General features: G+C 34.5%; 6 protein-coding genes across 6 annotated transcripts; 3 read left to right on the forward strand and 3 right to left on the reverse strand.

The window, feature by feature from the left end:
- The first annotated feature begins 40,265 nt into the window (after positions 1 to 40,265).
- On the forward strand, positions 40,266 to 42,144 carry LOC115962968 (protein WHAT'S THIS FACTOR 9, mitochondrial). Its single transcript, XM_031081856.1, has one exon. The coding sequence runs from the start codon at positions 40,663 to 40,665 to the stop codon at positions 41,947 to 41,949; it is 1,287 nt and encodes a 428-aa protein (XP_030937716.1). The 5' UTR covers positions 40,266 to 40,662; the 3' UTR covers positions 41,950 to 42,144.
- A 9,049-nt stretch (positions 42,145 to 51,193) lies between these two features.
- LOC115963724 (2,3-dimethylmalate lyase-like) lies at positions 51,194 to 59,266 on the forward strand. The gene is made up of 8 exons (XM_031082858.1): positions 51,194 to 51,635; positions 52,487 to 52,698; positions 53,557 to 53,838; positions 56,266 to 56,388; positions 57,087 to 57,237; positions 57,791 to 58,011; positions 58,896 to 58,932; positions 59,032 to 59,266. Exons 1-8 carry the CDS (start codon positions 51,287 to 51,289, stop codon positions 59,148 to 59,150), a joined length of 1,494 nt encoding a protein of 497 aa, XP_030938718.1. The 5' UTR covers positions 51,194 to 51,286; the 3' UTR covers positions 59,151 to 59,266.
- Positions 59,267 to 66,408: 7,142 nt separating this feature from the next.
- On the reverse strand, positions 66,409 to 77,570 carry LOC115963158 (clathrin interactor EPSIN 2-like). The gene is made up of 14 exons (XM_031082056.1): positions 77,265 to 77,570; positions 75,950 to 76,079; positions 75,657 to 75,708; positions 75,290 to 75,369; positions 75,082 to 75,160; positions 74,678 to 74,761; positions 74,402 to 74,547; positions 71,779 to 72,147; positions 71,287 to 71,328; positions 71,072 to 71,167; positions 70,827 to 70,981; positions 68,944 to 69,119; positions 67,399 to 68,419; positions 66,409 to 67,277 (listed from the first exon to the last, which is right to left on the reverse strand). The coding sequence occupies exons 2-14, from the start codon at positions 75,982 to 75,984 to the stop codon at positions 66,802 to 66,804; spliced, it is 2,811 nt and encodes a 936-aa protein (XP_030937916.1). The 5' UTR covers positions 75,985 to 76,079; positions 77,265 to 77,570; the 3' UTR covers positions 66,409 to 66,801.
- Positions 77,571 to 86,450: 8,880 nt separating this feature from the next.
- LOC115962731 (mitochondrial import inner membrane translocase subunit PAM16 like 2) lies at positions 86,451 to 93,014 on the reverse strand. The gene is made up of 4 exons (XM_031081613.1): positions 92,762 to 93,014; positions 91,128 to 91,215; positions 86,867 to 87,000; positions 86,451 to 86,793 (listed from the first exon to the last, which is right to left on the reverse strand). Exons 1-4 carry the CDS (start codon positions 92,762 to 92,764, stop codon positions 86,668 to 86,670), a joined length of 351 nt encoding a protein of 116 aa, XP_030937473.1. The 5' UTR covers positions 92,765 to 93,014; the 3' UTR covers positions 86,451 to 86,667.
- Positions 93,015 to 111,642: 18,628 nt separating this feature from the next.
- LOC115964841 lies at positions 111,643 to 112,566 on the reverse strand. The gene has a single exon (XM_031084078.1). The coding sequence runs from the start codon at positions 112,564 to 112,566 to the stop codon at positions 111,643 to 111,645; it is 924 nt and encodes a 307-aa protein (XP_030939938.1).
- Positions 112,567 to 117,827: 5,261 nt separating this feature from the next.
- LOC115962521 (proteasome subunit beta type-4-like) lies at positions 117,828 to 124,401 on the forward strand. The gene is made up of 7 exons (XM_031081373.1): positions 117,828 to 117,977; positions 118,193 to 118,257; positions 118,691 to 118,767; positions 119,936 to 120,065; positions 120,231 to 120,390; positions 120,485 to 120,670; positions 124,101 to 124,401. The coding sequence occupies exons 1-7, from the start codon at positions 117,969 to 117,971 to the stop codon at positions 124,212 to 124,214; spliced, it is 741 nt and encodes a 246-aa protein (XP_030937233.1). The 5' UTR covers positions 117,828 to 117,968; the 3' UTR covers positions 124,215 to 124,401.
- Positions 124,402 to 144,179: the final 19,778 nt, after the last annotated feature.

Raw genomic sequence — 144,179 nt, forward strand, 5'->3', positions numbered from 1 at the left:
AGATATATGCATTTTTTTTCGATAAGTAGATGCATTTAACTCCTACTAAAACATTGCTCTCCCTGATGATTTTCAAATTGCTCTTCTATTTTTTTTTTTTTTTTGTAAAGGTTAATAATTTGCATCTATTATAATTTGAAATTACTACATTTTTTAATCACAAAAATATCTAGGGGTGTGATGAGTGTTCTACGTTTTGGATGAGGTTCAAATTGCTCTTCTGAAGTGCTTTTCTTTATTTTCATATTTCTTTATCATTATCTTTTTCTTCTTCTTCTTTTTATGATATGTGTTTGTGGGTTAAAGCTTACTCATTACCTTCTACTAGCCTCTGAGCACGCGCTCACGTGCATGCTTTGAGACTATTCTATTTTTTGGGTAAGAATTAATTTAGAACATTTATTATAATTTGGGATTACTACATTCTCCAATCACAACAAAAACCTATAGGTGTAATTAAAAAATTATTTCATCACACATAATACTCATCACACCCCTAGGTTTTTTTTTTTTTTTTTTTGTGATTGGAGAATATAGTAATCCTAAATTATAATAAATGCTCTAAATTAACCCTTACCCTAAAAATAGAAGAGCTTTTGAGCACGCACGAGAGCATGTGCTCAGAGACTAGTATCAATAAGTTCTTTAGTATGCTCATGGTATCTTCTTCTGCACAATGAGTCTCGATTATACTTAAGGTTCCGACGGTTAATGTCAATTGCGCTTTCCACGTGTCGCTTCCTTCCTAAGTCTAAATGACATCTATTAAACTACTAAGGATTTTGCTAATGTATGCCCTAAGGGCACATAATAATTAATCATTTTTGGAAAAAAAAAATTTCAAGACAACTTTTTCAATTTCCAAAAAAATGTTTCCAAAAATAAATAACTTAATGTGTGCCTTTAGGATATACATTAATCGGACCCAACTATTAATTGGACCCAATACCCTCTTGTTACTTCTTTAAAGTAACTCTACAACTGTACCAGGCTTGGCTGCGTCAATGCCATGTATCATTATTACATTCATTGTTTCTGCAACTATGTACCCTTCACTACCTCGAAGTAACTGTTCCACTCCTTTCTTAGGGTGAGTTTGGTTCAGCTTTTTGTAAAAGTGCATAATGAAAAAGTGGAGTTTTCAAAAAGTGCATAATTGAAAAAGTGCATTTTCAAAAAGTTAAGTGTTTGGTAAAAACTGTTAAAAAGTGCTTTTTGAAAAAGTTAAGTGTTTGGCTAGCACTTATAAAAGTGATAATTTAAGGGATAAATTACCAAAAAGGACAATGTATATATAAGAGCATCTCCAGCAGGTTAGACAGATTTTTGTGCTGTTTGGACAATCAATAATGACATTTATCTTTTGCCTATCCACTTTTTTAATTTTTATTTTGTAATCAAATTTATTCTTTTTTAATATTTATTTTTCTTTTTCTATTCAGTTCAACAATTATATTTTTCAATAAAAAGTGTTACATTCACAATATTTTTTGCAATACTTTCACAAGAATCATAACAAAATCTTATACGAAAAGTTATTACTAGTTCTAATTTGAACCTATTACTAAAATTATATTTTTACTCATCAATATTAGCTAATTACTTAAAATTTATTATGAAAATATTGTGAAAATATTGTGGTAATATTTTGAAATTGTGATTTCTAATACTTTTCCTCTTTTTTTTCCCTCCATACGTTACCTTTTCCTTTTTTTTTTTTTTTTTTTTTTTTTCTTGTATTTTATCCCACCACACACGTGTACACTCTTTTGTCCACACCCTCTCCTTTTTCCTACACCTCCACCTTCCAGAAGGCTCTCTTCATTCTTTCCTTTTTCCTTTTTCCTTTTCTGTTTGTTTCCAGAAGGCTCTCTCAATTCCAAAGCTCTCCGGCTCTCTCAATTTCTTCTCTCTCTCTCTCTCTTTTTTTTTTTTTTTTTTCCACTTGATTTCCAAAAGATCTCCACTTTCGCTTCTTGACTTATGTGAAGCAAATTGCTCGCGGACCTGAACTGAAAATTGAGAAGCCTCACGACCTGAACTGAACACTATGGGTTCGGTCTTCTTTGTCTTCTCTTCTTCTTCCTCTTCTTCTTCTTTCTTTCTGTCTTTCTATGTGTTTATGGTTGTTTGGCCGTGGGTTTGTGCTATTTGATTTCTGTATTTTTGGATTGTGGTTTGTGTTTTGGGTAATGATTTTAATCTTCGTCTTCATCTTCTTCTTCCTCTTCTTCTTCTTTCTTTCTGTCTTTCTATGTGTATTTTTGGTATGTGTTTTTGGATTGTGGCCGTGGGTTTGTGCTATTTGATGGGTATTTCCGTAATTTTATTTTTGCAACGGTAACCTACTGAAAACGCGTATTGCGCGTTTTCATTTATGGACCCCTGAGGGTCCATAAAAATTTCCGCGTTTCTCCTTATTTTTGGTCTATGCCCAAAACGCAACTTTTATCAAAAAGTTGCGTTTTGGGCTTCACCAAACGCATATTTTGGTTTGGCTTTTTTCAAAAAGCGTTTTTTGGGTTCAAAACGTGGAAACAAACGGGCACTTAATTGCTTTGAACAGTATTAGATTAACACAACTTGTCAACATCCTGGGCATTATTTCTATCCTTTCAATTATTTTACTCAATTCGTCAAATCACTTTTACCTTTCCAGTTGTACCTTTCTCGTTGCTCCACTTGTTTGCAACGCCCGAGATTTGATTTGATATAATTAAGTGTGTAACGAGTTCAACATCAAGCATATGCTGGGTTTATTTGGGTTTTATGAACAATTACAAATAGCCTCAATTGAGACTAATCCTTTTGGTGTGTGTGATAGAAGGACCACCTATGTAAGATTTCCCCTATCCATTAAAAGTGGGGTGTCCCTAGCCTAGTACCCAACTTCAAGCTCAATATCTTTTCAATGGGACACAAGGATTTCACCACTCTAAACTATGTTGAAGTCACACCCTCTCATCCGCTCCTTAATGATTTTAAGCAAGTAACCACATAGCATTAATATCATCACTGAGATGAATACATCCTAACTCGAACTTGCTTGAAACAACATGCAAGTCCCACTTTTATGTGTCGGCCAAAATGGGGATATACCCCTTTTAGCCAAACTTTCCAGCAAAATGCCCCATGTCTGAAACTATTTAGGGATATACCCCTATTTTAAACTCAATTTCTAAAAATTGAGTTTCAATGAAAAACTCGATTTGGTGAAAATCGAGTTATAGGCAATCAAACTAAAACAAAAAAACAAAAAAACAAAGCAAAAAAAAAAACAAAGCAAAACTGCATTGAACTCGAGTTCCATGCAGGTTTTTTCAAGCAACTCGATTTTCGACAAATCGAGGTTTTCATTGAAACTTGATTTTCTAAAAATTGAGTTTCAAAATAAGGATATATCCCTAAATAGTTTCAGACATGGACCATTTTCATTTGCTGGAAAGTTTGACTGAAAGGTGTAAAACCTAATTTTGGCCTTTATTTTTCTAAATAACAGCCACTCAAACTAAACTTGCAAACAACCATTTTTTCCAACCATTTCATTGTTTGAGAGATTTAATTGAAGGAATGGAAACATTGATAGGAAATAACATAAAAGAAATATAATGAAATCATTTTATAACAATATTATTGTTATACCACTATTTAAAAATAAAGGGCTGAATGTTTAGGGGTATTTTTGAAGTTTTAATGAAAATTTTATTAAACCTAATTTCATTTCCTATGATTCCTCTTAATCTTGAATGGAATAATAATTTAAGGGTTACAAGGGAAAAGTTTGAGAAGAATTAAAATGAGTATTTTCTTCTACCCCTTTTATTTCATTCCATTTAAACTCCCAAATAATCGAATAGTTTTTTATTCCCTTAATAAAAACTTCCAAACAAAGGAATTGAAGGAATATTCCCAAATAATTATTTTTATTCTTTTTATTTCCCTCCTCCTCATTGAAGTTTTAATCAGTTTTTCTATTTCACTATTTGATGCACTTTGACATTGCAAAATTTTTATAGGTAACCCACGGCTGGAAAATTTGGAACCAACTCAATCTGCAAGAACAAACAACAAGAATCAAGCACGAAAGAAGCTGGATTTGACTTTTCACTTTTTCTTTTTAATAGTTTTTTATATCTATAATTCAATAGTTGGATAATAGCGGGAGGAAAATGAATTTTAACACTGGATTCCTTTATTGGAAATGCCAAGAGTTGTTAATTGATGATATTTATTTAAATGTTGTACTTTTACTTTCTACAATTATTTGGGATGATATCAATAACTTTTATTGTGTGTAATTTTGTTTTTTGTTTATATAGTATATGGAGTTAGTATTGCTTTTCCTATGATTTCTCATAAACCAAACAGGGGCTAATACTTGTTCCGACAATGATCTGTTGTAGTGTGGTTGTTTTTTCAGTGACCTGCTAGTTTTATTTATTGTAAATATAGTATATTGCTATTTTTTTTAATTTTAAACATTATATATATATATATATATATATATATTAAATTAAGGCCATGTTTTTAATATCACCATTGGCCATGTCATTTTTTTCTTTCCATTACTAAATGGAATAGATTATTTTGATGTAATACCAAAAGATTATCGATTATTTTGATATAATACCAAAAATATTAGGACTAAACTGACACAATTTTATTTATTTTTCTTTTTTGAGAAACCAAACCGATGGCCTATTTTATTGGATAAAAAATTGAAAGATACTACATGGACATAAGGAATCCAAATCTTCTGTCCCACTTTTCCTACTCTACTCTATACTCCACCAATAAAAACTTGCCACGTGTTAACATAATTAATTAAATACTATCACTATTGACTTATTAATATTATCATTATTAATTAATGGTAGTATTTAATTAATTAGGTAAATACGTGGCAAGCTTTTATTGGTGGAGTATAGAGTGGAAAATGAAAAGTAGGACAGAAGATTTAGACTCGGACATAAGCTGACATTACATGCTCAAGTTCAGGGACTTTAAATCCATCATGCACAGAATCATAGCACAGCCTGTTTCTGTGTAGTTAGGCCTTTTCAAGTATTTTTATTTTTTTTTTTTTAATGAATCAAGACTTTATTAAACAACAAAAACACGATACAGCAACAATTGTAGTTGGGCTTCTTCAAGTATTAGCACAATTGTATTGAAGGTTGAAGAAAACTCAACAGGAGCAGTAGAAGAAGAAGATTTTTGAGTCTCTTCCTGCCGCCTCATGATAAATGACACATAGAACCACATTTTGGCAACATTCTTAAAAAAACAAAATAAAACATAAGACCAGCAAGATGGGACTCGTACATGCTTCAAGGAGATTTTTTCAATATGCGCTCAAATTTTTGATTTTTGACCTTGAATGATAACATGTTGTTGACCAATAAGGTTTCCTTAAGAATCATTGATTTTTTTTGTATTTGCTTTTTTCATGCCAAGTTCCACAAGAAGTAATCCTATATACATGATTGTTATTGCCAATTTTGAGGAGAAGTGGAGAACTATTGATCGTGGAACCTGACATGAAAGAAGCAAATCCCAAACAAATAAAAAATCTATAATTCTTAAGCAAACCTTCAACAATGTGGGTCTTTGTGGCATTTATAAACCAACAAAACAAAGGGTCAGATCATAAGAAGGCAAAAAGAGGGCTCAAAATATCTTCTTCTACTGCTCTTGTTGAGTCCTCATAACCTTCAATACAATAATTGTGCTCAGTGGCGTAGCCACTTGAAGACCGAAGCGCCCCCACAACCACCCCCCCCACACACACAAAAAAACAAAAGATTTTTGAAAAAAAAATATTAATTTTTTTTTTAATATCCTAAATAATTTGAAAATTTTAAATAATTTTATTATTTTGGCCCCATACCTGATAATATACATATATATTTAAGAAAGTTTAAAAATAAACATAATTTTCATTTAAATAAAATACAATCCATAAATACATATGTCAATAAAATACAATAATTAAACATTCAGCATCTTTAAAATAAACACATTGATATTTTAACAATGACCTCAACAAAAGGAAAAAAATATATAATTTTCATTCCAACACATTTATGGCTTACTTGTACATAGCAGTAGAAAAATTGTAAAGTCATCAATACTTGATGACTTTAGATCTCTTAAAGAGCGTAGGTTACAGTCTTGAAAAAAAGATGTTTAATTTTTATATTATTTTATGTTTTGCAACTTTGCCCATTTCATAGTTGATTAAAAATATTAAAGTGTTTTGTCAATTTTGTCTAATGATTGTTTAATTTTAATTAATACACGTTTATTTATAACACATATTGAGTTATGAAGTATTGTATGTTACTGTTTTACATTTCATACGCACACCAAAAAAAAAAAAAAAATTATATATGGCCCTCCAAAGATAAATTCCTGGCTCCACTACTGATTGTGCTACTACTTTAAAAAAGCCCACAATACAAAATGTAGGAGAAAGACCATGATATTTAGTACAACAATAACCGTTGGTACAAAAAATCATTAATCTCATGTTTCATAAAATGAGACATACTTCTTTCGATCATATTACTCTCAAGTATCATAAACTGCGACATATGCTCTTTTCGTACCTATTTCACCAACATCAAGATCAAAAGATGACAACATGGAGCCAATTGGATTCATCTTACCTCAAGGCAACACCATTTGCCTTCGGTGCAGGACATATTCAAGCAAATTCTGGCATGGACCCTAAACTCGTTTATGATTACTTGAACCCTACATGCTCATCAGTACAAGAAAAGCCTAATCAATTTATTCTTGAATAAGCCTTACGCATCTAAGTCATTCAATCTAGCAACCATTAACTACAGTCAATAGTTGTTCCTAAACCATTAGCAAAATGAAAGTCAAGCTAATTGGAGAAAGGAAGAAATTCAAGGGTATTTGAAACCTAAGCTTGATGGTAATCCTAGAGAGAATATTTTTTGGAGTTGAGATAATTATCACACCAGGAGGTTGTAGTTATAGAAAACCTATCTCAACTATTACATCTACCGTCCTAGTCTTTCCAGAACAGATGGTGACAAGACAACCTACATATCTGTGCTAATATCTGCGGAAATTTCATCAACAACATATAGAAATCACTAGTCACATATCAACTAGCTAGGATACATGGCCAATCACACATTGCTAGGAACAGATTTATCACTAGTACAACCACTTTTGCCCTTTGTTAGCGTTGGTCAGCCTCAGATACTCATTGGCAAACCATAGTTTCGCGTTGATCAGCCCGTTTTGTTAAGCCAACGGATAAGCATTGTTTGGGTGGTCAGCACATGTCAGCCCTAATGACGTCAGCATCCATTGACTTTGACCGTCGCCGCTGTTGACCGGGGTCAAAATTTTTCTAAGGGGCCTATCCTGCTTAGTTTTTTGCGTAGATTCCGTTTTTGGGTTCAGTTTCTTCGTTTGAGGTCCCTATATCCCTCTTTTTGGTCATTTTCTTCATTATGGCTCAACAAAACGAACGAGATATCATACGTCCTATCACCATTATGTTGGATGGTCCTACTAGCTATCATGCATGGTCTCAGAATATGACTGTCTTTCTCAATGGTCGTAAACTATGGAGATATGTGACTGGTTCAATTCCTAAGCCAGTACCAAAACCTACGTCCAAAGCCACAACTACTGAAGATGCCTCCAAGACTGCTGTTACAACAGATGATTATGAAGAACGCCTAGAGGAATGGAAGAGTATTCAAAGTAAGATCTTGTCTTGGTTTATCAATACCTCTATTCCCTCCATTCATAATCTTCTTCCTCATCTTGAGACTACTAAGGCTGCTTGGAAATTTCTGGCCAATCGCTATAATTGCACTAATGATTCAAGCCTGGAGTTCCACATTGAATCAAAGCTTTATCAAATGCGCCAAGAGACATGTTAGTCTATTTCTGATTTTTATTCTCAGACTTCTACTATGTGGGAACAACTCTCTACTGCAGATCCTCCACTAGTGTGTTCTAAAGACATTGAGCTCTTTGTCAAATATCGGGATCACCGTAAATTCATGCACTTCATGATGGGTTTACGTGAGGATTTTGAGCCTACTAAGGCTTTTCTGCTTAGCCGGCCTCCTACTCCTTCTATTGATGCTGCAGTCAAGGAGCTCATTTCTGAGGAGAACCGTCGGCCTACTTATCACATGTCATCGTCTAATCATGTATTAGTTACACCATCTCCACAACCTCACATTGCTGCATTCACTGCTCCTCCACAAATAAACTCTGGGCGTCCCACCTTTCAGTCTTCCAAAGGTACTCGCTGCGAGTTTTGCTGTGCCAAAGGCCATGACATTTCAGTTTGTCGCAAACTACAGAAATTTATGCAAGAGTAGAATAAAGCTTCTCTTCCTCGGGTAGCTACTGTATGTCCTTCAAATCCATCAATTCCTACAGGTCCATCTTTGGCTTCTTTACTTACTACGGCTGATATTGAGGCAGTAATTCAACAAGTTTTATCCCAAACTTCCACTTCCCTTTTTGTCACCTTAGGTAAACAACCTTGGTTTTTTTATACTATATGTTGTAACCATATGACTCCTGATAAATCCCAAGTTTCTGATAAGGCAGCCTTAGAACACCCCATCACCATTTACACTGCTGATGAAACTTCTATACCTGTTAGTCATAAAGGAACAATCTATTCTCCTTGTTTATCCCTTAGTGACATTTTTCATATCCCAAAGTTATCCTTCAATTTGCTTTATATTGGTCAACTTTGTGAATTAGGCATAGATCTTCTATTTACTAATCATGGTATGGATATGTAAGATCCCCAGACAGGTCAAATGCTTGGAACAGGCCGTAAGGTTGGTCACATGTTTAAGGTTCATGACTTGAAGATTCCTTCACAAATTGTTTTTGCAGCAGCTACCACTGCCACCCCCTCACCTAATCTATGGCATGCTCGTCTTGGTCATCCATCCTTATCTCGTCTTCAATTGTTAGCTTCTCATTTAGGTTCAGTTCAGTTTCAAAAATTTGATTGTACTTCCTATCATTTTGGGAAAAAACAAAATTGCCCTTTAATAATAGTGACTCCTTTTCTTCTGCACCTTTTGATCTTATACATTATGATATTTGGGGTCTTGCACCTATTCCTACTGAAGGGGGATCTATATATTTTGTCATATTTGTGGATGATTTTTCTCGATATACTTGGATTTATCTGCTTCACCATAGGTCTGAACTTGTGTCTATTTGTCAAACATTTCATAAAATGATTGAAACACAATTTAATTGCACCGTCAAAGTCTTTCGATTAGATAATGCTCAAGAATATAATAATAAATCTTTTCTATTCTTTTTAGACAGTCATGGTACCCTTCCTCAGCGGTCTTGTCCTTACACCTCTCAATAAAATAGTCGTGTAGAATGTAAACATCGTCACATTCTTGATATTGTTTGCACCCTTCTTATTTTTGCCTCTCTTCCTGAGTGCTTTTAGGGTGAGGCCGCACTCATTGCTGTGTACACCATTAATCATATTGCTTCACCAACTACACACAACAAATCACCATTCGAGCTTCTCTATGGTCAAACCCCTGACTACTCCTCTCTTCGGGTTTTTGGTTGTGCTTACTTTGTCTCTCTTCCTCCTCATGAACGAACAAAGCTCCAGTCGCGTGCTCATCTCTGTTGTTTCCTTGGTTATGTTGTATCTCAAAAGGGGTTTCGCTACTATGATCCAATTTTTCGTCGCCTTCATGTCTCCCATCATGTTGAGTTTTGGGAACATCATCCTTTCACGAGTCTTCAGCAGTTTCCTGCATCCTCTTCCTTAGAGTCTCCCATTTTTACTGATCTTTTCCTCCCTCTCTATCCTAAACTTGTGGAGGATTCTTCGACATCGGCTGCCTCTCCAGACAACTTATCTCCTGTTCTATCCTCGGCCTATGACCCGCCTGTCTTAGATCCTGTGGCACCACCCTCTCCTGAGTCTCCTATTGGTCCTAAACTTCGTCGCTCCACTCGGGTAAGTATTCCTCCCCTTTATCTCACTGATTATCACTAATCTTTTTCTCTTGCCACCCTATATGAACCTCACACCTATCGTGAGACCTATACTGACCCTCTTTGGCAACAAGCTATGAACAAAGAACTAGATGTCCTTCATAAGAATCACACTTAGGATGTGGTTGATTTGTCTCCTGATCAATCTGTAGTAGATTGTAGATGGGTTTACAAGATCAAGACCAAGGCTGATGGATCTAATTGAACGATACAAGGCTTGCCTTATTGGCAAGGGCTTTACTCAGGAGTATGGCATTGACTGTGAGGAAACATTTACTCATGTTGCTCGTCTTACATCCATCAGATGTCTCATTGCTATGGTTGTTGTTCGCCGTTGGCCTTTTTATCAAATGGATGTGAAAAATGCTTTCCTTAATGGAGACCTCTAATAAGAAGTATACATGCAACCACCCCCTGGCTATCCACACTCAGGTAGTCAAGTTTGTCGCTTTCGCCATGCTCTTTATGGCCTCAAGCAGGCTCCTCGAGCTTGGTTTGAAAAGTTTAGCTCAGTTGTTGCTCAGTAGGATTTCACTTCGAGTCCTCATGACACCGCTTTCTTTGTCCAAAGATCCTCTGTTGGTATCACTCTTATTCTTCTTATGTTGATGATATGATTATTACTAGAGATGATTCTACAGGTATCTGCTCTCTTCAGCATTCCTTAGTCAACATTTTGAGATGAAAGATCTGGGCACTCTCAGCTATTTTCTTAGGCTTAAGGTTACCTCATCCTCTAATGGATAATGTCTTTCCCAAGCTAAATATGCTTTTGATCTTCTCTCCAAAGCCGGTATCATCAATAACAAGACTATTTCCACTCCCTTGGAATACAATGCAAAGCTCACACCCTTACATGGTGAACCTGTCTCTGATGCTACTTACTATCGTCAGTTAGTTGGTAGTCTGATTTATCTCACTGTTACTCATCCGGATATTTCACATGCTGTGGGAATGGTTAGTAAGTTCATGGATGCCCCTCGTTCTGTCCACTGTGCTGCCGTTCTTCAGATTCTCCGATATGTCAAGGGCACACTTTATCATGGTCTCCACTACTTCTCTCGATCTTCTCTTGAGCTTGATGCTTATTCAAATGCATACTGAGCGTGTGATCTGACTGATCGATGTTCTATCATAGGTTTTTGTTTCCTGTTGGGTACTTTTCTTGTCTCGTGGCGTGGCAAGAAGCAAGATGTAGTTATCCTTAAAGAAAGAAATACATCTTGCTTCTGTTTCCTGTTGGATACTTTTCTTATGCCCTTGCCAACACCACCTGCGAGCATGTTTGGCTTCATTGGCTCTTGGCTGACATGGATGCTCCACAGCCCATTACCACTCCTCTTTATTGTGACAATCGTAGTGCTATCTACATTACTCATAATGATGTCTTCCATGAATACACCAAGCACATTGAGATCGACTACCATATCACTCGCCAGTATCTCAAGAAAGACAATCTCAAGTTGTTCAGCATCACCCGCCTGGTCGTTTTTGAGATCTTAAATCCAAACTCCAGTTGGCTTCCTCCTTGCTACCTTGAGTTTAAGGGGGGATGTTAGTGTATAACTTAGACTAGATTAGCTCATTGGGCTTAGCCCAATATACTGTACTTGTTGTTTACTCATATTACTTGTACTGCACACATACCTAGCCTATATAAGACTCTCTATTGTACATTATTATTTACACAGAATATACAGACTATTCAGTCTTTCTCTCTCACTTTATATTCTTAACATATTACATCTACTATCCTAGTCTTTCCAAAACAAATGGTGACAAAACAACCTGCATATTTGTGCTAATATCTGCAGAAATTTCATCAACAACATATAGAAATCATTAGTCACATATCAACTAGCTAGGATACATGGCCAATCCACATTGCTAGGAATAGATTTATCACTAGTACAACCACTTTGGCCCCTTGCGTTGGTCAGCCTCAGATACTCGTTGGCAAACCATAATTTCGCGTTGGTCAGCTCGTTTTGTTAAGCCAATGGATAGGCGTTGTTTGGGTGGTCCCGTAATAGAGTTTCCCAAGGAGGTGGTCCCGATAGCAAGTACTAGTGGTTAGTGATAAGTTCCGCCAGTAATTATTAATAGTTTAGAAATAGAATAAATATGTTTAACAGCTCATCATCTATTTGCTAGTTCACACTTAGGCTAGGCACACACTAATAAGAAACATGGACTATGATGATATAGATGATTATGATGAAGATTATAACATAAGAGATATAGACAATAATTGGTTAAATAGGAACATGGATTATAATGAAACAGATTCTGATTCTAATGATGATATAGATGATTATAACTATAATAGTAACACAAAATATAATAATTGGAATATATCAAAAGAATATAAAACCAATCGACATACTAATAGACATGATAATAATCTTTTAGAACTAGTTAATAATAAGTTAAAAAATCTATAATCAATTGAAAGACCTGTGAGATACACTAAGGTAGAGAGGCAAAGTAATAGTTTAATGGATTTATTAGAAAAAATGAAAATTAAAATTCACCTTTAGAAAAGGAAAAAGACTTTGAACCCCATCATAAATCACCTTTAGTAAAAACCATGACAGATGATTTGCATAATGAAAGTGAAAGACAAAAGGATAGTTTAATAAAGACAATTGATAAAGAAATAAATCAATCAATAGACTTATAGATATGACATATAGAAAAGATGATAAGAAAGATGACTTACGAAAACTAATTGAGAAAACAACACCAACAGAAGAAAACCCAATCTATATATATATATATATATATATATATATATATATATATTAATAGGTGAAGCTGAGAGAAAATCCAATTAGATTTTAAATTGAAATTCAATCAAACTCTAATTTTGCGCTGTAAGGACACAATTTGTAACGACCCATAATAATGTTGGGTTCGCACGTAAAAAGGCCCAGACAATATCATTTATAGAGCATGGGTTTGAAAGACTAGGCCTTGGTCACCGGGCGGTAGTTAGTTGTGGTGTTTATATAAAATTAAATCATGTTCGCTTCGAGGAGTCTTTCTCCTGGAGTCGGACTGGAAGGCTCTGGTTTTAGGCTGTTTTTCCCAGCCTCTCTCCCGGATTGCTTGTTCCTCTTTTTATATTAGTCTGTATTCTTTATCCTTCGTCCACGTGTAGGATCAATTTTTCCAAGACTGATACTTGTCCCATCAGTCCATACCCAAAGTGATTGGGGGTGGTTATAAAAGTTGAAAAGTATGGCTCTGTCAGGTGCAGAATGTTTTATTACAGTTCTGGCAGCCTTTTATTCGTGCTGTTTCGCACTGTGATCACTCTTCCTTTTAGGGGCATTTATGGCATGCCGAGCAGGAGCTCGTCCTCGACCATTTCCTTAGACCGTCCTCGACTTTCATGATGCGTCCTCTACCCTGTATCTCCTCGGCACAGGCCTTGGGCCTTAACATGAAATGGGCTGGGGTCACAAACTCTCTGGCCCTACTGTCACAAACTCTCTGGCCCCACAGTGGGGTTAGAGAGTTTGTGACCCCAGCCCATTTCATGTTAAGGTCCAAGGCCTGCGCCGAGAAGATACAGGGCAGAGGACGCATCATGAAAGTCGAGGACAGTCTAAAGAAATGACCGAGGACGAGCTCCTGCTTGGCATGCCATAAATGCCCCTAAAAGGAAGAGTGATCACAGTGCGGAACAGCACGAATAAAAGGTTGCCAAAACTACAATAAAGCATTCTGCACCTGACAGAGCCATGCTCTTCAACTTTTACAACCACCCCCTACCACTTTGGGTATGGACTGATGGGACAAGTATCAATCTTAAAAAAGTTGATCCTACACATGGACGAAAGATAAAGAATACAGACTAATATAAAAAGAGGAACAAGCAATCCGGGAGAAGGGTTGGGAAAAATGGCCAAAAACCAGAGCCTCCCAGTCCGCCTCCAGGAGAAAGACTCCTCGAAGCGAACACGATTTAATTTTATATGAACACCACGACTAACTACCGCCTGGTGACTAGGGCCTAGCCTCTCAAACCCACGCTTTATAAATGATATTGTCTAGACCCTTTTACGTGCGAACCCAACATTATTATGGGTCGTTACAAATTGTGTCCTTACAATTGGCGCCGTCTGTGGGAAAGGCTTGTGTCTTGGCACTGGGGGTGGGTTGAGGCAGTCCCTCACTTCATTTCCAACAGCCGGATATAGTGTTCTAGCGTAAAATTCCACTAGGGGCTATGTTTCTTCACTAGGGGCTGCGCTTCGTAGCGTCAGCAGCACGGATGGTTCTAAGGGCTCGGTCGAGGAGCTAATCCCCCTAACCCAAGGTCCCACGCCATAGCTGAGGGGTTAATTCTCCCAACTACTTAAAAATCAAGTTTTGGACAGAATCAAGGTATTGCATGGTCCTCGGACTCAAACCTATGGGGAAACCAACTACTTAAAAATCAAGTTTTGGACAGAACCAAGGTATTGCATGGTCCTCGGACTCAAACCTATGGGGAAACCAACTACTTAAAAATCAAATTTTGGACAGAACCAAGGTATTGCATGGTCCTCAGACTCAAACATATAGGGAAACCAACTACTTAAAAATCAAGTTTTGGACAGAACCAAGATATTGCATGGTCCTCGAACTAAAACCTATGAAAAGTCAACTACTTAAAAAGAATTCTAAGTTTCTCAGTCCTCGGACTGAGTACTAGAAAAGGCTAAGGCTACGAAGGTCATTAGGAAGATGGCGAAATGCCTTACTGTTCAGCGATCTAAGGGGCTGTTCATTTTGGGTTATATATCCTCAGATGATTACTTCCTACGCGGCACCAAGCATTCAACCATCATCTCGTCCAAGTTTGGGGTATACAACCCATTTTCAGGTCGGTCTTATTGTACACGATAGCTCCAGTAAGTTCATAATAACATCTTTTTTCTTGATAAAGGATTTCGGCCCTAAGTATTGTTTTCTTAGGTCGGCATTATTATGTCAGACAGCTCTAATAAGCTCATCATAATATCTTTTTCTTTTTTCTTAGTAAGGGTTTCTACCCTAAGTATCATTTGTTTAAATTAGTATTATTATGCCAGGTAGTTTCAATAAGCACAGAGTAAGGTCTTTTCATTAACTGGGATTTTGACCCTAAACATCGATCGGAAAGTAAAAATAAAAGAAAAAAAAGTTATGTGGTAGTACGTCTATTCACGGCATAACCATTTCAAAAAGAAGAGGTAGAATATACGAAATAAAGCAATGATGACCTTTATTAATATAAAGAGTTATTACAGCATACAATGAAGGACTTAAACAAGCCTCTGTAGAAAACGAATTACAAAAACAATATAAAAAAATGTGAGAGTGCCTTTTTCGTGACACTCAGGCCCAAGGATCCCGGGCCTGAATGAAAAGGAAGGATTTGGTGGGCCGGGCCTTGACTCACCGCAGCTAACGAGCTGTTTAAGAATCAAGTGAATGCAAAGAATACTCCTGACAATATAAAGAAAAATGACAAACAAGGATATCGAAGAGTGCCAAAAATTAACAACGTAAGTTCAGAAGGAAAGAAACAGGATTAGCAAGACGATATAAAAAAAAAAGTGCTGTGGGGATCCTGGGAATTATGAAGCGGTGTTTCATTAATACATTATCTGTTTGATTACGGAAAGCTCACTAGGACGTGATACAAGGTCCAATCAAGCTCAAAAATTGCAGTCTTGAATGGCTATTTCAGCCTTCAAAACTTGCAGAGTTTGATTCTCGTTGAATCCGAATATGTGCAATAGTATATTTGTTTTTCCCTTAGTATTTTTCTTTCTGCACAGATTTTTCTGATAGTTTTTCCCAGAGAATTTCTTCTTTCTTGTGTTTCTTTCTTTTTTTCTCGCTGCTTTCTTCACAACCCATCCCCTCCTTTTATAATGGAGTTTTCTGGGCTTCCCGGAGAACCGTTGGTTCCCCTGTTTTGTTCTTTTGCAAACAGAGCATGTCCTGTCCCCATCGTCTCGGTAAGTCCCTTTTCCGTTTTCTCTCATTCTTTCCTTCTCTCGGTTCTGATTCTTTTGAAAGCTTCTGGTTGGCCATCCTCTTCGGGACGTGCTGAGGTATGCCCTTCTTGGCATCCCCATTTCTGGCGTCTTCTTCTTTTCCCTTTTCTTTCCTATTTGGGCGGAATCCTGTTCTGCCATTTTTGAAAGTCGTTTGTTATCATTCTTCTCCCCTGTCCTGGTTCCCCGAGGCCTTTTCTGTCTGTGCCATGAGAGGTCGCTCGCGTTTTTGCTTTTATTTTTTGTTTTTTTCTTCTTCTGTCTTCTTTCTATCGACCTGTCCCAGTCTTCCTTTTTCTTTGTGCCTGAAGGGATCCGTGCTTATTGATGGTTCCTGAGGATCCTTGCTTCTTTATACTTTGCCGTGGTCTTTTTTTTTTCGGATGCTTCTTTCTTTTCTGGGCTTTAGGATCCTCTGGGCCTTTCTTTTATTCCCTTATGGGTCTTCCGTATCTATTACTTTGGGCTTAGCCTGAATTTTTCCTTTTGGGCTTGACTTGTTCTTCTTTTTTGGGCTTATTTCACTATGACCCTTTTTTAGACCTCAACAAAAAATAAAAAAATAAAACAAGAAACAACAAAACGAACAAACAGCCAGAAGACTTTTTAAGATCTGCTCCGAAGTCTTTCCAAATTCTGCCCCAATAGCACCCATATTGAGAGGAGGACCTCCCTTGGTGGAAGAAGGAAAAGCACCAGGATGGATCTAGTGATGGGAAAGAAGAAGAAGGGGAGGCAAAAGAAGACACCAGTGAAGGAAGAGAGGAAGAAGCAGGGATACTTTGTCCCTGCGTCAGTCCTGACTCCTAACACGCTGGTGCCATGTTAACTATGCTCATGAGAGAGCGGCTGGTACTGATAATGGGTAACCCCAGCTCAGTCGCACCAAGATTTTGGCACGATGAACCCCTGCTTCGAATTTTGGCTGAAAGGAGGATGAGAGGTATCTTGAGTCTCTGTCATCCCTGCCCTAACTGAGCCATTTTAAGCTTCAGAAGAACATGGCATTTCTGGGAAGGGTATGATCCCTTCATTCCTGCTCCTATCTCGAACATATCACAATTCAAGGTATAAACTAGCGGATAAAGGAAACTCTGGGGAAGGCTAAGGGTTTCAGACCTTAAAAGGATTAAAAGGTCTCTGTGTAAGAGAAGTAACCTCTTGCCTTTCTTCTTATATGAAGGACGAAACGGGAGGCATTTAATCTATCCAAATTTCCAAGGAAATCTGTAAACGATAATATACCCACTCCACTTCCCCACGCCGTCAGTAACCGTTGAATTTAAATGGTCTCGTAAAAGGGAAATCATTAAAGGCGCGTTTTGGATAATGAAACGGCAAGAACGCAGCGTGAATGAATTCAGAGGAATGTCTCGTAGTCCGATGTGTTTCCTGGATAGATGAAGAGACACCCCCATTGATGAAGGGCAAATTTAAGCAGACTGCAATAAAGGCGTGACATCACCCAAAACCCTCCTCTCCGACCAAGAGGTCGGACAATAGGATTTATAGGGGCTATTGTGGGGCTAAAGAGTTTATGACCCTAGCCCATTTCATGTTAAGGCCCAAGGCCTGCGCCGAGGAGATACAGGGCAGAGGAGGCATCATAAGAGTCGAGGACGGTCTAAGGAAATGGCCGAGGACGAGCTCCTGCTCGGCATGCCATAAATGCCCCTAAAAGGAAAAGTGATCACAGTGCGGAACAGCAAGAATAAAAGGCTGCCGGAACTACAATAAAACATTCTGCACCTGACAGAGCCATACTCTTCAACTTTTACAACCACCCCCAACCACTTTAGGTATGGACTAATGGGACAAGTATCAGTCTTGGAAAAGTTGATCCTACATGTGGACGAAGGATAAAGAATACAGATTAATATAAAAAGAGGAACAAGCAATCCGGGAGAGGCGCTGGGAAAAATGGCCAAAAACCAGAGCCTCCCAGTCCGCCTCTAAGAGAAAGACTCCTCGAAGCGAGCACGATTTAATTTTATATGAACGCCATGACTAACTACCGTCTGGTGACCAGGGCCTAACCTTTCAAACCCATGCTCTATAAATGATATTGTTTGGGCCTTTTTACGTGCGACCCCAACATTATTATGGGTCATTACAAATTGTGTCCTTACATGCGCCATGTGTCCTATCTAATCTAATTTTTAAAATTTGTGTTAAGTTAGTTAATTCAGTGTAAAAATTGAAATTCAATTAAAGTTTAATTTTGTGTCATGTGTCTCATCTAATGTAAGTTTTTTTAATTTTTGTGCCAAGTGAGTCAATTCAATGTAGAAAACGAGGATAGTTAGTAATGGACCATATATAGTCATGGTGTGTGTGTATATGTATATATACACACCATGATAGAAATAGAAAGAGAAAAAAGGTATGATAAGAAAAGGAATAATAAAAAGGAGTGATAGAAAGAATAGAAAGACAAAATGATAGTATTCTAGAGTTAGTTAATAAAGAAGAGAATCCAATGGAAAAAAATACAAAAGAAGTTAGATACGATAGAAATAGAAAGAGAAAAAGGCATGATAAGAAAAGAAATAGAAAAGGTAAAAATAGAAAGACAAAATAACAGTCTAGTGGAATTAGTCAATAAATAATAGAGAAATAATAGCCCAAAAGAAAATGATAGTCTAAAGAAAGAAATTGATAAGAAACTAAAATCAATTGAAAGATCTATGACAGACACACAAGATAATAATTTTAACAAAATTAACCAAAAAGATAGAAACTTTAAATGCACCCTTAGAAAGAAGAAATATAGAAAGAGATATAACAGTTTTAGACATTACTGGGTCATCAGATAATAAAAAAACTAATAGACATGACAGAAATACTATTTGCCATAAATGTAAAGGATATGGACATACTAAAAAATAATGTGACAAACAAAATAAAATTGTTAAACAAATCGGCAAATTAGATTTTGAGAAAGATATCATAAATGAACTAATGGAAATATTTAATGTTAAACAAAAAGAGATAGTACCAAATTAAAAAAGAATTAAAATCAACCAACCCACACAAAATTAATAAAAGAATAGGGAAACAAAAAGAAATAATAATAAAATTGATAAACAACCTACCTAATCACCTAAAAGAAAAAAAAAAAAGAATATTTACTTAACTTGAAAGACTTTATAGACATACCTATTATTTGTATTAAATGTAAAAAATATGGACATCATGTACAGAATCTAGTAAAAAAGAAAAGGTCAAGAAGGAAAAGACAAAAATGAAACAGTATAAAACAAACATAAAACCAGTAACCATACAAGACTTAATGATAGAAGTAAAAATGATAAAACAAGAAATTAAAGAAATTAAGGAGGACAACTCCAGCAACATAAATGAGCAAAACATTACAGAAATAGTAAATTTGAAAGACTTTCCTAAACCTCTGACAGACTTTCCTATAACAAACAGATCAATGACAGATCCCCCCGATCCTCCTACAGATAAAGATGTTACTAATATCAATAGTAGACAGAATTTTTTATCTTTAATTGACAAAGTTATTTTTTCAAAAATGGCATATAAAAATCACTTTAATAATTAATAAAGAGTTTTCCTTAACAGGAGTAGCTTTAAAAGACATACTCTTTAGATTTATTTCACCACATATCCCGAAAGAAATTTATTCACTTAATAATATTTCCATAATAAAGAAATTGATAAAGAAAGAATTTACAAGAAATAACAGACATTTGTTATCCTTAAAGAAATAAATTTTATATAAAAGAATTGCTAATCAATTGACAGACCCCATCTTGAATCATGAAATAAAATTATTTAGACAACAGATTGAGACAAAAACCTGCTCTACTCTTCCTACTGCCTTTTGGCATAGGAACTGATATATAGAACAATTACTTATGAAAAAGATTTTACCGAAAGACAGATACCTACTAAAGCTAGGCCAATACAAATGAATAATGAATTATTAGAACATTGTAAGAAAGAAATTGAAGATCTTTTAATTAAAGGTTTAATCAGGAAAAGTAAGTCTCCTTGGAGCTATGTTGCTTTCTATGTTAATAAACAGCTAGAACTGGAACGAGGAGTTCCAAGATTGGTTATTATAAACCCTTAAATAAAGTCTTACAATGGATAAGATATCCCATACCTAATAAGAAAGATTTACTTGATAGACTTCATGAAGCAATTATATTTTCTAAATTTGACGTGAAAAGTGGATTTTGGCAAATACAGATAGATGAAAAAGACAGATATAAAAACTGCTTTTATAGTCCCTTTTGGTCATTATGAATGGAACGCCATTCCCTTTGGTTTAAAAAATGCACCAAGTGAATTTCAGAATATAATGAATGAAATATTTGCACCTTTTACAAAATTTTCAATTGTATACATAGATGATGTTTTAATTTTTTCCAAATCGATAGACGACCACTGGAAGCATTTAGATATATTTGTAAAAATAATCAAGCATAATGGACTAGGTATTTCTACCACAAAAATAAAATTGTTTCAAGATATTATCAGATTTTTAGGACATAATATTTATAAAGGAACCTTAAGCCCCATTGACAAAGCCATGCAATTTGCAGATAAATTTTCAGATGAAATAAAAGATAAAAATCAGTTACAAAGATTTCTTGGCAGTCTAAATTATATTTCAAATTATTTTCAAGGATTAAGAAAGATATGCAGGCCTTTGTTTAGAAGACTAGAAAAGAATCCGCCTACATGGACAGACAGACATACTATGATAATCCGACAAATTAAAAAATATGTTAAGCAACTCCCTTGTATTGTTATCCCCTCACCTAATTCTTTTAAAATTGTTGAGACAGATGCTTCTAAAATAGGTTATGGTGAAATTTTGAAACGAATAGCAAAAACGACACTAACGAACAGATTGTTAGATTCCATTCTGGCTCTTGGACCACTACCTAGCAGAATTACAATACTATTACGAAAGAGATTTTATCTATCATATTATGTGTTTCAAAATTTTAAGATGACCTATTTAATCAAAATTTTTTAATCCGAGTTGATTGTAAAAGTGCTAAAGAAGTTTTACAAAAAGATGTTTAGAACCTTGTTTCCAAACAGAGCTTTGCTAGATGGCAGGCAATTTTAAGTGTTTTTTACTTTGATATTGAATATATTAAAGGAGAAACTAATTCAATTCCTGATTTCCTAACCCGTGAATTTCTATAGGGAAGATGAGTTCCCCCTCAGACAAAAGCAACTCCCCAAAACCTAGAATCAAACAGTCTTATGCTACTACTCCTATTCCCCCTAGTAGATTCCTCCCTTGTCCTTCCCTCACTTCACCCTCCTTCTCTTCAAACAGACCCCAGGAAAGATCCCCACTGACATGTAGCCCAAACCCTTTTGACCTACTCTTTCCAAACCACACTCCAACAACCAAATAGACATATGCATCGCCCTCAACCCCTCCACTTAAAAAACCATTTAACATAGCTGCATCCTCTTTCCCCCCTTTAGTCTCTCCCTCCAACCCAAATTACAGATCTTCGATCCCTCAAAAAGCCCCAAAAGAAGACCATAATGTAGAACTCCCAAAAGACTTTTGGAATTTCATTTTGTGGGTTGAACAAGAATACCAACATATAATAGACCCTCTCACCCTAGCCAGACAGCTCATACCCCCAGGATGGGAACATCCTAAGACAGAAACCCTTAAGACCCAGAAATTTTATGAGTTTATTTTAGTTGATACAGACTCAATCTTGGTAACTCATATGCCCAGCTCCCAAGATCCTGACAGAATTGGCTACTCTAAAATGGTCATAAAACATATCCTCACCCCCACCTAATGGAAAGCCTCACCCTGGATCACTAAAAACTTTTCACAACCTTTTAACCCCCGGTTTTATAACTATTATGACTATATAGAAGCCTAGGATAGATTTCTTCAATTCCAAAATAATATCTACAGACATACTTGGTTTTTTCATTTCGACATGTATAGAAAGAAAGACATAATGGTACCAAGATGGTTTCTCGACTGGTGGAATTCTCATGGGCCTGAAGCAATTATTCTTCCTCTAAAACTCCTCAGAGCATATGAGACATTCAAAAAAGAACCAGATATACCTTATCTTAAAAATTTTCCTAAACTCTTACAATTTTATTATAAGTTTCCCGACCTCCCGTGGATTATCAGATGGGAGTACCAAATAGAAAAGAATCTTTTTCATCCTTTTCCTATGCTTACTAGAAAGTTTGTATTAAAATGGTGGAATAAGTTCAATTTTTATCATATTTGTCAAACAATACACAAGAAGCCTTCCTCACCACAAACAGGGACCCCAAATTTTCTTTTAGAAAAAAGTCAAGTCCAATGCCAACTTGCCTCAGTATCAAATAAAAGACAGCTTAAAAACAACTACTTGAAGCTGCATCCCAAATTTCGGATAATGAAGATGATACAAGGACAGAATCCTCTTCTTCTCCCACTCCAAACTACAAAACTCATCCAGAGTTGTTCCAAGACTCTCAAGATCCCTATGACATATGACAAGACAACAACTCTCCCAGACAGATCTTCCAGTAAAGACAATTATGACAGACCACTGTCCACCAGTACGCATGAATAGCTTCTAGACAGATCCAGACAAATCAAAAACTTTTCATTTCTAAATTGACAAACTACTATTCATCAGCATGCATGAATAGTACCCCGACAGATTTCTAGACAGACTACTGTTCATGAATAGTAAAAACTTTTATTGTTCATCAATAGTAATTTCTACAATATTCCACAAGTTTCTACCGACAGATTAACTGGGGTTAACTTTACTTATTCAGGTTACTTTTGAAGACATACCATGGTTTATTACATCTATAAAAGGACAGATTCAGAAGACAGAATATAGGACGAAAATTTAGGTCAAATTCTTAGACATAATCTTCTCCCCCTCTTAGCCCAAGACAAATTCTTGTAATCCCCCCTCTCCTCGACCTTACCAACATAGACCTCACAGACATAGCCTTGTAATCTTTTATTTTCAAAGATAGATTTTATTTTGTAATCTTGTAACCTTTTAGACAGATTTTATTTGTAATCCTGTAACTCTAAGACAAAAGTATTTCAATTCAATTTTATCAAAGACAGAAGTTTTTATTCAAGTAAGATTTTACTAGTTTCTATTTTCATATTCCATACTCCGTTTTAACCTTATTTTGAATATATCTATTTTGCTGTTATCTTCTCTATTATCTATTTTAACCTTATTTTAAATATATCTATTTTGCTATTATCTTCTCTTTTATCTATTTTATCCTTGTTTATGCTTCCATTTTATTGTTGTGCTCTCTCCTGTGCAATTAAGAAGTTACTAGGAACATATTTATCCTTACTATAGCCACTTTTGCCCCTTGTTAGTGTTGGTCAACGTCAAATACTCAATGGCAAACCATAGGTTCATGTTGGTTAGCCCATTTTGTTAAGCTGATGGACAGGCATTGTTTGGGTGGTCCTGCAATGAAGTTTCCCAAGGAGGTGGTCTCGATAGCAAGTACCAGTGGTTAGTGATAAGTTCTACTAGTAATTATTAATTGTTTAGAAATAGAATGAATATGTTTAGTAGCTCATCATCTATTTCTGGTTCACACTTAGGTCAGGCACACACCAATAAGAACATTGATAATGATAGAATAGTTAATTCTGAAGAATACATCATGAAAGATATTGACAGAAATTTGTTAGAATAGAATAAATGGAATATACCGACAGAAAAAATTAATAAAATCTACCGACAAACTTCATTTTCGAAGTTATCTTTCATGATATATTACACTATAAAAACTGTTGAAAGAACTTACTCTTTATTTAATGAATATGAAACAATGCAATTTTTTTCAACAAACTCAATTAACCGACATAAAGAAAAATATGCTTTTTTACATATTGGTTTAGTTCAGGTGGCTGTAAAGCCATTAACAAGAGAAGCTTTAAATACAAGTACTTTACTTTGCTTAAGAGATGACAGAATTCTAAGATTTAATGACTCACTCTTAGGCATGATGGAAACAAGTTTACATAATGGACCAGTATACTTTAATTGTTATCCTAATTTTGCTTTAACCCTATCTGACAGAAATATAATGGCTGCTTTAACTTTGAATATAAAGACAAACGGTTATTATATAAAAGAAGGTTTAGAACCTTTAGCTATTATTTATAGGATCTATTATAAATTAATGAAAACCACTCTTGACCCTCAATCCATGGTAGAATCATCTCCCAAAGGACAAACTCTTCTTCTTCAAGCTTCAACCCTAAACATTAAACTTTGCGTACCCAAACAGATACAATGGAAAGACATAAACCTTCCTGAGCAATGGCAACTAGATGCCATTGCTCCCCCACCAAAGATAGAAAACACAGAACCAAACTTTATAGCTTAAAAGACAAACGATACAGTTGTTATTTCTTTCAACAATGACAGACAAATCGACCACCTCATTAAATCTAGTAGTTCTTCAGGCAAAAAGACTTCTATGATGTTTACCCCTAGAAGTTCCTTTTCCTCCAGAACACCTTTCTCAGATTATAGACCCTTACCTCCTCGGACCCTTCCCTCAGTCATACACCTTCCTCCTATAAACACTAGAAGAACTCCAATCCATATAGAAATAGCTTATTATCCAACAGAAACCACACAACCAACCCCTAATGTTCACCAACCCCTTTATAAGCCCCGACCCGACCTCAACCCGATTCTCCTACCCAAACAGACATATTAGGACCTATAGACCATAACAGACATAAAGATGTTAGATGTATGAGTTTTATTTCTGATACCATTGACTACTCAGGAGAGAGCATAGCAGTAATATGGAAGCATAAACAAGGATAGAATAGATAATAGAGAAGATAACAACAAAATAGATATATTTAAAACAAGTTTAAAATGGAGTATGGAATTTGAAAACAGAAACTAGTAAAGTCTTACTTGATTAAAATCTGTCTTTGATAAAACTAAATTGAAATACTTCTATCTGTTACAGGCTTGAAAATAAACTTCTGTCTTTGAAATACAAAAGATTACAAATAAAACTCTGCCTGAAAGGTTACAAGTCTACAAAATAAAATCTATCTTTGAAAATAAAGGGCTATGTCTATGAGGTCTATGTCAGTAAGGTCAAGGAGAGGGGGAATTACAAGAATCTATCTTGGGCTAAGAGGGGGAGAAGGTTATGTCTAAGAATTCGACCTAAATTTTTTACCTATCTTTTGTCTTCTGAATCTGTCTTTTTATAGATGAAATAAACCATGGTATATCTTCAAAAGTAACTTGAGTAAGTAAAGTTAACTCGAGTTAATCTGTCAGTGGAAACTTGTAGAATATTGTAAAAATTACTATTGATGAATAGTAAAAGTTTTACTATTCTTGAATAGTGATTTGTCTGGGAATCTGTTTGAGCACGTTTCACGCTTGTTGGTGAATAGTAGTCTGTCAATTACCTGTTGGGGCACTATTCACACAAAGTAGTCTGTCAACTTGGAGATGAAAAAGTGACCTCTGATCTGTCTGGAAGCTATTCATGTGTGTTGGTGAATAGTAGTCTGTCATAATTATCTTTCTTGTAAGGTCTATCTGAGAGAGTAGTTGTTATGTTTTTTCGATAGTGGCTATAGTAGTTGTTTTGTCATCATGTCTGTTAGTCTGTCAGTTGGGTCTTTCTGCTTTTTACCACGTGAATACACTGCCATTGTTGCCACTGTATTCTGAAGGGATGTTGTCTTTATTGAGACGCCTTCATGCTTTTTCTGGAATCTTCGCTGAAGATTTCAGTTAATGGATTGGCAATATTTAGTCTGAAATTTTAGCCTTAGGATGTCCTTCTTGCTTGCCAGGCAATTTACCTTTAATTTTAAAATTAATAAAGTGCAAGTACGCCTTGAATGAAGGCCTTCACACAACTACTGATCAAAGTGTAGCTTAAATGCTACTTATGAGATTCTTTCAAAAAGCTGTTTATTTCTTAGAGGGGCTCATATATCTGACTCATATATTTGAAAAGATCTGAGAAGGGCTTTATTGAATTAACAAAAACATAAAATCTTTCTAAAAACAATCTTGTGAAAAGAGATTAAAATTTCTTTTGAAAGGGAGGATATATAAATGTACTCTGTATAATATTACTGCTGCTAAGTAGAGTTTATAGCATCATCTACTTTTGGGTTTATAGTAATATCCACACCATCTGTTACTAGCTCAATTCTGTTGGTACACGTCTTTAAATATGGAGATTTCTTTTAATAAGTGTATGCCCTTGGGGATTGGGGGTAGGATGAACTTGAAGAATACCTATGTTTCAAATATATTAGTATATATTCCATTATCTCTCATAGAAAAATGATAAAGTAAAGCCAAAAAAGAATTTCCTAAATTAATTCTATTATTATATATGTATGTCTTTGTTAATTTATGATCTATTTTTAGTCTATCACCATTAGCCTAAGTTAATCTATCTGTCATTGATTCAAAATATTTAGAAGGTATTAATCCTTCGTGTATGTAATTCATGTCAGCACCTGAATCAACAAGTGCAACAACAATTAACGAAAATTCTTTATGAACGACCAATGTTACTTCAATATACCATTTCTGGAATATCATTCTAGCAATTATATTTAAAAATTCATCTTTATAAGATTTTTTTTTTTTTTTATCAAGATCACCATTTCTGTTAGGGAGAGAGAGAGAGAGAGGTCTGTTGGAGATCTGTCATTATTACAATATTTGATTCTATCCTTGATTCTAATTACTTGTGCTATGATTTGCTTAGTCATTTCTTTTAAAGTGTAATTTTTTTTATTTTAATTCTTGTTTTAAATTATTAATATCTATTTGTAACTCTGTCACTATTATTTTATTACTAGGTTTAAATCTGTCAGTAATTTCTACAAAATTATATTTTGATTTATAGCCTTTCAATTCTATTTTAGATTTGTCTGTTTGAGTTAAAGATTCTTTTAGTTTAGACAAATAATCTTTCTTGGACTGTAAGTCCAGAAGTCTGTCTATTAAATCCATTATTAAATCTTCTTGTTTTCTTAAAACATTTATTTTTAATTTTCTTTTACAGTAACAATTATCAGGATTATTACAATTAAATAATTTAACCTTTTCATTATTTGAGGAAATTTTTGTCGATGATGAAGTGATATTACTATTATCTATCTGTTGAATCTCATCATTTGTCTCATCACTTTCTGTTGGTTTTAATATACTCATTAATTTATTTTTTAATTTACTGTCACGCCAAGTTTGTTTATCTTTCTTTGAAAATTGCAGTATTTACTAGTATGTCCTTTTTTACCACATTTGAAACAAACAAAATTATTTTCTATGTCTATCAGGTTTCTTTCTTTTGGACTCTTCTTTCTTATACCTGTTTTTATTATATCTGTCGATATTTGTCTTTTCTTTCCTTTCTTTTTGTAGAGGGAGCAATTAAAGGATCAAAACCATATTGTTCATAGAAAATTCCTAATTCTATTTTAGCATAACTTTTCCTAACACATTAGTCTTAATACCTTCGTTTGTTGTTAAAAAGAGGTGAAGTAAAGCCATAAAGGGATTTCATAAAATAACTTTAGAAGAAAGGTTTTTTATTAAAACAAAAATTGTTTCAAAGCATATTTCATCATTACATATGTGAACATTAGGTATTTTATAATTGATTATCAGTTTTTCTCCATTAGCTTGAGTTAATTTTTTAGATGATTTTTCATAATACTTTAAAGGTATTAATCCTTTTTGTATGCAATTCATGTCAGCTCCTGAGTCTATTAAGACAACTTCTATTAAAGAAAACTCTTTATTTATTACTAAAGTAATTTTTGTATGCCATTTTTGAAAAATAACTCTATCAATTAAAGGTAAAAAATTTGTCTATTATTGATATTAGTAACATCTTTATCTATAGGGGGATCTGTCTGTTACAAGAAAGTCTGTCAGAGGTTTAGGAAAGTCTTTCAAATTTACTATTTCTGTAATGTTTTGCTCATTTTTGTCGGTGGAGTTGTCCTCCTTAATTTCTTTTATTTCTTGTATTATCATTTTTACTTCTATCATTAAGTCTTCTATGATTATTGGTTTTATGTCTATTCTTTCTTATTTCCTTTTTGTCTTTTCCTTCTTAACCTTTTCTTTTTTACCACATTCTTTAACATGATGTCCGTGATTTTTACATTTAATACAAACAACATGTATGTCTATAGAGCTTTCCAAATTAAGTAAATAGTCTTTTTTATCTTTTAGGTGATTAGGTAGACTGTCTATTAATTTTATTATTATTTCTTTCTGTTTCCCTTTTCTTTTATTGATTTTATGTGGGTTAGTTGATTTTAATTCTTTTTTAATTTGATCTATCTCTTTTTGTTTAACATTACATATTTCCATTAGTTCATTTATGATATCTTTCTCAAAATCTAATTTGCTAATTTGTTTATGGCAAATGGTATTTCTGTCATGTCTATCAGTTTTTTTCATTATCTAATAACTCAGTAATGTCTGAAACAGTTATATCTCTTTCTATATTTCTTCTTTCTAAGGGTGCATTTAAAATTTCTATCTTTTTTTGGTTAATTTTTTTAAAATATTATTTTGTGTCTGTCATAGATCTTTCAATTAATTTTAATTTCTTATCAATTTCTTTCTGTAGTCTTATCATTTTCTTTTGGACTATTATTTCTCTGTTCTTTATTGACTAATTCCACTAGACTGTTATTTTGTCTTTCTATTTTTGCCTTTTCTATTTCTTTTCTTATCATGCCTTTTTCTCTTCCTATTTCTATCATATCTAACTTCTTTTGCATTTTTCCCATTGAATTCTCTTCTTTATTAACTAATTCTAGAATACTATCATTTTGTCTTTCTATTCTTCCTATCACTTCTTTTACCATTCCTTTTCTTATCATACATTTTTCTCTTTCTATTTCTATCATGTCTAACTTCTTTTGCATTATATCAATTGGGTTTTCTTCTGTCGATATTCTTTTTACAATTAGCTTTATTAAGTCATCTTTCTTATCATTTTTTCTATATGTCATAGCTATAAGTCTAGTGGTTGATTTTATTTCTTTATCAATTGTCTTTATTAAACTATCCTTTTGTCTTTCAATTTAATTATGCGAATTATTTGTCATGGTTTTTACTAAAGGTGATCTATGATGGAGTTCAAAGTCTCTTTCCTTTTCTAAATGTGAATTTAAAGTTTTCATTTTTTCTAATTTTCATAGATTATCTTTAGTAAAAACCATGACAGATAATTCCCATAATGAAACTAAAAGATAAAATGATAATTTAATAAAGATAATTGATAAAAAAAATAAAATCAACCAATAGACTTATAGATATGACATATAGAAAAGATGATAAGAAAGATGACTTCATAAAACTAATTGAAAAACAACACCGACAGAAGAAAACCTAATTGATATAGGATTATTTTGCTGAAAACTGAAAACATGGTAGCAAAATAATTTTTAAATGTGTAAATAATGTCGTGAGACCCATTTTTAATGAAAAAGTTGCTGAAAAGTAAAATTTGTGGGTCCCATACACTGTTCACGGAACCCACAAACCTTACTTTTCAGCAACTTTTTCATTAAAAATGGATCTATAGTACTATTCACACATTTAAAAATTATTTTGCTACAGTGTTTTCAGTTTTCAATTTTCAACAAAGTAAGTTGTATCCAAACAGACTCATAATGCAAAAGAAGTTAAACATGATAGAAATAGTAAGAGAAAAGGCTATGATAAGAAAAAGAATAGTAAAAGAAGTGATAGAAAGAATAGAAAGACAAAATGATAGTATTTCATATATATATATATATATATATATATGCATGTACATACATAAATACCATCAACTAATTTTATCACAAATTACCAAATATATATATAAAAATAAGACACAACATTTTTCACAACTTTTTTCACAACTATTAGCATGACCTGTGATGATGATATGTGGAAAGTCCACGTAAAAGTGATATTGTTCCCATCAACCATGTTAACAGGCCAACAATTGTAAAAAAAGTTATGAAAAATGTTGTGTCCTACCAATATACATACATACATATATATATATATAAAATTATGAGAGGCTTCACCCATCAAACCTGACTTGAAGGGGCAACACCAACTTTCACCAATAATAAAAAAAATATGGAAAGCTTTAGTGTACACTCAAATCCACACCCAATTTCACAACATGCTTAAGTGTCAACTTGTGATTGATGTATAATAATTCTACTTTTCATCAAGTACCAATAGTGGTCTCATGTATAAGTAATATAATCCAATCACAAATTGACACTCAAGCATATTGTGAAATTGGGTGCAGATTTGAATATATCCCTAGACAAACTCTTTTATGACCACACTATTTGTCACAACTTGTTGACATGTGCAATTGTGATTGGTTGGTGAACCATCACTTTCATAAACCTGACACTTTCTCTCAACCACTCACAGTCACACATATTAGGGTTGTGACAAAAAAATTGTGTCCATAAATTACCCAACAAAATTCACTTAATTACACACTTACACCTCTATCAACCTTGCTTGGGTCCCACCATTACACAAATTTAGAGCAATATAACAATGCTAAGACCACATAAACTTACACAACTTTTACCACAACTCATATAGATAGTCACGGCGAAAGTTGTATACCCTCATGTGGTCTTAGCATTTTTCAGTGATAAAAGGAACCAAAAAACTCCACATAATTTTTTACTTCCGTCTAACACCAATCACACCACTTGTGCTCAAATCACCTTAGCTCAATTGATGCGACTGTTGTGAGATGAAAGTGAAAATTTTCCAAATATTAAGACAGGTCTGTGCTGTGATGGGACCAAGTAGTGCAGTAAACAAGTCAAACCAAGCCAAATATTAAAAATTTAGATTTGTTCATTTAATTTAATTTTAAACATGAAGAGTTTATCACCAAATATTAAAAATTTAAACTTGTTCATTTAATTTAATTTTAAACATGAAGAGTTTATCACCAAATAACTTGATTAACTCATTCTTTTTAAGTATATGGTAAAAGCAGGACTAAAGTCTTTTTACCCCTTTCACAAATCTATGAATTTATTTTTATTAATGTTTATATTATAAATTACAAATAATAATTTGAGATTATATCACATAAACTTATTTACAATCTTATATAGGGTCTGTTTGTATTGCGTTTGCTGCGTTTGCGTTTTACTTTTTACGTTTTTTCCTTTTTTTTTTTTTTTTTTTTTTTGTTCACGCGTTTTCTCCCTCACATAGCCGCAACATTTGACCAGATTTGACCAGAACAGTGCATTCGTGCACTGTTCACGGACCCACAAATTTCATTTTTTATCAATTTTTTCATTAAAAATGGGTCCCACGATACTATTCACACATTTAAAAATTATTTTGCTACAGTGTTTTCAGTTTTCAGTTTTCAGTTTCAGCAAAATAAGTTCTATCCAAACACACACATAATCTAATATCAGATCTTTTAGACAAGTATACATGTAAAAGTACATAAATTTTAAACGAATCTCATACACACAAACTTGTTCATGAACAAGTATTATGTTATGTTTTAGCTTAGCTCATTTAATAGTCAAGCCTAACTGGGGCTTGAGCTTATTTACTAAACAAAGGAACATAAACAAACATTTTCCTAATTAGAGCAATCATCCTTTGTAGATCTAGATTCAAACATATCTATGAATCTTAAAGAGTAAACAATATATATATATATATGCAAAATTAAAATATAAAAAAATGAACTTACAAACAAACCGCTTGAGATCCAAGGAAAGGTGGTGAGGAAAAAAGAGAAGGTAAGGAGAGGGAGGAAAGATCGGAAACCTTTGGCATGGGCGGAGTAGGTAAGACAAACTATCTTTTTTGCGTTTCTTTTGTTTGACAAAAACAAAAACAAAAACAAAAGAGCATAGTAAAAAGTGTGTCCTCCCTACTCGCCCAAGCCACAACCTTCCGAAAATCCAAACTCTCCATTTTCTCCCATCACTACTCATTCATACTCACAACAACAACACACAGCAGCAGCAGCAGCAACTCACAGCCACACACCCCCTTCTGTATTTTAGCCATTTGAGAAAGACTAAAACCTTAGCTACCTGCTCTCTTCGTCACACTCATGGGCCTTATTATATAGTTGGATTAAAGATTCCTTTTTTGCTTGGAAATTGATCTTGTCCGTTCATTTTGTTAGGTGGGTTGTTCCTATCTACTTTTTCTTTTTTCCATGCATGTGGGTCCACGTGTTTCCTATCCGAATTTCTTTTTAGTCTGTCTGTCAACAACTTGGAAGATGCGAAATTAACTTACTATTAAAGTCTAGTGTCAGGACACGGACTTTGTTAAAGTCTTGAAGTTATGGAAAAATTTAGGCCGTTTCTTTTAAGTTACGTGGAGACATACGTAAATGAGAAGACGTGTGAAAAATATATATGGTAGTGTTTAAAGGCTAGTTTGATAAAGAAGTCTGAGTAATATTGTTTGTGTTTTTTTGAAATATATGTGAATGAAAAAGTGTATAAAAATACGTGTAATATTATTTAAAACTAAAAACATATATTTAAATGCTCTATTAAATTGATCTTAAATCATAGTTTTTATTATTTAAAAACCGTTATTAAACAAGGCCTGTGACAAACTACCACGCAACTTCAACGTCACAATTTACAATAAGATGAAGCACCAAATAGTGAAAAAAATTTAATGGTTGTATAAGTGATTGAAAATTACTCATAGAATGTTATATAAAAGTTGTAATAAAAATTTGTGGAATAGTTTATGGTTTTAGAACCGGCTACAAATATGAACAATATTTATAAGACCACAACTTACTATGTGACAAGTTATGAGTAATGGAAAAAAAGTGATAGGTTCATACATTCTTCACTCATAACTCGTCACATGGTTAGTTTATGGCAAAAGTTGTATAAAAAGTTGTGGATCTAGCATCTTTTGGAAAATATTTTCAAAAAAAAAAAAGCACAACTTTTCATGTGAAAGTAAAAAATAACTGATCGCAATTTCTCACGTTGAGAGGTGTAGCAAAAATTATGAATTTGTTTGTAATACTATAAGAATTTATCAGCCATGAGTAGCGAGAAAGTGTTCACGGCCAATCCATCCTTAAGTTGCAACAAAAAATCAAAAAGTCTATCTCCACAAATTTTGCCACATATTTTGCCATAATTTTATACAATGTTAATTGTGAGTCGATGTGAATGTGACTGAGGACACACCCAAGAGAGGGCCCCGGGCCCTCACTGGCCCAATTTTTTTTATTAGGTACATTTTGAGTTTTTTATAGCTGGCCTACTTTTTTTCAAAACCTTAGCCCCACTCCTATGATTATTAGCCCGGACAGCCAACTCTATCTCCAAAAAATTAAAACCCATTAGCCATTACTAGCGTGACTAATATTTAAATGAAGCTCAAATTTTTATGTTGACTTTTAAGCCTTCTACCCTCCTCCATATCACCTAGTTTTTTTATTTTTTTTTTTTTTTAAATTAGCTTATGCCTTTTTCTTCTTTCATTATATAGATACATTTTAACCATATCGTATTTTGAAAAATTAATTGTTAATTTGATCATATTTGTATTAAATATATATATATATATATATATATATATATTTTAGGTTTAAAGATCAATATACTAAGTGATATATGGACTTATAGTTTTGAGATCCTTAATAATTTATAATGGTTTTAATCAATGTCATATATACATACATACATACATACACACACACATATATAAATATAATAGTGAAAACCCCGAAATGGAAAACCAAAATAAGCCAATATTGAAATATTCTATTCTAATGGACAAACCAAAATGGTGTTCTTAACATTGTTCATTCATATTCAGATTCTCTAGATTTCTTAAGGTATTCTACCAAATAGATTTCCTTAAATCTTAACCACTCTTTAATGATTTAATAGTCTAGATTCAGCCATATCAGCATTCCATTAATAATAATTTTAATGGTTTTGTTTGCAATATTATTTTATTATTTTAAAAATATTGTTAATGGAATACTGACATGACTGAATCTAGACCATTAATTCATTAAAAATTGTTAGGATTTAAGAAAATCTATTGGTAGAGTACCCTAAGAAATTTAGAGAATCTGAATCCTATTCATAATGCAAAAATTAATATTTTTTAAATTAAATAAATTTATAACTGAGAACTAATAAATCCCACATTGCCCACATTGCTAACTCATAAGACAATTTTTTTTTTTCCGCTTATGGCCCCCTTTAGCTTGAAATCTTATGTCCATCCCCAAATGTGATAGACAGTCAATAACAATCTACCATGTAGAAAAGTTTTGGAAAAGTTGTGAGTTTGTTCATAATAATATAAAAAGTTATCGGATGTGAGTAGCAAGAAAATACCCACCGCTAGTCCATCCTTAAGTAGGGATCACAAATATAATGAGCCAGGTTTTACCCGACCTGCTAAACAATAGGGTTAAGTTTGGGTTTTAAAAATCAAACCCAAAGTGGGTTCGAGTCAAGTCCGGGTTTTATGCATACCCGACCCGAACCCGACCTGTATACATATATATTATTAAAAAAATTTAAAAACCCTAGTATAAATACTCCTCTTTCATTTCATATCATTTTTCTAAACCTAACCCTCAATCCCTTATCTCCTAGTTGCCCTCTCTTTCTCTCTCTCTCACCGACGGCCACCCTCTCTCGACCTCACACAAACACTCCTCTAACGGCCTCACAGCCCCACTGTCTCGTTCAGCCTCACAGCCTCATTCAGCCCCACAGCCTCACTTAGTCTCACCGCCCTTTACCTTTCTCACTCTCACTTCCATTTTCACTTAACCACCCCTCACCAAGTCATCCTCACTCTCATTCACTCATTGACCCACCCTTAACTTCACCCTCACTCTCATCACGTGGTGGTTGCTATTTGTCACATTGGAGCACAGGATTGTTAGATCAGAGAGATGTGATGATCGGAGGACGGGATCGTGTTTTTGTTTGTGATTTGTGTGTGTGTGTGTGTGTGTGTGTTTTTTTTTTTTTTTTTTTGATGTGATGATTGTAGCACATGATTTTTTTTAATAAGTGAAAAATCTATATTGACAAAAAAGAGCCAAAAAAACAAGTTGATTTGTGTTTCTGTTTATATTTATATTTGTGTTTGTGATTTGTGTTTCTATTTCTGTGGTTGTAAAATTGATTTTTTTATTTTAAAGATTGGGTTGGATTGGGCCACGTCTTTAGATTAGGCCCAGAAGTGGCTGGACAGGGCCTATGGGGACCCGACAAGGTAGGTTTGGGGTTAAAAAAAACCCGTTTATTAAACTGGCTAGGTTCAAGTAACAGTGGAGGGCATGTGGGTCAAGTTTGGGCATCAAAAAACCCGACCCGAACCTGGCCTGTTGCCATTCCTATCCTTAAGTTGCAACAAAAATCAAAAAGTCAATTTACACAAACTTTGCCACATATTTTGCCATAACTTATACAATATAAAGTACTATTGGATTATTTTTCTTCAAATATCACTGGTGATTTGATGTGTAAATGATGTGATCCAATCACAATTAATCCATGGTTTGGGTGGATTGAATAATAGATAATAAAATGTTGTTAGTGGTGGGGTTAAATATTTTAGAGTAGTGCTATTTATTGGTGTTACAAACTGTACTATATTGAGCTTACAAACTGATGTGTCATCAATAAAAAAGAAGCGATTCAAATATTCAATAATGAAATGGTTAAAGCATACCAATCACACTCATTATCATATCTATTTTTTAATTTTAAATAGTAAAAGTATTTTCATTATTTTATAATTGTTGAGGTGATGATCAATAGATTATAAAAGAGAAATGTTAAGTCTATAATATTTTCACAACAAATCCTAGATAACAGCTAATAATAGCTTATTACTGATATTATTAGCTGTTACTGATAAGCAAAAAAGTAATTCAAGTAGTGAGACAAGATTATAACCAATTATCATCTAAAATTTGTTGTGAAAATGTTATAAACAGAGCATTATTCATTATAAAGTGATGTTAGTGATAAGTCAAAATGAAAATTAATAAAAACATGTCAATTCAACTGTTGTGAAAATTATTATTATTATTATTATTATTATTATTATTATTATTATTATTATTATTATTATTATTATTATTATTATAGTTACAATAAGAGAAGGGATTTAAATCTTAAATGTCTCTGTTAGAAACACCAAGAATTGCTAATTGTGCCAATAACATTACTCATAAAGTAGAAAAATGAATAAATATAGTGACAATTTGATTCTTCATCACTGTAGTAACTAGTAAATAGGATAGGAGAGAAAATAGAATTTATTTCTTCATCTTTACAAAAAAAATAATAAATAAATAAGAGTTATTGGGTGGAATTGAACCGGTGGAAAAGAGATAGATGGGATAGTGGCAGATTCTAAAAAATGACATTGTTTATCACTTTTAAATTGGGAAGTAAAACACCCAATTTTTTGTTTAGAAGACACCCTTATTATTCTTTGGCTAAAGTGCAAACTACATCTCTTAAGTTCGAGGATCTTTGGATTTTACATACTGGATTTTCAGAATTTGAATTTTACCCCCTGAATTTATATTCTGTTTGCATCAGTAGTCTCTCCGTCCATATTTTTTATTAAGTGTCACATAAACTTGCCACACATGTTTAATATGTCCAAAAAAATAAAGTCATGGCATAATGAAAATGACATTACATAATGAAAACAGCATGGCATTATATTATTTGAGTCAGTCTACGAAATTTTGTACCAATACTTAATAAATAAATTATAGTTGAAATTATATTATTTGATTTGCTTAAATAGAATGATTTTGATGTATAAACTTATAAAATTATATTTACAGACCTTTAATTGTTTAATAATTATCATTTTCATTTTGAAATGGATTCTATATATTTATCAATAAATTATAAGTACTAATTTGATAATTTAGGAACTTATTTTCAAACTTATAAAATCAAACATTTAATATAATTTTAATATTTGGTACAAACACATAATACTCATCACACCCCTAGGTATTTTTGTAATTGAAAAATGTAGTAATCTCAAATTATAATAGATACAAATTATTAACTTTTTTCCAAAAAAAATAGAAGAACTTCTGAGCACGTGCATGAGCGCGTGCTTAGAGGCTAGTTTTCTATAAAAAGTTTATAAAAGTATTTTCTAAATTAATTTTCTTAGGGCATTGTTTACTTTTCCCATTAATTTTTTAAAACCTTTTTTCATTGGAAAAAGTTAACAAATATCTTAAGAGTATTGGTTTATAATCTATTTCTAGAAATTTTTTATGGAAAAAAATGTATTTAAATTTTTTTACAACTTTTTATATTTTCCAAGAAATTGTGATTGAAACTTTTCTAAAATAGTCCATTAACAAATACTCTCAAAGGCTCTTCTATTTTGTTTTTTGGGAAAAAAAAGTTAATAATGAGATCTTACACCAAATTGGCAATAAAGTCATTTTTCGGGAGTGCATGTGTTCACTTTTTAGTTCTCGTCTGCTAGATTTCATCATACTCGTGATTGGCAAACAAATAAATGTCATTTGCAAACATAAATCACAAATGGTAAAAAATATAATAAAAAAAAAATTATATCAACCAAAAAATAGAAAAGTTTTCGGGCGTGCAATGAGGCTAGTTAAGTGATAAAAGTAGAACTATCAACCTAAAAAAAATACAACCATCAAGTGTCTCAAGAATATTGGCAAATAAAAGAGATTGGAAGGATTCACCCACTCAATAAAGATTTGAAAAATAAAAGCTTTTAATTAAGAATAGTTTTTTTTACGATCCCTAAAACTTCTAGCATTTCTCTCTCTAAAGTGCGGAGACCCACTGCTGTTGAGAAATCTGACAAAATATAACATATCCTCATCAAGTCGATCTCTTGTTATACGACAATTCCCAAATAGTAATGACAATAGATGATAGTGTAAAACAAATAGATTTCTAGATCAGTAGCAAAAAAAATTAAAATAATTGGATCAAAACACTCACCACCATTGTAGTCTTATGGCCATTAATCTAATGAGGAGGAAATAAGGATGGTCAAATTTCTGTCAAAAGTGAAGACCTATCTTCTTCTTCTTCTATTTTTTTTAGAAGAAAATTTAAGATCTGATAGGACAATTTTGAATGTGGGTAGCTTTAGCAAGAACTTTGTGTGGGGAATAGGTTCTTGTTTTTCGGCTTGGGTGGTAGTTAGAGATAGAAGCAGGTCTTTTGAAATTTGTAATTGCACGTTGTTGGCTTATTTTTTAGGCATTTTAACTTGTTTTTTCTTTTTTTTTTTTTTTTTTAAAGTAAACGTATAGTTTCTTTGAATAAGTGGGTTAGTAGGAGAGTGATCTTATTTTGTAAGAAATGTTTTAGGTGAGAGTTAGAGATATATTTTTACAGTGTTGTCTTTTAGTTTTGTTTCTACTTAAACCTAGGAAAATCGGGGCATTTTAGAATCAAAAAAAATTCGGTCCAAACAGAGGATGCCCCTTAAATAGTAGTATAGATAATTATACTTCTATTCATGCCGTCTACATATAAATATATAATATTTTATAAATTTAAATTGAGTATCAAACGCTTGAATGTATGGCTATGCAAAAAAAGGGTCTAACCAGTCCGACTTGCACTGACCCGAATTAAGTGAGACTAGGGCTGTCCATCCAATCCGATGACCCGACCCACCTGAAGGTTCCGACTGGATCCGACCCGAAAACCGGCCGATCCGATCAAGTCACCGGTCGACAGTGGGTCATTTGTTCCAAAAACCGACTCCGACGGGTCAGTCTCAGTTTTCCTCCCCAAAACCTGATCCGACCGATCTATTAAGAATTTCCAACAAAAAATTTCCAGAATTCGGCATAAATTTCCAGAATTCGACGAGATTTTCTAGATTTCGGCCTCAAATTTCTAGATTCTGACTTCAAATTTTCAGATTCTGGCAACAAATTTTCATATTTCGACGACTTATGAAGTAGATCTAGTGATATTTCGTCCAAATCTAGTGAAATCTCACCAGATCCAGCGAGATCTCAACAGATCCGGTTAGATCTCCGTTGGATTTGGCGTTTTTTCACCTAAAATCAACTATTTTGACTAGATTTTTCACCGTGGATGGTTCCGACCGAATTAACCGACCATGTTTCCGGTGCAAAACTGACCGCGCCGATCCAACTCCGTTGCCGATCAGCGGCGGATCAAGATTTTCTCAACCCGATTCTATCGAGTTGGTCTCGGGTTAGGCACAAACTCGACCCGGACTAACCCGTGGACACCCCTAAGTGAGACGAACTAAGTTTGGCTGGTTAAATAGATAATTTAGAAGGTTGGATTGAATAGCAAGTTGAGATATTTCTAACTTGCCACAACTCGATCTGTGCTCCTAATTAATTTGTCATGTGACAAAACTATACCTCACATATGCACTTGATTTCTCTCATCTCTTTCTTTCTTTTTATTTTATTTATTTTTTTCCATTTTCACATTTCTATTCCTTAATAAGCTCCAGCTGCTCTCTCTAAAATTTTGTTGTTATTCTTACTCTATATACACGTCTAATAAAATTTCAATCATTCTAATGAAAAATAATGTATTATTTGTAATTATTTTTAATAAAAGTTGAAATTTTCCCTTTTTTTAATTAATGGAGCAAATAATTATCTAATTTAATTGACAATAATTTAATTTAGTCAATTGAATTTGTCAACCCACCTAATTGAAACCGTTAAGATTTTTAACCAACTTGCATGTTTTATACATTGATGGGTTAGTGGTGAATTGAAATTTCTCCAACCTACTAAGGGCAGGTTGGTTAAAAATATTGCTCTCCACCCGCCTAACCCAATTAATGCACACTCTACACAAGTGTATTCCGCTCGATTCATTGAATAGTTGAGTTTAAATTTGAGTTTTGTTTAAATACTAAATAAACAAACATAAATAAAATATTTATTAAAAATAAAAAATAAATAAAAAAACCTAACTCCAGCATTTTATAACTGGTTGTTATTGTCATTCATCTTCTGATCTGCGCCATTTCTCAAATCAAACAGTAACCCCCCCCCCCCCCTTCTCTCTCTCTCTCTCTCTACTGTTGGTTTCGATTCGGTACTGTTTGGTATTGTTTAGAATTTTGAGGCCAAGTGTTTGAGTATTTGGGTAAATCAGGTGCTATCATTGTCTCTGATTAAATGTTCATTCCTCTTGTCGTTTTTGGTTACTCTATTGTCTTTTATCTTAACCCTCTAATCAATTGGATAAAGTTTTGCGATAGTAAAAGATTTTTCTTTTAGAAAATGAAAACACAGCTCTGCTTTTGGCAGTTTCAGTGTAATGCTCACAAGGTGTTTGACTTTATGCCGCAGAGAAACTCAATTGCAATGAAACAAGAGCAATGCTGCTAGGCAATCATTGGTTACTGTTATCATTATTTATTAGAAGAAAATGGCGCAGTGCTTGCTTTTCAATAGGGCTGGACAATTTGGTTTCGTTTACAGATATAAGAAAGGATTTGATTACCAGCAAAAGTGTGGTCTTGTTAATGTGAAGTTGAAATGGGCGAAGGATAGGGCACTAGATGGTGTTGTTGCTGGTGAGAGGGATGTTAGAGCGGCTTGTATTCTTGTTTCCATGATCTCTTCTACTCGTCAGTGTCGCCTTCCCATATACCACCTCTCTCATCGTCGTGGACAGCTTGGTCTTCCTCATGATCTTAAGCTCTCTACTTTTGTTAGGAGATACCCTTCTGTTTTTCATGAGTCTTATGTTTTTGATAGTGGGGGCACTCGTGTCCCGTGTATCGGATTGGCTCCTGAAGCGTTGGAACTCCACGGGGAAGAGCTTAATGTTTTTGAGGAGAATCAGATGGATATTATCAATAGGCTCCGTAAACTGCTCATGCTCACCAGAGAATGGACACTTCCTTTACAAACTATTGACCAGCTGAAATGGGACTTGGGGTTGCCATATGATTACCATGCTTCCTTGATTCCATATCACCCTGAGTTATTCTCTTTGGTCAACCTTCCTGACGATCGTGTTGGGTTGAAACTCTTGTCCTGGGATGATGAACTCGCTGTCTCTGAATTGGAAAAGAATGCCGCTTTACAACAGAATGAAGAAGACATGAAAAATGGTTGCTTAGCCTTTCCAATTGGATTCACCAGAGGTTTTGGGTTGAAACGAAAATGCATGGACTGGTTGAAAGAGTGGCAAAGGCTACCTTATACTTCGCCATACACTGATGCCTCCCATTTGGATCCCCGCACAGATGTATCTGAGAAGAGGATTGTTGGAGTCTTTCATGAGCTTCTTCACCTAACCATACAAAAGAAAACTGAGCGCAAGAATGTGAGCAACCTCCGTATGCCTTTGGCCCTGCCCCAGAAGTTTACCAAAGTGTTTGAGCGCCATCCTGGTATTTTTTACCTCTCTAAGAAGAATGACACTCAGACGGTTGTTTTAAGGGAAGCCTATGACCGCCAGAAACTCTTGCAGAGACACCCCCTTGTAGAAATCAGGGAAAGATTTGCAAGCATGTTGAGGAAAGGTCTGCTAGATAGGAGCAGGGGGTTGTACAAGACAAGTGAAGATTCTGATCTAGAACATGAACGATTAAATGATGTATATGATGATGAAATGAGTGATAATCAATGCATATCTGAAGAGGAGTCTTACTGTGATTTGCTTTCTAAATATGATTCAGATGAGCCTATACATGACCCTCGTTGAGTTATACCAATACATTTAGTGCCAAAGAATTAAATTGAGATTTTGAAAATATGCAAAGCACCAAGTGACCACATATTTTGTCCAGTTAGTGTATAAATTTGTCAATGCAATCTGTGAGCAATTCTCTACTCCCATGCGGCATCTCATTAAAGATTATAATTATCAATAATCTTGTTATTCCCAATCTAATTGAAATTTGTGTATCAAGTTTGGAGTTATCTGCCTATATTCTTGATTATTTGATGAGGAAATATAGAATAAATATAATTAAGTTGGTTGTTGAAGTTAAAAGAAAGGATTCATCCGCTCTGAAGTTTTGAAAGTGGAGCTACTTATGTTGTATCTGGGATGAAAGCAGAGGAAATCTACTTGGAGTAGTACCCAGAAATGTAATATGTTCCCCAGAAGCTCCATTGGCTGTAACTTGACTTCGGAAACTTTTGTGAGAGGATCAATGCTTGATGATAACTTACATTTTACGTTTAGAGGTGCAGCAAGCAACTCATCTTACTTCTACATAGTGAGGTGAGCCTGGATGAGAGGATTACATTATCTTAGTTGTTGTGTTTTATTATTTTTGTTGAAACTTTTGGCATTTAGTACAAGTATCATGTCAAAAAGTTGTTCACACTCGGTAATCAAAATTTGGAGTTTCAAATCACCATCATCTAATCATCTTTGATAGTTGTCCCATGAAAGGAAGATTGTGTCATAGCCTGAGTACTGCAATTTCATAGCCTGACATTATTGCATCTCACATATTATCCATTTCATGTCTCACTTGCTATCTTACTGCACATCAATCTTCCAAAAGAAAAACTATGAAGGTTCTGCTTTGGCTAAATCCTCCACAGATGCTAATAACCCTCTTGCACCTTTTCCCAGAACAAACTAATCGTAGAAAATCATCACTTCTTTCAATGATCCTCATCATAAAGACTAATCCCGCTTCCTCCACCGTTACTTTGTAGGATTTCGTTTCAATATAGATTATAGAAGTATAGAACTCCCTTGACATCTTATTTCAAGAATTGGTGATGTACATACTTTTTCTCCACTAAAAAAGGTTCCAGAAAAGGTTTCTGACCAACCAAGCGGTGGCTTAAGAAAAGAGTGAGGACTTCATTGAAAATGAAATTTACACCAATGCACCGGATTAACTATCGAACAATGCCTTATCTTGTGATACCCAAAATAAATAAATTGGGTTAATAAATTGATTACAAATTTAATTGAGGTCAAGGAGAAAATTTTAATTTTATAGAAATCATATTCTAGAATTCAAATGCCCCACCCCAACTATTGATGTAAAAAAAGGGGTTAGAATTCTATAAATTCTTTTTTCTATTGATTCTATTGTTTAGAGAGAAAACTTACCCCAGGATTCAAATAATCCAATTTGAGGCGAAGTGTCTTTAGGATTCTAACTTGATTTTGGCCATGAGTGAATTGGACTAGACTTGTTCTAACATTTTTCTTGTGAGTTGGACCTTTTAAAAGGTTTGACATTTGCATGGATGGAGATAAAACCCTCGGTCCCTAACTCCATATGGTTTCTCAGTCCCCTTTTTTTAAAGGCGTGGAGTGTTGTGCAAGAAGATGTTACAAGTGCCATTCAATCTTTATTCAGGTCAGGTACCACTTATTATTAGGGAGGTAAATGCCAGCATCTTGTCATGAATTACTTAGGTTCCCAAGCCATCTAAAATGGGTGATTGTAGACCTATCTATGTTGTAACATAATCTATAAATGCATTACTACAGCCTGGGCCAGTAGGATTTAAGGCTTGTCTTAAGTATATTGATTGGTCAGCACCAAACCACACTTGTCATGGGAAGGAATATCAAAGAGAATGTTCTCTTAATGAAAGAAATTGTCAAAACCTACGACAAAGCTAAAGGTCAACCTACTAAGGTATCTCATCTTAGTTCTCTCTCTTTTTCTCTATCTCATCTCCGTTGTCTCTCTCTTTTCCTTTGGATCTGAATAGTCTGAACTAAATATTGAATATCAGAATAGTCTGAACTAAATGAGGAGACATAGGTAACATATATCCGTTGCAGGATATGTTTTTCCGAACTAAACATTGAATAACTTTATTTGACTTTGTCCTTTTGTGTTTTTTTTTTTTTTTTAAATGTCCTTTTGTGTTAATTGTTAATGTTATTATATTTCTTTAACTTAACCCAATGTCCACTGATTTTGTGACTTAGGCTCTTAGCCTTTTAGCTTTTGCGTAAGTGTAATTGTGTTGTTTGTCTCTTGAGTGAGATCCACTTTCATGTGAGAGAGAAGACTCATGTATCCGATACATGATATATTTTTTCTTTAATTGGAGGGTGGGTGGGGGCGTGGGGCATACATTGGGCAATTGGGATAGTGGACTAGACCAGTGGGTAGTAAAGTAAGTAAACAATAACAAAAATTAAACTATGTAAGGCATAGGGGGTGAGTTGGTGAACGCAGGGTCTTTCAATCTTTACATTGTGCAAAGTAGTGAGATGTGTGCTAGACTACCAGTGATAATGAAACAACTAAACAACAATAGTTAATATTTTTATTGTATTAAGAAATAATATTTGTGTGTTTTTTTTTTTATAAATATATAAATTTCTCTTTTTATTAAATATATGCCTTCACTTTTTTAAAATTATGACTAAAATCATGCCTTGGACACACAATTTTCAGGGATTGTGTGCACAGATAGGATGAACAAACATTAATCACGTTTGGCCATTACTCATTACCATTTTTATGCCGTACAAGTCACAGTCACTCAAAGATGAAGTGGGTGTCAATCCTTTACTCGCCATTGTGTTTAGCATTGCAAGTTTGCAACACAGAGAAAGACAGAAAGCATGTTTCCTGCAGTAGTAGTTAACACTTAGCGATAGCAGCAGAGGCTACACCCCATCCCTCAGTTTCCACTCTTCATCTCCACACTCTCCTCTTTCAACTTTCACTTTTCGCTTAAGCTTCCCAACTTTCGAATAGAAGTTAATGGAATGTTCTGTAATTTTATCCAGGATAGGGAAATATGCTGTATGTGGGGGATATTTCCTACGTTAGTGTTGGAAGCATAAGGGTTTGCCTTTTGTTTTGCTAGTTTGAGGCTTGCTCTCTGTGATGTAATTTTAGAGTGTTTATCTCTAACTTGTGCTGTTTAGGTGTTCTTTGTAAGGGTTGTAAACCGATTGTACTTGAACTTTATTTGATTCTTAGAAAGAAAATTTCTCTACATCCTTTTTGTTTGGTAACTTATACAAATATTTAGTGGGTCATGAACCCACAACCTCACTACCATTCCCCCCATTATTATGAGAGGCGAGTACTAGTTGAGAATTAGTGCATCTAGAGCAGCTTCTTTCTCTTTTTTTTTTTCTTTTTTTTTTGGCATTAGCTTATTAGTTTACTTGCTTATATATATATATTTAAACCTCACTTTTTTTCAATACAATTGTAGTTTTTCTAACTTTCAACAAATTAGCAAAAAACTAATCTAACATGTTTAATTAGGTGGTATTGCCTATTCAATACATGGTAGGACCATGATAATATTCTATTACTTGAACTTCTATGTTGTTTTGCTTTTGTTTTTCATTATAGCAAAGAAGGAGCTGGAGATGGGATTCAAATCATAGACCCGAGACACTATAAAGAATGTCATTACCAATAAGTGATTACTTGAAGCCTATACTTATATATTGTTAGACCTATAGGTTTGTATATTACACAAAATATGAGGGAATTAAAAATATTACAACTTTTCCTATCAAATATATATATATATATGTATATGTATATATATTACAAATTTTATTTTATTATGTAAGTCTTGTAAATGTCAAATAAAAAAAATTCTTTAAAATTTTTATTTTATTATGTTATTAATGTGATATTGTTGAAACTAATTAAAATTTTCCTAAGACATTATGAGAGTGACATGGAATTGACGTGGTAATCCTAACGGTAGTTTTTAAAGTTAGAAACAACGTCTACGACAAAGACAAAAGGTATTGCTGTTATAAAATTCAAAGCAGATATGAGAAGTTATATACACCTACTATTAATCCAAAACATGTCTTTTTAAGGGTCTATTTGGCAAAAATTATTTTTGTTAACTTATCTTATTATTCAGCTTATTTTTACTACTATTTATCTTATTGTACTTTTTGGTACTATTCATGGGCCTCATTATAATATTTCAGCTAACTTTTACCTTTATTTACAATATTTTCAGTAAAAAGTTTTTAATTTCAGCAAAATAAATTAATCCCAAACAGACCCTAAGTAAGGAAGTCAATATCATACCGGTGGTCATTTCGATTTAGTTATAGAAACAATATTTTTCAATACCAGTTAATACCGGTATACCATTTCAGAGTTACCATATATGTATCCATTAACTTTTAAAATAAATAAATTTAGTATCCTTTTAACAATTTTACTAGTATATATTTTTGTAAATACTTACATACTAATTAAGCTTATAAGTTATTAGTAGATAAGGAAAAAACAAAACATAATGATGCTATGTGGATGTGTTTGGGTAGGGAATTTGTTAGTAGGGAAATATTTTCTTTTTGGAAAAGTCTAGAACCACATAATTTTTTACAATTTCTTGTCACAATTGTGACGCAACAGAGTGTGATTGGCAAAGAGAAAATAGTGGATTCATGTGTAAGTAATAGTTACCCACTTACAGTTTGCTACGTCAGAATTGTGGCAAAAAAATTGTGGAATAATTTGTGGTCCTAGAACTATTCTTTCTTTTTGGACAAAGGTAAAAAAAAATTAAGACGAAAAACACATTTTAGTCCCTACATTTTCAGGCGATTTCCATTTTAGTCCTACATTTTATTTTTACCGCTTTTAATCCCTATCCTGAAAAACGATTCCATTTTAGTCCCTGCCGTTACATCAGAAACGGATATTGCAGACGTAGCAAACGGCAAAATTAAATAATAATAAACTAATATCCACGTGGCCTAAATTAATAATAAAAAATGTTTTTTAATGTCACGTCAGCATCTAAATTAAAAAAATTAATTTATTGATTTTAACTAAATAAAAAAATTAAAAACTAAAAAACTTATGAATTCTAAGTGTATCTTGAACAAGAACAACAAGAACACAAACCCAGATCCAAGAACATAAACCCAGAAATTATTTAAAAAAAAAAAAAAAAGACTAATCAAAGCCAGAAATTCCGATCTCAAAGCCAGAAAGTACAACATTTGAAAACTGAAACGCTTCTAGTGGCACAAACCACAGTATCTGTAAACTAAATAACTACTAGGATTTTATGTGAAGTTTCAAAAACAATCCTCATTACTTTCAAAAGCAAACTATCTAAATAAACAACACAACACAACACAAATAGAAAAATAGAAGCTTCCAACTGCAAACCAATAGAATAAAACTTACTATGCATAATATATGGTGGGTGCTGCCTTTTTCTTTTGATTCTTGTTGTTTGCTGCAGATTGAGTTGGGTCCAAATTTAAGAACTAAATTCTCACTCTCTTTAAAACCCTAGCACATTAAGGCTATAACTTTTAAAATCAATCTTGAAAATCATTGCTGTACCTGAAGGTTCCACTTCTGGAACAAATCCACCTCCGTGAGCGAGAGGATCGGTGAAAGCCTCGAGATTGGGCTTGGAGTGAGTGAGATTGGCGAACTGGTTCTTCAACTTACAGCTCTGCTGCCAAGCGAGAGTGGAGCAGAGAAGCGAGAGTGATTTTCCGGTACCGGTCGGGGACTCAAGGAGCGCGTGACAATGGTTCTCTCTCTGGGCTCGATCTAGAGTCGAGATGACCCGACCCATGAACGCGAGCTGCGGCCCGTACAGCTAGTACGGGAATTCGACTTGGATGCCTCCTTGAAGCACTGTATGGACCCATAGCCTCCATAGGCGAGATCGGCGAGGTGGGCACTCGACTCCATAGCCTCCGACCCCATACCTCGCCGATCTCACCTAAGTTTTTTCTTTCTTTTGCCGATCTCGCTTGAGTTTTTCTTTTGTGGCTGTGGGTTGATTTTCTTGGCCTAGGTTGTTGTGGGTTTTAATGTTTTATTTTTGTGGTTGTGGGTTGGCTTTGAGATCGGAATTTTTGGCTTTGATTAGTTTTTTTTTTTTTTTAATAATTTCTGGGTTTGTATTTTTGGATCTGGGTTTATGTTCTTGTTGTTCTTGTTCAAGACACACTTAGATCTCAATTCATAAGTTTTTTAGTTTTTAATTCTGTTTTTTATTTTTTTTTATTTAGTTAAAATCAATAAATTAATTTTTTTAATTTAGATGCTGACGTGACATAAAAAACATTTTTTATTATTAATTTAGGCCACGTGGACATTAGTTTATTATTATTTAACTTTGCCGTTTGCCACGTCTGCAATATCTGTTTCTGATGTAACGGCAGGGACCAAAATGGAATCGTTTTTCAGGATAGGGACTAAAAGCAATAAAAATAAAATGTAGGGACTAAAATGGAAATCGCCTGAAAATGTAGGGACTAAAATGTGTTTTTCACCAAAAATTAAATAATATAAAAACTAATGGCTTCAAATGAAAGTATCGTCGTCCATCACCACTCAAGATCCAATGAGAGGCCATTGGCTTCAGTGAAAAAAGAGACGATGAGTGCATGAGGGATGAATCCATTTTTGGGTTACTGGTCGGTATTGAACCGATATCTATTAACCAGCCAAAATCCAGTATTTTTTCCGGTACGGCCAAAACAACTCCATTATTGCCAGTATTTATTCTGGAATGAAATTGTTGCGTTTTTGTATCGGCCAAGCTACAGGTACGAAATTCACTCCCTTGCTTTTAAGTCTAACAAGAGACAACAATCACAACAACAATAATATTTTCAAAAAAGTTAGATGTTAGAGTTATTATTATTATTATTTTTTAATTAACGGCTGATATGACGAGTATTGGTAAGTGAAAAGGTAATGTTAGTAGTTAGTCCAAATGAGAATTAGTAGGAATTTGCTACAACAAAAGTTTGTAAAAATATTGTTGTAAAAATATTGTTGTTATGTTCCTGTTAAGCCATATTAGCATAGCATTTCAGTCTAGTTTAATTCACTTCAATTCATTCAGTTTATTCAATCCACTTCAATCCAATTAGGTCCATGTCAGTCCTTTTCAACCAAAGTATACCAAAATGGATCGAAATGCTATGATGATGTAACTCAACAAAAGTGTAGTAAAAATAATTGCTACACTTTAATTTTTAAATATTATATAGATGAGAAAGCTACACATGGAGGAACTAACGATGACCGTTGAAACCTCAAGTATAAATAAGAGGTTTAGTTCCAAGCAAAAGACATGATGAACACTCTAATTCTCTAAAGAACTTGATGAGATCATAATAGAAATCATTGTAACATAGTTTCTAAGGATATCTTCTTGTAGTTCGTAAGGCTTATGCTGATAAGTGGTTCCTCGTAACTTTGTAACTTAGTTTAATCATATTTGTTGAAGCTTTATTCAAGTATTTAGTTGTTAGTCTCATTTGATCTTACTATACGTTTTCTTCGTATCAATTTGGTGTTATTGTGATAACATAGGCTTTGATTCGTTTACTGTGTACCTTTGAATTAGTTTGCTTCAAATAAATTGGGCTTCGAATGGATCTATTTGCAATCCAATTCACTTTTTTTTTTGAGAAAGTAATCCAATTCACTTAGCCCTGAGATCCAATGGAATTAGAAATAACTTTGAACGTTCTCCTTGTAATTAGTTACTTGCATTTTCTACAAAGTCCTCTTAAGGGAGGCATTTCTGAACTCCTTAATCTACGAAGTCATATTCTACTTCAAAACTTGAAAAAAGGCATCGAACCTTCTGCAGTTAAGACTTAAGATATAGAACAACTATAGGTTTTTTTTTTTTTTTTTTTTTTTTTTTTTTTTTCTACCCGAACAAATACCAATGACATTAATAATTCTTAGGTCAATTTGTAAGCATGTTCCATAAGTTCTTTACATGTATTTAACCATGTCAATTTGTAAGCATGATCCATGTATAGTAAAATTGACAGCATGTTAGTGTATAATATAAGGGGTAAATTTTGCACATTTAACTCCAAAAATTACCTACATCAATTCATGTAAACTTATATAAATTTAGATTGTTGCCACAATAACTATATAAATATACATGGTTACTATTTACATACAATTCTATTTTTTTAATACTTCTTATTCATATACACACAATAATATCCAATGTTTATTGGATGACTCATGGTTCCAGTAGCTTACTTTCTATAAATAGTACTCAAGATTAAGTTTTTTTTGAGAATCACTCAAGATTAAGTTTTTATATTAAACAAATGACAAAAATTTAAAAATCAAGATAAAATACAGTTAACATTCCTGAGATTTGGGCTAATGTTAGTCAAATCCAAGACATTTCAAAACTAACCAATTTGGTCCCTAATTACTGTGAGAGAGAAGAAAATGAGTAATGGTTTAGAGACCAAGTTTGTTAGTTTTGAATGTCTTGGACCTAACTAACATTAGGATTTAAATAGATTTTTGTGTTAAAATTTATGGTTTTATTTGATTTAGAGACAAAATTATTGAGATATTTAATTGACTCCAATAAAATAATATGTCCATGAGTTTTTTTCCTCTTCTTCTCTTTATCTTACAAAAATTTGAACTACACACCTGACACTTCATTTTCAAAAAAAAAAAAAAAAAAAAAAAAATTCTATGATATGAATAATGTATTAAATGAAAATACAATTATTTTTATTTTTTTATTATTGTTATAAATCTAAGAAGCTAGAATGCGAAGAAAAAAAAGAAAAAGAAAATTTTATTAGAATAAAAAACAATAAATGTTGATGATGATTAAAAAAAAAAAGTCATTGAAAAAATAATTTTGCAAGATGACGAATATGATGATAAAATTGATTTAGATGAAGTTTTTATTAATTTATTTACTTTATAGGAGTAATAGGACTTAGATAGAGTTTTTTGAGAATGGACTTAGATAGAATTGGTTAAGCAAAATGATGAAACGAAATTATTATTTTAACTTATATATCATATATTAGTACTTCTGAGTTTAATAAATTTGAATACCTATATTATAAACATATGTTAATTTAATTTATTCCAAATTTATAATAAACATACCTTATATCTGTGTGTATATATATATATATATATATATATATTTTAAATTCTACTGTAAAAAAAATTAAAAATCAATTCAAGATTCATGAACTATGATCTTGTTTTGCCAGTCCTTCGTTTATAGTTGTGTTTGGCATTGCAACACTGATACGCAGGGAGACACACACCATGAATCCTACAGCAGTAGTTAGCAGCAGAAGCTACACCTACACCTACACCTACAACCCATCTCTCAGTTTCCACACATCACCTCCACACTCCCCTCTTTCAGCTTTCACTTTTCGCTTACCCTTCCAACCTTCACTGAACACACCTCTCATCAATCCCATACACAAATCCCATACACGTTTTTCCAAAGTTTGCGCAGCAGAGAGATACTATGGCTTGTCTGAGTCTCCAGCAAAGGCACTCCGGCGTGTTCTTGAGTTGCCTGGGCTTCACCAAGGCCCTGCATGTTTCGATGCTCTCAGTGCCAAGCTTGTTGAGAGAGCTGGGTTTCAGTACTGCTTCACCAGTGGTATGATTGTCTTCCTTTTTTTTCTTTTTTTTTTATTTTATTTTTTTTTTCTATTCAGATTCGTTGATTCCCATCTGGGTTTTTGTTTTACTCTATTGGTTTTTCAGCTCAAGATTCAATCTTTCATTGCATGTGTTAGAATGATCATTAAATATGATTCAATTCATCCTTTTCTAACAGCTTAAGCATTTAGGACAATCGATAATATATCATTGTATAGAAGCTGTGTGTGTTTCTTTTTTCTATTGAGATTAATTAATTTCCATCTGGGTTTTTGTTTTTTTTTTCAACATTCATTGTCTGTATGTGTTTGATTTTTATTGTGGAAGATTGGTCTCCCATGTGGGCATGTTTTGGATTGATTGATTATTGATAAGTTACCGGTTGTTCCAAAAGCCATTAAAAATGGTAAATTTATAGTCACTCTTATTAAACAATTTTAACAACTCAGGATTACCTGCTATGCTCTGATACCATGATAAATTAGTGCTTGTCCCAAAAGCTTAAGTTGATAGGAAATGGTAAACTTAATCACTTAACTAATATTCTAACAATTATAACTTCTAGTGATTGGTGCTTGTTGTTAGATTGTGAATGTTATAGGTATAGGTTGCAATTGCATATTCATTTTAATTTGATTCATAGACTTACATTTGATTTGATCCTTTTCTGTTCAATGATATCTGGGTGTTCTACTTACCAACAAAAAAAGGAAAAAGGATATCTGAATTCATGTACTTGAGTTATTGCATGAAAATCTGAATTCTTGGTGCATTTTGTTTTTCTATTTTCTGGCATAACTGTTTGAAAGGAGACAAAAACTTATTGATGCCATTCTGTGCTTCCATTAGGATTTTCAATATCGGCTGCTAGATTGGGGTTGCCAGATACAGGGTTTATATCCTCTGGAGAAATGGTGGATCAGGGGCAACAAATTACCCAAGCTGTCTCTATTCCTGTGATTGGGGATGGTGATACTGGATACGGGAATGCAATGAATGTCAAGAGAACTGTTAAGGGATATATTAGAGCAGGTTTTGCAGGGATCATTCTCGAAGATCAGGTTCATATTGTTCAATATAAATTTCATGAGTTGTGATGTTGTCCTCTTTGTCCCGGTTAAGTTTTTATTTGTAGTTTCCTGATCACAGTATAGATAGGTCATTTGCATCTAGGAGCTTTGTTTCAATATTTCCTAAACTGTCATACAAGTATGTCTACTTTATATGGGTTCACTTGTCAGCAGAAGTTTCTGATAAGGATTTTGAAACTGGGATTGGAAAAATCACAGATCCTTCATGTTCTAGTACTGGGATTTTGGCTTACAAAGGTCTGCTGCCAAGTATGGGCATTTGGACAATTTCTCCTCATCAAGAAATTAAAGTAGGAATTAAGTGAACAATCATTATTTCTGTTAGACGTGAAACTCAGATTAAATTTTATAAAAAATTTTAGCAAGGATTATTGATGTAATGAGGATAATAGTTCTTTCTTCACATAGAGGAAAGTGATGGAATCTTATTATTATTGCATGAATACTAGATCTTGAGTCTTGTAAGTTCTTTAAGATTGTTGAGGGTCCTATATGGATCCATTATGAGACCTGTTAAGTTTTTCTTGAGGCTTGCTGTGGATGAAAATCTGAATGTCCAAAAAATAAATATAATGTTTTCATTTGTATTGATTTTTATCATAATATTCACATGGAGCATTAGTCTTTGCATTACTTTGTACTTCCCTGTGGTCTGGTTTTGTAATTTTAGAGCCATAACTGCAGCAATCTGCTTGTCATCCTGTATGTTACTACTCACAGCTTGATTCTTTATGTAGAATTTCATTAACTGGCACTTTGGGTAGTCACCATGCTATCTGCAAATTTACACCTTTAAGACTATTGTTGCTCATAAACTTCCACTGCAAGGTGTCTCCAAAAGCTTGCGGTCATACACAAGGCAGGAAAGTGGTTTCCAGAGAGGAGGCAGTGATGCGAATAAAGGCAGCTATTGATGCGCGGAAGGAGAGTGGCTCTGACATTGTTATTGTGGCCCGAACTGATTCTCGTCAGGCAGTATCCTTGGATGAATCACTCTGGAGGTCTAGGGCTTTTGCTGATGTTGGAGCAGATGTTCTTTTTATTGATGCACTAGCTTCAAAAGAAGAGATGAAGGCTTTCTGTGAAATTTCTCCCCTAGTTCCTAAAATGGTATTTTATGCTTTCTTCATTATGATTCCAAGTAATAGGCCTCTAATGTTGTCTGAAGCATTTGGATGTCATTTTTTTTTTTTTTTTTTTGGGAAGTTATCAAACCAAAAAATATTTTAGCAGTTTGTTGAATTAAAACATGTCTAGGTATATAGCTAGCTTTTGCTTCCTGTATAATCTGAACAGGGCTTTAAGTTGTACTCTTTGCTCATTGCTTATGTAAATTAAGAGTTTCTAGGACTTGATTACGATTCATTAATTTCCAAACAGTTTCAGCAAAAGGAAATGCATCTTTATTTGTAATAGATCAGTTGTAGTACCACTACATATGTGATGTAGGACAGATCTTACTTGCAGAGATTAAGAGATATCTACAACTGCTATAAGTGGGCTAATTCTTCAGTTTTAGGTTTTGAGGGGCATATGGTATATTGAATATGTTTCTATGAGCTTTATAGGGCCTGTAGGTTTATAGGCAGAACTTCATAGAAAAATGGTCCTCATTGCAGTGTAGTCCATTTTTACATCATAATTTTGGGTGTTGATTGACTGTTGAGCATCATTATTTGGACTAACAACCTCTTGCTTTGGCTGGTTATGAATGGAGTTCAGTTCATGACTTCAAGTACTCATAGCTTAAGATGCCGTGTTAGTAGAATTCTGTTTAACATTCTTGGTGATACATAATACATTACATACCTGCACCTATATTCATATGTTCATGCTTGCAAAAAGTGTTTCCTTTTGATTAGAATTTGAGCTTTCTCTTGCTTTTCTTCTTCTGTTTTCCATCATTAAGTTGTATGCATTTTTTACAGTGAAAATCCCAGCTGAATTCCCAACCCAAATCAATTTGTCCTTTGGTAATCATCCACTTAGTGGGTTTTCTTAATTATTTCCGTGTCATGTGGCAGATATATTTCATCTGTAAGGGCTGATTTCCAGCATTTATTTTCTTCATCAATCAATGAACTTTCCCAGTGTTCTCTGGAAAGAGTTTCCTGGGGGTTATCAACTTATTGTTGATTAGAGCTGGTAACCACTGTTCTCCCCAAATTTTCACACTTCTATCATTTCCTATCCTCCATCTCATGCCCTCAAGTAGTATTTCCTAGCTCTAAGAGACTCCTCTATGCATATAAAGTTCCCTTTTTTTCTTTTTGCTTCTAAAAAAGAATATGTAGGCAATATATTTGACTATAAGACTCTTGACAGTGCACATTATGGAGTATGGTTAGCAATCTCCAACTCTGTTTCGCCATTAGAGCCAAGTTAAAATCTTGAAGATTATGCTAATAAAATAAAATAAAAAACCCTGAAGATTATGGAAACCCATTCCACCATTTTTCTTCATCATACATAATTGCCTCCAGCTTACCAGATGTGTTTTTTTTTTTTTTTTATTCCTTGTTTTTTCTCTGGCCTCACCAAAAACTACTCATCAATTGATTTAGCTATGTGCATAAAACCTCTAGTATCTTGAAGCAATTCGTTGCATACATGGGTATTTCCTGAGCTACTGCTTTAATAAGAATTTCACATCTTGCCTAACTAGTTTGTCCTTTCAATCCTATAGCTTTATCTTACCCATTCCTTTATCTCAGGAAAGCTTTGTCTTTTTTATATTTCAACCAGCAAAGAGAAGCCCAGATATTTGTCATGCTACTGTACAACTGAAACATCAAAAAAATAAAATTTAATTGCCTCTTGTACTACGGGTGACATGTTGCTACTAAATAAAAGGGCTCAATGCTGCTTTGTATAGCATCAACATCTCCTATAATCTCTAACACTCCTCGATTGTGGTCCTGCAGAATAATAAGCTTTCATCTGCAAAAAAATGAGTGAGAAATACTTGGTCCTCCAATGATGGATATTCCTTTAACTGTCTTTGTATCTCTGCATGACTAAATAAAAATGCTAGACATTCTGCACACAGAGGAAAAGATATGTGGATAAGGGATACCCTTGTCTTAACCCTAGAATACATATAACTCGACCTTTAGAACCATATGAGTTTGGCTTCAATTGGACTTCACACAATGACCTAATAAAATCTTGGATAGACAAAATTCCAAAGTAGCAAAAAATTAGCCTTCCATGGCTAAATCAAATAGTCATTTCTGTTAAATCCCTTTCCACGGTTTCGAAGGCTGTGGATGCAGGACTCCCTTGAAAGGAGATTTGGTGCTCTCAAACAATCCTAAATGTGACTTTTGGAAGATTTTGACTGTTTATTACTTATCAATATATATGTATATGTGTGTGTGTGTGTGTGTGCGCGCGCCTTGATGCTTCCATTTATGATCAATGACCCAGTAACAGTCAGTCATAACTACAAATTTGAAATTTCATAGAATATTAGTTTTCATCCTCATGCTAGATAACGATTTGTAGTGATTAATAAAGTTCATTGATTCCTGCTAGGCCAATATGCTTGAAGGAGGGGGCAAAACACCGATACTTAATCCTCTTGAACTTGAGGATCTCGGATATAAACTTGTGGCCTATCCACTGTCCTTGATTGGGGTATCCATTCAAGCAATGCAGGTTTATGTCTAACCTTTTCTCTTTTCCTGGTTAATGATATTAAATTGCTTAATGATGTAAATAACAAAATGGTTTAGCTTATTTGTAATTATATTTCTCTATCTTTGAACTGATATTGAACATGATATGTAACGGTTATCTGCACAAAGGAAAGAAGGCATATGCTGGTATGATCTTGTGATTTTGCTTGCCAAAAGAAAATGTCTACGGACTACAGTTAGTAGTTTAGAATATTGAATGGTATGAAATTTTGATACTGCACTGTAGCAGTCCTTATTTAAAGTCTACCAGTGCAAAAGTATGATAGGAGATCAAGAACTTGAAGAAGCAAGTTATCAAATTACTGTTTTTCATGTAATGATGGTCTTTCCGTGATATTATGTGTCTTTTAGCCTGTTTTTTCTTTTCTTTTTTAAATTATAATTATTTTTCACTTGAGATGTCTTGTGAACATCTTACATCTCTACAAGATCCTTAGAATTTATTACAGGTTATATAACTGTCGGCATATTAAGGATTCTATCTAGTTTCTGAGATGTTTTCCTGATTACAAATCTAGAGAAACTACAGTTAGGGTTTGCACTTGTTCTTGTTGCCGTCACTGCTTGAATATGGGAGGATTTTACCTAGCATACATCTCAATTCTATATCCAACCTTGTATTGTTTGCTACATCAAACTTCTATGACTTAATTGCAGGATTCACTGACTGCCATCAAAGGAGGTCGTATCCCTCCTCCTGGAAGCATGCCATCTTTCGAAGAAATAAAGGAAATCTTAGGTTTCAACACATATTATGAAGAAGAGAAGCGCTATGCTACCAGCACCAATCAGCCATCTTCACAAAGAGGTGAGTGAGCCCTACTAGGGATGCAACCTAGATATTTTGATCTCATGAGGCTTCTGATATAGAGTATAACGCTCTAACGTTGAATGTATTATTATTAACTGGAAATTTAATGGTTTTTCCGTGCCTCCTGCTTCCTCTTCCTCTTCTCTCTTTCACATGAAGTGGATTAGTTAGTAATTTGTTAATAAAAACAAGTTAATGCTGGATTTAGAACCCTCTTTTTATCCAAAAAGAGGTGTTATTGTCTCTTTGGAAAATAATAATATCCAGCATGTACTACCATTCTTCTTAATAATTATTATTATTAAAAAAGACATGATTTTAGAACTCTTTAAAATATGTGTTCTTTGGAGGTACTTTTCCTCCTTTTATTGGATTCTCGCACAAATCATGATGCATTCTTTATTGATTCGAAATGTATCTTAAAATTGTTGGATTATAGGTGAAAGCATATGCTAGCCACTAATCAGCTTAAGTAATTGAACTTAGGTTTTTTAGACATGTATGTTCACGTCCGTCTTCCTAAATGTTATTACTAAAAGATATTTCGCAGTGAGCAGTAGCAGATACTCTATACAACAGAGGGTTCAAGATTATACAGAGCAGAGAGGTCGAAGTCCTCAAGATCCCATTGTTGAGGTGATAACTCCTGATGTATACGATAACTATGGTGCAGATGGTTCCAGGGATCCTTTTTCTCAGATTTGGTCTCGGACATTGAGAATCAAAATAACTGGAAGAGATGGATTTGAGAAACTTGATGTTAGGATCCCTGTAAGTCATCCTCTTTGGACACATCATCTTAATGCATATGTAATATTATCTTGGGATTCGATCTTCAATGTGCTCCGATGTTACGTTTTCCATCCATCATTGGATCTGATCATGCAATCCTTCCATCTTTTGCTTGTCAGCATGTCTGGAGTGTTTTTTTTTTAATAATCTGGTGGTTTTAATCAATGGGCCTAGCTGTTTGGCTGAGCTTGAGAGAGTCCTGGAATGTGCTGAGATGAAAGAAACTCTTGTTCTATGGATGAGAAACTTTTTCCAAAAAAAATTTCAGGCAACACTAAGCTAATGAACATTTGCAAACTCCAAATTCCATAACTTATATTACATATAGTTTACTCAACACCTGTGGCTTAATTTCCTCACCTTGAATTGTCACCTATATCGGAACCTTAATGTTAATGGTCTATTTGGAGCAAAATGCTCTTACTAAGGGAAGTTCCATTTCCGTTGGATGTTCTTGACATGTTATCAAAGCCACCTCCACATGCTTGGTCCATTTGGTTATGCATCTATAGTTGGTTCTATTGGGCTAGCACATAGGAGGGGTTGTTGAAAAAAGAGTCCCCATCAGCAGGATGTGGGTTTGGTTATTGGTATATATTTTGTTGGATTCTCCACCTACTTGCTTAAGCTTTTGGGTTGAATGCTCTAACAAAAATGGATATAATGGGGGTGAGTGGAAGACACCTAATGTTGTCTTAGTTTCTGTTGGAATGCACAAAGCCCATTTTTCTCATCTTGGCATGCTATTCAGAATTCTTCACACGTACATTTATTTTTTGCATTACAAATTATGCCATGACAGATTTTGATTTATGAGAAGTGACCCCCTTTTCTTTTTCTTTTTTTCCCAAAAACTTTGACAGGCTGGATTCTTGGATGGAATCACAAATATAATACCAGGTATTGCTTGTGTTTTACAAACTTGTTGTAATGAGTTGTCTATCCAGACAAGTACTTGAATGGATATATGAAACAATCTGCACATATTTGTGTTTGCAGCTTTGGGGGGCGTAAATATCAAAGAATTGTTGGATGATGCAGCAGATGAAGTAGGAGGGAAGCTGTTATTAGATTTTAGTGACACAATGGGTGACAGGATTCAAGTCTTTCTTGAGTAGCTTTTACATTTGTCTTTCACAATTCCAATGGTAAAGTTATCTTAAGGGTAAATAAAGTGCTATTGCAATTCTTGAAAGAAGCTTAGATATTATTTAATGTGGATTGTTATCTATAACCTAATTTTCTAGTCTGAAATAGAAACATAATCAATCTAGTTCTTAAAATGGGATTAACACAAGAAAACACATAAAAATATATCATATTGTAAAAGATTGGGATCTGTAGTAAGGGGCCTGTGGTTGCAATGCATCTATGATTTAAGCTGTTCTCACAGGAAAATTACTTGTGACTTGAATATTATTCTTTAGCAAAGATTAGAAAATATCGTGCACAAAATATGGATGAACATATAACAACATGGCCTCATTAAGGAGTAACAATATACATATAACAATTATTTAAGTAAATTAACTTTAGGCATTGAGGTCTTAGCTGGAAAGGCTACTCTTCCTCTTACATGAGCAAGGTGTAAGGTGAGGATGCAGATTTTGACGCATCAGTTGTTTGAATGATTAAGAATAAAATACAGGTAATAGAATATTGATCTAACACTAAGATTTGAAAGAAGTATTAGAAGCCACAGTAATTCAGTTATAGAACAAAAGGAAAGTAATGTGCTTGAGCTACATGCTGTAACTGCATATCACTGCTAGTTGATAAACAATTTAAGGCTACATAACAATTTAGACTGCATTGGTGGCTGGAGTAGAAGAGTGTTCTTTTATTTTCTTTTTCTTTTTCTTTTTCTCTATTTTGATATGTAGTAAATATAGAAGAAAAGAGCGCAAAAAGGATGCTCTATCCTAGTTCACCAGAAGTATACATGAGAAAGAAAAAAATGTTAGGAATATGGTATTAGCCCCCTGATCTTTGCTTGTCATAAAATTCAAGGTTCTTGATGTAAATCATCCATTGTAAAAAGGTTGGTTAAAAAGATGTGAAGCTGCCTGAAGAAGCTCGCTCAAGCAAGAAAAGAAACCCACTCAAGCAAAACAATGATGATTGGAGAGTTTCGCCCATTCCTTGCTCATGTTTTGCTCAAGCAAGGCTGCATGATATAAAACACCTTTTTTTTTTTTTTTTTTCAAATTACTTGAGTTTTTTTAGAGTCTGATGGGGAATATTTTAACTAACACAATGGCTACTCTTCTGGAATGTGCTACTCTTCCCAAATAAGTTGGTCATTCAAAAAGTACCTACACACTAAAAGCGGAAGACCAGAAACGACCAACGCAGACATACGTCAAGACCAAAAGTTGATGAATAAGGCCAAGCACACTGAACACATGTTGCAATGCCAACGTCACTAAGACTCTCCTACATTCACCCGGCTGCCGGCAACAAGATGACTCTTATCTCCTATAAATCGGTTAAGGGATAACTCCTCACTCCCTATAGATCAACTATGGGATAATTTCCAACTCCTACACGTTAGCTAAGGGATAACCCCATATCCAATTCAGCTATGGTAATCATCCACAAACACCTATATAAACACCAAGATGTCCCAATTTCAAGGTACGCAAAAAATACTATTCGGAAACTCCTCTCTCAAAAGTTCACTACTAGTTTCTGATTTGACCGTCTTAGGCTAGCACCACACTAAGTGCCCTTAGAAGGTATTTCTATTTTTTGCAGGTTCATTACTCTTTACCTTGTTACAGAAGACTAAGAGTTTGGGCGATAGACCTACTGACAATTTTGAGCTTCGTCAGAGTCCAAATTTGGTAAGGGTTTGTATGGTGTAAAACTCATGTTTTATACAATTCAATAAGAGATTGTCACATCAATCTTTTACTTAAAACTCAATACATTCTACTACACTAATAACACTACATTAGTCTTTCACTTAAAAATTGAAGTATGATGTTTATTGAGATATTATTATGTGTGATCAGATATATTTATGTTTTAGTAATATAATAATGTGGCATGCTCTTATTGGAGGGTATAAACCAAAGGGTCTACACCAAGTTTTTAGAGAATTTAATTTCTTTTTTTTTTTAACCTAATTGAGGCTTCACTTAAACCCTATTTTTGTAAACCTATATAGTTATTTGTGCACAATTTTTCCAAAGCATTAGAGGTTGCAAAAAGTTTTTGAGAGAACAATCTATGCCTTTTCACGTTTGAGCTAAATTGAAAAGCCATGTCTCTTTACCTTCTCTATTTGTGATCCCAAACAGAGAGCATGAGAGTTTGAAACAAAATAACTATTTCTCATGAGGTTCCCTTTAATAAGTCTTCAAGGAGGTTCCTTGAAGTGTTAGAAGTTCTAGTTCATGTGGACAAGGAGTTCATGGAGGAAATTTGCGTAGGGAGATTCCAAAAGTTCTGGGGCACTACTGTAGGAAGGCAAGTGGGGTGTTTTCAGAGGTTACAATAGAGAGTCTAATTGTACAAATGTCTTGTAAGTAGATCATTGTAACCATTTATGTGGGACTGATCCCTTAAGAGGTTGGTTTGGATTAATAAATACAATGAATTTCTGAACAATTTAATCTTAAAAGTGTCACATAGGAGTCTAACTAGATTTTTCAAAACAAATAGACTTATATCTAAAATTTAGCTACACTACCTATCAAAAAAAAAAATTAGCTACACTAGAAAATCCAGCATAGAAGAAAAATAAAGTTTGCAGCTGTCACCACAGAAAATTTGGCCTTTTGTAGCGGCCAAAACCCGGGTTACACAACACTAAATCATTTGTGTTGAGTTTGAAGAGGCCAGTTGGTGAGGTTTTTTCCACCCAATAAATTTGCGGGTATGTTTATATATGCTCTCTCTATAGATATCTCCCCAAAAAAAAATGCTTGTCCTTCCATTGTGCTTTTGTTTTGAGCCATCCAGATAATCCAAACAGCTATAAATACTCATTTCCATGGTATTTGGGGGTGACATCTGGTTTAAAGAGGAGAATTAGTCAAATTTTTTATCCATTCTCCATTCTTATAGGAAAAAATTTTAGCAGTTTATATATCCCCATCCCATTCCAAACTTAGCAACCAATAAGCAATCCCTCTCTTCTCAAAAAAAAAACAAGCAATCCCTCAAAATGTACACACGTTGTTTTTGGGACAACTAATTAACATTCAAGATAAACCTTCCTTTTGGTCCGGAGTTCTCTTGCTACCAGACTGTCGTGAAAAGCTAGCCAGAGAAAGGTGAGAATCAAGAGCATGTTTACTTTCCAAAACCATTTCTAAGTTGTTAGGTTGTTTTGGGTGTTGGTGATCTAAGAATAGAGCAATTTGGTAAGCAAAGCCTGATTCAAGTGGTCTGTTGTGAGGGGTGCCAATACAAGCAATCTTCATGATTAGGTAATAATGGTTTTGGCGCAGCTTTTATAATCTCAACAAGGCAGGGTGGAAAAGCAAAAGATAATGGTCCCCAAACTATTTCTCTTGGGTCCAAATGTCAAAAAGATAGAAAGATGGGTCTTTCAAACTTTTTGACACTTGAGACCCCTCCTTCCTATTCAAGGAAGGGGTATTACATGCATCGGGTACATGTATCCTCCTCTTACATGGGGTGTATGATAAAATTTTCATTATTCAAGAGTCTGTCAATAATTCTCTTATGGGATCTATAGCAATGCAATTATCTCAACAAAAATTAATAGATTTATCATTTTTAATCATACATCTCATCTCCCTTATCCCCTTTTCAATACCTTTAACTTTGAAGTTTGAACAAGAAAAATTAATGCAAAAAACCGGTTTGACCCGCTAACCTAACCAGCCTATGCAGGTTTGGTATGGAAGGTCATCTCCCTTGTCCCCTTTTCAATACCTTTAACTTTGAAGTTTGAACAAGAAAAATTAATGCAAAAAACCGGTTTGACCCGCTAACCTAAACAGCCTATGCAGGTTTGGTATGGAAGGTGGCATGGGTTGTACTTGTACAGTTTTACACTTTTATGGTTTGTTTTGATTAAAAAACCTAGTCAATTTGACTTGTGGACTGATTTTTTTTGAACCATATATATATATATAACCATATATATATATATATATATAAATTTTAGGTGTCAATTTTTTTTTTCTTTTCTTTTTTATTTGAGAGGAAAAAAAAATCTATTTGGAAGAATTTCTATAACAAAGATCCACTAAATTTTGTTAATTGATAACGCATTAGAATTTAAGCAAATATACCTAGTTAGCCTACCAAGTTGAAACTGCCTAATCCAACTTGTGACATAGTTCTAAAACGAATCCATTGTAATTATGAATAATCCAACATTGTGTTATCAATAAATATAAACTAACATGACTAGCATTGAATGGGGCACTTTGTGGTTTAACATGAAATAGAGCTACATTAAAAAAAAAAATGAAATCTCTAATCCTTTCTTACTCAATGAAATTGAAACCTGGTTCTCTACCATGCGTTTCTTGTGTATCCAAGATCATGTACACATTAGCCACAAAACTAATTAGATGGGACAACTCAATTGGGTTAAACTCAACTTTGATGGTTTATCCTTTGACAATACTAGAGTTAAAGTCAAACTTTGCTAGTTCATCCTTTGTCAATACCCTAGGCTAGCTTGCAGTGGACTAATGGAACATTATTAGGGATAGATATGAGAAGTGGGTGAAAGACTGGAACATTATTAGGGATAGATATGAGAAGTGGGTGAAAGACTACCAAAGCAGTTAGCATTGCTTTTAGCATCACTGCTAAAATGAGCAAGATGCATTATTAATTCTAACACTACTGCTAAATTGTGGGGATTAGAGATAGATTGTTTCTGTGCTCAACTTAATTCCACTGCAATAGAAGTTTAGCTTGATAAAAAAGTTGTGATATAACTTATGCACAATTCTAATGAATTATTAGATGAACTATCCGGGTTCCCACACAATGTGTGATGCATTTTGTTATTAATTTCCTCCAATAATTCAATAATTTTTCTTGTAAAAAATTGTAATATTTTGTGTTCTATTTTTATAAACAAAATAAAAAGATAATAAAAGTAGTATAATGATTTGATCATACTATATGTATTTACAAATTTGAAAAATATAATGACTAATATAGATATGCATGTTTCATGCCTACTCAAGAATGCAAATATTGCTTTGATAAATAAAAATACAAATATCCTTCAATAATTTTTTTTCTTTTACATTCTTAATAATGTTTTAAATCTTTCTTCTTCTTTTGTTGAATTTTGTTTCAACTGTTACAAAAGTAACTAAATTTGACAAAGAATATCTTATCTCAAATCATTTGTTTTTCATATAAATCTTAGAAAACTAACATCAAATTTTCATTTATAGTTAAATAATTAATACACCACTTAAAAGATTTAAACAATCTTGTTAGTAATCTTTTTAATTATATAGAATAATATTTTTAATATATAACTCGAAGAAGAATGTCGTCCTATATAAACCCAAAGAATAATTACATAGAACAATCTTTTTAATATATAACATGAAGAAGAATGTCAATTCCAAATAAACTATTGTTATTATTATTATTATTACTCGTTGATATCCCGCGTAATGCGTAGTACATTTTGATAAATTTAGTAAAAAATTATTTATGATCTATTGATTTTTAAGTCCAAAGGAAATGGAGATTTATATTTGACAAATGTTGAGACAAATAATCATATTACTCAATATTCATTGAATCTGACTCTTGCAATTCTGCATTGAAGTTAGTCTTATGCATAAAATTAAAAAGTTTTCTTAATTCCTATCTTTCCCATGACTTTTTAGATTCATCCATACCTATCCAAAGCATTTCAAATAATAAATGAATACAAATTATTTGAATTTTATTAATGCATCAAAATAAATGCATATGTCATTACTTAATAGTTTGATATAAATGCTAAATTTAGATGATATAGTCATTACTTAATAATTTGATATAAATGCTAAATTTAGATAAGTGGAAACCCAAATGAAAAAAATATCATACAATGCGCCACTTGGTAGCCACTTGGTAGAACCTCATGCTCTCGCACATCAGGTCTTTGCTTTTATATTTATATTGATTATTATTCAAAATAAAAATACTTTCTTATATAAAATTTATAAAAGTAATCATATAAATGCCTCTAATAAAAATAATTAATGTACAACTATAAATAATTAATATATGCATTTACTTCATTGGTTAATTCAATGAACTAATACTTTGACATAAATGCAAATTTTGTTGAGGTAGAAGCCTAAATACAAACAAACAAACAACAATAACAACAACAAAACCCTCAAGAAATGCTCTACATATAACTTCATACTCTCCCGCATGAGATCATTGCTTTTATATTTATATTGAATTGATTTTCTTTACTCATTAACGATAGCCGGAAGCTTCTTAGGAGAATATCAATGAAGGCTATCAATCACTACTATAGAGAAACAAACAAGTGTGCTAATGCACTTTACCAAAATGGGAGTCGGACAATCTCAAGATTTTGTAATTTTTGAAGATCCCGCTTCTGATGTTGCACTTTTGTTATATTTAGACAATTTGGGTGTGTTTTGATAGGCACAGTGTGCCTTGTAATCAAACTCTTCAGTTTGTAACGTATTTCCCTTGTTACCAAAAAATAAATAAAAATAAAAAACCTTCAATTTAAAGGCCAAGCGTGTAATTACAAGATCATTGCAGAAAGTGAGGAACTCATGACAGCTTATGACAACACAATCTCATAATATTCTCATAAATATTTTCCCCCAAAAAAAAAAAAAAAGGAAACAAAGGCAGTTGAGGACCTAGTAGAAAATAAAGCCTAGATCATTTCATCTCCCCTAACACAGAAAGGCGCTTTCAGATAAATATTGTTGTTCAGATTGATAACAGAGGGATGAGCAGAAAATAAAGCACACTGCATGACCCTTAATTCCAAGGGTTGCACATTGCACTGGAGATTATCTATACTGAAACTAGTAGTACTGATCTAGAACCTAACCAGACATCATCTACTTAGAATGCATTTTGATGAGCTTATTTCCATTGGCTTATTTTACAAAATCATGTGTGTAAGAAAAGAAAAAAAAACAGTACCTAAAAGAAATGAGACTTCAAAAAACATAAATAAACTAACTAAAATAAGTTGAAACCATAAACTCAACAAATAGACCCTAAATGTTATAAGCACGCGGTAATCAGCAAAACATTATATATCAATCACCTGAATCTTGAAGTCAATCGTTTCCATAAAGCAAATGAGATCGAGTTAGTAGAAAAATGAATCATCATATTTATTGTTGCCAACCCATGTTTGTCAAATGTCAAAAAATATATGTATATATATATATATATATGGGGGGAAAAGGAAAGAAAAGATCAAAGAAGTGATAACCTGAGAAAGGTCATCCTCACCAATGAACAATATCACAACAGCTGAAACCAGCAATCCTACACAACTCTCCTGACCCAAAAGGAATGATGGGATAAGACAAGAAAAGGAGAATGAATAAACATACATCGCATCGGCCATTTTCCAGAATATTACAACTATTGATATAAAATACAGCACTGTGTACCAAACATTGGACCGGAGTGCATTGTTGAGGGGTTTAATAATAACACTGGCTTTGCTATGTCAATCTCTTTCACCTCAAAACAAAACAGAGTATTAATCACTTTTCCAACTCTCCAATTGAGGGAATTGGCTCAATCTCATCGATAACCGCCACCATAAGGCTGCTGAGGCACATAACCACCTGTGCCCATCATGGGGTTGTAACCACCAGACATGTTTGATCCAGGAGGTAATCCAGTTGGTGCTTGCATATGGACTCCTTGCCCCATACCCATATTCATATTCATGCCCATGTTCATCCCCATTCTCATACCCATGGGTTGTTGATTCATGCCTCCGTAAGCCCCCATGCCCATGCCTGAACCAGGCCCACCACCCATACCCATATTCATACCCATACCCATGCCCACACCCATACCAGAACCCATCATAGGGGTTGGTGGAGCTCTGAGAGCACTTGCACCAGCACGACCTATCCCAGAACCAGATCCCATAGCTTTACCCATGTTGATCGTAGATGTTACAGGAGTTGCAGCAGGTTTTTCCATCCTCTTCTCCTTCCGATTAATGGCATCAAAATCAATTCCAATATCCGCCAATGGATTTATTTTAGCTGCATATGAAAATAAAATAAAAAATCATCCCAAAATCTCTCATACATAGTAGATATTCAGTCATCAATTGTAAGGAAACCATAATCATAATATTAAGATTTTAGAGCATAGAGCACTTACGTCCGGATATATTTAAATTGACTAGCCCTCTGCTTAGTGTATCAGTCCAAACAGTTGACTTGGTCTCAAACTTGTCCTTGGATGGTTGAGGAACTGTTGAAAGTGATCCTGATGAAGATGGAAGATTTTGCTGTAAATTCATGTGGTTGTTTGGTCCCAATTGAGGAAGCATATTACCAAGGAAATCATTATTTTGTTGTACAGCGGGTCCGGTGGTAGTTTGATAAGTGGCATGTGTAGCTTGTGGAGCTGCAGAACCCTGTAGTGCAAGGAAGTTCCCGCCGTTGAACTGTGCAGCAGGTCCAGTTGGTGCTTGAGAAGCCATATGTGAAGTGATGGGAGGTGCAGATCCTCCCTGTTGAGGATAAAAGTTTCCACCATTAAGCTGTGGAGTTGGTCCAGCTGGAGTTTGAAAAGGCATGTGTGAAGTGATGGGAGCTGTAGATCCTCCCTGTGGGAGGAAGCTTCCACTGTTGAGCTGTGCAGTAGGTCCAGCTTGAACCTGAGGAGCCATAGGTCCTTGCTGTGGATGAAAACTGCCATAAACATTTGCAGTTGGCTGTGCAGGTTGACCAGCTGGAGCTGAAAAGGCTGGCTGTGAAGTAAAAGCAGGTGAAGGAGCTGGCTGTGAAGTAAAAGCAGGTGAAAGAGCTGGCTGTGAAGTAAAAGCAGGTGAAGGAGCTGGCTGTGAAGTGAATGCAGGTGAAGGTCCAGAAGGTGGGAGGATGTCTGCCAGAATATCAGTGTTCTCCTGTGGACTTGACAGCTCCTGAGGCAAATACTGTGGGTTTGTTTGATGTTGAATAGTGGGGACGCTGGGCCCAGAGTAAGTAAGCCCCCCAAATGTGTCCCCAAAGTCAAAATTTGAGACCGTATCAGCCTTTGGCACACCAGGTTGGAGCGGTTCAGCACTCTGGTTCATGGTAGGTTGGAAGGAAGCAGAAGTCTGCTGTTGAGACGAGACACCATCAGTGGAAGGAATAGCTTTGAAAGGAGAGTCGCCAAATGGATCTTCAAAAGGCTGCACCAAGGGTAAACAGTTTCAATCAATTGGGATAACAAGTGCAAATTTCTATGATTTTTTTTTTTTTTTTGGGGGGTGGGGGGTGGGTGGGGGTGTAGGAAAAGAAATATCATGTCTACAATTTCAAATCCCAAATAATATCATCAGAAATTATATTAGAATGTTTCTTTCTTAATATTACATGATGATACTATGAACATGGCAAACAATAATAATTCTATATAGAAACAAAAATGGGACATGTAATTAGTAAATAGCCAGCTCTTTACTAACTTAAAGTCCAGTTTCAAGATACGGTCTACTTCATTGAGGATGAGCAGATTAAATTACGGACTACTTCATTAGAAACAAACCTGCCACTGAAAGGCTACACCAGATTAGCACACAGTATCACCGTAGTTTCATAAATAAGCCCATTAAATTCATTAAGGATGAAGATGAAAGGCATATCAATCTGTCATTAGTTAACTCAAGAAAAATAGTATTATAAAACTTTTTTGCATTTAACACATGATGCCTACCTGATTTACAACATTAGCAACTGATGGTGCCGCCACAAAAGTGGAAGATGGAGCAGAGTTTGTGTGAATATCAGCCTCAGAGGCTGTGGTAACAGATGTAGTTGGCACAATGGCTAATGAATCTGACAGAGAGCCAAGTAAGTCCATCTCAGCATTGTTTGAGGTAGCTGGAGCAGCTGAAAAAAGGGACAAAGTACAGTAATGAGTTTCCACCTGTGTAGCTGGTTTTCTGCAAGAGTAACCAAACAAATTTGGGTCCTATCTCCTCAGACACCATTATTATTTATAATTATATCAAACTCCAAACAGTAACAAGTCACAGTACTAATCACATAGAGGTACGCCGTATGCCACTCTAATCTCTTTTTCTTAATTTTAAGAATGGGGGCTGGTGGGGGTGACTAACTCCTTGTTACACTTAAATGATTAGGTCACCTGCTTCACATCATGTTAATTAACAGCAATTTCAGCCCTCATGAAAGTAGCAAAAAAAGTTGTTCTTAGAATATTGATAGGAGCTCAGTCAGGGTTAGGGTGGCCTTGATGTTTCAAGTGGGTTCTTGGATTAGGGAAGGCTAAGGTTTGGGTGTTTGAGCTCTTTAGGGTTTCAGTTATGTGTTATGGTTAGCAAGGTTTTGATGTTTCAAGATGGTTCTTGGGTTAGAGATGCGTAGGGAGTCACCACCTCCATTGGAAATGAAAAAATTAGAGAGAGATTTTAGAGAGAAATAGAGAACAAGAAGAAAACAATTCATCCATCTTCATATATGACTAGTACACTAGTACATGGTTACAATGCCCTATTTATACACTTCATGCCTCATTCGCATTGGCTATTACATGCTTCATTCCTATTAGCTCATGCCAAACTAACTCATTAGGCATGTGCTTGAATGAATTTCCATGTGTTCAATGTGTTAAATGCGCACTTGTCGAACTCCTAACTATTTAGAGATGTGCTAAATCAATTACAATGTGTTACAACTCCAATCAAGTCCATGCATGCAAGGGAACACAAACACAGGAGAAAGCAGTCCAAGTTGCAGCCCCTCCAATACACCATTAATGCTACTAAAATCATAAAAAATCAATGCAATCAAATGCATGTAGAAGCTTTCTCAAATTAATAGATTGAGGTTTCAGGTTTTGAAAGCTTGATTTTCTTGCTAAATAATCACTATGACTCTAGCCGTCTACAGACTTCACATGTGCACCGCCCACAAGCCCAATGATATTTTTAGTTTTGAAGTCAGCCTAATTATACACATGCACAACCACATCCAGACATGACAGGAGTTTCTGAAGAGTACAGCTCAAGTATTTTTCATCTCAAGCAACATGGTCACTTTTCTGTGAAGCAAAGACATGTAGGCCTGCTTTGCTCACGCTCAGTGCCAGCAGCTAGGCCTAGCACGAGGCAAGTGATTCATTTTTTGGATGGCAATACTAAGCTGCTAGAATTACTAAATGACAAAGCTTGTTTTGGTACATCTGCAAGTAATGAAACGACATTTTACACCTAATCATTTCAAATCCACATATTAATAAAGCTCAAATCCATACATAAATTGCATCAACAGAAAAATAATAAAATACATAAATTTCTCGTTTTCCTCATCTTTTAGCATAGCTTCTGCTCCTTCCTGTTCTAGCACTCATCCATTCTTTATTATTTGAAAATTATTCACACACCCAAGGGGATTCAAACCCCCTCAGAGGAAGTATAGACCTAATTTTTGCTCAAATGAACACTTGTGATATTATCAAGTCATTTAAACTAAAAACTGAAATCCAAATCCTTCTCTTTAAGATCACATTGCGACAGTTTAGGGAGCAATTCAGACTGGAACAGAAAAAGAACATATTTATATTGCTTTGTCTACCTGAAATTGAACCTCGAGGGTCAAATTCATCGAAAGCCTCAACTTCCTGGTTTTGTGGAGATGCTGAAGCACCAGGAGCAGTGGTTGCTTGGCTTGGAATATTGCTTACTGGTGAAGAATCTCTGGGAGCAGATGCCACTGGAGTTTCTCCACCCCTGACATCAAGAATACATCAGAATTGAATCAACTAGTATGTAATAGTCAAGGCAATAAAATGGTGCATTTTAATGCTGCAACATCTATACCTTTCACTGTGAACAGGGCTTCGGGACTCACTCACAGCTTCTTCATAACTTGGAGGAGCACCAATATTCTGTTCAGAAAATTTCCGATCGAGCTTCCTGCCAAAAGAATTTAAAGTATTTATACAATGAATGCTGCTTGGTCGGACAGTTGACAAGGTTGAGCTAAAAAACCCACTAACACCAACAAGTTGCCAATCCAACCACAAAGAATTTACCTTCCCTCCTGAGATTGGTCATCAGCTCTGGCACCACTGCCTCTGTAGGGGAAGAAATAAAAAATTAAAAAAAAAAAAAAGTAAATTTTCTAAATCAAGGATCTCATGAAGGCATCATATGCATGCTTACATTGCAAAGGGAAAATAAAATTTGTAAACCATCATTGCATTATAGTAATTCCATTTAACACAAACCACATAATCAAGGATCCAGGATAGTTCCATTTTATGAATTGAAGTAAGTTTGTTTTATTTTGGCGTTGCTGAATACTAAATATATTCAAGGAGGCTGTGCCAAATTATACTTCTTCAGCCTACACTTTCTCTGACATGAGGAAACCTCATCCATACCAGCAAAATCAACATGCATTTCTGTGATATAGTTGCTTCTTCAAAACTAAAATGACCAACCAAAAAAAAAACCCAACAATAGAAACTGCAATATCCTTTTTATTAAACTAATTATAAATATCTATACCAATAGACACATACCGAGAAGAATATTGACCATCATCATCAAAAGCACGGTCTTTGTCTCTGTCAGAGCTCCTACTTCTTGAGCCATATTGGTAATCATCAACACTTCGACTTCTTCCACGGTAATCATCATCCCTGTAACCATCTCTGCTACTGCGTTCATCATAATCTCTTCCATAACGATCTCCATCACGACTATTTGAGTCCCCATATCTGCCATACCGGTCATCATCCCTGTAGCCCATTTCTCTTTCTTTCCCATAACCATAACCATTCCTATCTTCATCCCTGCTTCCATAGCGGCCTTCATAACGATCATCCTCATATCTGTCACCATAGGAACCGGGCCTATACATTCCACCAGTTGATGAGGCGGTACGGAACCTGTTCTCATTAATGATAAACTCCCATTAAGGCGAGTAAAAAAAAAAAAAAAAAAACACTAGTGAAGTTCTAAACCTAGTGGATCATAAGCTTTTCCCTTCATTCTTATATCCAGACAAATTTTCAAACACAGATAATCAGATATAGCTATGCCTGGGTGCAAGGGAGGGAAAGAGGGGGAGAAAGGAGCTAAATATTTTCATAAGACAGTATACAAGAATTGCCAAGAAAGATTTAAAAATATAAGATGAGTAACACAAGAACAACGTTCTGTTTGTTTTGCTGTAGAATATTTACACGAAAATATTTTCACATTTTACGGTGTTTGTTTTGCAGTAAAATAATTAGTCAACTGTAAAATATTTTCAGTCAATGGAAAAATCAAAGGCAAAAATCTGTAAAATGTTTTATGCTTGAAAAAACGGTAAATCATTTTACACTTTCTTCTCCACTCTCACTCTCAACACTTTCTCAACTTCTCCCCCTCTCACTTTCTCAGCTCTTCTCTCCCACAACCCAGCCAGTCACTCACCCATTGCTCATCACCCTCCATCCCATGGTTCTTCTCTCCCTCTCCACCTCTCAACTCTCTCACTCACAAGGCCACAACCCTCTCATCTCCCTGGCCCATCTCCCTCACCCATCTCGCACAACCCATCTTGCACCGATGCCCACCCACTGATCGACACCACCCACCATCATCGGCGCTACCAAGCTTCATCACTGTCTCTTCTTTGCACAAACCCCCTCTTCTATTCTCTCTAGCACCATCCCTTGGGTCTGATTGACAAGCGGTGGTCTTGGGCTTTTGGTGGCTACTCCAATCTTGCCTCTGCTTAGATGTTCAGATTAGGTTCTTTATTCGTGGGTTTTTCTTTTTTTCTTTTTTTCTTTTTTTTGGGTTTCTGATTTGGGTTCATGGAGGGTTTTTTTGGCTTTCTGATCTGGATTTTTGGTTGTTGGTGGTTGGTGGCTGTTTTTTGAATGGTTGGTGGGGTTTGGTGGCTGGTTGTGTTTTGGTGGCTGTTTTTTCTTCCCAATGCAAAGTTTTGGGTGGTGGTAGTTTGTGCAACTATGCTTGCTTTTGGTGGGTTTTGAGAACTATGAAAAAAAATTTCGTTTTACAATGAAACAAACATTGGAAAATGATTTCTACTGTATTTTCAAGTACGCAATCAAACACAGTAAAATGAAAATGTTTTAATGAAAATATTTTACATTTGCAAATTTTTTTTTTTTTTTTTTGATAAGTATACATCTGCAAATATTTTACTTTGAAACAAACAGAGCGTAACATGAAAAATCCACTTGGAGAAATCTAAAGGAAAAAGTGCACTGACTCATCCAAAATGGATTAGTAACTGTGACAATCTTAGCTCAGTTATCTATTAGAGAGTAACATGAGAATACCACTCTTAGAATCCAATTGCAGAATGATAAATGAAAAGTAGACAGATCCATCTGATGTGTTACATGACAGAACAAAAACAAATATGGACTCCTTATAAGACTACTTATAAACAACATACCTTTCAAACTGTACTGAAAATTTAAGGAACAATATATCATAAAGACTTCACAAAATTTGAAGAGTTGTAACTTAATAGAAAGCTTTAAAAAATAACTTCTAGAAAATTTACTTGCCTGATAATAAAATAAAATAAAAAATGAGGTAACTGTTTCTTTTCTTTTGGGATGGTGTGATTTCAACATGAAAATGGAAACTAAAGATATGGGTCAAAACTCTAAAACAGCAGGAAATTGAAAGAGAATAATAATAATAAGATAAGTATAACATCTATACCCTATAAGTTTAAATTGGCTTCTAAATCAGTCCCTTAACTATCAAAACTTGCAATTTACACACTTGAGTATTACAACAATATCAATGTGACCCTTCTGTTAGAATCTTGCCGTAAACCCACACAAACATGTTGGACAGAAAGAGAAATATACGATATTGTCTTGAGGCAAGTTAACATTGAAAATGTAACGGAACATAATGGAAGGTGCAGATTGACAACATTGTAATAGTCAAGAGTGTAAATTGTAACTTTTGAAAGGTGCGGGACCGATTTAGAAGAGACCCCAAACTTAGAGAGTATAGAGTTCATTTTAGCCTAAATATAACTTCAAGCTGTGACATCATGGTAGCACATGACTAATTCTAAAATGACATGGTGAACAGTAAACCAGCGATACAAGAATGGAAACATTTTAGCCAACTCTTTCTAAGAAGTAAGAACAAACTTACTTATCCCTATTAGCAGCTGCCTTCTGTCTAACTTCAATTATCCTTTCTTTATCATTCACTAGGACCACAAGACTCTGAGATTTCTTCCTGACATTGCTTCCCTGGTCCCTTCCACTGGAATCAATATACTGAAAATCGGACAACGTCTGCCACACAGAAATATAAACTTATCAATAACACAATAACACAGTGCATACATCTCAAGTTGAACAGGAAGTCTTCTAACAATAAATCAAACTATGGACAATCACATAGCACTGAGGAACTGGGAATTACTTGTATTTGATATGCATGTTCCCTGATCTCATCTATGACACGCTCGGACCCATGGCCTACTAGGTACTCCAAAACAGTCAAAGCCTGAAGTTCAACACAATTATAATTTTAGTTACAACATCACAATGTAATGTGGGAATGAAAAGCAGCAGATGCTAAACAAATAAAGTACCAAATACAAATCAAAATCCAAGGTCCAGCCTGAAATTGAGGAATGAACATGAAGGAGTGATTCCCCAGAGAAATGATTTTTTTTAGATTCCAATACCATAACCATTTAGTAAAGATAGAGAAGACAGACAGTGTAGAAATCACATGGAAGTTGGAAAGAAAACCAAATACGTAGCATCCACAAGTTAACTTAAAAAAAATAAAAAAATAAAAAAATCATAAAAATTGCAAACCTTATAGACATGCCGCCAGTTCTTGCCAGTATCATTAATCCGTTTCCAGATTACTGCCATGATCATCTGGTATTCGTGACTGATATTTAAAGCAAACAAATTTACTTTAGAAAGAAATAAAGAGCGAGAGAAATAGGAAATAAGAAAAGGAACTACATTGGAACAAGATACGCAAGTGAATTAAAATAAAAGGATGGTTGAAGCTTACTAGTTTCTGGTTGCCATTGCAATATCTGCAAGAAGTGATCCATGAGGACCCCAGGGCTCATTGCTAGTAGAATCAAGAACCTAAAAGGGTAAATTAACAGAAATTTTAATTCACTCAGCTTGCATATTAAGTCACATGGTATTGCATTTCAAGATCATCTATACTCCATCTAGTTGACAAGGAGCAATAGCCTAATACAGAAGAGTGATAATCACCAGACAAAGATCTTTCAATAATAAACATAGGGACAATACATGGGCAATTGTTGTTCAATCTCACCACCATTGCCCCCAGACATTGACGGGGACGAATCAATCAAAGTTTTGAAAACCCAAATAAGCAAAAAAATTAAAGGAAATCTTTTTACCTTCTGTTCAATTCCAGGGACTTTAAGCACTTTCTTATTCACCTCTCTTTTACTGTAAGAAAAGCAGTAAAAAATTAACGTCTTAGGCAATTGTTGTCATATAATAATAGAGAAACAAGATATAATGAATGAATAAACAAGACTAAACTCCGAAAACTGACTCTGAAACTATCCAAAGAATAATCTTTTCTCACCAATATTGCCAATGATGAATCAAGAAAACAGAACACTCAAATAGCAATGAGATTACCATGATAAGAAACTACATAATAAGAATCACAGTTAAGACTTACAGATCCCTAACGGTTTGATCAAAGACCTTCTTCATTGTAGCTGTTGTTCAAATAAATCAATACTCTATGGTAGCAGCGTAAGTTGCACAGTCAACTTGAAATGAATCTCGCTTCAAATATTCTTCATGCACTGTATATAAGGAAAACTTAATCAAAAAGACTTCAATGATAACAGTAAAGCTTAACAATTGAAAAAACCAATACCCAATAAGATATCCAACATATACATATGTAAGTTACACGCACACCCAAATGGGATTTGAACCCTGGACGTTATAAGACTTCAAGATAACAATGAAGCTTAACAATAGAAAAAACCAATACCCAATGAAGCTAGACTCTTTTTATACATATATATATATAATTTTTAATAGTTGGAAGAGGGGGGATTTGAACCCCAAAAATCTCGGTTAAAAACACCAACAAGGCTCGATATTTGAGCTAAAACTCATAGGCAATATCAAGAGTTTTTACCCTCTTCTGACTAATTACAATACTTTCAAATCTTAGAACCCCGCTTCACTCGACCTTTGAAAAACATGGATTAATCATAATTAGTAGCTAAAAAGGTCGTACCCAGGACACAAAGCTCCCATTTTCATGGGGTCTAGGCAGCCTTAGGGTGATTTCAATTACTAGCTAAAGAAAATGACAGATTAATTTATGACTAGTCCAAAAATAAAAGTAATATAGACTAGTCCAACCACATGAAATCAAATTTTTTACATATAAAGAAAACGAAAAATATAATAATAAAATAATAATAAAAACACACACACACACACACACACAAAACAGAATATTCACAGTAATATTTCGCCGGCTTTGACTACTTCCAATCCAGCAATCAACAATTCAAATAACATCGAAAATTAAATAAAAATAATAAAAACTCAATCCACCTCACAATATTTGATTCTTCAACCAAAAAAAAAATTAATTTTAAAAATCAACAAATCGTAGAGATAAGCACAAAAAAACTAGCTGTACAACAATGAGCGTGGTTTGTTTCTGTGTGCACAACAAACAATAAAATGAAATCAAAATTCAATTACAAATCTCGTAAAAACGAAACAGAATTTCGATTTCAGCCAATCATTTCTCAATTCAAAATCTCGTAAATTTTTTTAAAATATAAAAATTTGCAGTGTGGCTGATCCAGATATTTATATATATACAAGAAAATGTTTGTTTTATTTTAAATGTGATAAAAAAAAAAAATGAAAGCAAAAAGAAGAAGAAGAAGAAATGAAGAAAGAGAGAGGAAGAGAAATCAGATCTGAAATCAGATCGAGATGGAAATGAAGGAACGTACCTGATGTTTCTGATCCAATCAATGGATCTGAGAGATAGACAGAGAGAGACAGAGAGAAGCTTTGCTTTCTTTCAATGTATTATTGTTATGACAGAGAGAGAGAATATTGGGAGCAGAGAGAGCGAAGGAAGGAGAGAAGCCAAAAATGAGGAAATCTGAGTTTTTGAAAGGAATTGCAAATTTTTGTTGAATGGTAATTTGGTTGTGTAGAAAGTTTTAGAGCCGCTGTGTGTGTGTGTGTGTGTTTGAGGAGAAAGACAGAAAGAAAACGAAAGATGACGCGAGAGAAAGACAGCGCAACATACACGCAGAGAATTATGGGTTGGCTTTTTTTATTGTTTTCTTTTTTCTACCTTTCTTTTGTTTTTTTTTTTTTTTTCTTTTTATTTAGAGAGGTCATTTCTAACTTGAGGAGGGTTGAGGAGAATGTGGAGTTTGATTCACAACTTCACATACATCAAAAAAAAAATATCAAGTATTAACCATTAGCATTGAGTTTGCTAAAAATATCCAAAATGCTTATTTAGCACGCTAAACAACAAAAATATTAACTCCATTTAGAGTTCCAATTGGGGTAAAAAAATTTTACTTCGCTGCAATAATATGCTTCTAGTAGTAAATCATTACACCAATGTTACTTTTTCTTCTTCGTCGCTCTCTCTCTCATCCCTCTCTCCTTAAATGCAGTCTCTTTCTCTCATGCCTTTCTCTTTAGTATTCGATGGGTTACCGGTGATGGTGGGTTTTAGTATGGGTAGTGGTGTTGGCTTGTAGGTTGCATTGCAAGTTTTAGCATGGATCTTTATCTTCTCCTTCCATTATGGTTTGCGTCGTTGTAGTGGTCTTGGGTTGCAGTATGACGGTGTTGAGATGGGATATAGGGTAAATTGTGAAATAGTGTGATAACAAACTAGGGGTGGCAAAATAAGCTCAAACCCATTTGCCCACCCAAACCCACCCAATTATTAGTGGGATTAAATGGACATCAACCCAATTGAACCCAGTAATTATTGGGTTTTAACTAAAAACTCATTGAACCCCATTTAACCCAAAAACAATACACCCAAATTCAACTCAGCCCTTCCAAAAAAAAAAAAAAAAAAAGAAACCCAACCCTCAAAGTCTCAGACGTTTTAGGTTTCCTACATTTTCTTACCAACCAAACATGTCGAAATATGTAGCTCACATCTTTGTCGGCTTTGACTTCCTCGGTTGCGCCGTCGATGGCCTTGGCGACTCCGTCTCCCACTCCGTCGACTCCTCTATCCACCCCAGCTAGATCTCCATCTCCCATATCTCCGACGACCCTTGCTCCAAGCTCAGCCGTAACCCTCTCTGGAATTGCGTTGGCATTGCTGCCATCAAGGTCATGAAGATGCTCGGAATTCGATTCGTCGACCTTTCCCTCTCTCTCCACAAAGGCCTTCCTTTAGGTTTCGGACTCAGATCCAATGCCGCTAGCGTCGCCATGATCGCTGTCAACAAGATTTTTGGTGGGAAACTCAGCTTTGAGGAGCTCGTACTAGCGGGATTGAAATCGAAAGAGAAAGTTTCGGGTTATCATGCTGATAATGTTGGCCTAACGGGAAATTTGAGATTGTACTCTGTGTTTGGTTGCTAAGAAACTATAGGAAAGTGAACTGGGAAAGGGATAGAGAGAAAAAGAAATTTTGGATTTTTTTTTTTTTAATTGAATTGCCTAATAGGAACTAAACTTTAGTGACATTTTGGTAATTTTGATAATTGGGTAATTGGTTGAGTTGGGGTTTACCTATAATAATTGGGTTGGGTTGGATTTAGATTAAAAGCAATTAGTTAAATGGGTATTAATAGGTAAATGAGTTTTATATACCTAACCCAATTATGTCCACCCCAAACCCACCCATTTGCCACCCCCATAACGAACATAGTATTTTGGTTTCCTAAAATAGCTTTTTTTTTAGCATCCGAATATTAGAGATACCATTATCACCAAGCTATCTAGTTAAAACCGTATAACCGTACTTATTGTTATTAAAGATAAGTTACATAACTGTATATATATATATATATATATATATATATATATATTCAAATATAAATTATATTTCTTCCTTTCATATTTGAACCATGTCCCTTTAATTATTTGTAATAAGTACTTTGTTTCCTAATGGTTTGAAATTTTTGTTAAACACTTAAATATTTTACTTTTATGTTGAAATTTATAGAAGTCCTAACAGTAACTTGAAAAATTCTTAATTGGAAAACTACTTAGCTTTTAAATTTATGAAAAATTATTCTATAATAAAATGTATGAGAAATATTACAATTGCACCAAAATTAAGGGGATTATGAAATCAACCATAAATTTAATTAATCTATATCAAAGATAAAGTATTGAATCAAAGAATTTATAGAAAAATATATTGCAAAATTTTAAAAGTCCATATTTTTCCATATATTTGTTTTAATATATTTTTATGTGGGGTTGGGTTCAAGTTACACCTGGTGTAACTCTAAGTAATATTACACCACTCAATAACTTATTATTGAGTTCATATTTTGAAAATCTAACCGTTGAATTATATGTTTTATATGTTCTTAACATGCATACCAAATTTCATACTAATCAAATGTAATTTACCATTTAATCCATAAGCTAATGTTTTATGCATTATTTCAAACTACAAAAATTTGAATTTAAATAATTGATTGATGACATGGTTATTGATCTTTGATTACCTTGAAATTTTGTAAGCATGGAGAATATATAATAATAATGTAATCTAATGGTAAATTTGTCAAAATTTGCATCTAATTAAAAATTATTGGTTGATGTAACATTGCTTAGAATTACACAAAATGTAACTTGAACCTAACCCTTTTATGTGGTAGGTTTTGAAAAAGAAATGACTTCCTCTCAATTCTATTAAGTGATTGTTTGATATCAGTTTTTATTTGGCCTTTTGCTTTTTACATTTTACTAAATTATACTTATACTTTGAAAAATAATGTTTTAAAAATTACACATAAATGAAAAAGCTGTGGCAAATGGTGCCTAAGTTTATTAAATTTATGTACGACGGAGAACTATAACTATTGTGAGTGCAAGTGAAGGCATCATAAGTAAGTTTCTTATTACTATAATTTAGCATCAAGGATTAACATTATGTCAATATCCCTTTGCAACAGTGATTAATAAACTTACTAGATCAATTCAATAGGAAGTCCCTTGGTTTATTCCTTTTGTGGATGATATAATTTTAATGGATGAAACTAAAAGTAGAGTTAATGTCAAGTTAGAAATTTGGTGTGATGTTTTAGAATCTCAATACTTTCAATTAAGTATGATTGAAACAAAATACATGGAATGTAAGTTTAGTAAAAGTGGAAACAAACATGAAATGACTTTTTATCCCTCAACTAAACAAAACCCTCAGATGATTTGGTCATATTAAGGGGAGAGCGATTAATGCACTAGTGAAAAAATGTAAGTTGATGGAACAATAATAAAACAAGTTTGGCAACAAACTTAGTTGTAACCTAAGGTTACAACTCCACTATATTTTTTTAGGATGTGAATGCTGACAAATCCATCATTTAATTACATTTTCTTCTTATATCGTTCATGCTTACAAATTTTCTAACAAATAAAAGATCACTAGTTATATCATCAATCAAATATTTAAATTTCAAGTTTTTGTAATCTAAAACTATGCATAAAAAATAATTTTATGGATCAAATAGTAAATAACATTTGATTGCCACGAAATTTGACATGTGTGTTAAAAGTATAAAAAAAAAAAAAATGTAATTCAATGCTTAAATTTTCAAATTATGTATTTATGCTAAATTTTCAGTGAAAGTTGTAGAATTAAGCTATAACAAAGTTTGTAGCTAAACTTTGTCTAAATGGAAAAAAGGTAGGGGGTGACAAAAAATAACATTAGCAAAAATTGTAAAAAAGTACAAGTCAATTAAAAAAGTAATCGAGAGTATTAATTCATGATAGAATATAATGTTAGGGAAGAATACATGTTACCAATCTTCTTCTTTTTTAGAGAGTTTCAACCTATGGCATCCACTCTTGATAATAGCTCTTTATAATCAGATCAAGACACCAATCAGTTTTGGGTGTAGGCGAGGATTGAACCCCAAATCTCTTATACAATTATTGAAGACTTTACCAACAAAGTTAGCTGGAGCCCACTACATGTTACCAATCTTAACTTATCTTCTAGCATATCAAAAAAACTATTTTATCTTTATCTATTTAATCACCTCACTTTACTATATACCGTAAATCAAATATTTTATTTTTACATAATTACATATGACCATTAAAATAATATAAACAACTTAACATTACTTTTTTTTGAGAGGGACTTTCAATCTATGAAACCATCAGATACTTTACCAGTTGAGCTAACTAGAATCCACAACAACTTAACATATTAATTTCTCTATAACTTTTTTTCCTCTCTCTCTCTCTCTCTTGCTCTCTAAATAAATGGATTAAATAATAGTAGCAACATGTTACACTAGTTTGCTACTAATAGCGTGTATAGATTAGCAACTAGTTTGATTATAATTTTTTTTTTTTTTTTTAGAAGAAGTTTGATTATAATCTGTGTAGAATATAACCAACATAATTTTTTTTAATAAAGAGATTGAACCAACGCACAAACTTAAAGAATCAAAAGGTTGGCGTTTATTCATAAAAGAATAAAGGACGTTGTTTTTTTTTTTTTGGAGTATTATTTTAATTAGTATCTATGGTGGGTGGGACTCACTTTTTCTTTCTTTCTATTTCTATTTCATTGCTTTTTCTACTTTGGAGAGGTTGTAATAATAATGCTGGAAAAAGTGGGGAGCCGGAATGCTGGATTTGGTAAAATATCACCCACGTCGTTACCAAAACTTTTACCTACTTTTTTACTACCCTTTGTTTTCTTCTTTGCAGGCAATAAAGTCATTGGAGAAATGACTTTATTGCTTAAGCCGCCGCCACCACAATCACCAAATTTGTAATCTACCACCATCAACGACGCTCGTAGAAACTCACCTCATTGCCACTACCAATAAAGCTATCTCCTCGTTGATTCGCTTTGTCGCTGATTCACTAATAAGGTTGATCCCCTAATTAATGATCCTACAATGCCTAGCAACCCACCATCTTTCATCTCAACAATTTTGAGAGAGAGAGAGAGAGAGAGAAGATAGATGGTTAGTTGTTCAACTCAAGGGTTTTGGTGATGAAGCTGAAAGAGGAGAGAAAAAAAAAAGGAGTAGTGATGCTATAGTGATAGCTATTAGTAGCAAATCATCGTAGCATTTTTGTAAATTTTTTTACATTTGGCACATTGGATGGAGTTTCTTTTATGTTATTTGGTTTGTTAAAATAGTATTTTACGTGTTTTAGCACACTATGGGCATTTGCAAAAGTTTCTTCTTTTCTTGTCTTTTCTTTTTCTTTTGGGGGAGTGGGGAATCTTCTCTCTTTTCATTTTAGGTCTTGATTTTCCATCATTCATCGATCTATACATTTAATTTACACTCAATTTTTTTTCTTTTTAATTAATGGAAAATATATTTACTTTTTAAAATATTTTCAATTTGCATTTGGTTGTGAGATTTAAGATCTAGAAATTTTTTTTATAGAAGATTTAGAGGTTTAAAAAAATTATTTTTTTCCGTTATATAAATTTTAGCCATACATTATTGTTTTGGGTTATTAAAGACAATAGAGAGAATTATGGTATATTTGGTACACTGAATGAGGATTACGACAGGAATTGTAATCTTTATTACTAGCAATAAAGTGTGTTGCAATGTAATAACTAAATCTATTCATTGGTTTGGTTGTGAGTTATAATATTAGAATGAAACTTAACATTTTTTTAGGAAATATCTTACTCGTACAATTATATCTCCTTAAAAATTGTTATTCTTAAATTTAAGAGAGATATGTGTTATTTTTTATAATTTTTTATTTTTATAATTGTTAGATGTATATGGAAAGTTTACTTATTTGGAAATAAATTAAGTTTTGAAATTATTGCACTTACTAAGAAATAACTAATACAATCTTTTAAAGAGGAATAGTTATTCCTCATATTGAAAAATAACTATTCATAAGGAATGACTACTCCTTGTAATAAAAACATAACCAAACTAAAGAATAACTAAATCATAGAAATAACTATTACATTACAACGCTTATTACAGTCTACCAAACATGTCCTTAGTTCTAGCAAATATAACTTATATAATAGGAGTGAAATAACATTCTATGATTAGTTTAAATTCACATATTAATAATTTTTTGAATTTAATGACAAATTCAATAATAACAAATTTTGTAACCTTTGATAATTCATTTAATCCATTTAAATTATAGCACTAGATACCATGAACCTCAAGTTAAATAATATCTTATTTATTTGATATATGCATCATTCTTGTAAAATCGTGCCCATCCCATAGTTATGTAGGATTCATAATTTGTGTGATAGAGTCAATAATTTGATAGTTATATATATATATATATATATATATATATATATCACACAAATTATGAGTCAATAATTTGATAGTTATAGTGGGAGAGGGAGGATTTGAACCATGTATAATTTTGTTAAAACACCAAAAAATATCAATTAGTTGACCTATAAAACTCTTGGCATGAGATGAGATATTATTACCCCCAAAAAATTGAATAATTTTTCAACTAGAGATGATTCATATATATATATATATATAATTTTTTTTGAGTAAAAGATGATTCATATATTGGATCCAATAGATTAGTGTATTAACTCAATCCAAAATCAAACCCCATCTTTGAGTGAATCTAACACTAATTATTAGAATTCAGTCACGCTTGATGATTTTACCAAATCCAAGCTACGTGTAATTCCAGTTTTTAGGAATCAAATATCTCAACTAGCTTGGACTACCACCACAGCTTTAGTTATTTTCTTCCTTATGAGCAAAAGAACAAGGTTTGCAGTGGAATTCAATTTAGAGTTCATTATGTTCGTACGATTTCACTTCTATTCATGTCATCTATTTTTATTTTTATTTTTTTGGTTGGAAAACCAGATATTATACTTTATTAACTCAATGTCAAATGCATTAAATTTTTTTTTTTTTTTTTTTTTTTTGAGAAGGACATCTTCATGAAGCTGATCTGTTGTTGTTATTCACAGGATTTTTATTTTTATTTTTTGAGAAGGACATCTTCACGAAGCTGATATGTTGTTGTTATTCAAATATAAATGTGGTAACTTTTTCTTCTTCTTTTTCCTGGTAAGTCTGCTTTGAAAGCAAGAAAAACAAAAAATAGGTCAAAATGGGTTTTTGATTAAACTTCAACATGATGTACCTTGTATCATCGGTCCATTCAATGGCTTTTGTTGAGAACCAACACACACCTTGGACAAGAGGGTTCAACGGGGAAGTCACATGGAGACAGGGGTCATGCCCCCATAATTTTGCAAAACCTTTGAATATATTATACTTGTATATACAAAATTTGTAGATAGGCATATGGTACCAATCAAATTTAAAATTATGTATATACTCATCTACAAATAAATATATTTTTCTAAAGAGTTAGATTTCAAGTTATAACTATAATTTTGTCAACGTTATACTCCTTAAAAAAACTTTTCATTTGAATGTGTTTTTTGAGAAATCCATCATTGAATTACATTGTTTTCTTATACTTGACATGCTTGTAAAATATTAAAATTATCAAAGATCCATAACTATCTCCTCTATAAAATGTAAAAATTTCAAGTGTTTTAAACTTTGAAATTGTACACAAAAATGACTTTATGGATTGGATATTAAATAAGATGTCATTCATTATCATGAAATTTTGACGTACGTTTTAAAAATAAAGAGAACATGTAATTCAATGGTAGTATTTTCAAAATGTATATCCATTAAAAAAAAAATTTAAAAGAGTTTCAATATATGACGTATGTTTTTTATAATAACTCTTTATCATTAGACCAAGATACCAATTTGTTATACCCCATAATGTTAACAACGTATTGAATTAGGTAAAACTTAATCCTTCCATTTTATACATACATACATACATATATATATATATATATATATATATATATATAAAAGAGAATATAAGATTACTTTCTTTCATTTAAAAAACATCACAAATCTTTAGTGATATGTCATATCTCCTAACCATTTAAATTGATAGGCATTCTTTGAAGGGAAAATTGCACTAATCTCCCTTAAGGTATTATTATTGAAATTACACTATTTTTAAATCATTCACAAACCTCACATTGCTTTTCAATTAACTACACTAAACTCCCCTTGCAACTTAAAATTGATTCACTAACGGATATTTATAAAATTATAATAAAAATATTATATTTCCACTTTTACCCAACTTTTGTGAAATCACATTTTATCCTCTCACTTAAAAAAAAAAAAAAATTGCTATTTGAGAGAGAGAATAAAAAAAGTATAAAAGAGAGAAGAATTATATGAATAATTAAAATATATGCTAATATGGTTTAAATAAAACTCAAAACACCCAGCGTACTCTTAGTGTAATGGTTACCCTACAAGTAAAGGCCAAGATTTAGATTTTGAAGAAAAAACTTTATATACATATACACTTAAATTAAATTAAATGAAAAATCTACTACATCATTTTGAACTTATTTGGAATGTTAGTGGCCAAAAGAGCTTGCCTTATAAAAGGATGAACATCCAAATTTTTAAACACGAGGCAAAATTAAAATGACCATACTTAAAAAGGTTCGATGTATAATTAATTTAGTCAAATCATTGGTTGGTTAGAGGGTGACCTATCAATCATTGATGGTCCCTCCCTTGAACTGATCACGAAGCTCTCATCTGAGTTGTTAGGTTTTAAAATTCCTTCTCTAGTTGGGGATTTTGGTTCAATGTCATACAGTCGCACGTACTCTATTCACATCTTGCTTTGAACTCAATCCAAAATGTATGTTTTGTTTTGAACCCAATCCAATTAGAAGGGTATCCACAACTGCTATTGAACAAAAGCAAGGAGTGAAGTCCATTGCTTCAGAATGGGGTGGCCTAGAGGTCCTAGACTTTATTATACTTATTTCATTTTTAGTAAGTATTATTATGCTTATTTTTATTTCATTAAAATGCACACCATTAACAAACTCTCAAATATTTTGAGACGAAGAGAACACGTCCAATCTTGTCACTTAGACATTAATCATCCTGATCCAGAGACAGCTTGTCCATCAGATTTGCAAAGTGATTCATTTTTATGATTTATACAATTCCGTCAAGAGTGACCACGGTAGAGTTCCAAGACTACCAGAATATTAAAAACAAAATCAAGGGAGCAAGGTACACTACATGCAAAGAGACCTTCGCTGAGTTTTCAACTAGGGTTACCCTGACCTTTGTCTCTATAGAAAGCCTCTAAACATTCCTTGGCTCTGTGAACCTTCGACTGAAGATAAAAGCTCCCATTCTTCGCATTCCTCTCAAACAAAGCATCATATTTCTGCAGCAGATTATCTTTTTTACAACGTATTCATAATGTAAAATGAAAAGAGCAGAAAAGAGGGGATGCCGACCTTCAAAATCTCCTCCCAAGCAGTTTGATCAGAGACCCCAAGAATCTGCCTAGCTTCTTGCTCTGTCATCGCTTTGCTTGCTTTGCGGACTGTGTTGTTTAATGTTTCTTGGGCAACACCGGTTTTTGAGGCGTCTGCAATATAACACATACAATGTAATCAGGGCATGCCTAAACATCTTAAATCATTATAATAGGTGTTTAACAGTAGGGAAAGCACTACAAAAGTTGCTCCCATGTTTGGGAACTTTGTAGACAGAACTGATAAATTTAGAAGTTTGGCTCTGTATCAACATGCAAGCACACCCTAGAACTCAGCTTCTTGTTATGGCATGAAGGGAGTGATGCAGGACAGAAGCATGAATGGGCTATGATACCAATTTTGATGTAGGATCTCTAAGAATTCAGCAATAAATTGGATTTCTTGATGAAATCTTGAAGGGTTCTTGAATAGGGTTAGATGTTTAAGGGACTAGGTAGGTTTAGGTATTAAAAAAAAGATTGAACCTTAGGTAGGCAAAGACAACCACATCCTCAAAGCTTAAATGAAGCTACTGAAAATTTATTAATATCAATCTCACTCTCTCCTCTATTGAATACATAGGCTCTTTTATAGGCTATTGCTAGTACTACTACTAGAACTCCTAAATAACCTTTTTCCTAGAAAGACTAGGGATTCCAAAAAAATAAATAAAAAGTACCAACCAAATAGAAAAAAAAAAAAAAAAAATCCTCATCTGCCTTTGGTATAGGCCAAGGACAGCCCAAACCCACATCAATTGCACTTTTTGATAGGTAGATAGTGGAGGATGGGGGGAGGTGGGGTTCAAACCATAGACATAGAGCACTACAAAGAATGCTATTACCCCTGGGCTATAACTTGAACCTCAAATTACCAAATTGCCCTTATTTTGGTAGAACTTAATTAAAACTGAACCAGCAACTTTATAAGATAAAAAACTTAATACTAAGACTCAATAAACACTAAAGCAATTTCTGGAGGGTGCCAAGAAAGCCCCGCATCAAAATGAGACCACAAATCTTGAATTTTATTTTTATAATTCCATAGTCACAATGGGGGAGGGGAGATTTAAACCCTGGACATCTTTGTTGGAGACACCAGGAGGTCCCACTTGAGCTACAAGACTCTTGGGAACCACCAATCTCAAATCTTGTGGTATTTAATCTTTTTCCTTAGAGTCTTTACTGTCTACATCAAGGGAAATGCATTGCCTAGCATCATTGTTACATAACACAAATTGATAGACAAAAATAATGGAAAAATAAAAATAGATCTTGACACACAGGATTTATATGGAAAATCCTCTCTCCCTAATGGGAAGGAGGGAACTACACATAGTTGGGGACCTGGGGTGCTTCACTATGAAGAACAATTATAGTGTGGGATTTTTTAAATAAAACTATTTTATTTACAACTAATTGGAGAAATTTATTGAAAAGAGAAAAAAGGCAATGCGGGGAAGCTACAAACATCAACTAAAGTTACATATGTAGAACATAAGTTACTATGATCTATCAGTCTAAGAGAGAAGTAAGCCCAAGGCTAGAATCCAATCAAACAAAGATTTGGAGAAACACAGCTTAAGATTGAGAGTAGTCCATTCATAGTCCTCAAAACATTTACAAGAAAGGAATAGAATCACTACGGTGGGAAGAAATTACTTGCCATAGAAAGTAGTAAAGAGTGCAGCAAAAATAGGTAAATAGTAGGCTGCAGCAACAATATTAAAGAAAAAAAAAAAAAAAAAGCTTTCTATTCTTCAAAGCATAGAATATGGAAAATCTACTTTGCAAAACACTGTTAAAAGCTATTACTAGAAAAACTTCTTGAAAACAGAAGGGTTTTAGGAAAATTTTAAAATGTACATTAAAAAAAACTGACCAGCTAACAATTTTTTTAATAGGTAAATAAGCATTGTATTGAAAAGGACTACTTCTAAATGAATACACACAAAGTAGTCGAAAGGATAACAAAGGTTATGCACAAAAACATAACGATTCTAAAAACTTACTTTATTTGCATTATAGTTTTTTTTTTCCTGGTTCCTCAGTAAACTGCCTGTGTGCTTTGGTTCCTTGTATTGATTTCTTTATTCAATGAAGTTATATTACTTATCAAAAAAAAAGAAAAAAAAAAGTTAAAATTAGTAAAGCCTCATACCTGAGACCAATCAAACAACAATCTAGCAAATAGCTCAACACCGGAAATTTCCCTATCCTCAAATGTACAACGATTTTGTTCACGCCACAAAGTCCACATCAAACATTAAGGGACCAAATTCCAGATATCCGAAAATTGCTTCTCTAGCCAATTCTGCCATCCAAACATATGGTCTGGGACTGTTTCTGGTAGCACCCAGTGAAACCCAAAGGAACGAAAGACAAAACTCCACAACGCAACAACACCCTACTAGAGTGTATCCTCTCTTAATAAGACCATCTCTAACTCCCAATCATTAAAGTCTCTTAGAAACCTGACATCCTGACTCCTCTGTTCACCGCCATTCTGTTTTCCCAACAAGGAACCAACTGAGGCATCTCAAACTAATAAACAATCATACAGGTCAGGAAAAGCCATCTTCAACAGTTGGTTGCCACACCGCCTATCATGCAATTCAAACACGGCTGCCCTCCCCTACATCAAAGGGAGTATACTGTAAGAACCCATCCCACCCCATATGAATACTTTTCCATAAGTCACAACCATGAGTTGCCTAAGAATTTTTCAAGCACCAACCACTGCACTCTCCACAGCAACTACACACCTCCATAACCGCACTTCCTCCAACCCAAAGCGCCATAACCATATAACCATCAGAGCTTGGTTAAAGGTGGACCAACTCCCTATCTCTCTAACCACACCTTTCACTAACCAATTAAGAATGGGAAAAGTAATATTCATTTTATTCACATATTTGAGAGCACTCTTCTAAAATAGGTTTCAGGACTGGTTCTACAAAATATCAATGTGATATGATTTCTTCAAAGGCTCTGTTGGGCTCGTTGGGATATTATTCCTAATTTGAGAAGATTACATGTATAAGAATTTATACTTTCCCCCTTTTTCTGATAGCTAATCAAACATTTATTGAGGAAAACAAGAAGAGTAACTCCCCATGTACACAAGCAGTACACTAGGGAAGCTACAAAGATCATCATAATTCACATGAATCTAAAAACTCCACCAGAGAGGAGAATGAGTGACTACTTAAAGCAGCCATACAAGCATACAGAGAATGAAGTAAGAATAGTTTCAACTCTAAAGACGGCTCAACCCCTTCAAAGACGCACCTTTTTTTTTTGATAAGTTTCAAAGACGCACTTGTTATACAAAACAGAATTTTCTTGAATTTTATTATAAAATAAATAAACAAACTGACCTTGAAAATAATAACAGCTTTGCTAAAACGCACAGCGGCACAGTTACTTCATTGAAATATCAAACATTTAAATAGTTTTCATGATGTGATACTTCTCAGATACTCTAACATACATATGAAATACACCTTCAACATTAGGTTATCACCTTTCACTATAAATAAGAAAATAATTGTAGATTAAACATAGGAGGGGATTATATACATTTATATAGACAAATACAATTCATGAGCCATATATGGTTGAAACTGGGACCTTACCCTTCACCCCTTGCTGTATAGGAGAAAGAAGAAGGAGATGCCATTTGGTCCAAAAACACTAATATATAAGTTGACAATGTTGTGTAATAAATGCAACATACTTAACAATTTGAAAAAAACAACATTTTAAACATATCTATTTCTTAAGTACAATATGCCTCCCATATTATAAACTAGTTTTCTAAACATTATCATATCGGTGTATCCATGTTCTTAACATAGCGGTGTTCTGTATCTACATACACACTTTGTTGCAATTTCCCAAGAGATCGTTTCTTCCCATGGATATTTTAATTAAAAATTTGCTTATTCAAGCTTTTATTGCCTATGAATTGTGAATAAGATTTTTTCCTAACCCATGACACAAAAAAAAAAGATTATTATTATTATATAACATTGAAATCCCTACCCATGAACAAATATGATCACATGAGCCAGAACTCCAAACACAAGAACAACTGGCAACAGCTTGTTAGAAATAATGATTACAGTAAGAATAATAACAATATTACGCCCCCTGCCCCGCAGGGGGGGGGGGGGGAGGAAGAGGAAAAAGTAGATAGCAATTCCAAGTATAAATTTACTACAACAAAAAAAGCTTACTTGCAAGTGCTTGACGGTATGCCTGAACAAAAGCCTTTGCTAACATGCCAGAGCCCACCACAATCAAGTTAATAATAACCCTTCCAGCCTGTGCAAATGGACAAATGAACAAGTCAAATGTAATAGAAAAGTTGATGATTCAGGCTTTGCAAACAAGAAAGATGACAATCTCTCTCTCTCACACGCGCACACACAAAGACAAATATAATTATGTAAATGGGTTTGTAAATTGTTTCACCCAAGAATTTTCCATTTTTTATTAATATGAGTTACATTAAAATAGTGGAATAACGGGCATGGCCCAAATGTATACAAGAGAAACACCTAAGATTCAAAAGACCCAAGAACTCAAGGAAGTTTGAACAGAATGTCAACTAGTGGCTGCCATCCAATTGTAAATAAGAAGAAAATTTTCAGCCTCAATACCAGTAACTCCCCTAAAACCTGGTGCATTCCTTTCTCTCCTAATACAACTCATTAACATAGGAGAATTGTATTTCAAATCTCACCACTATGCCATCTACAAAAATGTCTCTTCCAACATGCCAACAGTTCAACCACTGTTCTTGGAATAACCCACCTAACCTCAAACAAACAGAATGCTAGAGTCCACATTTAATTAGCATGCCACAATGAAAAAATAAATGATCCACTATCTTCCCATTTGATTTATATATGCAACATCGACCTACAATTACTATACCATGCTTTATCAACTTAGTTCTTATTCCCCATTCTTTAACTCATTATTATAGCCCCCCCACCCCCCACCCCCCTTTTCTTTTTTAATTACATTCAAATTCTAAGGCATTCTTAAAACCTACTAGGCTATCTACACCAGCACAGAAGTTTATAAAAACACATATGCAACAAAACTTTATCCACGTGGGATTGGTTGCAGAAATAATTTCTGACCATTTAGTTCTATCAAGGGAAATCCATTTTGCTGAACAAAGATCATCGTGTCTCTTAAAATCTTGAACCAAAGTTATTTTGGATTTCTCTTCTCCCTATAGCCCATCAATTTTGATGAAGTTGGTCCATCTAACTACCACAGTCATTAATTTTGGTTACACAAGAATAACCCACTCTCTTTCCCATCTTGTTCTCAATTATTGCCATCGGCCCATCACCATTGCTGCCACCACAACCACCAACCACAAGAAAGTGCACACAAATGCAAGCGCACACACAAAATATATATTCAAGGTAACATCTATTATAACTTTTGGTTAATGTAACAGTAACACCATCAAAAATCTTTTTATTGACCAAATATTTCGACAAATCCACCCGTTGCATTATTCACTTTCCCCATATTTGTCAAATCTCAAGATGATCAGAAACCAAGAACCGTCTCAACTATAAATTTTTAGTTTTTTTTTTTTTTTTTAATGCCAAACACACAAATTATGGATTGGATAAAAATGAAATCAAAAATTTGATATGCATGATGAACTTAATAATTCTAAGCTAAATCTATTATGAACACTGTAACTTTGACGTGCATCGTAGCAGTAATCGAAAGCCTTTTAACACGAAGAGACACAATAGCAATTCTAAAATGTCCTAAGCTACGACGCTGTTTGGTTGCCGAGGAAACACAACAGAAAATGAAGAAGAAATGAGCATACCATAGTTGGAAAAGGTAATGGAATCGATCGCTGTATCGACGATGAGCTTTTCTTCGAAGAAATTAGGGTTTCGTTATTGAATTGAGAATCTCGTTCTTGTTCTTCGCGACAACCAAGATTTTGCGCCAAGTGGAAGAGGAGGAGCAATCCCAATTTTTTATAACGTAGGGTTTTGGCCTTTTGGGAAGAGAGATAGAGAGAGAGACTGTTCAGGCAGGCAGGGAAATGAAAATTTGTGAGAGAAATTCGAAAATTTGAGGGGGAAGCTAAACTGATCTAAGTGGTTACCTAGACGGATGCAACGTGTGCTATCTGGTTGACACGTGTTATAAGTCACATCAGAACTTTTTTTTTTTTTTAATTTGTTTTGAAGATGAGTGTCTTAATTTGTAGGTATTTTAAGTGCAGTTGGAGATATATTTTTATCGGGTTATCTTCAAGTTTTTTTTTTTTTTTTTTCCTATTAAACGTAAGGTTTAAGGATACTTTTTAAGTCACATAAAAGTTCAGTCCAAATTAGAAAAGCTCTTTAAATAATAATATAGATTATAAGAAGCTAAATTACAATTACCACATCTACAATTTTGTCTGATTACCTCTGTGGGGCCCAACAATTCGTGGACCAGGCCCATTTGCCCTTAGAGAGTCTGAAGGCCCAATCCGAGAAGAGCTGTGGCCCAAGCTCTACAACTCAGAGCACAAAAGAATTTTGAGAGGCAGCCGAGGACAGCGTAGTCCTCGGCAGGTCCATAGTCCCACCAAAATAAAGGGGTGAAACTGGTATAGGGACGAATTCGTAAGGAGATCCAAGATACCTTGGGGAGGTTATCCTTACTACCCTTCCAGATAAGACCCAGCGCCTGACAGAGCCGTACTCTACAGCTTTATCAAACCATCCCCAACAATTCCGGGATTGGACTGATGGGACAAATGTCAGTGTTTGTAAAGACTGACCCTACACGTGGACGAAGGATAGCGAATGCAAGTGAGTATAAAATAAGGAAGTAAACCACAGGAGAGGAGGCGGCGAGATCCCACCTCCAAAAAAGGGAGACGATCTGGGGGAGAACATCTCAACAACTCCTGAGATTACAGAAGAAACCCATCGTCGGGTAACCGGGGTAAGACCCCAACGGTCCTCGGATGAAGTCCGAGGAGGCCCATCCCATAGGATGCGATGCCGTAGGGCTCAAACGTTCAAGCCCAAATCCTTTTTCTACACGAATTCCTCTAAAACCAGGACCGGGCACCGCCCCGCGACCAACGGCTAGCTTTTCAAGCCCACTCTCTACAAATCATATTGTGAGGGATCTTTCATGCGCGAGCCCAACATCCTTATTGGGCCGCTAGAGAATTGTGTCCTTACAATTGGCGCCGTCTGTGGGAAGCTTGCGCGCTGGCGCAGGTGGCGGTGGAATCAACTCATGTGCCAAGCAGAAATTTCTGAGATCTCCTCCGTCTCCGGCGACATATAGTTGTTGCTCCGACGTAAGCTTCTGCTAGGGGCTACGCCTCGCAGTGCTAAGGGCGCGGGCGTCTCTAGGGGCTTCCAGCCTCAGGCCAACTTTCCCCGCCCTGGTGTAGGGGCTCGTGGTCGAAAAATAAAACAAGTACATAAAAAGATCATAAGTTTTGGACAGAACCAAGGCCTTGCATGGTCCTCGGACTCAAGCCTATGGGGAAACCAAGTACATAAAAAGATCATAAGTTTTGGACAGAACCAAGGCCCTGCATGGTCCTCGGACTCAAGCCTATGGGGAAACCAAGTACATAAAAAATCATAAGTTTTGGACAGAACCAAGGCCTTGCATGGTCCTCGGACTCAAGCCTATGGGGAAACCAAGTACATAAAAGATCATAAGTTTTGGACAGAACCAAGGCCTTGCATGGTCCTCGGACTCAAGCCTATGGGGAAACCAAGTACATAAAAAGATCATAAGTTTTGGACAGAACCAAGGCCTTGCATGGTCCTCGGACTCAAGCCTATGGGGAAACCAAGTACATAAAAGATCATAAGTTTTGGACAGAACCAAGGCCTTGCATGGTCCTCGGACTCAAGCCTATGGGGAAACCAAGTACATAAAAAGATCATAAGTTTTGGACAGAACCAAGGCCTTGCATGGTCCTCGGACTCAAGCCTATGGGGAAACCAAGTACATAAAAAGATCATAAGTTTTGGACTTGCATGGGGACTCAAGCCTATGGGGAAACCAAGTGGTTTTGGACAGAACCAAGGCCTTGCATGGTCCTCGGACTCAAGCCTATGGGGAAACCAAGTACATAAAAAGATCATAAGTTTTGGACAGAACCAAGGCCTTGCATGGTCCTCGGACTCAAGCCTATGGGGAAACCAAGTACATAAAAATATCTCATAAGTTTTGGACAGAACCAAGGCCTTGCATGGTCCTCGGACTCAAGCCTATGGGGAAACCAAGTACATAAAAAGATCATAAGTTTTGGACAGAACCAAGGCCTTGCATGGTCCTCGGACTCAAGCCTATGGGGAAACCAAGTACGTAAAAATATCTCATAAGTTTTGGACAGAACCAAGGCCTTGCATGGTCCTCGGACTCAAGCCTATGGGGAAACCAAATACATAAAAAGATCGTAAGTTTTGGACAGAACCAAGGCCTTGCATGGTCCTCGGACTCAAGCCTATGGGGAAACCAAGTACTATGGCACGTAAACCTCAAGATCCGTCCGAAGAGAACTCCTCGTTAACAGTTGGGTCAATCCCTTAATTGCACGGGTTCCTCGGTCCAACCTCGGATCCCCCGTACCAAAGGGAATGATGCGCTACGGTACAGCATATTACCCGAAAGCACAAAGTCCTTCGCTACTCGACTATCATCTCAGACGAATTGTTTAGAGTTTATCGTTTTCGGGAATTGGTCTAGCGTGCATCGCGCAGCGCTCAACAGCTATCTCGGTTAGTTCTCTCGGTTAGTTCCATGAATTTAATCTATTGAGGATTACCATCGTTATACTTGATAATATTTGCGAGTTTAAACTAATAAGGGTTTGTGTTAAAGTGTTCTTCTACCCAGAATATTGTTAAAGGCAGGCTTAGACTTAATATTCAGACCCAAAGTGGTTGTTGCAAAAAAGTATGTATAAAGAAATAAACGCATTTTTTATTAAGACAAAAGAACAGTACAGTGTACAACAAAAGTTGAAACAAGTTTACATTAGAGTGAACTGCGTAAGCAAAAGAAAAGTACAAAAGAGTGAAGATGATGCCGAGGAGATATCTCAGAGGAGAGGTTGGCTACTGTTCCAAGATGTCGTCTAAGGAAACTATTCCTCGACGCTTCTACATGCCCATAACTCAGGCAGCCAAAGAACCTGACCTCAGGCTAACACCATCTACAGAAAAGATGCAGGGAGCCGGAAGTTGGGAAGCCCCCGCAGAAATTTGCCTGCTACAAGGCAGACGGCGCTGATGGCGGAAATTCCTTCTTCGGACATACCAAAAATCTGGCATGACCAGAACCTGCTTTAGATTTTGACTAAAAGAGGGAGAAACATCCTTTTCCCACTCTCGAACTGAAATATTCTCTTGAGTCTACGCCTCCTTGGCCCGTACCTCACTATCTGGAGTCTCAGGAAGACACGGCGCTCTTGTGGCGGAGAGAGCTCCTTTGCCCCAATCCTCGCCTCAAACATGATGTACTAGGAGAGGAGACTGAAGAATTTGTGTGAAGGCAAAGCAACTCTTTCTCCTATTTATTTGAAAGATGAAGTGATGGCATTTAATTCACGCAGCGTCCCAAGGAACGCTACAGACAAAATGTCTCCGGCTCGATTTCCAATGCCGTGTGCAACCCTGAGATTAAAGGAGCCTCGTGAAGGCGCACCTCGAACACTGGGACGCCAAAAAGTACCGCGTGACCAAAGACTACGGAAATGCCTCTAAAATCTGTGGGCCTAATAAATTCGCGGCCCAGGCCCGTTCTGCATGGAAGCCCGCGGACTATGGCCCACACCAAGGAATAACCTTTGCCGAGGACAACTTCCTGCTCGGCAGCTTATGAGACGCCTGAGGAAAGAGCATCAAGTTCTGGACAGAACCAAGGCCTTGTATGGTCTTCGGACTCAAGCCTATGGGGAAACCAAGTACAAAAATTTTAATTATTACAAGTTCTGGACAGAACCAAGGTCTTGCATGGTCCTCGGACTCAAGCCTATGGGGAAACCAAGTACAAAAATTTTAATTATTACAAGTTCTGGACAGAACCAAGGCCTTGTCTGGTCCTCGGACTCAAACCTATGGGGAAACCAAGTACAAAAATTTTAATTATTACAAGTTCTGGGCAGAACCAAGGCGTTGTCCTTTCCTCGAACCCAAGCCTACGGGGAAACCGACCGCTCAAAAAAAAAAAAAAAAGGGGGTTTGGACCTCGCAATATAGGCTACTGGATAAAAAGGTCAGGTCGTTTCATCCACGGCTTAAACACCCTAAAGGGTTAGGCCCAACGAAGGAGCAAGGAAGGTGGTGGAACGCCCCAGTATACAATGACCTAAGAGGTCTGTTCATTTAGTGGGTGGTATGTTTTGAAACGGTTATTCCTCACGCGGCATCAAGCCTTCGTTTCTCTCCTCGGCTAGCAGGGGGTAAGTATTACTTTTTACTGGTCTGCTTTATTATGCCGAGCACTTCTATTGAAATTATGGCAACATCTTTTTATTATTAAGTATTTTTGGTCTTAGTCGTCATTGATTTAAATGCTATATTATTGAGCCGAACAGCGTTTGTAAATTTATAAAAGCAAAGAGACAGAACATGCAAAGTGAAATAGAAACAACTTTTATTAATATGAAAAATTATTACAACGTACAAAAAGGGGCTTCCATAAGCCTATACAAAAGAGGGGCTGCCGAAGCAGCACTAACATCCACAGTACAGATAAGCAAACGGTCAAGCGCCTTTTAAACTTGTCTTCGAAGTCTCTCCAATCTCTGCCACATTGTTGCTCATGCTAAAAGAAGAACTCACTTTAAAAAAAAAAAAACGAAGAAGAAGGAAATAGTAAGGAAGAAATCAATGAAGAAGATGGAGGAGATGAATGAAGAAGATGGAGGACATGAGTAAGGAAGGAAGAGAAGAAGAGAGAAGAGATAAAAAGAAAGAAAAGGAGCAAAAGAGGGAAAAGAGAAAGCACCAGAACGGAACTGGTGCTGGGAAGACTATGAGAAGAAGGCGGGGGAGGGCATCAGGGAGCAAAAGAGGGAGAAGCAGAAGCACTTAGCCCCTGCCTCAGCCCTGACTCCTAACACGCTGGTGCCATATTAGGTACGCTCGTGAGGAGCCGGGTGGTGCTGGTCTTGGTTGTTCTCGACTCAGTCACGCCGAGAAGTCGACATGACGAGCCCCTGCTTCGGATTTTGGCTAAAAGAGAGGCGGGACAGATCTTAAGTCTGCGCCACCCCTGCCCTGACCGAGCCATTTCAAGTTTTGTCAGAATATGGTATCTTGAGGAGGAGCGTGTTTCCTTTATCATTCGTTATGGAGGGCGTATGCGGATATGATGTATAACAAACGGGCTAAGTGGACGCTAAAGGGGGATGCGGATTTCAAATTTCAGAAGGAAGGAGAGGAGTCTGTACGAAAGTCACTGCCACCTGCTTGCCTTCTTATAGGAAGGGCAAAACGGATGAAATTAAATGCGTTCAAAGTTTCCAAAAGAATCTGAAGAGGAAAGAGGCGCCTGTTCCGTTTCCCCACCTTATCAGATGAGCTGCCGGACATAAATGTGTCTCGTAAAGGGAATTCATTTAAGGGCGCGTCGGGGACATCCAAGCGGCAGGAGTAGATCACGAGCGGATTAAACGGAATCCCTTGAAAACCGGCTGACTTCCTGGGAAATCGCTCACATAAATGCGGGGTCAAACCTAATGGGTCATATTGAGGGCCCGGGTTTGCCAAAACCCTCCTTTCCAACTCGGAAGTCGGACAGAAGGGTTTTGAGGGGCTATTGTGGGGCCCAACAATTCGTGGACCAGGCCCATTTGCCCTTAGAGAGTCTGAAGGCCCAATCCGAGAAGAGCTGTGGCCCAAGCTCTACAACTCAGAGCACAAAAGAATTTTGAGAGGCAGCCGAGGACAGCGTAGTCCTCGGCAGGTCCATAGTCCCACCAGAATAAAGGGGTGAAACTGGTATAGGGACGAATTCGTAAGGAGATCCAAGATACCTTGGGGAGGTTATCCTTACTACCCTTCCAGATAAGACCCAGCGCCTGACAGAGCCGTACTCTGCAGCTTTATCAAACCATCCCCAACAATTCCGGGATTGGACTGATGGGACAAATGTCAGTGTTTGTAAAGACTGACCCTACACGTGGACGAAGGATAGCGAATGCAAGTGAGTATAAAATAAGGAAGTAAACCACAGGAGAGGAGGCGGCGAGATCCCACCTCCAAAAAAGGGAGACGATCTGGGGGAGAACATCTCAACAACTCCTGAGATTACAGAAGAAACCCATCGTCGGGTAACCGGGGTAAGACCCCAACGGTCCTCGGATGAAGTCCGAGGAGGCCCATCCCATAGGATGCGATGCCGTAGGGCTCAAACGTTCAAGCCCAAATCCTTTTTCTACACGAATTCCTCTAAAACCAGGACCGGGCACCGCCCCGCGACCAACGGCTAGCTTTTCAAGCCCACTCTCTACAAATCATATTGTGAGAGATCTTTCATGCGCGAGCCCAACATCCTTATTGGGCCGCTAGAGAATTGTGTCCTTACAACCTCAATTGGTAAAATCTCTAATAATTAAATAAGAGATCTGAGGTTCAATCCCCACCTATACCAAAAACCAATTAGTATCTTGGTTTAATGATAAAGAACTATTATAAAAAACAGATGCCATAAGTTGAAATTCTCTCAAAAAAAAAAAAAAAATTTACACTGTTTGGATGTAATTGAGGAAATGGAAGAGAAGGTAAAGGGGAGGAGAAAAGAAAAGGAAGGGGACATTAGTTTCTTGAGGTGTGTTTATATACATTACCTCTGTTTGGTTTGTAAAAGGAAGGGAAGTGAAATATGTGTATTTTTACATTTATGTCTTTATCTACTTTGACAATTTTTTCCACTTTTTTATGAAATAATTTTATGGATATATTTCAGTTTTTTTTTTTCTTTTCAAATTTTATGTTTGGTTATACAATTGACCATTATATTTATTTAATTTGAAATTAATTATATATATATATATATATATATAAAATAAATAAATAAATAAATAAAAAAACATCATTCTTTAACCAATCGTTAAAAAAAACAATCATCATTTTTAACATTTTTTTTTAGATTGGCTGAAAAGTATGTATTCCATTGACCATTAATTTGAATATATACACAAGGTAATGTACAATAGCATATGAAAGAATAAATTGATTTCTATCAATATGGCTAAGTCACTACCCTGTAGTCTAAAAGTTGTGCACACGATATTAGGAACCTATGATGACCAATATTGTGAATCTTGTAAAATATTTTAGGCTTTATTGGGTGATCTTTCCACAACATATACACACAATAAGTTAATAACACAAATTTTAAGATCATTTTACATAATAATATACAATAACATATATACATCCTTTAAAAGCATATTCTAATACACTAAGATTCATCCACATTGTCATAAAATGAACCATGAGTTCAATTTCTTTACAATATATTTACATTCCTTCAAGAGCATATTGTAATAATACATTTAGATTAATCTACAATGTCACAAAAGAACCATAAGTATAGTGTCGTTTTACTATCAATATCTAAAAGAGATTTACAACACTTACCTCCAAGTGAACCTTAACCAGCTATATACATTCAAAATGTCTCATTTAGTTAAGTCTCTATCAAAATATTCATCCAAGGTATTCTATATTCCAACACTATCCATAAAAAAAATGCAATTCATCAAATGTAATGTCTTACCAACCATTATATTGAAGTCAAGCAACTGTTGGATCATACATCATACGAAATAGTAATTCTCTGCATCGTTTAACTAGGCAACCAAAGAATGCTATCATTTTAGATTGAGAGTCAATCAAGAAAAGGAAGGCTTCAATATAAAGGTGTAAAATTTTCAACTTAATAAATATTTATTTTTTAGAATAACATCGTGGCCGTCTTCATTTCATTCCCTAATTGCTTCAACCACCTTATTAATTTCATCATTAAGTTGTTCAAATTGCTTTTCCATTATATCTATCATATAAGCCTTCTTTTTTAAAGTCTTAGACGAGTTTACATCATGTGAGTGTGATTGCAAAAAAGCATTAATAGAAGTTGTTGGTTCATAATTTAAATCATACATGTTTGTCATACCATCCATAGAGAACCTATCTCATGATATTGTGTCATTAGCATCAACATGAACGTTGCTTTCCTTTCTTGCCCATCACTAAACTTTTTCTTTTGCACTTTCAACCAAGGTTTTCAGACCCGGACCGTTCATTGAACCGTAAAAGGGAAATGTTCAAAGTTTTTAAGGTCGAACCGAGATTGAACCAAGGTCAACCGTGATGACGTCATAATTAATTTTATAACTATTTAAATATAAATAAATATATTAAATTATTATTAATAGAAAAATTAAATTAAATGACCTAATTAAATATAAAAATCTATCTTTCAAATTTATTTTTTCATATCATAACTTTCCACAGACAAAAATAAGAAATATCATATCCTAAGCATACATAGATATAATATTTCTCTATTTCTTTATATGTTGATTAGTTAAACTGGTGATAGTAATATTGTAATAATATAGGAATTAGAATGACACTTTGTAATTTTAAATTAAAATAACTATTTAATAATTATTATATACTTAATTGTATATAATTATGAGTGCAGCTGAGTGTGCCAAGTCCTCAATAACTAGTGGAGGCCTTATACGTTTTTATTTTTTATTTTTTTTTACTCAATTTGATTTTTCTTTTGTATTCACTGGTGGGTTGGGTTGACAGTTATCAAATGCTTGTCACATATCAATCTATCAATAGTCACATCACGAGCTCAACTGCAAAAATCTAATGGCTGTAACATTTTGCCATCTTTAATTCAAAAATTAAAAGTTTTCTTCTTACCCAATGTAAGTCATGTGAAAGGACCTTGGAAACATAAAAAAGAATTCAAAAGAATCAACACAAACACAAAAAGAGAGAAGGTGAGAAATGGAAACCACAGTAGTGGAGACGGATATAAGAAAGAGAAGAAGGAGAAAAAGAAGTAAGAAGAAGAAATAGAAGTAGAAGACGAAGATGAAGATGAAGGCCGTGACTATGTTGTATGTATATGTGCTTATAATTTTTTTTAAGTATGTAACAAAGACAAAACCTTTATCAAATCATTCCACACTTCAGGCTCTGCATCAAATAACTTTGTTTTTGGATTCCATGAAAAACTACTTAAACCTTTAAAAATATCCAAACATGTATTAAAATTCATTTTAAGTGTCTTTAAACAATTTTGTATGTGATGTTTTTTAATTGAAAAACCAAACTTTTCAATGCACTCATTGGCAACATTTTTATAAGTAGTGAATTGTAAAAACACTATCAACTTTGTTGCCCTTATATTATTCCTCTAATAATTTATCAACAAGAACAATATCCATATGCTCTATCCATTTTAATGTGTCTTTAGACTTAGCAGATATATCATTAGTCATTTTTCATAATTGCAGGTTAATATTAAAATAACTGAATTAATTATAATATGACAAGTATTCATTAAGTAATATAATTTAATGTAGTAGGTGTTGGATAAATAATAAAATACCATGGGAAATATATTGCATAATCCAAGAAAGTGCATTAACATCACTAGAATATAATAAATAATTATTTATATATTTACAATATGATTTGCACAATATGTCCAACAACAACAAAATGTTATGGAAGATTCGCATATAAAATAATTTTCAAAGTTCAACCATTGGAAATGTTACCAAAAACACAAAAACATGACAACATATTTTCAATAGCAATTCTAATATCATCTCTTTAAGAGCAATAATCTCACCACATACTAGCTGCTATACTATTTCGCAGAATTACACCTAACCTACCATCAACATCGATACTGTTGGCAATATTAACAACTTCAAGATTTGTATCCTTATCCATAAGCTCTCGATCAACCTCAACAATTAGTTTTTCATCAAGATCAACATCCATCAAATAATTATTTAGATTGCAACATGCCAAAATAATCTTAGTTTAGGTTTCAACTAAGTAATAAGGTTTGTTGCTCTTGAAATAATTGGGAATCATTTTTTTTTAATATTCCAAATGCTCTCTCAATGACATTACGCAATGAAACATGTTGATAGTTAAATAATTCACGAGCATTGGAAAGCGCACGTGTTGAGTACTCTTTCAAGTGGTAACATACACCTTTATATGGTGCAAGAAGTCCAGCCCTTAACAAATAGCTCGCATCTACCAAATAATATTTTCCTAGTTAAAATATAAGTTATTTAATACAAGTTTTATAACCAAAAAATATAAATGATATATTTGTGCACCAAAAAAAAAAAAAATTACCTTAAGGAATTTTAAGACTATCTTGTCTACTTAGAGCTTTTTATAATAGTTTCTCAAAAAAAAAAAAAAAAAGAGTTTTTATAATATCCTTAAATCAAAAGCAGAGTATTCCTATCTAGGCAACACATAAATAAATTTCATGTTAAAAGAACATATTGCCAACACATTTTGTGTTGGATACTCTTTCCTTCCACGATATCTTGGTGCATCTTCCCTTGACATCTTCACTTGAATGTGAGTCTCATTTAGTGCACAAATACAATCCTATAATAATTTTGAAACATAAGTGCCTATTTGAATAGACAACTTTAAAATCCTAAAGTGATCGCATACATAATTTTTATTAACCTTGAAGTACGGATAAAATCTACTACTATTGAGTATTTATGGGGAGACTTTTGCTTTAGTTGGTTGTTTAAAAAAAAATGTTTTTCTAATGTGATGACTGCTTTTAGCACCGAATGAAAATGCCGATTTATAGTCCCTCCAGAATGATGAAAGAAAAATGAGGTTGTACGATTCTTCACATTGTGGGCCAATATGTGAAGAAATTTAGCTACAAGAGCAACCACATCAGCCCTTGTATAGTCTTCTAAAATAAAAAAAAAAAATATATATATATATATATATATATCAATTTACACATTTTAAGCAAAAAAACACCCACATCAGTGGGTGTAAAAATGTGTAAATATATACATTAGCTACAGTAACCGTGTATATTTACACGGTTACTGTAGCTCGTTTATCCATTATTTTAATATTATCTTCGTACAGTATAAAAACACCTTTTTGACACTTTTTTTCTCTCTCCTCTCACTAAGCAACACCAATGCCTCTCAGGTCTCAACTTGTCTCTCCCTGTTTCATTCCTGAGCTCTTCCTCTCATATTCTCTCTTCGTCTGCTTCTTATTAGCTTTTACTCATTCTCATCACCACGGGAAATAATGTGATCGGTTTGGGGTTTTGTAGCCCCGTGAGGAAGGTGGATCAATTGACAAACTCATCTTCTTTATTGACAGACTTTGGGGCTAATTTCTCTAAAATGATATGGGTTTTTCTCATTGAGATTTTAGGGTTTTTTTTTGTTTTTTGGTTTCAAGCAAGATTCTTGGGAGTTTATCTAAACTAATTTTTTTTAGGGTTTCTTGGGAGTTTCTTGTTTCAAATTTTTTTCTTTTTAAGGATTCTTCGGAACACACCCGAAATTATTTTTGGAATTTATTAGTATTTCAGTTTTTGTGTGTATTTATATTTGATTATTTTAGAGTTTAGGTAAGGATTAAATTTTATGTCTTTTGATAGGGATTAGTTTCCCCGAGTGTAGGGAGTGTTTGAAGAATTTGGAGTTTTTTAAACTTGTATTAAATTTCTATTTCTCCCCTGTTTTCGGACTGCTTGAACAGGGTATATATTTAGTTATAAACTACTTAGCTATATACTTAGTTTTCAGACTGTTTTCCCCATGCTGATTTGGTGGAGCAATTTTAATCTAGGACTAATCTTTAATTTTTTATTTTTATTCTAGGACTAATCTTATAGGTTGCAAGTAGTATAGCTAACAAGATGATGGCCTTGAAATTAGAGTGATTATTCCTTGGATCAATCACCAATCATGGGATTTGGCCTTTAAACCCCATGTCTCCATCACTTAATGTGTGCTAGTAAAAAAGGAGTCAAATATTAAAGCACTATAGTTCATTTTGAGATTATACAATTGAATGCTTATGGGCTTCAATTTAAGCTTTTCTGGCATGCCTGGCTTACCCATCACTGTCAATTCTTTTCCCCAGCATTATCTAGTAGATAAATTTCAACTTCAATTTTGTTGCTTATTAGTGTTGCTTCTGAATTACTTTAATGTTTGTTAGGTGATGGACTCATAAAACCCTTTCTTCCTTAACGTTTTAGAAGACAATGAACAATATTTTGAGTTTTTTTACAGTAGTATTTTGATGTTCACTCCACATTTAGATATGAATATCCATCAATCATCCGCCCTAAGTTGAAATGGGATAATCTACACCCCCCATTGCAAAAAAAATAAACTACTAAGAGAGATCATCGGGGAAACAACATCACCGTAGATGAAGACATTAATCTAGTGTCGGCATGGATCAATGTCAGCTGAGATGCCGTGACATCGACAGACCAAAAACACACAAAATTTTGGGATATAATTTGGTCCACCTTCCATAATGACAAAAAATTTAATCACACCAAGGATTCTTTAAATAGTCGGTGGTCAACAATTCAAAGGGAGACCAACAAGTTTTGTGGATGCTTGGCCCAAATTGAGAACCGGAATGAAAATGGTAAAACTGAGCATGACAAGGTACAACATATAATATGTATTGTACATCAATACTCTTTTAGTTTTATGATTCTAATTATTTTCAATTTGTTACTTTTGTAGATAAATGATGCAAAAGTTATGTATCAAAGTAATAGTAAAAATGCATTTCAATTGGAATATTATTGGAGAATTTTGAGGAATAAAACTAAGTGGTTGATTTTAAGAGATAATTTGAAGGTCTGCACAAAATAGCCAGCCACACAATCTTGTCATGCATTTACAAGCTCAATAAATCTAGATGAAGACAATGATGAGATGAACTCCGGCGAAACCTTGGAGAGACCCAAGGCAATAAGGCCGAAAAGGTGAAATTAAAGAAAAGAAATAATTGTGATGACATGGTCCCAATACTTTCCTCCCAATTGAATGAAATTAAGGAAGAAAAGAGGAGAACGTATGAAGAGAAAAATGAAAGTATGTGCTTTGCATTAGAAGAACGAAGAGAGTTAATGCACATTGCATCCGAAGAACGAAACGAGTTGATTCGTATCAAGGAAGAGAAGAATGAAAAGTTGATTTGTATCAAGGAAGAGAATAATGAAGTAGAAAAGAGGAAAATGGATGATGAAATTATGATGAAAGATACAAGAACCATGGATCCTAACAAAAATAATATATTTGTCTACGTCGTTTGGAAATCTTGAAGATGTTAAGGTCTAAATTTCCATATTATTGACAATATCTAATCAAGTAATTTTTTGTATAATGCAAAAATACTAACACATAGTTGACATAGATGATTTGATGTTAGACATCTATTTTGTAGTATTTACTTGTGTAATAAACAAGATTATGTAATCTCTAATCATGTCAGATATATTTTTGTAGTCTTCACTTGTGCAAGGAAACAGATACAATGTTGTAAATTTTGTATTATGCACGAACAATAGCACTTGATTATTCAATTTAATTTGTCGATGCTTGGCTCAAATTGAGAATCGGAATGAAAGTGGTAAAATTGAGCATGACAAGATATTTATATTCAACATCTAATATGTATTGTACATCAATACACTTTTAGTTTTATGATTCTCATTATTTTCAATTTGTTACTTTTATAGATAATTGATGCAAAAACTATGTATCAAACTAATAGCAAAAATGCATTTCAATTGGAATATTGTTGGAGAATTTTGAGGAATGAAGCTTAGTGGTTGATTCTAAGAGATAATTTGAAGGTCCGTACAAGATAGCCAGCCACACAATCTTGTCATACTTTTGCAAGATCAATAAATTTGGATGAAGACAATGATGAGATGAACTTTTGTGAAACCTTGGAGAGACCCATAAGTAAGAAGGCCGAAAATGAGAAATTAAAGAAAATAAATAATTGTGATAACGTGGTCCCAATACTTTTCTCCCAATTGAACGAAATTAAGGAAGAAAAGAGAAGAATGCATAAGGAGAAAAAGGAAAGTATGCGCATTGCATTAAAAGAACGAAGAGAGTTAATGCACATTGCATCCGAAGAACGAAGAGAGTTGATTCGTATCAAGGAAGAGAAGGATGAAAAGTTAATTTGCATCAAGGAAGAGAATAATGAAGTAGAAAAGAGGAAAATGGAAGATGAAATTATGATGAAAGATACAAGAACCATGGAACCTGAGTAAAAAGAATATATTCGTCTATGTCGTTTGGAAATCTTGGAGAGGTTAAGGTCTAAATTTCCATCATAATTTGAATATTATTATTGACAATATCTAATTAAGTAATTTTTTCTATAGTGCAAAGATACTAGCACATTGTCGACATAGATGATTTAATGTTAGACATATCTTTTGTAGTATCTACTTGTGTAGAAAACATGATTATGCAATTTCTAATCATGTTAGATATATTTTTGTAGTCTTTAATTGTGTAAGGAAATGGATGCAATGTTGTAAATTTCGTATTATGTACGAATAATAGCACTTGATTATTCAATTTAATTTGTGGATGTTTGGCCCAAATTGAGAATCGGAATGAAAGTGGTAAAACTAAGCATGACAAGGTATTTCGACTCAACATCTAATATGTATTGTACATCAATACACTTCTAGTTTTATGACTCAAATTGAGAACCGAAATGAAAGTGGTAAAACTAAGCATGACAAGGTATTTTGGCTTAACATCTAATATGTATTGTACATCAATATACTTTTAGTTTTATGATTCTCATTATTTTCAATTTGTTACTTTTGTAGATAAATGATGCAAAAGTTATGTATCAAAGTAATAGCAAAAATGCATTTCAATTGAAACATTGTTGGAGAATTTTAAGGAATGAAGCTAAGTGGTTGATTCTAAGAGATAATTTGAAGGTCCGCACAAGATAGCCAGCCATATAATCTTGTCATACTTTTACAAGCTCAATAAATCTAGATGAAGACAATGGTGAGATGGATTCCGACGAAACCTTGGAGAAACCCATAGGCAAGAAGGCCGAAAAGGAGAAATTAAAGAAAAGAAAGAATTGTGATGACGTAGTCCCAATACTTTCCTCCCAATTGAACGAAATTAAGGAAGAAAATAGGAGAATGCATGAGGAGAAAAAGGAAAGTATGCGCATTACATTAGAAGAACGAAGAGAGTTAATGCACATTGCATCCGAAGAACGAAGAGAGTTGATTCGTATCAAAGAAGAGAAGAATAAAAAGTTGATTTGTATCAAGGAAGAGAAGAATGAAGTAGAAAAGAGAAAAATGAAAGAAGAAATTATGAAGAAAGATACAAGAACCAATGATCCTGAGCAAAAAGAATATATTCGTCTACGTCGTTTGGAAATCTTGGAGAGGTTAAGGTCAAAATTTCCATCATAATTTGAATATTATTATTGACAATATTTAATCAAGTAATTTTTTGTATAGTGCAAAGATACTAACACATAGTTGACATAGATGATTTGATATTAGACATTTCTTTTGTAGTATTTACTTGTGTAGGAAACATGATTATGCAATCTCTAATCATGTTAAATATATTTTTGTAGTCTTCACTTGTGCAAGGAAACAGGTGCAATGTTGTAAATTTTGTATTATGCACGAACAATAGGACTTGATTATTCAATTTAATTTGTGGATGATTGGCCCAAATTGAGAACCGGAATGAAAGGTAAAACTGAGCATGACAAGGTATTTTGACTCAACATCTAATATGTATTATACATCAATACACTTTTAGTTTTATGATTCTCATTATTTTCAATTTGTTACTTTTGTAGATAAATGATGCAAAAGCTATGTATCAAAATAATAGCAAAAATACATTTCAATTGGAACATTGTTGGAGAATTTTGAGGAATGAAACTAAGTGGTTGATTCTAAGAGATAATTTGAAAGTCCGCATAAGATAGCCAGCCACACAATCTTGTCATACTTTTGCAAGCTCAATAAATCTAGATGAAGACAATGATGAGATGAATTCCGACGAAACTTTGGAGAGACCCATAGGCAAGAAGGCCGAAAATGAGAAATTAAAGAAAAGAAAGAATTATGATGACGTGGTCCCAATACTTTCCTCCCAATTGAACGAAATTAAGGAAGAAAAGAGGAGAATGCATAAGGAGAAAAAGGAAAGTATGGGCATTGTATTAAAACAACGAAGAGAGTTAATACACATTACATAAGAAGAACAAAGAAAGTTGATTCGTATCAAGGAAGAAAAGAATGAAAAGTTGATTTATAACAAGGAAGAGAAGAATGAAGTAGAAAAGAGGAAAATGAAAGGTGAAATTATGATGAAAGATACAAGAATCATGGATCCCGAGAAAAAAGAATATATTCGTCTACGTCGTTTGGAAATCTTGGAGATGTTAAGATCTAAATTTCCATCATAATTTGAATATTATTATTGACAATATATAATCAAGTAATTTTTTATATAGTGCAAAGATACTAGCACATGGTTGACATAGATGATTTGATATTAGACATCTCTTTTGTAGTATTTACTTGTGTAGGAAACATGATTATGTAATCTCTAATCATGTTAGATATATTTGTAGTCTTCACTTGTGCAAAGAAACAGATACAACGTTATAAATTTTGTATTATGCCCGAACAATAGCACTTGATTATTCAATTTAATTTGTGGATACTTGGCCCAAATTGAGAACCGGAATGAAAGTGGTAAAACATGACAAGGTATTTCGACTCAACATCTAATATGTATTGTACATCACTACACTTTTAGTTTTATGATTCTCATTATTTTCAATTTGTTACTTTTGTAGATAAATAATGCAAAAACTATGTATCAAAGTAATAGCAAATATGCATTTCAATTGGAACATTGTTGGAGAATTTTGAGGAATAAAGCTAAGTGGTTGATTTTAAGAGATAATTTGAAGGTCAACACAAGATAGCCAGCCACACAATCTTGTCATACTTTTGCAAACTCAATAAATCTAGATGAAGACAATGATGAGATGAACTCCGGCCTTGGAGAGACCCATAGGCAAGAAGGCCGAAAAGGAGAAATTAAATAAAAGAAAGAATTATGATGATGTGGTCTCAATACTTTCCTCTCAATTGGACGAAATTAAGGAAGAAAATAGGAGAATGTATGAGGAGAAAAAGGAAAGTATGCGTATTGCATTAGAAGAACGAAGAGAGTTAATGCACATTGCATCTGAAGAACGAAGAGAGTTGATTCGTATTAAGGAAGAGAAGAATGAAAAGTTGATTTGTATCATGGAAGAGAAGAATGAAGTAGAAAAGAGGAAAATGGAAAAGGAAATTATGATGAAAGATACAAGAACCATGGATCTTTAGCAAAAAGAATATATTCGTCTACGTCGTTTGGAAATCTTGGAGAGGTTGAGGTCTAAATTTCCATCATAATTTGAATATTATTATTGACAATATCTAATCAAGTAATTTTTTGTATAGTGTAAAGATACTAACACATTGTTGACATAGATTTGATATTAGACATCTCTTTTGTAGTATTTACTTGTGTAGGAAACATGATTATACAATCTCTAGTCATGTTAGATATATTTGTAGTTTTCACTTGTGCAAGGAAATAGATGCAATGTTGTAAATTTTGTATTATGCACGAACAATAGCACTTGATTATTCAATTTAATTTGTGATTCTATTTTGGGTGAAGCAATGTCTTTGTTGAAGGTGGCTGTACTTGCTGATTTTATTGGTTGTATATGCTATTTTTCTGCATAAATATTTGTTTCTGCAAAAACTGTTTTGTTTTTTTGCATATTTCTTGCTTCTACAGTATAGGTCTGGTAATGTTGTAATTATGGTCCAACTCCTCTGCTTATTTTATAGGTTTCTATGTATTGTTTTTGAATTCTGCAGACGTGATTTTCTGCATAGTTCTGCATTATTTTTTTCCTGTTAGCAGAGGGTTGAATACCCCTGTATATAAAATAAAATTTTTCTCTTTTATCTCAAAAAAAAAAAAAAAAAGCTCAATAAATTTCAAATTCGTGACGATGAAGTTTAATATTAGAATAAAATTTATAGTGTCCTTTTTGGAAACTTAGTAATATTAAACTTAGTAAATTTCAAATTCCAATGAAGGTTCACATTAAATAAAAGTAGTAATACTTAGAAATTTAGAATTCCAAATTCCAATGACTGGCCTTGTAGTTGCCATAGATACTCGACGAGATCCACTTGAAGTTGAGAATGAATTCCTCTATCTCTAATGGAATTATGACGTTCAATGAACTATATAAGGTTACAAGTGGGATTATGTGACACCGGTTCGGGTCCATTATCATCGATTTGATCATAATCGAAGTCCTTTGCTCCAAGGTAAGTATGTCGCTCATCTTCAACAATCATATTATGCTATATTATACATGCCATCATAATGTCCTTAAGCATTTCAAGGTGGAAAAAACATGCAGGCTTGCGCACAATTGCAAATCGCACTTGAAGTACTCCAAATGCATGTTCGACATCATTCCTGGCCACCTCTTATGCGGAAGCAAAATGTTGTCTTTTACAGTCTTATGGTGCTGAAATTGTTTTGACAAATGTTGCCCATGATGGATATATACTATTTGCAAGATAGTACTCCATCGAATAGTCATTACCATTTATCAAATAATTAACCAGAGGAGCATGCCCTTTAGCAAGCTCAGAAAATATAGAAGACCACTCTAGGACATTGATGTCATTGTGAGACCTCGGTAACCCAAAAAATGCATGCCATATCCAAAGGTCATATGACGCCACGATTTCCAAAATTATCATTGGATCACAGGTATGACCAATATATTGACCTTTCCACTTACTTAGACAATTCTTCCATTTCCAATGCATGCAGCCAATGCTCCCCAGCATTCTTGAAAATCCACGGTGTTGGCCAACCGCTAACAACCTTGTAATGTCATTGTTGTTTGGTGACCTCAAATACTCTTTAGAAAAGATTGAAACTACCACTTTAACAAATTTTTTTAAGCTTTTTATTGTAGTGGTTTCTCCAATCCTCAAGTATTCATCCATGAAATCCGCTGACACTCCATAAGCAAGCATTCTGATTGTAGCGGTCATCTTTTGAAGGGAAGATAACCCAAGTGTGTTTGCCGCATTTCTTTTTTGAACAAAGTATGGTTCAGTAGCTTCAACTCTTGAATGGATACGTAGAATAAGAGAATGACTCATTCGAAACCTCTTTTGAAATACATTAGGAGGATACACTGGTGTTTTAGCAAAATAATTATGGAAAAGCCGGTCATGAACTTGCAAAGGATTACGCCAGATAAACTTGTGAGGTTGAACCGAACGACGATGTGATGTTGATGCTCCTTCATTGTTTAATTCTTCTATGGCAATAGCTAAAGTAAGTTCCAACTCATCATCATCAGAAGATGAGTCAAATGGAGGCTCATCATTTGGAAAAATAAAATCAATGTCATAATGGAAATCCATTAAGAGAGAACAAAAACTGAATGGAAGAGATAATTTTGTAGAAGTTGATGGAATTAGAGAGAAAATAGTCATATTTATAGAGTAAGAATGTGACTTGAGTTTGAATTTCAAAAATTTGACCTTTAGGTTTGAATTTACCATTGGGTTTAAAGTTAAAAAATATGACCTTTAGGTTGGAATTTACCATTGGGTTTAAAGTTAAAAAAAAATGACTTTTAGGTTTGAATTTACCATTGGGTTAAAGTTAAAAAAATATATGACTTTTATATTTGAATTTACCATTGGGTTTAAAGTTAAAAAAAAATAATATGACTTTTAGGTTTGAATTTACCATTGAGTTTAAAGTTAAAAAAATATGACCTTTAGATTTGAATTTACCATTGGGTTTAAAGTTAAAAAAATATGACCTTTAGGTTTGAATTTACCGTTTGAATTTCAAAATTATGGCTGGTGTATATAACAATAAAAATTATGACCATTGGATAAAAAAAAAAAATGACAGTTGGTCGGAGACATCGATTCAGTCACCGATTCTAGCAATACGGTGGTGGGAGACATTGATTTGGCGGTGGTCGTTGGAGCCACTATTACAATAGTCAGCCCACCGGTGATGGCGGTACAATGGCGGTTTGGTGGGTGGCGAGACCAATCCGGCGGCATTCGTCGGAGCCATTATTTTGGCGGTTTGGCCATTGGACCTCCACCATAAGCGGCTCCATTGGCCGAGCCACCGGTGTTGGTAGTTTACTTAAAATATAAGTATAAATTAAAAAAGTATGACCATTAGGGATGTTAAATATTAGCATTGACACACCATGTTGAATATGCTAGTATGAATGCGGAAGCGAAAGCATAAAGTATAGAACACAATAACACACGAGAGTTACGTGGTTCAGCCTAATGACCTACATTCACGGAGGAAATTCTAAAAGGCTACTTCAATAATATATTATAGTGTAGTACAAATCCTGTGTTACAATGAATTATAATATGTGTATATATAGTAGACTAAACCTTAGACTAATAGACTTCTAGTACAAGTAGGAGACTTGGCTTGCACACAAAGTAGAATTAGGTTTGGGTTTATGCTAATGGGCTAATATATCTCTAACACCCCCTTTCAAACTCAAGATGGAAGTTTGATGAAATATTGAGATTTGATAAGGTTGAGAAGATCCCTTGAATAAAGTTTGGCTCTGATACCATGTTAAATATTAACATTGATACACTATATTGAATATGCTAGTATGGATGCGGAAATGAAAGCTTAAAGTATAGAACATAGTAACACACGAGAGATTCGTGGTTCAGCCTAATGGCCTACATCCACGGAGGAAACCCTAAATGGTTACTTCAATAATATATTATAGTGTAGTACAAATCCTGTGTTACAATGAATTATAACATGTGTATATATAGTAGACTAAACCCTAGACTAACAGACTTCTAGTACAAGTAGGAGACTTAGCTTGCACACAAAGTAGAATTAGGTTTGGGCTTATACTAATGGGCTAATATATCTCTAACAAGGGAAAATAATAAAAAATTGATGAAGAATGAATATTTTATTGAAAAGTCTTGTAAAATAGATAAATTGATATGGGTATTTTGTAAAAGTGATGGTGTAAAATAGAAAAAGTAGGTTTTTGTATAAAATAGATAGAATCTTTTCCACGAGTTGATGTGGTTGCTTACTTCTCAACTATAGCATGCTTGGTGTCATGGAGATAATCACTTTCTCTAAAAAATTCTACCAACTTAGCAAATACATATGGTCCCATATGTATAACATTACGACATCTCTCATCTGGTGTAAGTTCCTTCATCAACTCCATTCGTATATTTTCTCTATTAACATTTTTTTGAGTGATCGATTTGTCTATATATTGGGAATGCATATGCAATCTCATCATATATATTGCATACACAACATAACATATTACTTGAACCACAACCATGCATCTTCTTTGCTCTCAATCCTCTTTCCAATATTCTAAATTTTCAATAGCATATTGCACATCCTCATCTTCCAAACTGTCCTCCCTATGGCCTTTCCCAACAACTTCCCTATCCATCTAAATCGCAATAATTATTTTGAATAAAAAATATTAAAATTTGTTTAAAATATAAAGACTATATTAAAAGGGAATTCTCCACCATTGAACAAAGAAACAAATGACAATATAGAAGAAACAATTATTATTTTCTTTTGGAGACGAATGGAAGAAACAATTAAATAAAAAACAATTGTTTGACATGATAAATTAAACTAGTGATAGTGAAATAACATTACACAAAAAATTACAGTATAACATTAGCAAGAGACAAAATAGGCTTATCTGATCTGTACACATAATACTTGTTATATCTAAATAGCATTACAATAACTAGATACATCTCAATAATGCCTATAAAAAAAAATCTCTCCTTAATGCCATATGAGAATAGATTAGATACGCATCTAACCTATTCTAGAACTCAATATACAAAATACACCTAACATCTACTAGATTTGCAGTTTTAACATTAAAAACTAATAACTGCAAAAGCAAATAGTAAAAACTCCAAAATATATATTTTTTAATTTAATTAGTAATTATGAAATTAAACTAAACTACATTTGCAGTAATTATTAAGTGCCGAAGACCAATTTACCTCTCTTTGTTTTTCTCTTTCTCATATTTACTACTCTCCTATTAGGCCACTTCTGTCTTTTCCTCACTTTTTTTCAGCAAAATTTAATCTTCTTTTTTTTTTTTTTTAATTAAAATTTCTTAGCTTTAGGGATCTAAGAGGAGATTATTCTTTCTTCATATTTGCATCATGTACAACTTAACATCAAATAGGAAAATAAGCTTTAGAAATGCTTTGAGATTTACAACTACATATCATTAAATGTAGCTAATTTAAAAAAAAAAAAAAAAAATCTCAATACACGCCCTAAATCTCATCTCTTCATTCTTTCATGTAATCAATTGTTTGTTTGGGTATTGCAATCCTTAGAAAAGAAAAATAGGAACTCAATCTCATTTAACCCATGCCAACACATAGCAATTATAAGCAAACAATATTAAGATAACACCTTAGCTCTTCATTAATTTCAAATACACAATCACAATAGATAAAATTACATAATGAGAAGTGACTAGTTGAGAGAGAGAGAGAGTTGGTTAATGAAGGTGAGATTAAACTCGCTCTTTCTTTCTTTAGGTGTGCTGTGTGTGTTCTACTTTGCTGATGTCCACTTTCTTATAATATAGGGAGAGTTGGCCCTGTTTGGTAAGGGTCCGTTTGGATTGAACTTATTGTTGCTAAAATTGAAAACTGAAAGTATTGTAGCAAAATAATTTTTAAATGTGTGAATAGTATTGTGGGACTCATTTTTAATATTTTTAATGCGTGAACAGTACATGAACAGTGAACCCATGTGAGGTTACTGTTCACGTGCAGAAAAAAAAAAAAAAAAAAGGCAAAACGTAAACGCAGAAATGCAACTTTAATTTCTTATAATATAGGGAGAGTTGGCCCTGTTTGGTAAGTGTGTTTGAACACACTTTTGAGCATTTTAAACAACATTATACACATTTTCACACATTTTTTTACTTACACATATATCAAAAATACTTAAATAATATTACTCAAACTCTTCTACCAAACACCCCCAAATGTTTGAATTTTGAAATTTGTTTCTAGAGAAATAGAGAGTATTTTAGTAAATTCATTTAAAACCAGCCCACCACCAATTCAGCCTTCTCTTCTTTTCCATCCATTTTGGGCTGACACAAAATTGTGGGCCTAGGAGAAATACAATCCCTCCATGTTCTCTCTTCATCCCTTCCACCATCGTGACCAAACATGGAAAATTTGGTCATTTCCTTCTTAATCTATTCTCTTCTCTCCTCTTCTCTTGTATCTAAACAAAGGGTTAGTTTTATTCATTTTAATACTCTAACTTTGATCTGTAGTTAATTTTGTTGCATCCAATTCACTAGATCGATTTTGTTTACCATCCAAAACTGTCATAGTTTTGCTTGAGAGTTAGAAACATTGAGACATAGCCTAAATTGGCATTTTAGAAAGAATAGTCACACAGTGAAGCCAAATGATAGCAACGCTTGCCCAAGTGAAAAGGTGAGGATCTCCTATGTGAGAGAATGAGACTCAGGGAGGAGGGTATTGGAGATAAGCTTGAGAGTTAGGGACACGAGAATCGAGATGTAGCCTAAAATGGCGAGGAACTTGGTGGCATCGAGGACCATATCGATCGATCGAGAGAGAGTGATGAATCACTTATTCAGATTTAATTAAATTTTTTGGTTACAGAATCACAAAGCAAAGTGTTGTGAGATTGGCAAGAGTCGTAAATTTAAAAGGTAATTTTTTTCCTCAACATGTTTGATATCGTCTAAAAAAAAATTGTTCTTGCCGAATTTTTTTAAATATAAGAAATTCAAAAATACTAATTTTTGTCTTTTTTTTTCCACATTCAACTGTGTGTTTTTTATTTTTAACAAGGAGGGATTTAATTAAAAAATAACTATAAAACCCAAACTATACTTTTAGTTAGACAAGGTTTGAAACAAATTTCATTTCTAACAAATCGAGTTCAGAGGACTCGATTTAGCTCTGAGAAAATCGAGTGTGAGACACTCGATTTCCAAGTACAAATTCATTGGGCAAAATCGAGTGCAGAGAACTTGAATTATTAGAAACCAAATATATTTGAAACATTGTTTAACTAATAATATAGATTGAGTTTTATAATTATTTTTTAATTAAATCCAGGAGTGACGGAAAGACTATGTGTCCGTTTGAGATCAGTTTATTTAATTTAAATTAATTTTTTTTTTGTTTAATGTACTGTAAATAAATATAAAAGTTAACTAAATAGTATAGTAAGACTCATGAATAGTATCGAAAATGTAATGAACCTATGAATAATAACAAAAATAAGCTGAAATTTTCAACTTGTCCCAAATATATTGACCAATTAGTTAACTTTTTTTTTTTCTCTATTTTTCAAGAAATGAATAATACAAATAAAACTAAAGGATTGAAATTGAAAGATACTACATGACTGAATTTAATTTTGGACAAAATTAGAAAACGTAATTTGTAAACTAACCAAAAAATAGAAAAATAAAAACTTATCCCAATATCTAAGCCAAAAGAAAAAAAAAAAAAAAAAAAGTCCTAGCCTCGTCGAATTTAAAATTATTAATTTTGCTCCAAAAAAAAAAAAAAAAAAAAAAAAAAAAAAAAAAGGTTCTTGGCCAACAAGTTGGCAATTGCTTAAACTGTTAAACCCAAAAAAAAGAAAAAGAAAAGTTGGGTTATCAGCGCGCCAATCCCTAATACGTTGGGAACGAAAAGACAATCTGATCACCGATTGATTTGAGGCTATGGAAATGGTATGTTCAATCTCACATTCTTCAACGCCCTTTTTGATGATTATTATTTTTTGGTTAAAAGCTTTAAATTGGGGATGCCTTTGTTTGATTCTTTCTCAGTGTTTTCTTTTGTTTTGTTTTGAAACTATTTGATATAAGATTTGAACCATAGGAACATACGTTAGACATATGTATATGGTACTTCTTTGAATTGAATGGTGTTCTTGTCTGTGCAGTTGATGGATTCAAGCCAAGCAGAACACAGCCTTCTCAGCTCTGTGACTGCCTCAGAAAGAACTCTGTATGTCCTCTCTCTCTCTGTTTTCTTTGTTGTTGCATGAAAAAAGTATTGGAATTAGAATCTGAAAAATGAATAGTCTTGATGGCTACATCTTCACCATACTAATTGTGGGGATTTTTATAAAATTTTCATACCCACTGTACAAAACTCCTACTTTTGCGGGGCCTGGAAGAGGTCATGGTAAGTAACCAAACTGTCAACTTGTCCCTTTTGGTAGAAAGCAATTGCCCAGGCTCTACCTCTAAACGTGGAATGTTTATAGGAGGCTAAACCCTAGACTAATCATACATTTCACCATGGTTACAAGACTTGCTTTACAAGTACAATACTTTGCTTGCACACCTAGTAGAAGTAGGATTGGGCTTGTTATCTTTAACAACATAAATTTTATGTAAAAAAAAAGAAGGTTTTTAACTCCTTTTTGTTTGTTTAGGAATCCATATGTCACTGGTACGTCTGTAGTTGCTATCAAATACAAGGATGGAATTCTTATGGCTGCTGACATGGGAGGTTAGATACTAAATCAGTTCGTAATTAATTGCAATTTCATATATTCATTTTTTTTTTCTTCTATTTATGACTTGATTGATATTGTTCTTGGACCCCTTTGGCTGCTGAGAGATTTAAGAAAATGAATAAAAGAAAAGAAAAAAAAAAAGAATAAGAATATAGTTTTGGTTTTGGTTTTATATTCACAAAGGCAAATTTTCTATTTATCTTCTATTTTTGACATGGTTAATGCTTATTCTACAAGCGTTTTTCTCTATGATATACTTTAATTTCAAATGCTTGGACACATTCAGTCCATGGCACTTGCAAAATGCATGAAACATGTCAAATCAAAGAATGAATGCTAGCCAAAGATGGTTACATTTTGCTTAGTGGCTGATATCTCACTTTCCTTCACTGGGAATTAAAAAAAAAAAAAAAGATTTCCATTAATTGCTTCTCTTGGAAGATAAGTTTTCTGCTAATTTCTAAGCGTCCCTCTTGTATAATCATGGTGTACTTTGGAGACATGCCCCTTTTGGTCTTTTTTTAATGAAGTTATGTTACTTGAATTTATTAAGTCTTTGATTTCCCTGTTCGACCATGGTTTTTTTTTTTTTACCTTGTGGCTGACCATTCCATGTTGGTGGATTTTTTTATTATTATTTAGTGCTTTCTTTCCGGTTTTGTAAATACGATCATCTATGGTATGCATAGCGTGCAACAGATAACTTCAAAGGAGTGGCAATGTAGCACACACTCCAAAGTTTCAGCAATTCATTTGGGAGTCAGGGTTAGGGTGGTTGTACATTGTGTTTGCTGATTTGAGGGCAATTAATTCTTCTGCCTTAGATCCCAGATACGCACATGGAAATTTTTTTTTTCTGTCTGAATCATATGGCAATTTGTTTACTTGTTAGAGTAGTGACTAGATGTGTTCTATCACCCATGGTTACCGTCATCTACCGTCAACTCTTTTCTTCCGGTTTTGGTTTTTCTATACTGCCTGAGGTGCATCTTTATTTGTGAGATATATTGTATTTCACCTGACCTGGAATTGCTATTAACTTGTTCCAGAACTTCTTGACTCATTAGAAACATTTTAGGATATGCACTTTTTTGTGCTCATTTATAACAACAAGATACTTTTCTATTGGTTTTTCATTATCATGTATGGATTAATTGGCAGGTTCTTATGGATATACCCTGCGATACAAGAGTGTTGAGCGATTGAAGCCAGTTGGAAAACATTCTCTTCTTGGTGCAAGTGGAGAAATTAGTGATTTTCAGGAGATTCTACGTTATCTTGATGAGCTAATGTAAGCAGGTTGTTTTAAGAGGAAAAAAGTACTTGGAAAGTAGCAAAAGCTGGAACATCACAATTTTTGTCCCTTCCTTGTTATCTTTTCTGGGTATTTGTGTTTGCTTGTATTGTTTTCTACTTCTTGCTAAGTGATTGTTGGTATTGGGGATTATTTTTGCAGTCTATATGACAACATGTGGGATGACGGGAACTCTTTAGGTCCTAAAGAGGTGCACAGCTATTTAACCCGAGTGATGTATAATAGGCGTAACAAGTTCAATCCACTATGGAATTCACTTATACTTGGTGGAGTGAAAAATGGACAGAAATACCTTGGCATGGTAAACCTCAACTATACCTTTTATTTGTTGCAGAACTGTAAGCTATTTGCATTTAAGGATATTAATCAATCTGTAATTTGTGATTCTTATCCAGGTCAGCATGATAGGCGTAAATTTTGAGGACAACCATGTGGCCACTGGATTTGGGAATCACCTTGCAAGGCCAATTCTTCGTGATGAGTGGCATGATAACTTGAGCTTTGAGGATGGTGTTAAGTTGCTGGAGAAATGCATGCGTGTACTCCTATATCGTGATACTACTGCTGTCAACAAGCTCCAGGTTTGGTTCATCACTATTTTTCACTTAATGGTTTCTGTTACATACCAAAACTCTTAGTATATAAGTAATGGGCTATGCAACGATATAGCCCGTAACATACTCAATCTTTTTCTAGTTGTTTGACCTGTCAGCGAAGCGAAGATTGTGGTTTCACTGGTTTCCACAACTTCTCTGCATGCTTTGTTGTTTCTTTCTTATTCTTCTTCTTCTCTCTCTTTTTGGTTTATGCTCATCAAATTTTTGATCATTTTGTGTCAACTTTTTTGGGTGAAATTTGTATATATTCCACACGATTTTGAATCATTAGTTTTATTATTCTTTGAAATTGTGACTTTAACTTTGTTATTTTCTTCCTATCATTTCTATTTGTTAATTCATAAAATTGGATATCTTTGTGATTATTTTTTCTTGAAATTTTAGATGATTTTTAAATCCGGTCTCAAATACCCTCTCTGCCAACGAGCTCTAGATCGCATGGTACTTCCTTCTACCATAAGAATGACTGAAGGGAAAGGTCATAGGTTCAAAACCCAATGGAGTGCTTGTGTAACTTACAAATAAATAAAAAATATAAACTTTCTCTCCTTTTCTTGTTGTGTTTGTCTGTATACATGTGTGCCTTCATGCATGTAGGCAATCATGAGAATTCCGCCAACCCAAAAAAAGAGGTGCAAGGGTGGGGGGAGGGGAGGTGTTTATTGAATGTTCCACAGTGACCCCAATATGGTTCAAAACGTCCAAATTGGATTTTCAAACAGATGGTCAATAATGAGGGTAGACATTGGAATCCTCAATTCCTTCAGCCTTTCCAGGATTTGAGATTCTTTATCTTAACCTGCCTTCCTTTTCTGGTCCTGATAGAGCAGTGTAGATGCCAGTAAAGAAATGGAGTATTTAAGGTTTGATTGCACTATGATGCGCTTAGGAATTATACAGGAATTTGCACCCTTGGAAGAGCATCTGAAGGGCCAAGGTTTTATGGAAGGTGGTGTTCTTCGGGTGGACTACAGCTCTTGGAAAAATCCCAACTTTCGACAACCTTCTAAGAGGTATAAATTGATAGTTGATTGGTGTTGTATGTGCAAGCATAGTGGGGAATTTATTGATCACCTGCTTCTTCATTGCTGTGTGGCATCGGACATTTGATCGTGTCCTTGCTCTGTTTGAGCTAAGTCAGGTGATGCCCAAATCTGTAGTTGAGAGCTGCTGCAATTTTGGCAAGGTTAGTTTCAGCGGAATCAGCACTATAGAGCAGCTAAGAGCATCTCCAACAGTCATTGTATCTCTATTTTTGGCAGATAAAATGCTACTGTTCACACTCCAACTAGTTCTCTAAACACACAAATTCTCCAAATTTTTTTTTGAAGTTGCTATACTACTTATCATAATTTAGAGAACACTATAACAACTCCAAATCAATTTTTCTACTTAAAAAATTATCCCAGCTATTATTATATCAATTCTTTCTCTCTCCTCCGGATTTCTTTTTTTCTCTCATTCTCTCCGTTTCTCACATAATCCAAACACAAAACAAAATCCAATTCTTAAAATAAAGTTGAATCAGAACAAGCAAATTTGAAAAAAGAAAAAAAGAAAAAAAAAAGAACAAGCTGATCTGACCCAACCTAGTGGTGGGGAGGACGATGAGCGGCAGTGGGGCGGCGGACGTGGTAGTGCTGCATGGTGAATGCCGATCTCCACGGGCTTTGTCCTTTTGGTGACCTCGATCTCCATCGGTGGTGGGTGGTGGAGGAGCTCTCTCTCTCTCTGATGTGAAGCAAATGTGAGATGCTGGAATGTTCTTGAGGTGAAAAAGAAAATAAAAGAAGGGGGCCTGGACACTTGAGTGGAGGAGAAAAACAAGAAAAAGAAAAAAGAAAAAAAGAAATGAAACGTGTATGGATGAAAATAAAATGAAAGGAAGAAAAATAATATAAAAAATAAAAAATCCTAATTGAAAAATACTACCACAATATTTTTATAATATTTTTACAATAAATTTTAAGTAACAGATTGTTATTAGTTAATATTGGCGAGTAAAAAAATAATTTCAGTGGTGGGTTCAAATTAGAACTAGTAATAACTTTCCACACAAATTTTGCTGTAAAAGTATTGCGTAAAATGTTGTGAACATAATACTTTTCATTGAAAAATATAGTTGTTAAAAAAAGAATAAATGATGATTAAAAAAAGAATAAACAATGAATGAAGAAATAATGTTTAAATGAGATATTGAATGTGATAGAGAATCTGTTGGAAAGTGTATTTGAAAAAGTGGGTAGGTAAAAGCTAAATGTTACTGTTCATTCTCCAAACAATACAAAAATTTGGAGAAGCTGCTGGAGATGCCCTAAGGGGTAGCAAGCTTTGCCCTTATGCATCATGTGGAATCTATGGCTTGAGAGGAACAAGTGGGTCTTTGATGGAGGAGCGTCCTTATGTTCTCAGAGCATATTTTGCACACTTTGTTTGATTGGATGCTCGCCTTAGGTGATGTCCTTTCCATGTCTTTTGTTGATTTTTTTTTACTCCCTTTATTTTTTATTTGTATTCTTTGAAGTTGTACACATCATTTTATGTATCTTCCCACTTCCTTTTCTAATAAAACTTTTACTTATCAAAAAACGAGATGGTCAGTAATAATTTCATTGTCCTATTATCATCCTAGGCTGGTCATTTGAAGTAGGCATTCCTATCTGCTTTATTATTTCATTGTTTGATTGGATGCGTGACTTAGGCAGCATCCTTTCCATCCCTTTTGTTGATGTTTGTTACTCCCTTTATATGTGATTTGTATTCTTTGAAGAGGGTTTGTACACATTGTTTTATGTGTCATTCCCTTTTCCTTTTCTAATCAAACTTGTAATTATGAAAGATGGTTAATAATAATTAATTGTCTTATTATTATCCAAGGCTGGCGACTTGAAGTAGGCATGTCCCTATTAGCTTTATAATTTCTCATTATTCTACAAAAAGGTTTTTCATTGCTAAGACACAAAATAACAATTGTTGAAAGGGAACAATATCATGAGTGCAAGTTTTAAGCGGCTGAGAAGTTAAGAATGGAAAAGAAAAATCAATAAACTTCTAGGAATCACACGTCAGTTTATAAACCTCTTGTGGTAAAAAAGTTGTAATACCCCTAATATATCTTGTTTTATTTGCTGAATGTTTTCAAGTATTTCCATATCTTACCATTCTATTTGAATTTGACATGATTATAAGCTACTGCACAAGCAGGCGCATATATGTACCCAACATAATGTGCTTTGTGGAGGTGGCCTGAATATGAATCAGATCAGTTTGTTTCTTATAATTGCTGTACTTCAATTACCATTTTTTATTTTTATAATTTAGTTCTAGATGGAAGCCTGGTTTTCTAGTTTTCCATAAATAATCAATTAATATGCCTGAAATTTTGATTTCACAGATAGCAAAAATCACTGAAGAAGGTGTAACCATTTCTCAGCCATACTCACTGAAGACTTTCTGGGGTTACTCTGCTTTCCAGAATCCAACAGTAGGTGCTGAAGGGTCATGGTAATTGACCATGACCAAGTAGGAGTATAATTGAGATGTGACACATGTTTATGTTTACTCAAACTATGAACTTGTAAGGGTGTTGATATTTTTGTTTCAGGCTTGATATGGTGACTGGCTGGGCAGTGACAAAAATGGAGTAATCAAATAAATTTGAACTATATATGCCAATCACTGTTTGGTTCCCTCTATTTTTGGTTGTTATAACATCCCCTAATAGCTCTTTGCCTTTAGGAGAGTGTTTTTTGCATGTTACCAATATTTAAATGATGGGTGTACTTTTAAGTAAATAGAACCTGTGCAAGGTGTACCATAGATGCAACTTGTTTTAGCCGAATCAGGTTAGAGATCAGATCAAGTCGAACTTGGCCCAACGTTTGAATTAAAACTCTCAGCTCTTAAGTTAACCCTGCCTATCTGTGCTTGGTCTCAAATTGGCATGTCAAGCTGGGGCAACTTAGGTGTTGTGGATCAAGTTCATGCGTTTGTATATGCTTGTATGAATGCAAGGATGTGCCTGTCTGTGTGGCTTAGAGTTTCAGGTTGGGTCCAACTTCTCAGATGACCTCTTTGATGATCATCAGGTAAGGGTAAACTCCTAACATCATACAGGAGTTTGCTTCAAAGAGCAATTAATTGCATCTGTCGTCTTTCTGTGAAACACTGAATGGCTCATTGGCAGTCAATTCCAGGCCTAATTTTCTTTATTTTTTGGGCCTCTATGAGTGATGACTCAAAGTATATTCATCTAGGTTTTATATTCTGCATTGTAATTAATAGCCATTGGAGGGTGTTGTCTTGTTCAAAAAATATGTCCAATCCTCTGAAGTTATACAAGGGGCCACATTCTAACTTCGTGTAATTTGAGAAGTGGAATTAAGATGGAACACTTGAACAGTTTTAATTTGAGCATGCTCATTTTATTTTGTTTTGCTTTTAGGCTAGAGAACTCTTCCCCTTCCTCACAACCCTAGCCTCCCACAGGTTGATCTTGGACCTTCCACAAGGGCATATCATACCTTTATATTCAGGTACCTTGATATTTATTGGGCTGTCTCTTCATCCCATTTGTTCAACCATGCTGGCTCTCCCATATAGAACTTTTAGAGCTCAAGTTATATTCAGTAGTAAGTATTAAGATAGAATTTATAGGTTAATTTTCATCTTTTTCATTGATAATTCAATAGTCACAACAATAGGCTCGAGAGATTTGAACACTAGGGACATTTCTATTGAGTTGAGTTACAAGATTCTTGACAAAATCTTTATCATCCTTGAGCATTACTTTCTTGAGATAGGGTGAACTATCATGATTCATGACATGTAAGTGAGAGTTAAAACCATTAAAAGGATGATTTTTGACTTGAAGAAATGAGTTATGTAATGGGCCAACAACATAGGCCTCCTTTTTTATTCAACACTAGTCTTCGGATCAATGGATCATATTGGTTCTTTTCATGCTAGATGGTTTAGATGTTATGCCTCTGATTCGAACTTACAGGCCCATGTAAACTATAACAACAAAGTGACCTTGGTTCTTGATAGGCTTTAAATTAGTACGGACCTCTAATCTATTTCAATTTTTTAGAGGTCTCTTTTCTAAAAAAAAAAAATAAATAAATAAAAAATACTGCCTCTTATTCAATTGAACAGCATAAGTTAATGTAATTTTTTTGTTCATGGATATCATTTTTCACTTTTAATTGAATTAATACCTGATTCTCAAAAAAGAGAAGATTAATTACTAAAAATTTCACTGTTAGGAATTTTTCATTTTCACTTAGTGGGCACGCCAAATTTTTTTAGAATCTATTTATTATTTAATCTATATCTTTTATGTTTTTTTTAATCTAATTAAAAAGATCTGAAATGGTGAATATTTTAAAGAAAAAATAGTTTTTAATCTCTAAAATTCTTGAAATTTTGTAAAATGGAGGATACAATGTAATCTAGTAAAATCCACATCTAAAGGAAATTTATTCAATAGTATAACTTGAAGTTAATCCCACTATTATTATTATTATTATTAGAGTTATTCTAATTGCAAGATTTTGGGCATGGTGCATGGTTCATTTTTGCTTATTAGGCATATTAAATTTTTATTTATTATTTAATTCACAAGTTTATGTTTTTATTTAACTCAACTAGTTAGCACTCATAGTATTTAATACAAGAAAATAATAATATAAAATCCTCATTTAAAGTAAACTTGAACTTGAACCTAATCCTTGTTATTATTATATCTAGAAGTAAACACTAGCAGTAATATTAGAGTTATATGATGATTGCAGCATGATAGACCTTGGCATGAATATGGACAACAGACATGTATGGGTGAGACTATGAAACGAACCTGATATGATATGATGGCGGCTATATTGTACTTCAAATTTGTGTAAAATAAACCCATCCATTGAATATTGTACTCCAAAGATGCATTTATCTTTGTAATTGTAAATCTTATCCATTGAATAATTGATTTTTGGCTTTATTTGCCATGTTGTAGCTTTCAGGAGAAACATGTGCACCTTGCAATGAATGTTTTTAACATATTATTCATATGGGGATAATTGGTTTTGGCTTTATTTCACATGCGTCGCCATTGAGAGAAACGTTTAATAAACGTTGGAATATGTTGTTAGCATGTACCCCCTTTTTTATATTTAAGCAATGCCAAAATCTCTTCTCACTAATTTTTGAAGCCATTGACAAAGATCAGAGCAAGGTGATGAGTTTCATATGCCTCAATTATTGTTCAATAATTAGATTTGCAAAGACTATTTTGTTTTACAAAGCCTTAATAGTGATCCTTAATGTGTTAGTGTGTGTAGTCCTTTGTCTCCCACAAAGTTATTATATGGAAGAATTCTTAGAAATAGTTTCAAGGTGTTGTTTAGAAGATTTGAACTGCACTCATGGATCTCATAAGGCATGGAAACTACTAATTTTTTTTTCTTCTGAGAAACTACTAGACTAATTATTGGAATATTAATTAAATAATAAAATATATTATTTTTAACAGTTTAAATTTTTAAGACAATTGGTAATATATTACTGTAAGGACTAAATTTGGTTTGGACCCAATGTAGGATTGTGTTTAAGTCCAATAAGCCCAAACAATGAGTTTATAGAGCGTAGGTGAAAGAACTAGTCCTACTCCAAAAGATGGACAATAAAAGCTGCTGAATTAAGATTAATGGACACAAGTAAATAAGAAAATCTATCCTCGGCACGGCCTGAGGAGCTTATGTTATAATATCCAGTGCTTGGACAAAGTTACAAGAGTTCACTGTATTCTTACAAAGATCTCTTGATTTTTTCCCGATCCTCATCTTTAGGCCATCTTCTCATACTATATACTACAATCTTGGTATCATCCCTACCATACACGTGTAGGTTAAATTCTGGGAACTCCTTCTTGTCCCATCCAACACCTCCCAGAACCATCAGCTAGTAGTTGTAAGGCTGCTTGACCACTGTTCAGGTATCACCTCCATATTAATACGGTCAGTGAGTTAGTTGGGAGGTATTTAATGTGGAGGTAGCAGTTTTTTGAAGATATTTGTTTCCTCCCCTTTCTTACCCATTGTTCAACGTCCAACTCCTAATTGTGATGTAACTTTGAAGAAAGTCTAGGACGATATGATACTCTTACTGACCTCGGACCCTTGTTCCCGAGATGGCTTTTCTCCTCAAACATTTGTTGAACTTATCTCATGCTATCTTTACTTTTCTCTTTATACCGTTCCCCTTATAACCTCATTTGGCCATCCTCAAATTAGCTAATGTCCTCGGATTGGACCATAGACCCAATTCGTATAGCTTTAATAGTACCTCATAGCTAACTAGCCCCCACAATTACCAATCCCTTAAACTTGGGACTTGGGTTTGGTCTAGCGTCCCTTAAACTTGGGACTTGGGTTTGGTCCAGTGTCCAATTGCATTGGACCCATCAAAATGATGACGCATGTCCAACAGTAAACATATGACATCATCCGGATGGATCCAGTGCAACTGGACACTGGACCAAACCCTTACCTTTAAAATTGAGATATGTGATTTTTTTTTTCAATGCCGTGTCATTTACTATTGTTTTTGGCCTAGAAAAAGGGTCAAGAATTTTTTTTTCTTTAATGTCATGTTACAAAAAATACTCTTCCATTTGTTAAAGGTTCCCAATGAGCTGGGCTTGAACCCACTTCATGTTTCTTTCACATAGAGACGTAACATGCAATAAAAATATAGTAGTAATTAATTTTGTGTTTGATTAGGCTTCTCAAAATAATCCAAATATATCGTTTGAGCACGGCACTGAAGTTTGATGTGAATTAATTGCATGTCGTTGCAAGAAACACGCTATTATACTTTGATACATAAAGAAAACGTAGGGCTTACAGACAACAAACTTTAGGAGGTTTGGTCCATTCACTACAGCATAAAAAGATTAATCTTACTGCCTTAAAACAATTGAGTTGATTAGTTTGTTTGTTTGTTTGTTTTGTTTTTTTTTTTTTTTCACTACTAACAATCTAATATAATTTTTTTACTTAATAATAATAATTAGATTTTGTTAGGGTATGCGTTTAGAAAATACTTTAAGAAAATTTTTATGAGAATAAAAAATAATTGATTTTTTGACAGTTCTTTATATTTTTCATTAAAAAAAAAAGTTAACAAATGCTGTAAGAGTATTGATTTAAGAACTATTAAAAAAAAAAATTATGAGAAAAAAAATTGATTTTTTTAACAATTTTTATATTTCTTATAATATAAAAGTGGTTTCAAAACCTTCATAAAATAATTTATTAACAAATGCTTTAAGATATCCGTTAACATGGCCTTTCTCATGAAAGTGGAATTGATAGTTTTCTAAAACATTTCATTAACAAATATCTAAACCTATTCATTAACCGGACCATTATAATTTATCACCTTATGATTTTTTCCTATGTCTCTACTCTCTAGACTTATTTAGCTAAAAATTAAAATGAACCTTAGAAAAGAAGCCACCCCACAAAAGAAGACAGAAGAGGCCACCTACCCAGCACTAGGGGCTTGGGTTCCCTATTGGCTCCAGACACCATGTTAATTATTTTCATAATTATTTTATGTTGGAAATAATAGAGAGATAGTACCTGAATTTTCCCTGAAAATTATACAATTTGATTTTACCAAAAGAGTTGGCAAAGATGAGGCGTGGACCAAGTCACTGTCTTGAAACAAATCGTGCCGTTTATGGTATATCCAATGTAGTTAGACAAATAGTTTCTACACGTTGTCCCTAGGAAACAACATCCTAGCCACCTTTGCTGATTATCTTTGCGAGCCTATACTGCTCGTAGGATATAAGCTCTCTATAGTACTTTCTTTTTCCAAAAAAAAAAAAGTGTAGAAATGTGTGTAATGTTGTTTAAAAACTGAAAATAGATGTTTGAAATGCCCTACCAAATAGGCTCTAAAAATTGGTTTTTTTTTTTTTTTTTTTTTTTTTTTTTTTTTTTAAGTCTATAGCTTTGTAATTCAAAAATAATGTGTGCATATCAATTTTTTATTTCTTTCCATATATATATATATATCTCTAAAGACCATTGGGCTGGGAATGTTATTTCAGACCATTTCAGGGTTCTTGGTACCTGAACGGTGGATCTAACATCTGAGGTTTGGATAAGAGTGGTTTCACCTGGTTTTCTCTTATCGAAAGCTTGGACGGACATGTTTGTCCTCATGCACTTATAATACACTCTGTATATAAGAGCAAGCTGTTTGGTGCCATGTAATACGAAGATTCCATGGGTTTTGATGTTGAGGGTGAGGACCTTCAAGATGTGAGGGTCGTCAAGTGCAACTGTGAGGTTTGGAAAACAGTCGAAATGAATTGGACCGTTACTCAAACTGGATTCTATGGTTCCTAGGAGACTGTCTCTAAATCTGATAAGACGAGTATCCCTAAGGGCCATAAGGACCGAGTTGTCTAAACCTTCTCTGATCAATGGTTTAACTCCAACTTGGACAAGTCCTATGTGAAGGTATTTGTGACCAGATTCCCTGTGAGCTTTTATGGCTGCAGGGGACAACAAATAACAGGTTTCATATTCCTTGTTAATGCTGTAGACTTGTTCTATAGTCCTAACATGGTAGTCGTTCTTGAAAGACTTTTTCAAAGACCATGACGAAGACTTATAGACCTGGGTTGTGGGAACTTTGGGTATGTTCCAATCTCCTAACTTCTGATCTAGATCTGAAAGCTGGTACGACTCTGAGTTGATTGTTCCATCTTCTTGTGGAATCTCAGGTGGGTTTGTATTGCTAGATCTAATTGAAGTGGAAGAGTCACTCCTTCTAAACATCCTATTCATCATCTTGGATTATAAGCCTAAGAAATCAATTACAACCTAGACTACCTCTATCTTCCAATTTCTGGATCTGTTTCAAAAATTAATCACATTGTTAACACATGGCAGGTCAAAAAGCAAAAAACTTTTTATAACTCCACTAGTAAGTGGACAATGGCATCTTCAAGCAGGAACAAGGGGAAAGCCCCTATGCATGAAGGCGCTTCTCCTGGAACAGAACCCAGAGAAGTAACATCCCTTCTGGAACATGTTCCGCTTCAAATAACATTTTCAGGTGGTAATAAAACAATCACCTTGCATGAAGTTTTATCCAGGAATTTTCAATTTACAAATGGAGTCTATACAGGTCTTCCACCCTCCATCAAAATTGTCCTCGATAACCTTCAAAGAGCCTTTACCCAAAATAACAATCGCCTTTTCCAAAGAACCCTCAGAGCACTAGAATTGCACCTAGTTAACCTTGAGGCAGAAATTGAGATTGGAAAATTATCCATTAGTCAACTCTTTGGCAAAGAGGATATCCATTCAATGGATAGAACGACTATCATGGGCACTGACTACGCTAGGTTAAGTCTTAAGACTCAAAACCAGCTTAGAAGTGCTGTTGCCAAACCCTTTAGTCAAGCTTCCCACAACCAGACAAGCTAGCCTCAAACCAAAGGAGCAAACTGCCCTGAAAGAAATGGCTCAAAAGCTTGATGATCTCGTGAAAAAGGAACCAATCTCTCCATCACCAGATCCAACCTCAACCAGTAGGGACCCTAGACTTGAATCTCGGGTTGTTGCCCTACATACCCACACAGCCTCTAGTAGTTCTAGTAGAACCTCCTCTGAAAATGAAAATGAGATAGAACACCTAGAAGATCAATTTCGAGGTTTACAGGTAAATAAGCTTTACCAACCCAAGGTAACGCCAACCAGCCTTACCAAAAATTGGTACCCTAGGCCAACACCTCCAGACCTCCAATTTGAGGAAAGAACCATGCAATTCACAGTATCCAGTGGTAAACTCTATGAATGGAACATAGATGGTTTATCCGAGCAAGAAATCCAAAACAAAATCCAGCATATAACCATGGTAGCAAATAACTATCTTAATGATGGTATTCCAAATACTGAGGTTGTAGAGCTCATTGTTTTAGGATTTACTGGAAAATTGTTGAATTGGTGGAACCACTGTATGACAGCCACTTCTAAGGATGACATTAAGCATGCTGTTCAGAAAGATGAGGATGAGAACCCTATCTTTGACGAACGCATAGGAAGAGGTATCCCTGATGGAGTCAATACCCTGATCTACACGATCATGAAACACTTCATAGGTAAACCCAGCAATGTCACATCTAGGATTTACGATCAGTTAAGTAACCTTAGGTGTAAGAACCTTGGAGAATATCGGTGGTATGAAGATGTGTTCACCACCCGTGTCATGCACAGAAGCGATTGTAACTCTCCATTTTGGAAGGAGAAGTTCATCAATGGCTTACCCACACTGTTTGGACAGAAGGTCAAAGAAACTCTTGCTAGCTCTTTAGGTATCATAGATTATGATAACCTGACCTATGGAGACATCTCAAGCACAATCCGAAATGAAGGGATGAAGATGTGCAGAGATCTCAAAATCCAGAGCCAAGCCAACAAGAGCAAAGCCAAGTACGAAATAGGGAATTTCTGTACCCAATATGGCTTACCTTCCATCATTTCCAAGAAGAGATCCAAACACAGAGGCGAAGAACCCTCTGAGAAGCCCCATAGGAGAAAACCTACCTCCAAACATCATAGACGTCAGAAGTTCAAAACTGATGATTTCTATAAAAAAGGAAGATCTAGCCTTCCAAAGAAGTCCACACCAAAAGCATCAGAAACATGCTATAAGTGTGGAAAGCATGGTCATTTCCAAAGAGAATGTAAAGCTAAGGCCAAAACCCTTATCAATACCCTCATTAGTGACCACACCAGTAGGCAAGAGATCTTCAAACTCTTAGAACTCGATCACCTAAGCAGTGAGTCTAGTGACCAAGAGAAACACCAGTTGTTTAGGACATCCTCTGAAACCTCTAGAGTATCTTCTAGTTCCTCTAGTGACACGGATGAAATCCTAGCCTGCAAGGATAGTTGTTGTAGGAACAAAACTGTCCATGTTCTTTCCAAGCAAGAAGAGCTCCTCCTCGATCTCATAGAACAGATCAAGGACCCTGAAGAGAAAGCTCAAAGGCTAAGTGAGTTCCATAAAACCCTAGTCAAGGAAACAAGTACATCCAAACCTAGGTTTCAGGAACCCAAAGTTGATTTGGAGAAAATCTACAACAAATTCACCAAATCTAAGAAAGAAGTAACCATCCAAGATCTCCTGAAAGAGATTAAGGATCACAAAGCAGAAATGAGAAACCTTAAGCAAGAATTAACCATCCTTAGGGTTGATCATGATCAAAAGTCCATTTGTATCCATCAGATGCTGGAGTACTCTCCCACAGTGGGACGGTAACAATTGGATGACAGTTCAACCTGCTCACCACCTTGTACTCATCAACGGGTACACACACAATGGCCCCTGGTATGATGGCGATTCCTACCTTTCCTATGTTGATCCTTTGGCCCTCGTAGAATGTTGGAAAAACTACTTCAGCAATGAACTACGAAATGTCACCGGAGAATTATGGGAAAATTACCATTTTGTTGGAAATACTGGCAGAATCACAGTATTCACCACCAAGCCATATTCAGAAGCTTTCAACACAGAAGGAATCATCTGTCCTGATCCTCCTCAGTACACGGCCCAGAAAGCAGACTACGAACCTCTTCTCTATTGTGGGTTTTGTAACCTGTTTGACAGGTACCATGAGCATGATCACTATGATGAGCCTCCTGCATTTGATCCATTTGAAGGGTATCCCTCTGGTTATGATACAGACTAGTATCTTCCCCAGAGTAGTTTCCAGACGCTCCAGAAGCACCAAGAATCACCTTTGCTGAATCGGCTACTATTCAGAACAGTACCCGCACGCGCAAGGCTGCCATAAAGAGTCACTATTCCAGTAAAACAAGGGGACAAAACACTGTTCATAAACAGTGACCAGTTACTGTTCACTCAACAGTGCCCAGATAAAATTATTGGAATTACTATTGCTTTCGGCTGAAAAGTTATTCACCTGAAGGTAAAAGCGTTTCACCTCCCGTGATTTCAGCAGTCTCCTGAACGGATCCAAGGCTCCCTCCTTCTATATAAGGCAGCCTCATCCTCAGTCTTCAGCAGGCTCAGTTTTCACAACTACCTCAGAGTTAGGTACCGACTGGGCGCCGTATGGGCGGTGTAGGGAAGGACGCTTCCCCCCCGGAGGTAAACTCTTGTAACGACGGTTACCCCCATTTGGTATCAGAGCCATTTGAGCTCGATCATTTGTTTGTAAGTTACTGTAATTATTTTCAATCAAGTTGGCCGGTTATACCGCCATAGTTATCCATTATTTTTGTGTTCATTACTTTGAAAGTATGTTATCTCTAACAAACATTATTTTGTTTTACATCTATTTTCTGATAGCACTTCCACTCCCATATGTTGCATTTTTCATCTACTACTTCATCTTAGCCAGTTTATACTGTTCTTTCTTTTTGTGGTAGGCTGAGCCTCCCGTTTATTCAAACTGTTTATTATCTTGTGATTATCTGTTTAAGCTAATCCTTTGCTTCCCAGATATCTTCTTTTTCCATTCTTTGTTTCTTTCCCCACAATTTGTTGCAGATGTGTACTATGCTAGGTATTGTGTCAAGTTGTTATCCAGTAATTCTAGGAGTAATTCCAGTTCTGTGATTGTTTGCTACCCAGAAAGTCTAGAGTACCCAAGTTGAGCAGGAAGCCCGAGTCAATCTGTAATGCCCGTTGAGCCGTTAGCCAGGAGAGCGTTAGGCGTTAGGGTCGGAAACGATAGGGAAAGTACACTCAACAAAGCGAAATAGTGTAAGCAGTAGCAAGGTCTACAGAAAGGTGTCCGAGCGGTCGTAAGTTGGTAACAAGACACAGTAGGCGTTCATACACACCCTGTTTCAGGTCTAAGGATAGATCCAGAAATTGGAAGATAGAGGTAGTCTAGGTTGTAATTGATTTCTTAGGCTTATAATCCAAGATGATGAATAGGATGTTTAGAAGGAGTGACTCTTCCACTTCAATTAGATCTAGCAGTACAAACCCACCTGAGATTCCACAAGAAGATGGAACAATCAACTCAGAGTCGTACCAGCTTTCAGATCTAGATCAGAAGTTAGGAGATTGGAACATACCCAAAGTTCCCACAACCCAGGTCTATAAGTCTTCGTCATGGTCTTTGAAAAAGTCTTTCAAGAACGATTACCATGTTAGGACTATAGAACAAGTCTACAGCATTAACAAGGAATATGAAACCTGTTATTTGTTGTCCCCTGCAGCCATAAAAGCTCACAGGGAATCTGGTCACAAATACCTTCACATAGGACTTGTCCAAGTTGGAGTTAAACCATTGATCAGAGAAGGTTTAGACAACTCGGTCCTTATGGCCCTTAGGGATACTCGTCTTATCAGATTTAGAGACAGTCTCCTAGGAACCATAGAATCTAGTTTGAGTAACGGTCCAATTCATTTCGACTGTTTTCCAAACCTCACAGTTGCACTTGACGACCCTCACATCTTGAAGGTCCTCACCCTCAACATCAAAACCCATGGAATCTTTGTATTACATGGTACCAAGCAGCTTGCTCTTATATACAGAGTGTATTATAAGTGCATGAGGACAAACATGTCCGTCCAAGCTTTCGATAAGAGAAAACCAGGTGAAACCACTCTTATCCAAACTTCAGATGTTAGATCCACCGTTCAGGTACCAAGAACCCTGAAATGGTCTGAAATAACATTCCCAGCACAATGGTCTTTAGAGAATGAAAACTATCCTCTACAGATCCAGAATCCTGTTAGGAATCCAGATCTAGATTATGTCCAGCAACTAGCCGACGGTTCGGTTAGACTTAGCTTTGACCAGTCTAGGTTTAGATCACCCTTTGAGTATGATGAACCCTTGCCCAGATCCTCATTAGATCTGCACCAGGAAACATACCAGGAACCAAGGTCTAGATCCTTCGATCTACGTCCACCCTTTAGGCAGCCAACTATCCTCTTAAAAGATAGACCTGCATCCCAGAGTAGTTCGTCTAGAACACGAGCTCCTTTTCCTACGTCTAGAAGAGACTTAGGTGCCCAGTTTCAAGGTGTCAAAGACCACTCTCAGGTTAGTACCCCTTGTTACACAGCCAAGCAAGACTCAGTTGTTGACCAGGAAGAAGACAACAACAGTCAAGACAGTCTTAAACCTCCCTCACCATCAGGATCTGACTTTAGAAATCCTATTCAGCAGGAAACTGAATATGACCATCAGCTCCTAGTGTTGACAAAGGAATTCATTCCTGATATGGACTATCTCGAAAAGGATTTTAATTCCGAAAAGAACCGGATTAAAAGAGAAACCTATCGAGCAAACCATACCAGAGAACAAAAGGTTGAAGTTTTGGAGAAATGGAAGCTATTCATGAAAGAGGTCAAAGCTGATTATCCTTTCTTTGAATACTTTGAGAAACATTTCAAATGGCATAAAAAGAACTGTGTCAAGTCCAAACTTCCAGCAAAAACCATCCCATCACCAGCAAAGGCTAGGCATTCAAAAAAGAAAGTAGAGAAACCAGTCTCTCTTTTACCAGAAGTAAATGTCTTAAAAGCTCACATATCTTCTAGTAGTTCTAATGAACCCTCCTCAGAAAGTGAAAAGGAGAAAGAACCTCTAGACGATCAGCTTGGTGAATCACCTAACCCTCCACCAAAGGTTTGGAAATCCAAATACAGAGGAAACCCAGCCTTTAAGGATTTCAAAAGGGAAAGGATTGTTTCCAGAGAATATAGACGCCTGAAATTAGAGGCAAGAGGCATCTATAGGAAACCCAATTCCTTAAAACTTCTCAAACCTAAAGCAAAAGGAAAATGCTTTAAGTGTGGAAAGAAGGGACATATCAAGAAAGAATGTCCAGGCAAATCCCCTACCCATTCCTTAGTATCTGAAGATATCTCCAAAATCCTAGAACTTGACCATCCAGAAAATGAGTCTCCCAATAGTTCTATTGACCGAGAAATCTGTCAGATCTACCAAGATTCATCCTCTCCTAGAGTTCCGGATAGCACCTCTAGTAGCTCAGATGAAACCATTCCATGCACAAACAGTTGTTGTAGAAACAACACTGTTGAAGTTCTTTCTAAACAAGAAGAACTGCTCCTAGATCTCATAGAACAGATCAAGGACCCAGAAGAGAAATCTCAAAGACTTAGTGATTTCCACAAAACCCTAGTCAGAGAGCCCAGTGCATCCAAGCCTAGGATTCAGGAACCAAAAGTTGACTTGGAAAAAATCTACAATAGGTTTACTAAATCCAAGAAAGAGATAACTGTCCATGATCTCCAGAAAGAGATTAAAGATACCAAGTCTGAGGCTAGAACCCTTAGGCAAGAATTAATCATCCTTAAGGTTGATCATGGTCTTATAGACCAAAGAGTCAAAAACCTTGAGTATACTTCCCATCAAGGCAATGAGGACAGAATCTCATTACAAAACCCTTCTGATGACGAAGTAGATGATAAAGTTAACCCTACTGCAGACATGGAACCAGAATCATCCAATGGATCGTTCTTGAAATCCATCAGTCGGATTAACTTCCAGAAATGGCATTCCAAAGTCAGGATTGTCATAAACAAAGATTTTGAATTTGAGGTAGTGGTCTTAATAGACTCAGGCGCTGATCTCAACTGCATTCAAGAAGGAATCATTCCCTCTAAATACTTCCGGAAAACCAGAGAAAGGTTAACTTCCGCAAGCGGTGGGAAAATGCAGATTGAATTCAAAATCCCAAAAGCACATGTTTGCCAAGACAATGCGTGTTTCAAAACCACCTTTGTTCTTGTCAAAAATATGACAGATAGGGTCATCTTAGGAAACCCGTTCATGTGTCTGTTATATCCTTTTACCACGGATAGTGAAGGAATCACTACCCATCCTTTTGGCCAGGCAGTCAAGTTTAAGTTTCTTAGGAGTCCTAAACCTAAAGACATCAATAGTCTTCAAAAGGTTACCATCTCCAAGACCCTTAACCTCATTAAAGCCAAAACCCAACACCTTAAGTACCTTGGTCATGAACTAAGTTACAAAAGGACTGATGAGCAATTGTCTTGCAAGAGTTACCAATCAGACATCAGAAAGTTTGAAGAAGAACTCAAGCACGAAGTATGCTCTGATCTTCCCACAGCCTTTTGGCATAGGAAAAGGCACGAAATTGCACTACCATATGTCAAAGATTTCCATGAAAAGAACATCCCTACAAAAGCCAGACCTATCCAAATGAGTCAAGAACTTATGGATACTTGTAAGGCAGAAATAGAGGATCTTCTTAAAAAGGGAATCATCAGAAACTCTAGGTCACCATGGTCTTGTCCAGCCTTCTACGTGCAGAAAAATGCTGAGATTGAGAGAGGTGTCCCTAGACTTGTCATCAATTACAAGCCCCTTAACAAAGTCTTAGAATGGATTAGGTATCCTATCCCCAACAAAAGAGACTTAGTCAACCGGCTTAGTAAAGCAGTGGTCTTCAGTAAGTTTGACATGAAGAGTGGTTTTTGGCAGATACAAATCAGTGAGTCTGATAGGTACAAGACAGCCTTCACCACACCCTTTGGTCATTACGAATGGAATGTAATGCCCTTTGGTCTCAAAAATGCACCTTCTGAATTCCAGAATATCATGAATGAGATTTTTAATCCATTCTCCAGTCATACCATTGTGTACATTGATGATGTACTCATCTTCTCAGAGTCCCTAGATAAACATTGGAAGCATCTCAGAACATTCTTCCAAACCATCAAGAAAAATGGTCTTGTTGTCTCGGCTCCAAAGATTAAGCTTTTCCAAACCAGTGTCAGGTTCTTAGGATTTGATATAAGACATGGTGTCATCAAACCCATAGATAGAGCCATTCTGTTTGCAGAAAAGTTTCCAGATGAAATCCTTGAAAAGACCCAACTCCAAAGGTTCTTAGGATCCCTCAACTACATTTCTGATTTCTATCAAAACCTTAGGCAACAATGCAAGCCTCTTTTTGATAGACTCCGAACCAATCCTCCTCCTTGGACACCCACTCATACATTGGTTGTTCAACAGCTCAAAAAATATGTCAAGACACTCCCTTGCCTTGGAATCCCCTCTGAAAATTCCTTCAAGGTAGTTCAAACAGATGCCTCTAATATTGGTTATGGTGGCATTCTCCTTCAGCGTGTTAGTCCCACTTCCCCTGAACAGATTGTCTGTTTCCATTCAGGAATTTGGACTCCCACTCAACTGAACTATAGTACTATTAAAAAAGAGATTTTATCTATAGTACTATGCATTTCAAAATTTCAAAGTGATCTTTTGAATCAAAAGTTTTTAATAAGGATTGATTGTAAATCTGCAAAACATGTTTTAGAAAAAGATGTTCAAAACATTGCATCAAAACAGATTTTTGCACGATGGCAAGCCATTCTTTCAGTTTTCGATTTTGACATTGAATTCATTGCAGGAACTCAAAACAGTATCCCTGATTTCCTAACCCGTGAATTTTTGCAGAATCCAGAACAAAATGTCCGGGAAAAAGCCCGTACAACCCCAACCTCCCAAATTGCCTAAACAGCATAACACTAGGAGTACCAGTCAGGCACAGAACCCTGGCCCTTTAGTACCCTTTTCCAGTTCACTAAAGAACCCACCTGTGTCGCCATCCGTTGTTGCCAATCGTTATCTGATTTCCACAATTCCGAAACCAAACTACCATAGGCCCCAAGGACAACACAGTTACAGTTCTGCTTTAGCCACATTACCTCCCAAAGTCGTATCCTCTCCATATAAGGTAGACGAACCCTTTGGTCCGATTGTGCCTAAGCCACCTTCTTATGCTCTCCCTCCCAGAATAGGTAGAGCCTCTTACATCAAGAAACCTTTTGTTCAGCATATCTCTTATGTAGAGCCCCATTTGGCCCACATAACGGATCCTTTGGCTTTAGCAAATGAAGTATTGCCTCATGAATGGCATTTCCTTCCCAAAAGCCCAGAGAAGAACATCAAATTCTATAAAGGCATTCTCACTCAAGAAAAGTCTGCCAGAATAGAAGATATCAGAGACAGGAACAATCCTTCTATTGTCCTGTACCATAAATTCATAATACAGAGTTTCGTAAGCTGCAAAGATTGGGGACATCCCTCCACTCTCAGAAAGCTCACTACACTCAAGGGCTCAGAACCCCTGTATAATTATTATGACTATATGGATGCATTTGAAAAAGTACTTTTCTTTCAAAATGAGACCTATGATCATTCATGGTTCATTCAGATTGATAGAAAGTTCAAAGGACAAATCCCTTCGTGGTTCCTCAAATGGTGGGAAATGTTTGGTCCAATGCCCCAGAATTGGCCTGAACCCCTTCAGGATGCACTAAGGTATTTTAGTTCCAGATTCCAGGTAGATAAGCATTCTTCCCAGTTTCCGGCTATCTTGCACATGACATTACAGTACAAGATCCACTGGATAAGTATGTGGAATTATGCGATCAACCAGAACTTACTCGATCGGGAATTCTTTGTAAAATGGTGGGATAAATTCAGACCAACTGATGCTATCAACCAATTGTATAAAGACTTTCCTCTTCCAGCACAAAAGTCTATAGCTCATTGCACAAGATCTCAATCCAGTCTAGACTCCGTCCAAATATCCGGAAAATCTAGCAAAGAACTTAAAGATCTTGCCCAACAGCTACTCCTCCAGTCAGCTCAGCTTGAGTCAGCAGAAAAGATTTCTCCTGCCTCCTCTGAAGCTTCTTGCAATCGTGTCCCATTTGACCCATTCCAGGATGCTCAAGATCCTTATGATGGTTACAACTTGGACAGCGACTAAAAGCAACACCAGGACGGACTCCTGAATGCTCCAGAACAGCTTCTGAAGTCCAGAACAGCTCAAGAACCACCTTTGCAAAATCGGTTACTATTCAGAACAGTACCCGCACTGCAAGGCTGACCGACAGGGCACTATTCACTGCACAGTCCAGAACACTATGCAGAGTTACTATTCCAGAAAAGCACGGGGACAAGATACTGTTCATAAACAGTGACCAGTTACTGTTCACTCAACAGTGCCCCAGCAAAATTATTGGAATTACTATTGCTTTCGGCTGAAAAGTTATTCACCTGAAGGTAAAAGCATTTCACCTCCCGTGACTTCAGCAGTCCCCTGATCTGATCCGAAGCTCCCTCCAGCTATAAAAGGGACTCTTCCCCTCAGTCTTCAGCAGGCTCAGTTTTCACAACTACCTCAGAGCTTTTTACTTTGTACTCAGAACTACAATTGTAATCAGAATGGCTCTCTTCTTCCCTCTTCCCTTAGCTTACACTTGTAATAGCAATGCATTTGTAACCTATACCCCCTTCCGCTCCCAGTGCCCTCTACCCGACGGCACCTCTTTGTTGTAGCTTACATATATAGTCGGACCTATAACTTGTCCTTAGCCAAAGAATCAAAAGGATTTGATATCAATTAAATGGTCATAAAGTTATTGAAATTAATATATATATATATATATATATATATATATAATCAATAGCTTTCTTTTATATATATATATATATATATATATAATATAATATAGACCGGATATCAAGACTCAAGAGGTTGTCTTTGCCAAACTTTTGTATGTTGTGAACAAAAAGAAAGGAGCATGATACTATGAAATTAAATGTCCCATAAGGTGGCTGATGATTAAATGCCAATCCATTTAATACAATTTCAAAATTTATCAATTAATGTATCTGACATTAAAGGGTAATTGATTTCCTCAATTCACATAAATGAGTATTAAAATAAATATAATATTTTTTTATAAGAATATCCAACATTTTTTGATAACAATTCCTGACAAAAGTTGAGTGGGGTTGTATTTTGTATCTTAGATTAAGAACATTTCTTGATGAAGTACAAACAAATATGCACATAATTAATGGGCCATTGATAATTGTGATGGAAGGGCCCCAAATCAGTTGCTCCACTTAATGGAAGGTTGTTGGAATATTGTTCAGATATATTGGTTGGGGTTTCAAATGCAATTGCGATTGCTGATAGCAAAATTGTTTGAAATATTTATGAATCATGAATGAGTAATGTGGTTAGTTATTTGGTGAAACTTTACATCAAATAATAATATTGTTTTAAAAACAGGACTGAACCAGTCAATTCAACTTAGAATCGGTCTAGTAAAGAACCAGTCAAGAACTAGAAAAAATCACGAACTAGATCCTTTCTCGGTTTTTTTACCGTTTTGGTTTTTAAAACTATAGATAATAATAATAAGAGTCCGTGATTAATTTAATATAATTAAGTCTAAACCTATAGGTAAGGGTTCTTTTTGGTCAATTGATACTCTTATATATAAGGGTACTATTAACAGGTGTTTTAAAGCATTTGTTAATGGACTATTTTTAAAAAGTTTTGATACTACTTTCATAAAAAATATAAAAAACCTATCAAAAAAATCAATTTTTTTTTCTTTTCTCATATAAAATTTCTAAAAATATTTCCTAAACCAATGTTCTTAAGACATTTGTTAACTTTTTCCATATTATATTAATCATTCAATTGAAGTCTCCGAAAGTGTTGTCTCCCCCAACAAACATGAATGGTAATATGTTTCTAAAAAAAAGAAAAAAAAAAAGAATGGTAATATATATAAGATGTTAAAAAATAGAAAAGTAAGATAATCTTTACATTTCAAGCTCTTTTTGTCCAAGCCTTATAGAAATCGGAACCATTATACTAATTAATAATAGAGGTAGCTATGATATATATCATCAAAATTACGTAGATTGTAATAAGAATTAGATCAATTTTATTATACTGATTGGGATGGTTGCACATGAACTTTTTTGGGGAGGGTTTAATTTTCAATTTCTTTTTTAAGCTTCTAGTAAGATGGTGTTTTGATCATTTAAGTATTTGGATTTATTTGTAATTTGGTGCCAAATGTTTGGAAGTCAATAACCCAAACGGTGGTCAGCAGATGATGTTGGTTTTTAAGACAAATCTAACTTCATAATTTAATATTTGATTAAAAAAAAAATTAGACTTTTAGTAACTTATTACAATTAAGATGCTTCTTCCTATAATCTTTGTCATCTTATGAGATTTTGCTTTCTTGTAGTTTGAGTAAATAATTTATCTATTATGGCATGAAATTTGGGACCTGTGGCTGAATAATTTTTTATCATATTAGTACCAAAATCAATCTAAATCTACAAATTTTCGAATATTGGAAGCTGTACTTGGCTGTTTATAGCCTGTGAGTTCTTTTATATTGCTGTTTTCAGGTTATTTCAATAAAAAAAATTTAATTAATTATAAAAGAATTAAAATATTTAACATTCATACTATTACTTAGTCTTCTTTCTTCTCACCAAAATAAAAAAAAAGTCTCACATGGGCTTAGGTTGTTCAAATTGTAGTTTTTAATATTTCTATATATCTCCTTGTGATTCATTCATTTCAGAAAGATAAGTTTGTAACTCGTTTAAAGAAATTAATTAGGATGGTCAGCGATTGAATGGTTCTAATTTTGTGTGGGTTGAGTTTTTTCAATATGGCTTGAGAGCGTTTGACAATCAATAGTAGTAATAAATTATTTTGAAGTTGTTACTTTCGTTTGGTAACCATATTGATAGATAGTTTTTAGATGCCAAAATAAATATATAATCAATAAATGTGCTGTGCATTTTCAAACTTCAACCAAATTATTTTAATTAATGGTAAATATCTATTTAATTAAAAATATTTTTAATATTAATATTAATAGCATAAATAATAATAATAATAATATTTAATATATTATTATTATTATTATATCTCTCTTAAAATTTTGTGAAGATTTAAAACATGAAATTATTTTAGTTGACTTGGGACATTTTATAAGAAATTTGTGGCTTAAACGTAGATTTCCCCTTGGGGAGAACTAGAGGTATCATTGAGATAAGGTCCGTTTGGATTGAGCTTATTTTTGCTGAAATTGAAAACTGAAACTGAAAACACTGTAGCAAAATAATTTTTAAATGTGTGAATAGTGTCGTGGGACCCATTTTTAATGAAAAAATTGCTGAAAAATAGAATTTGTGGGTCTGTGAACAGTGCACAAATACACTGTTTATAGTTGACTTGGTCAAATAATACGGCTGGAACCAAAAAAAAAAAAAAAAAAAGCTTGAAAATACAACAAAACTTTCAACCACTTTCAACCCAATTCAAACGCTCTCAAGATTTCAATGATTATTTTAGTTGACTTGTCACAACATATGCTATTCATCGAGGTTAACTTATCTTCAATTATCTTTTTAATAGTTTTTTTTTTTTTTTTTTAGGGAAAGATCTTTTTAATAGTTAAAAGAAAACATTTGTTGAAAAAAAAAAAAAAACCGACCAACAATACTATAGATATAACAAATTTCATAACTTATTAATGTGCTAAATTGTGATTAATGCAATATTATTTTTTT

This window comes from Quercus lobata, chromosome 10 (genome assembly GCF_001633185.2).
Source record: "Quercus lobata isolate SW786 chromosome 10, ValleyOak3.0 Primary Assembly, whole genome shotgun sequence".
In the NCBI taxonomy this organism is placed as follows: Eukaryota; Viridiplantae; Streptophyta; class Magnoliopsida; order Fagales; family Fagaceae; genus Quercus; species Quercus lobata.

Coding starts and splice junctions, on each gene's coding strand:
- LOC115963158 (XM_031082056.1), bottom strand. CDS start 75,984: ATGAAGAAGGTCTTTGATCAAACCGTTAGGGATCT. Junction 75,370..75,656: donor TCCCTGGAATTGAACAGAAG/GTAAAAAGATTT, acceptor TTACCCTTTTAG/GTTCTTGATTCTACTAGCAA. Junction 74,548..74,677: donor AACATGCATATCAAATACAA/GTAATTCCCAGT, acceptor TCTGTGTGGCAG/ACGTTGTCCGATTTTCAGTA.
- LOC115963724 (XM_031082858.1), top strand. CDS start 51,287: ATGAATCCTACAGCAGTAGTTAGCAGCAGAAGCTACACCTACACCTAC. Junction 53,839..56,265: donor CTCCCCTAGTTCCTAAAATG/GTATTTTATGCT, acceptor GATTCCTGCTAG/GCCAATATGCTTGAAGGAGG. Junction 57,238..57,790: donor TCAGCCATCTTCACAAAGAG/GTGAGTGAGCCC, acceptor GATATTTCGCAG/TGAGCAGTAGCAGATACTCT.
- LOC115962968 (XM_031081856.1), top strand. CDS start 40,663: ATGGCGCAGTGCTTGCTTTTCAATAGGGCTGGACAATTTGGTTTCGTT.
- LOC115962731 (XM_031081613.1), bottom strand. Junction 87,001..91,127: donor ATACCGTCAAGCACTTGCAA/GTAAGCTTTTTT, acceptor GTTATATTGCAG/ACGCCTCAAAAACCGGTGTT. Junction 86,794..86,866: donor CTTGGGAGGAGATTTTGAAG/GTCGGCATCCCC, acceptor AATCTGCTGCAG/AAATATGATGCTTTGTTTGA.
- LOC115964841 (XM_031084078.1), bottom strand. CDS start 112,566: ATGGATTTCCATTATGACATTGATTTTATTTTTCCAAATGATGAGCCT.
- LOC115962521 (XM_031081373.1), top strand. Junction 120,066..120,230: donor CGTTATCTTGATGAGCTAAT/GTAAGCAGGTTG, acceptor TTATTTTTGCAG/TCTATATGACAACATGTGGG. Junction 120,391..120,484: donor GACAGAAATACCTTGGCATG/GTAAACCTCAAC, acceptor ATTCTTATCCAG/GTCAGCATGATAGGCGTAAA.